The following is a 144,179-nucleotide window of genomic DNA, read 5'->3' as shown; positions in this document are numbered from 1 at the left end:
TAAAATGAGGATAAAAATACCTGGCTCGTGCAGGGTTGTCACCAGAGTATTAAATTGTGAGAAAAGCTTAGTACAGTGTCTGTCTGGTAAGTAGCAAGGGCTCAGAAAGTGTTAACTGAGATTGTTGCTGTTATTTTTTGCTTGTATACACCGAACCAAACCTTCTTTGAAAAATCATGTGCTCGTTGTACATTTTTAAGTTAACATCTAAAAAATTTCATTAATATCTGGCACGTGGCAGTGATTAACGTTTTGAATTAAAACTGATGCATGGATCTTTTAAATATAGCCAATGGAACCTAAGTACCACAGTAATTTAATGTCTATTATTCTTATTTAAAGAGTCCCTGGGTGGTGCAAATAGTTAATGTGCTCAGCTGCTAACCAAAGTTTGGCAGTTTGAATCCACCCAGGGGCTCCTTGAAATAAAGGCCTGGCGACCTACTTCCCAAAAATCAACCATTGGTTATCCTATGCAGCACAGTTCTGCTCTCGTACATACGTGGTTACCATGAGTCAGAATCGACTCAGTTGGCAACCGTTTTTCTTCTTCATCCTGATTTAAAAAAAAAAAAAATATGTGAACTAGCTCTTCTTTAACATAAACACTCTTCTATAGTATTTAAGGTAGGACATTTTATTTTATTTTTTCCTTGAACTTGCATTTCCATTCTATCTACCCCACAGAAGTTTATCCTAACGTATTTTTATGCTTCAAGGTCTTCTAATGATTACCCTGTTGTATTTTCTGCAACAAATGCATGTGTGCAAATAAAAGTTTTATAATTAGTTTTATTTCCCTGACCTTAGGAATCCCAATGTTAGAAAACTTATTTAGATTGGGTTATCGTAAGAGTTACTTTAGTTTACCAAACCAATCCCGTTGCTGCGGAGTTGCTTCTGACTCAAAGTGACCCTATAGGACAGAGTGGAACTGTCCCATATGGCTTCCAGTCTTTACAGAAGCAGACTGCCACATCTCTCTTCCACAGAGAGGCTGGTGGGTTCAAACCACCTACCTTTTGGTTAGCAGCCAACCACCACCAGGACTCCTCTTTAGTATAAAGCCAATCAAAATAACAAATATGTTATACAGTTTGATAAACACTTAATAAACAAAAATTAAACTTGTATTGAAAATATAACTTTTAGTGAAATAGATTCCTCAACTAATTTATATATCTGGATGAATATTACTTATTTCTTGTTTCTAAAATGAGGCAAGGTTTAGCATCAATTATTCTTCAATTTTAGTTATTGATTTAAGAAGTGAGAGAAATGAGAGCATCTGTTCACATAAATAAGTAGATGGAAGTGAAAGGAATTTTGTGACAGCAACATCTCTCAATTTTTTGAACACTTCACATTTCAAGACATAGTGTAACAACTGCTGAGAAACAACTTGCAAGCTAGAGGTTTGAAAGTAGTGAAGTTATTTTCTAAATAACATGGACCTGATAGAGTTGATGGAAACCCTGGTGGCGTAGTGGTTAAGAGCTATAGCTGCTAACCAATAGATTGGCAGTTCGAATCCCCCAGCTGCTCCTTGGAAACCCTATGGGACAGTTCTACTCGGTCCTACAGAGCCGCTATGAGTTAGAATAGACTGGAAGGCATTGGGTTTGGTTCTGGTTTTGGACAGAGTTGCTTTATCCACCCCACCAGGTAAGGAGCCCTGCTGAGCCGAGGTGCTCGCTGAGGACAGTGGCAACACGCAGCAGAAGAAGGGAATCACATACGCCAGCTCTAAGCACTTGACTAGTTGCAGGAATAAGGGCTGTTAACAAGTATGGGTATGTCATCCTTATCTTGATTTGTATTAACCAAATCCTTTTATCACCTAACACAAGCTGTGTTAATAGTTTTTAACTTTATTTCTTCATATTTAAGCTACAGGATATCAAGAGGGAAGTGTGATTCAGTTAGGAGAAGAACGGACATTATCTAAGGACAAAAAAGGACTTAGTGTCTACTTCTCGGGAAAGGATTAGTGTGCTTTGATTGTAGGCAGGATGGCTGTATTAGGTGAGGCAGAGGCGTAGCTTTGCTATTGTCTTTGTTTATAGGTTACGTATGGTGCCCATCACTACCGCCAGTTGTCCTGGAGTCCATTCTGACTCATGGGAACCCCCCGTTTCAGAGTGGAACTGCTCCACGTGGTTTTCAATGGCTGTGACCATTTGGAAGTAGATTGCCAGGCCTTTCTTTTGAAATGCTTCTTGGTGGACTTAAACCTGCAACCTTTTGGTTAGTAGCCAAGCACAGTAACCGTTTGCACTACCCAGAGACTCCTAAGTATGATGTAAGGACATGTTTATGGGTGCCAACTTGACAAGAAACGTGGCTTTGAAATGCTTCAAATTGCCTAGGCTGAAATACAGGTAGTCTCCAACTTACAACGTATTCAAGTTACCATGAACCATGCTTACGACTGTTTTGTTTTTGTTTTTTGGTTTATGTGTGTGTAACTGGAGAAGCCCTGGTAGTGCACTAGTTAAGCATTCGACTGCTAACCAAAAGATCAGCCGTTCGGATGCACAAGCCGATTCCTGGAAACCCTATGGGGCAGTTCTGCCCTGTCCTGTAGGGTCGCTATGAGTCGGAATCCATTCAACAGCAACAGACTTTTTTTTTTTAAACTGGAGAAGTATGAAGTGCTGATGTTGAAGCTATAAGTTTATGTGTAATATTTCCAACCCCTAAAGACAAATAAGATTGGGCTTATAAAGATACTGATAATAAACCAAACCAAACCCGCTGTCGTTGAGTCGATTCCAACTCATAGCGACCCTGTAGGACAGAGTAGATCTGCCCCATGGGGTTTCCAAGGAGCAGCTTGTGGATTTGAACTGCCGACCTTTTGGTTAGCAGCCGAGATCTTAACTACTGCACCACCAGAGCTCCACTGGTAATAAAAGGCACTAATAATGAAAACCTCCCAAAAAAGGAGTATTTGACTTAGAATCGACTTAGGACAGAGTCGCCAGAGCGAGCCCCACTGTAAGCCCGCGACCGTCTGCACACTGCCTCCAGTCCCCTTCCTGTCTGTTTCCCACTAGACAAGGCTACACAGGGGAGTCTCGGGAGATGTGGAAGGTGGAACCGAGGTAGCAACCATTTTGTAGCTCCCACAGGTTGCCTTTTATCTGCTGGTTCACCTTGTTGGCAAAAGGCAGCGACCAGGTCTGCAGTTGTTACACCTTCCCCTGAGTTGTCCTTCAGCTTTTCTGACTTCTGGACCAGGTCTGTGTGTTCATCTCCATGACGAAGGCTCTGGCTTCTGCAGGACACTGTGCCATCAAAGCCAGAGGCAACAAGAACTAATGCAGATTTCACTTTGCTTTTGTGAGCTCCAGCTTATGTTTGCGGGCTCTAGGTTGTTCTCTCTCTTACCCATTTTACTTCTGTCTCCCCTCCTGATTGCTTGCTCATCCTCAGACCCAAAGACCAGAGTCTCAGAGAGACCATGTAACCTGTTCCCACAATTGCGTGAGGTCCAATCCTGTAGCCCCATTTTGGTGGTTCTACTTCTTTGATAACCCACCGCCGTCGAGTCGATTCAGCCTCATAGCTTGAAAGAACCCTGACTGATATAAAAAAACAAAAACAAACCTGTTGCCGTTGAGTTGATTCCAGCTCATAGCGACAGAGTTGAACTGCCCCATACCATTTCCAGTGAGCTGCTAGTGGATTCAAACTGCTGACCTTTTGACTAGCAGATGAGTTCTTAACCACTGTACCACCAGGGCTCCTGACTGATATAATAAGTTACAAAAATAAATTAAAATCAATACGCTGTTTCTTATTTAGTTTGTAATAACACAATGGAATTTGTAGCTAGCATTATCCATTATTTTGCTGTTGAAGCCAGTTGTCTAACAAAGGCAAGATGTTCCTTCTGTAACGGAGTGTGGGTAGCACGTGAAACCCTGGTGTTCTGTCTTAAAAAATAATTGTATGAGAATCTAGTGTCAAAATTTGAAAAAGCTTTATTAATTTATTTTAGATTATTGTTGTTGTTGTTAGGTGCCATCGAGTCGGTTCCGACTCATAGCGACCCTATGCACAGCAGAACGAAACACTGCCCAGTCCTAAGCCATCCTTAAAATCATCGTTATGCTTGAGCTCATTGTTGCAGCCACTGTGTCAATCCACCTCGTTGAGGGTCTTCCTCTTTTCCGCTGACCCTGTACTTTGCCGAGCATAATTTTAGATTATAATAATAAATTTCCAATACATTTAATAAAGGAGAAAGGTAAGCATTGCTAAAAACGAACCGTTCCAACTGCTAGCATGTATGTTTTATTTTTTATTAATAGGAGGTTGGAAATACTAAACATTTCATAAGGTGAGGTAAGATGAGATTTTACTGGAATTAAAATATATATTTCATGATATGTAATAAACTATGTTTTAACTAGCCTATTCATAACATCGAATCTGAAAAAATTTTATCCCTGGGTTTACTCCAGTTGTGTCTTGAAAATTTGACGGATCTGGGAAACATTCTCATTACGTTTAAAAGAATCAGCATCACTAACCTCTATTGCTTTGGCTGCTCAAAGGCGCTTTTCTTTCCAGCTAATGACAAGTTCTAGGGATGAGTGTTGAGAATAGCAGGAAATATTTGCTTGTGTTTAAATGCATGAGAAAAGGTTATTTTTAGCATTTAGAATGTTTAATTGATGCTCTCTTTACTTTGCTCTCACAAAATTCTTCTTCCAGGTAATTCTTCCTTTGACAGTAGATAGGCTGACGGGAAAAGAAAAAATGGACAAAAGATACGAACAAACGGTTCACAGAAAAAGAATTGCAAACAGCTCATAATCGTTAGGAAAAGTGTTTCGCTTCATTTAAAGTAAGAGAAGTGCGAGGGAAAGCTATACCTGGAAGAGCTAAACTCATGGAGAAGGAGAGGGAGAGATTGGAGGGGGCTGTGTGGATTAGTGGATAATGGAGTCTGATGACTTACGAGATTCAGTTAGGGGATTCAAAGAAGAGGAAGGGACAGTGGCCTCAAAGTGGCAGCCATGAGCAAAGATGGCACCCACTCTAAGAACAAGCGGGGTGGGAGAGTGAACAGCCACCCTCTGAGAAGGCTAAAAACAAAAGTGAAGATAATTAAAAAATCCACTCTGCTGAAATGCCATTTCTTACCCATCAAACTGTCAAGAATTCAAAAGTTTGACAACTCTGTTGACAAGACTGTGGGGAACCAGAAACTCATATATTGCTAGCAGGAATACAAAATGGCACAGCCCTGATGGAGGGGATTTGACAAGGTCAGCAGTATTACCCTGGTGGTGTAGTGGTTAAAAGCTATGCCTGCTAACTGAAAGGTCAGCAGTTTGAATCCACCAGGTGCTCCTTGGAAACCCTATGGGGCAGTTCTACTCTGTTCTTTAGGGTCACTATGAGTTGAAATCGACTTGATAGCGATGGGTTTTGTTTTGTTTTGTTTTTTTGGTTACCCATATTACAGGAGCCCTGGTGGTGCAGTGGTTAAGAGCTCAGGCTGCTAACCCAAAGGTCAGCAGTTCGAATCCACCAGCCTCTCCTTGGAAACCCTGTGGGGCAGTTCTACTCTGTCCTATAAGGTCGCTATGAGTCGGAATCGACCCTATGGCACACAACAGCAGCAGCAGCAGTATTACATATGCATTTACCTATTACCTTGGAAATCCTGCTTCTAGAAATCCATCTTAAAGATATACTGGCAAAAATGGCGTATGCACAAAGACTCTTCATCACGCCATTAAACTGTAAGGGGAATGGAAACTATGCAGATGCCAATAAACAGAGGACTAGCTGACTAACTACACACATGCAATAGAATACTATCAGCTATACAAAGGAAGGGGATTCTATAGGACAAACAGTCCATTTCCTTCAACCAATAAGTGGCAGAAATTAAAAAAGACAAGGGGAAACTGCCATAGGTTAAAATAGATTTAATGCAGTCAAATGCAATACGTGGACCTTCTTGGGATCCTAATTCCAAAAAACCAACTGGAACAAAGATATTTTTAGACAATTAGGAAAATTTAAATATGACTGGGTATTAGATGATATTAAGGAATCATTGTTTTTGTTAAGTGTGATGTTAAATATATTGAAGTTATATTTATAAAAAGGATCTTATCTGCTGAGATATGTACAGAAATAGGAGTAAAATGATGTAAGGTCTGGTATTTGCTTCAGAATATTCCTCCCCCTCCAAAAAAAGTATGTGTGTATACGTGTGTGCCTGTGTGTGTGTGTGATAGAGTGAGAAACAGGTGAAATAAGGTTGGCAAAATGCTGATTATTGTCGAAGCTGGGTGATAGCTACTTGGGTTTATTATACTTTTCTCTTTAATTTTGAACATGTTTGTAAATTTCCATAATGATAAGTTAAATGTTTTTAATTAAAAAGAAATAGGGGGTTATTAAATAAAAAACATTATTCCCACCCTCCACTCTGTATCTTGACACAAGTCAAAATTCATCACCAGAGCTCCAACCCTGAACAGAGCAATATATAAACAGAGGGGTTGATGGTTCCGGATTGATTCATAGAGAACCCTCAGAGGTTTTCACACCTTGAGGCGACACAGCTGCAATATTTGCAGTGGGTGAGGGTGGCCTGGGAGAGGGGCTGTTGAGAACGCTGCCCCCCTCCTGGGCAAAGAGGTTTCGGTATTGTTGGTTGCCAAGGAGCTGGCGCTGACTCACAACAACCACATGTGACAGAATGAAACCTCGCCTGGTCCGGTGCCATCTTCATAGTCGTTGGTCTGTTGGAGTCCATCGTTGTGGTTATTGTGTCAATCCATGTCATGGAGGGTTTCCCTCATTTGTGCTGACCCTCCACTTTACCAACCATGTCGTCCTTCTCCAGCGATTGGTCGTTACTGATGACACGTCCAAAGTCAGTGCACCAAAGTCCGGCCATCCTGCTTTTAAGGAGCATTCTGGTTGTATTTTTTCTAAGACTAATTTATTCATTTTTCTGGCAGCCCATGGTATATTCAATGTTCTTCACCTACACCACAATTTGAATGCAGCAATTCGTTCTCCGTCTTCGTTTTCACTGTCCAGCTTTCACATAAGAGGAGACTGAAAAAACCACGGGCTGCCAAAAGAACTAACAAGTCTGTCTTGGAAGTAGTACAACCAGAATTCTCCTTAGAAGCAAGGATGGCGAGACTGTGTCTTACATACTTGGGACATGTTGTCAGGAGGGATCAGTCCCTGGAGAGGGACATCATGCTTGGTAAAGTACAGGGTCAGTGGAAAAGACCCTCAGCGAGATGGACTGACACAGTGGCTTCAACAATGGGCTCAAGCATAACAACGGTTGTAAGGATGGCGCGGGACCGGGCAGTGTTTCGTTCTGTTGTGCGTAGGGTCGCTATGAGTTGGAACTGACTCGACGGTACCTAACAACAACAACAACTTTGTGATGATTGTGCACATGGGGGTCTTTCTCGTACAGTCTACTCAGTCATTTTCAGAAGGCAGCAAGTCTTGGAGTCTTGGGGAAACAGATGTAATATAATCTTCATCTTCTTCTTTCTCTCCTTTAAACTCTTAAGCCCTCCCTGGTAACTTCAGATGCTTTGAGCATCTTGGTAATTATGCATGGGTCCATTTAACAATTTAGATGTATGATATTTGTTACAAAAAGGATTTTTCTGATTATAAAGATATGTTCATTGTAAAAAAAAAAAAAAGTTGGAAAATTTGTGAATAAAGACAAAAAACTCTACCACTCAAAGTAAGTGTTGCTAACATTTTGGTGTTTTCTATCTCCCTTTAATGAATGGATCTCTATGTGGCTATTTTTGATAAAATTGGGAAAAACCTGTATTGCCAGTTGTACCTCCTACTTTTCTCATTAAATCTTTTTTGGAAACATTTTTTTCTTTTTTAATGAGAGGCACTGTGCTAGGCTGTGGGGCATACAATGTGTATAAATTTATGTATGTATGATTATATTTTCTAGCTTGTTCCCAAAAAGGGAAGAGGCAATAGATATTGTCTCCGCTCTACCAGACTTTTCAATCTAGTGGAAGAGATAATGAAAGTACATAATTAACTTCAATATGGCGGCAGTGTATAATGAATCATGAACTCCTGAGAGATAACTTTGGGATGGGATGAGTCTACATATGCATATTCTGGACGTTTTCCTGTTGTAGTAGTTGACACTGAAGAACTATAAACATAATCTTGAAGCTTCTCCCAATTTTTGAATTAACAATTTCTGCTTTCAAATGCAGAAGTCATTGGAACGTTTCATTAGCTTATTACAAAGGGATGTTGGACTCAACGTCATTGTTCCCCACCTGGGAAAGGTCACAGAGGCAATTAGAGGCTTGGGTAGGTAGGCCACCTGTCTCTGGAATGTTTTGAGGGTGAGGAATAGATGAGCCATTCAAAGAGCGAGAAGGGGTTTTGCTCTTCCCTTCTTGGTGTGCCGTGGGAAAACACTAATTTAGAATAATTAGACTAAGTAATGGAGAAGCTGTAATGGGATGTTAGCCATGCATGTGACACAACAGAAGATTGCCCCTGCTAACAAGGAGGCAAGACCCAGTCCCCAGTAATTCAGAGACTTAACTATGTGCATTCCCATAAGACAAGTTAGACTTCCAGATCGGAGGAGACCAGGAGATTGGAAGTGACACTTCGGTGGGTGAATGGACCCTCTTCCCGGGCAGTGAAGAATTCCCAGGCACTGAGTGTCTCCTGTAATTTTCTTCCTATTCAGTGCATGATCATCATTATTTTTTTAAGTATATAATCCAAAGAGAACTTGGGGAAGATGGGCACATCTTTATTGACTGTCCCAATAGTAAGAAGGCTTCTTGTCATTCAGTATCAGGTGGTGTCATGGACTGAATTATGTCCCCCCAAAAATGTGTATATCAATTTGGCTGGGCCATGATTCCCTGTATTGTGCGGTTGTACTCCATTTTGTGATTGTAATTTTATGTCAAAGAGGATTAGGGTGGGTTGTAACACCACACCTACCCAGGTCATATCCCTGATCCAACCTAAAGGGAATTTCCCTGGGATGTGGCCTGTGCTACCTTTTATCTTACAAGAGATAAAAGGAAAGGGAAGCAAGCAGAGAGTTGGAAACCTCATATCACCAAGATAGCAGCACTGTGAGCAGAGCACGTCCAAAGGACCAGAGGTTCCTGCACTGAGATGCTCCCAGACCAAGGGAAGACTGAAGACAAGGACCTTCTTCCAGAGCCGACAGAGAGAGAAAGCCTTGCCCTGGAGCCGGCCCCCTGAATTTGGACTTCTGAGCCTACTGGACTGTGGGAGACTAAGCTTCTCTTTGTTAAAGCCACCCACTTGTGATGTGTCAGCTCTAGGTGACTAAGACAGGTGGTTATGACTCCACTTCTTCAGGAGATAACAATGTTCCTCTACTAGACTGAGAGGGGCCCTGGTAGCACAGTGGTTAAGCACTTGGCTGGTAACTGAAAGGTCAGTGGTTCCAACCCACAGGAGAAAGATGTGGCAGTCTGCTTCTGCAAAGATTTACACCTTGGAAACCCTATAGGACAGTTCTGCTCTGTCCTATAGGGTCACTGTGAGTTGGAATTGACTTAACGGCAATGGGAATACTAGACTGAGATTTAAGACCCCTTTCCTTTAGGATTCATCCATGTAGTGATGTAGACTGAGTGGGTAAAGCCTCTACTTCCACTCTTTGAACCAGTGAGCTCAAATCCAAAGATCGTTCCAGGCCCAGCTGTGTTGGAGCAGGTGATAAGTGCTTCATGGTGCTGGGGTTTCTTTGCACAAGCCAACACTTTGGCTCAGGGTCCTTATCATGTACCCAAGGATCTCTCCATGAGACCCGGTAAGAGGCTGCCTCTTCGAGGCCTTGCTCATGGCCTGACAAAGGCAATACAAGTTAAATTCTTGCCTTTCTCAAGAGGCAGTGTTACAATCTAGTATTTTCTGGGTATATTCTTGCATCTAAATCCAGCCCCGTCTCTATGCCCAGCCCCCTTGCCCTCCATCTCATCCTTCCACACCCCTGTTTGCTTTGGACTCATAGGCAGCTTTGATGTACCTTCTGGTTACTTTCTTCCCAGGCCTCAAAGGTAAGCCCCTGCTGTGCAGCTCATGTGTTCTGACTCTCTGGATCAGGATTCTTCAGAGTCATTGGTGGTTTCTGCTCCCTCTCCCAGGGCCACAGGACCGTCTCCGGAGCTGGTGACCTCAGGAAGCAGTTTTCAGATCCAGCCTTGACTCAGCCACTGGCCCCAGAGTGTGGGGAACAGCTGGTGGGGCTGTTCCCTCCGGGGACTATAGCTACTCCGGGTCTGGCAGGTTTGAGGACACACACCCCACCCCTAACTGGCTAGACCTGATTTGATTCTTTTAGTCACAATGAGACATATGTTTTTGAACACCAAGAGGCAGAGACTGGTCAAAAGATTTCATGTATCAAATGGAATGTTTAAAGAATATTCAGATATTAGGTGTCATTGAGTTGATTCCAACTCTGTCCCTGTAGAACAGAGTAGAACTGCCCCGTAGGGTTTTCTAGGCTGTAATCTTTATGGGAGCAGATTGCCAGGTCTTTCTCCCACAAAGCCAATGAGTGGGTTTGAATCACCAACCTTTCGATTAGTAGTCGAGTGCTTAACCATTGCACCACCGGGGCTCCCTTGGCTGCAGATTTAAAAACGAAAAAAGTCGTAGAGTTGATTCTGGCTCATCGTGATTCCATGTGTGCAGAGTAAAACTGCTCTATAGGGTTTCCAAGGCTGTGACCTTTAGGAAGCAGATGGCCAGGCCTTTCTTCTGAGGCATCTCTGGGTTGGTTCAAGCTGCCAGCCTTTTCGTTAGTCATCAAACACTTAACAATTTGTGCCCTCTGGGGACTTTTTAATTGTCTGAAGGGTCCAGGTCTTGAAGGCTGGCTTTGCTCCCTTGGTAACTGGGGGCAGAAGAAGATGACTAAGGGGTTGCCCGTGACTTTATAGCTGACACTTTGCAGACCTGAGGTACCCTTCCAAAAAATAAAGGTGGTATTTTAATACTTTTTATTGTTTGTCCTAAGGGAGATCTCAGGATTCTGGCTAATTTGTTTTCACTCTACCCATGGAGAAATCCCATTAAATCTTGGTTCGTGGTGGTTTTATTCTACCACATTTGGGAAAAAGCTCTCCAACCCCCCAACTGGGAAGGAATTGCATATGTTGATTGATTCTTCCTCAGTGCAGATATCCTGGTGTTTTAAGGAAAGTGTGCTGGGACTTTACTGGCATTCCTTATTTAAGAAAAAGACTCACGATTCCATTGGTACTCACTGTTTCTGGAAGGCCGAGTATCGTTACATGGCAGGGGCTGGGCCGTCCGACACCAGGTGAAGATTTTCCAGAGACTCCTTCTCAGCAGTGCTTGGCTCCCAGTGCTCCGTCCAACACACATAAGTCTTTTGAAGGATGTAAATGAACAGGCAAAGTCCTGAGGAGTTTCCGGATATCTTAGCGTGGAAAAAGCAGACTAAAAGGCCTTCAGGTAAGTCAGTGCATCTTGAGAAGAGGTCCGGTGAGTTTACACCTGCTGGTGACGGACGCCTCTGCAATGACTTAACCCCATTTAGGTGGAAAATGATGCTCTTGGTCATCTGACCAAGGGAATTCTTCTTAGCCAGACAGGAGGTGGGAACTTAGGCTGGCGTAGAATAATAATGGCAAAAGCAATAATGGGCTTTAACTTTTTGCACAGAGACAAAGCAGCTGGCCTCGTCAGATGGAGCTGTGAATTATAATTCCTAGGTAGGTAATCTGTTTATACTACTTTGTCCACCCCATTTTCGCCATCTGTAATTCACAAGGAGTCTGGTGGTGCAGTGGTTAAGAGCTTCGGCTGCTAACCAAAAGGTCAGCAGTTCGAATCCATCATCTGCTCCTACTGGGGCAGTTCTACACTGTCCTATAGGGCCACTATGAGTTGGAATGAACTCAAGAGCAATAGTTTTTTTTTGTTTTTAATAATTCCCAAAATATCTTTGCTTAGGGGCTGCAGTGTGAGGGATAATGTTTTCCTTTGGGTAAATCTAATGAGATTCATTTGGAAAGAGGTCTGACCCATTCTGATCCATGGGGCACTCCGCTGCCAGACTAAGCTCTCTCAGGCAGAATGTCTCGCTCCTGCTTAAAATCCTTCAGGGGTTTCCCTTAGAATTCGTGGTACTATCCGAACTCTTTGGTGATGTGGTCACAGACTAACCTCCCAGCCTCATCTCTGCTAACTCTTCATCTTGCCTTGTGGATTCCAGCCACACTTAACTACTTTTTCTTTTTTTACAACGAACAGTAATTGAGTGCTTTCTGTACCACTTGGCAAACACATGCCAAGGACTTTTACTTGGGTTATCTCATTTAGTCCTCACAACCACTTCAGGAGGGAGACACAGAGAGGTTATGTAACTCACCTAAGGTCATATACCTTGTAAGCGGTAAACTAGGATTCAAGCCTACATGGTCTGACTCCAAGGAACCCCTATGGCGCAATGGTTAAGCACTCGGCTGCCAGCCAAAGGTTGGTGATTTAAGCCACCCAGCATCTCTGCAGGAGAAAAGACCTGGCAATCTGCTCCTGTACAGATTACAGCCTAGGAAACCCTATGGGGCCGTTTTACTTTGTCCTATAGGATTGCTATGAGTCAGAATTGACCCGACAGCATGCAACAACAGTCTGACTCCAGAGCCCTGCTCCTGACCACTTGGCTCCTCTGCTCCTCACCTGAAAGCCCTCTTGCCCCCCATCTTGTCTTTGCTGTTCCCTCTTGCTCTTCACATCTGGTTAACTCCTTCACCTTGTTTAGAAATCAGTATGGCATCACCTCCTTCAGGAAGCCCTCCCTAAAACTCTCCCTCCCACATGCTCTTTCTGAGGACCCCCACAGCACCTGTAGTTAACTTTGTCACAGCACTTGTCGCACAATAGTGTGTGTGTGTGTGTGTTTGTTTTTTTAAATCTTTTTTCAGGCAAGGCCTACATCTTTTATTTCCATATTCAAACACTGTGTTTCTAGCACTTAGGAATTACCTAGCATATAGTAAGACAGTCAATAAAATCTTTTCTTTAATAGGCAATGAATAAGGAGCTCTGGTGGTACAATGGTTAAGCACTAGGCTGCTAACCAAAAGGTCAGTGGTTCTAACCAACCAGCTGCTCCTGGAAGAAAGATGTGGCAGCCTGCTGCCATAAAGATTTACAGCCTTAGAAACCCTGTGGGGCAGTTCTGCTCTGTCCTACAGGGTCACTATGAGTTGGACTCAGCTTGATGGCAGTGGATTTGTTTTTCTTTTTTTGGTTTTAGGTAATGAATGCATGATAACCCATTGCCATCCAGTCGATTCATAGTGACCCTATAGGGCAGAGTAGAACTGCCCCATAGAGTTTCCAAGGAGCACCTAGTGGACTTGAACTGCCAACATTTTGGTTAGCAGCCGTAATGCTTAACCACTGCACCACCAGGGTTTCCGAATGCATGATATATATCTCTTTTTCACCTAACAGCCTGATTATAAGCTGTCCAGGACTAGATAGCAGCTCCAGGGTGAGGGGCTCCAGGCTCCTTTTATCTTTTTGTTCCACCATCCTGAAGGTGTTGATCTTGTCTACATGGTCCAAGATGGACCATCATCACAGTGTCCACCCACACTCAAATCAGTGGGAAGGTAGAAAAAAGTAAGGGGAACAAACACTCACGCTTTCTCTTTAAGGGCCCAAGTCTGTATTTGTGCTCCTCATCTCTGCTCACATCTCATTGGTCAGAACTGAGTTACATGGCTACACCCGGCTACTAGGAAGCCTGGGAAAAGCATTCTGGGAGGCCATGTGCCTGGATAAAAGCTATTACTATATTACTGTAACCAAAAAATCAAACGAAACCCGCTGCCGTCAAGTTGATTCTGACTCATAGTTACTCTATAGGAGAGAGCCGAACTGCCCCATAGGGTTTCCAAGGAGCAGCTGGTGGATTCGGACTGCTGACCTTTTGTTTGACAGCTGAACCTGTAACCACTGTGTCACCAGGGAATAAGGGAGATGAATATTGGAGGATAGCTATCGATTTCTGCCACAGTGAACAACAATCTTAAAATCACTACAGAGTCTATCTTGGGTATATGTTTGTGCAGTGTCAAGTCAACATGTGGAGTATTGCATTTTTAAGTTATTAAATAATAATTTATTTTGCAGAATCTAAGGCCTCTAACTTAAGTGCTCTCTGGCTGGAATAACATCAGGGTATACATTATTGGGAAGTCTCTGGTTAGTGCAGGCGTTACGTGCTCAATTACTAACTGAAAGAATGGCTGGTGATTTGAACCCATGAAGAGGCTCCTTGGAAGAAAGGCCTAGCACTCTTCCAAAAAGTCATAGCCTTGAAAACCTATGGAGTACAGTTCTACTGCGCACAAGCAGGGTGGCCATGAGTCTGAATCGACTCCCTAGTAACTGGTTTGGGTTTTGTTTTTTATATATTATTTACCGAATCAATCCGTTGGAACATTGGGGTAGTGGTTTATCAGAGAAGGCTTCCTGAAAGAGGAGGCATCTGATGTGATTTTTGAAGCATGTGTATGAGCTAGCCAGTCAAATATGAGCAATGGCACCTCAGGAGCATCTTAACTTCTCTAACTAAGGGAGAAAGAAAGGAACAGAGTTTTATATTCACGGTTTCTGCTGTGGGGACATTCCTGGGATTAGGAGCAGTGGCGTATCTAGGGTATCGCACCAGCCCTGGGCGCATGGTGCCACTGAGCAGGTTCTATTGTTCCAGTACAGCCAAACATCCTTCCTTAAGCACAGTAAGGTGTCAATTAAAAGATTAATGAGCTTGACTTGTATTTTTGAGCTGATATTATGGTAAAGTTATCTGAAAGAGAGGTGTCAGATGTTTGGACAGGGGTCCAATTTCAGTGGTTGCCATAGGCGGCATTTCCCATAGACTCACCGCTGGTAGAACCAGGTTGAGATAAACCGCCCAGGGGCGCCTCATACCCAGGTCTGGTGTCATAGCTGCCACACCATAGTTACACTTTGTGGGTTTTGACTCTGTGTTCAGGAGGTCTGAGTTATCCTCCACTCCCTTTGTACCCAGGAGAGCTTTGTAAAGGGGAGGGTTTGTTTAAGACTCCCCGAATGGCACAAATGATTAAGGCACATGGCTGCTAACCAAAAGGTTGGAGGTTCAAATTCACCCAGAGGTGTCACAGAAGAAAGACTTGCGATCTACTTCCAAAAAATCAGCCGTTGAAAAGTCTACGGAGCACAGTTCTACTCTGACACGTGTAGGGTTGCCATGAGCCCAGTTGATTCCACAGCGACTGGCTTAACAAAGTAGATACATGTGAGCCTTCCCTTCTCAGTCTCTGCTCTGTGGAAAACACCGTTTCCTCAAATCCTATTTCTCATTTCATCAGTAACATAAATCTGTTCTCCTCCGTGTTATCTCTATGAAAAGGGTGAGGTGGACAAAAGCCATCCACATGAGCACTCCCTCCCTTCACCCATCCCACCCCCTGAAAGAGGTTTTAGCTTCTGGAAAGACTTAGAGGCATAGGGCATTTTCAGAAAATCATTCAACCACACATTTCAATTTAGATCTCATTGATCTCATGTTAGCATGCAGAGAGGGAGTTATTAAAGTCTGTGGTTGGGTGGTTCCTGCCTATGGTTCTGCCTGACACGAAGGAGCTCGTCCTTGTTATGGGGGAGCCAGACAGGGAGGGGGAGCTACAGACACCAGGCATTCGTCATGGCTCTCAGGAGCTGGAGACACACGTCTCTAGAGTTAAGTTAATTTTACGGGAAAAGCCCCCCTCCCCAGCCTCGTACCCGCAAAAAAATAAAAATCCCCCTTCAGGGACTCAACAAGGAAAAATCACACAAGAGTCATCTTGACTGTAGACTCTCCTTTAAATAATATTTGGAGGAAATCATATCTGTTACCTGCTAACCAAACATGTTTTTGCTTTTTAAATTGTAAAATCATGATAATTAAAGATATTCAAGGAACAGATACAAGATCAGCCACAATTCCGCTCACCTAATACAGCAGCAGTCGTTTTCTGGGAGCAGTTGGGGTGGGTGACCTTCACGGTGCTCTCTGCGCCCAGAATCTTGTCTGTGGTTGCGTGAGCTTATCCCTGTCCTTCTGAGGCTGGTGAAAGAGGTGAGCTCCTTGCCTTCTCAGTGCCCTGGGATGCTCACGGCTGAGCCCCAGCGCTGTAGTTCTCCACGGCCTCGAGTGGAGTGAATCTGGGCGCACAGGAGGGAGAAGGGTCCGAGTTGGAGGATGCAGTCCAGGTGTTTTCCCCCACTAGCCCTAAAAGGGAAAACCTCTGGGTCTGCGAGCAACTTCCGGCCATTAGGAGGAACGGGAATGTTTTTGATACAACAGCAGGACATATAGACTTAGGGCTTTCGTTTTTAAAAGCAATTGTAGAAAATAAAGCATAAAGAAGAAAATGATCTATTATACTACCGTCTAGAAACGATCATTCTTAATACTCGAACGTCTTTTCTTCTACATACACGTATAAAACGTTCTCTGCTTATAAAGTAATTTCTTGAGCACTCACATTTCTTTCTTAGCAAGAAACTCAGTATCTCCCCCTTGAAGTCTCTTTCATAGCACCTCCCTGCACGCCATTTGTGGAAGAACACCAGGGGCTTACTTGGTCTGGAAGGATTTGGTCCTGTTTCCAAATGTCAGGCACCACTGTATTGCCCCCTGATGGTGATGGCCTTAAAGGCTGATTCTGTGCTTTTAGGGGCAGATTATCAAATAAGCAAGGTAAGCGAAGGCTTACTTGTGCTTACTTACTAATCTGTAGTGAACAATTTCACATTGGTTTCACCACAGGTTAGTAATTAAGCCATAATGCTCATTAGAAGCAAGGATAGTAAGACTTCGTCTCACATACTTTGGAGAAGGACAGCATGCCTGGTAAAGTAGAGGGTCATTGGAAAAGAGGAAGACCCTCAACGAGATGGACTGACACAGTGGCTGCAACAATGGGCTCAAGCGTGAAAATCGTTGTGAGGATGGTGCAGGACCGGGCAGTGTTTCATTCTGTTGTACCTAGGGTCTCTGTGAGTCGGAACCAACTCAATGACACCTAACAGCAACAACAACAAGCCTGTGCTTACCTTGCTCACTGGGTCATCTGCCCCTGTCAGGGATTTGAAAAGAGGCTTGATTCTGTAGGAAGGTGCTGTGGGGTTGGGAGAGAGACAGATGCCAACCATACCTAGAAGCAGAATCTGTGACGTGGTGAAAAAAGGTGAAATTGTTCAGTACAGATGATCCAGTAAGCCAGGTAAGCACATGCTTACCTTGCTTATTGAATAATCTGCCCCCGTGTGCTGTTGGACAGATGACTGGTGCTCTCTGAAGTGTTACAGAAATGCTTCACACTCTGGCGAAAGTTCACAGTCACATATTCAACCATGGATTTCCAAAGCATGGAACAGCTGAGGCATGGCACAGCTGACGAATCAACAACCTTCTCCAAATCTCTTAAAGTCTTTGTGTTGAGCCTGGGCCAGAACTAGACTTCTCCTTTTCCTCATCATATCATGACCTTATTGCCTTTTGCTAGCACTGAGTCTTGCTTTGGGACCACCATGATTCTTCTAAAAAATCTCCCTAATCTTGAATTTTAGGAAGCAGGGGTGGAGTACTGTAGTAACTTATATGTTCCAGAAGGGGATCGGGCTCTTTGTCCTAAAAGATAGATCTTCACCCCACAATCTACCAATCTTCTTACAAAGAGGTGAGGGACCTTTGTGAAACTCCACAAAAGAAAGAAGCCCATCAAAAGAGTGTGGCCACCAGCTTCCATTTCTATTTATTAAAAAGACTCCTCAAGCAATGTCATGTTGGAAAATGTTTAACAACCACTGTCTCTGAAAAAAAAAGCCATGATTTATAGTATTTGTCAGTTTCTGGGATGACTGATTTTTAAGCTAACAACACAATGTCCTTTAACTGGGAGTTGGGAAGAGATGTGCGAAATTGGCACACATCCACTCTCATGGCTCTAGGGACCAGGCATGACAGACATCTGCTCTGAGGGGCCTTTTGTCTTTGCCTATTAAGGTAACTTCTGGGAGCATTTTATAAATATATAAAAGTAAATAAACTTCGTTCCATTATACACTTAAAAACTGGAATTGTACTGAACAGCATATTCTCTAAACGTCATTGTTAGGTGCTGTCGAGTTAGTTCCAACTCATAGCAACCGTGTGTACAACAGAACAAGACACTGCCCGGTCCTGTGCCATCCTTGTGATTGTTGTTATGCTTGAACCCATTGTTGCAGCCACTGTGTCAATCCATCTCCTTGAGGGTCTTCCTTTTTCACTGACCCTCCACTTTACCAAGCTTGATGTCCTTCTCCAGGGACTGGTCCCTCCTGACAACCTGTCCAAAGTATGTGAGATGAAGTCTCTCTATCCTTGCTTCTAAGGAGTATTCTGGCTGTACTTTGTCTGAGACAGATTTGTTCATTCTTTTGGCGGTCCATGGTGTATTCAATATTCTTTGCCAACACCATAACTCAAAGGTGTCAATTCTTCTTCAGTCTGCCTTATTCATTTTCCAGCTAAACGTTATTGAAATAAAAACCAAACCCATTGCCGTCGAGTTGATTCCGACTCATAACAACCCTGCAAGACAGAGTAGAACTGCCCCATAGGGTTTCCAAGGAGTGGCTGGTGGATTTGAATTGCTGACCTTTTGGTTAGCAGCCAAGCTCTTAACCACTGCGCCACCAGGTCTCCATTATTGAAATAAGGCTTCTGATACTTGTTTGCCACCAGAAAAACCAGATATCCTGTCTTTTGTACTTACGAGATACCTTAGAGAGCCAAATTGAATTTTTTGTGCTTACTTATTAGGCTTAAAAGAAAAATGCCCCCCTCACCTAAAACGCCTCCTTCCCAACCAGCCCTATCATCCCTTCTTTTTCTTGACCCCTTCCTTTTTCTTTCTCTCTCTCTGCTGCTCTTTTTTTCTTCCATAACTGCTTCTGGGGAAATTGAGACATTAAGAAGTCAAGTCCACTGTGTAGCCAGCACCAGACTCCCTTCCCAGATTCCAAGACTTGGATTGTACTTGTTGTTTAAAGCTGTGAAATATTTCAATAGGAAACCTCTTGGTATTTACTAGGCACTTAGGCCAGCGGCTGTAATCAATACCTGGTAGCATCCGTTTCCTTTAGGGGATCTTAGCCATAAATTATGATGCATATTTGCTTTAATGTCAGAGTTGACAGGTATTTTCCCCCAGAAGACCATCTAGGGATCTTTTTGTTAAAGAAATATTAAGTTATACAATAACCACCCCCTCCCCCTCTTTCCATGGCTATTTTGAAAGATGATTGCTGGTACTGAGCTACTATCCCTCAGAAACCTCAGGAAGGCCCACACAGAGAGACCCCCTTCTGGAGATCCCCTGCCACCACCACGTTCCCTTGTCTTTGGGAGTTTTGCCCATGGCCTTGTAAACACACATAGTAGTGAGATGTGTCTTAGTCAAAAGAGGTGGAACCTATAGGATCTGTGTTTTTATTCAACATCTTTTTTTTAATTCGACACATACCAGGCACTGTTTTCAGTGTTGAGATTTATCAATGAACACAACAGACGGAATTCCTGCCCTCATGGCACTTACATCCCAGTGAGAAGCTGCAGACAAACAGTAAGTACCGAAGTGCTTGGCAAACAAGGGTTATGGCCTGATGGAGCAGCATTCAGTTTTGCTGGTGAAAATGGAGCAGTCCTAGAATCTTCCAGAAAGGCTCCAAAACTCTGTTACTCTGCCTTAGTCTCTTGGAGAGTGGCTGGCTGGTGGAATAGTGCTTGGCCCTTTGAATTCATCCTTCTCATTCACCATTCCTCAAGACCTGTCTTAGTGTCCTAGTGCTGCTATAACAGAAATACCACAAGGGGGTGGCTTTAATGAACAGAAATTTATTTTCTTATGGTTAAAAGGCTAGAAGTCCAAACCCAGGGTGCCAGCTCTAGAGGAAAGCTCTCTTTGTTGGTTCTGGGGAAAAGTCCTTCTCTCACTTTCTGTAACCCTGGCATCCTCAGCTTCTTGGCTATCTCCACATGGCATCTATCTTTCCCGCATTTGTGCTTGCTTGCTTCTGTGCCTATGCCACTCCATGTATCACTCAGCAGTGATTAGGTTTACGACACACCCTACACCGGTGGTGGTGTTGTTAACTGCCATTGAGTCGATTCCAACTCATGGCGACCCCATGTGTGCAGAGCAAAACTGCTCCACAGGGGTTTCAAGGCCGTGACTTTTCAGCAGCAGTTCTCTAGGCCCATCTTCGGAGGCACCTCTGGGTGGGTTCAAACCACCAACATTTTAGCTAGTAGTCAAGCAAGTGTGTAACCATTTGTCCCACCCAGGGACCCCCAACACTGGTAGGACCTCATTAACATAACAAATGAAACCCTGTTTCCAAGTGGTATTGCATCCACAGTTTAAGGGTTAGGATTCGAACACATATTTTTGAGGGGACTCAATTTAATCCATAGTACCGGCCAATGGGTTTGGGAGCATTGCCAGGTACCCTGGTCTAAGGGCACTTTTGAAAAGGTGAGCCTGGTGTCTCCCCTCCCCTCTCCCTCCTCTCAGCCCCCTGCTGTACCCCACCGTGTAGCTTGCACTAATACAGCATACACAGGAGACAGGCCAGAAGGGTGGAAGGGAGCCCTGGACAGAACCACAAATTCCAGCTTCCAGTTCTGCCTTTGCAAGTTACTAGATGTAAGACATCAGGCTGCTCACTTACCTTTTCCATTTCCTCACTTGGAAAACAGGTAACTAAATCTAACTTCAGGATCGTTGTGAAGTTTACAATACGAACTACATGGGAAAGCGTGTTTCAAACATACCACGCTGCTGTTAAATGTAACCTTTTTAATGTGAATTTGATTGTAAATTTGAAATGTAGCACCAAAGGTCTGTCTGGAAACTGTTACGTGCTTTCTTTGGGATTCTTTCTCTCTCTTGCTACGTAAACAGTATCTCCAGTACAATATTAGATAAACCCATGGCCATTGAGTGGATTTCAACTCACAGTGACCTTATAGGACAGAGCAGAACTGCCCCATAGGGTTTCCAAGGCTGTAATCTTTACGGAAGCAGACTGCCACATCTTTCATCCATGGAGCGGCTGGTGGGTTTGACCTGCCAATCTCTCGGTTAGCAGCTGAGGGCTTTACACTGTGCTACCTGGGCTCCTTCCATTGTTACATACTGAAGCTATTTTCAAGTAGGGATTTAACTTATAAGGTTCAAAGAAGGATGTAAAGTACCTGGTGGTCATATGAGGTATTTGACTAACGTTGCATTGGACACTTGCTGGCTCCTGGTTGCTGCAAGGAAGACAAGGGTGTCATGGCATTGGAGCTGAGGTGGACAGGATCCCAGAAGTGTCCAGGTGTAGGAGTACTGGGGGGAAAATGGACTTAGTCAATGTGAACAGTGGCCTTTTTACAAGTCTGAACCTCTCTGCCAGCTTGCGTGAAATTCCATCCTGTGGTGTTTAAAAGAAAAAACCCTGTAACTTAATAACAAGTTTTATTTTTGCTGATTATTTGCCTGGTGTTGCAATGCTACTATCATTTCATGGGCCACCATTTTTTTGTTTCGGTCACGTTTGGAATGTCTATTGACGCTCTGAAAACAGTTCATCAAATTAACACCAAGGGATTTGCACGAATGAAATGATTGCTTTTGAAATTTAGTAATTAAAAAGTCTTTAGAGTGGGAAAGGCAAAAGTGAGAAGAGATAGATGGCAATTTTCCAAGTGTGGAACTAAAGCCGTGTTAGGAAACATTATATTTTTCAATGCCCTGTCTTTAAAGCGTGTAGACACATTGTGTTTAAGATCATATGCCAAATTCTTAACTATTAATTTTTTTTCTTTCCTGGATGGTGGTTTTACTATTGCCTGAAGGAGCCCAAAGTACTTGATGTGCTGCTGTGGTTCTAATAGTTTGGAAACAGATGGTGGACCACAGATCCTTAAATATGAGCAAAGTGAAACACAGGGAAGAAACGTTTTCTTCTGATGGAAAGTGACAAGCCAAATTATTACAAGAAGTCAGCTTTTCTGACTCCACAGGTGTCTGTTACGGCTTTGTATAAAATATGTGTGCAATGACTAGACCACGCTGTTCTCTTCCTTCTCAGTTCAGCTCTCTGGTCAGCTCGTCCCTTACCACTGTGTCTTGAGGTCCTCTGAAGGGTCTCTCTCTCTCTCTCTCTCACACACACACATACACACACATATACAGTCTATCTGTCACACACACACACAGTCTCTCTCTGTCACACACACAGTCTCTCTCTGTCACACAGTCTGTCACACACAGCCTCTCTGTGTCACACACACGCGCACACACACACATATACATACACAGCCTTTCTGTCATACACACACCCACACACACACACCCCTACACCTCTACCATCAGCATCACTCCTGCTTCACTCCCTACTCTCTTCATGAGAAAAGGGAACTGTCTGGTGAGGTCATGGAATGACACCTTTCTGACCCCAAAAGACTGATTACAGTTGCTTCTCATCCCAAAGGATGGCTTGCAAGGCAGTTTTGAAAAGGAGAAGCAGAGAAAAATGGAAGGAACTGATCATTTTAAGAGTTATTTATGTAGTAGCAGACTCTGCGTAAACAAAACTAGCAAAAAGCTCTCTGAAGATTTCTGGGGAGAAGTTAGAAGAAAACATCCCAGGTGGACTGCTGTAGGCTGGAGAGGCAGTTGTAGGCAGAACGGTTTTGGTTGTTCTTGGAAAGGGGTATCACGTTGAAGGGAGAACAAGAAGGTTAGTCATGCGTTACATCCTGTCGTTTGTTGCTGTTGAGTCGATTCCAACTCACGGCGACCCCACGTGTGCCAGAGCAGAGCTGTGCTCCATAGAGTTTTCAGGGCTGTGACTTTCTGGAAGCAGATTACCAGGCCTGTTTTTTGAGGCATCTCTGGGTGGGTTTGAACTGCCAAACTTTTAGCTAGTAGTTGAACACTTAACTGTTTGCATCACCCAGGGGCTGCAGCCTTACAGCCTAAAAACCCATTGCCATTAAGTCGATTCCAACTCATAGAGACCCTGTAGGACAGAGTAGAACTGCCTCATAGGGTTTCCAAGGAGCGGCTGGTGGATTCGAACTGCTGACTTTTTGGTTAGCAGTCATAGCTCCTCACCACCGTGCTACCAGGGCTCTGCCTTACATCCTAGGATCTATTACATATTTGAATCACTATTCCATCCTTTCTGTTATGCTAGCAGCCTAAACCTGAGCATGCAGGGCAAAGTGACCCAGGTCACTGCAAAGAGCAAAGTATTTTCCGAAATAGAAATATCTCATTCTATGGAAAAGATTCCAAATTGGCTTTTCATTTCACATGCCCGTAACTGGAGCATCTACAACTTTAGATGGTGACTACATCCATGTCTTTATTTCTTAATGAGCGTTCTGCGCACATAACAAGTTTCTGCCTTATTATCACCCTGGAACTTCAGGCTCGGTAGTGGAACAGATCTGATGTTATTCTGCACTGGATTCACTATTACGGAAGTGACACATAACAAGCCCCGGGGAGCCCTGGCACTGCTCACATTCTGAGATTGTCCCATGAATCCCCCAGAAGGAGGTGCTGCTTTATTTTCTACAATGACAGTTGAGCTCACCTAGCCAGTTCATTTGCACACCTCTTTCCTCCCCTGTGGTTTTAAATTGCTTAGTTAGTGAATCTGTCTTGCATTTAAATAGCAATCAAGAAGGTTGCTCACCTGCCACTTCTGTTTTACCCGTCAGGGCTCCCCTGTCTTTCTGCCTGGTCAAGTCTGATCAGTTCTTTCACAATGCTGGCTTCCTGGGCTGCTGCCAAGGGGTAACCTGGATGCTCCTTGCTGCACACCTCATGCCAGGGGCAGCCATCCCAGACACTAAGGGGAGGAAGGAGCAAGGGTGCAGTGAACTCTAATGTCCTCTGGGGGAGGAAGGGGCCAGCTGAATCCTCCCGTGAGGTTACAGTCTCAGGCAAGACAAAAGCTAATTAGAGGCAAAGGGACTTGGTCAAACAGAGGAGGACCTGATTTCCGTTGTTAAACAGACCAAACACCAGTTTGTTTTTCAAGGGAACTTTGCTGGATGAAGGAGCCCTGGTGGCACAGTGCTTAAGTGCTTGGCTGCTAACCAAAAGGTTATTGGTTCAAACCCACCAGTGGCTCTTGGGAGAAAGAAGTGGCAGTCTACTTCTGTAAGGATTACAGCCTTGGAAACCCTATGGAGCAGTTCTACTCTTTCCTACAGTGCTGTTATAGGGTCGCTATGAGTTGGGATCAACTGTACAGCAATGGGTTTTTTGTTGGGTAGATTGGGTAGGGGCAATGATAATGAATCATTCAGGCCTTCTACCCTCCCAGTGACAGACAACAGACATTTCAAAACATGCTGATGACAGGAATAAATTTTTTGTCTCTGCAAATCTATCAGATCCTTATTATTTTACTATGGCTCCTTTCAAATGAATGGTATCAGCACTCCTTACAAAGACCCTATTTTTAAAATACAGCTTTATCAAGATATAACTCACATCCTATAAAGTTCACTTGTTTGAAATGTATAATTCAATGGCTTTTAGTATATCTACAGTATATTCTGCAGGTGGTGGGAGGCTGCTGAAGGATGTCTAGCAGAGAAATGACATGGTAAGGTGTGCACTTCAGAGAGATCACACTGGCTACAGTGGGGAGAGCTGGGTGAAAGGATTGATCCTGGAGTTAGGAAAATTAGTGGGGAGGCTGTTGTAAAAGCTCAAGTATTGAACTAAGCTCATGGAAATGAGGAAGAAAAGAAGGTTACATCTGTAGGATGTGATAAGTGATCGGGTATAAGAGGTATAGGAGAAAGGAGACTCCAGGGTAACTCCCAGGTTCTTGGACAGGGTGAGAAGACCTGGTGATGCAGTCGTTAAGAGCTTGGCTGCTAACCAAAAGTGTGGCAGTTCGAATCTACCAGCTGCTCCTTGGAAACTGTATGGGGCAGTTCTACTCTGTCCTATAGGGTCGCAATGAGTTGGAATTGACTCTATGGCAACGGATTTAGTGGTTGTGAAGCAGTATCTCATTGTAGTTTTGATTTGCATTTTCCTAAGGCCTAATGGTATTGGGGATCTTTTCATGGGCTTATTAGCCGCCATTTGTGTATCTGTTCAAATCCTTTGCCCATTTTAAAACCGGGTCATTTGTCTTTTTATTATTGAGTTATAAGAGTTCTTTATATATTCTGAATCCCTAGAGGTCTCTTATTGGATACGTAATTTGCAAGTATTTTCTCCCAATCTGTGGGTTGTTTTTTCTTGATGGTGTTCTTTGAAACATACACACACACTTTTTTTTTTTTTTTTGAAGTCCAACTTATCAATCCTCTCTTTCATCACTTGTACTTTTGGCGTTATGTCTATGAAATCATTACCCAACCCAAGATCACAAAGATTTACTCCTGTGTTTTCTTCTAGAAATTCTATTATTTTCAGCTCTTACATTTAGGTCTTTGGTCCACTTTGATTTAAATTTTGTGTGTGGTGTGAGGTAGGGGTCGAGATTTATTCATTTGCATGTGGGTGTTCAGTTGTCAGCACCATTTGTTGAAAAGAATATTCTTTCCCCATTGAATATCTCGGCCTTTTTGTCAAAAATCAGTTGACCCTAAGAGTTAGGGTTTATTTCTGGACTCTCAATTCTGTTTCATTCATCTGCAAGTCTATCTTCAAATAGCCTATTTCTGAAAAATCTTTTTATTAACTATAATCTACATGTAAAAATGGGTATAACTTTTATGTGTATAATCTTTGATGAATTTTTACAAAGTGAACACAACTGTGTAGCCAGCCCAGGCTAAGAAATATAATATCACTAGCACCCCTTAAGTTTCTATGTATCCCTCCTAGCCACTACCTCCAAAGATAACTACTGCTCTCCAGATCTCTATTGACGCAGGTTAGTCTTGCCTGTTTTTGAACTATACTTAAATGGAACATATACCGTGTGCTATTTCCTGACTCAGTGGTACTGGGTTTGGGGTTTTTTATTTCCTGTCTGGCTTCTCTCTCTCAGCATTGTACTTGTGAGATCCGTCCATGTTGTTGCTTGTAGCAATAGTTCATTCATTCGCATTTCTGTTTAGAATTCTATAACATTCCAGTTTTTGTTGACACATTCTACTGTTGTTGAACATTTGGGCTGTTTCCAGTTTTGGCTGTTGAGAGCAATCCTGCCTTAAACATTCTCGTGTTCGTTTTTTAGTGAGCCTAAGTATGCATTTCCGTCAGGTATATACCTGTATACCTAGGGGTAGAATTACTGATGGAGTCCCTCAATGGCGCAAACAGTTAAGTGCTTGGCCACCAGCTGAGAGGCTGACAGTTCAAACCCACCTAGAGGCACTTTGGAAGAAAGGCCTGGAGATCTACTTCTGAAAGGTCGCAGCCATGAAAACCCTATGGAGCAGTTCTATTCTGCAACAGTTGGGGTACGCCCTGAGTTGAACTGACTCCATGGCGACTGCTTAGAGCTGCTGAGTCACAGAGTATGCAGATGCTCGGCTTTAGGAGATACTGTGGAACCATTCGGCAAAGTGGTTATACAAGTTTACACTGAAATGAAGAATATCTGTCTATCAAAAATGTCATTAACACAGTGAAAAGGCCACAGAGTGGAAGAAGACATGTGCGGTACAGGCATTTATATCAGAATAAGTAAATTACTCCTACAAATGAATAACAGAAAGACAAGACTGCTGAATAGAAAAATGGGCTCATGAACGGACAGTTTTTGTTCACAAAGAAGATAGCAAAATGGCCAGTGAACACGTGAAAAGGAGCTCAACTTCATTAGTCATCAGGGAAATACAAATTGAAACCACAAAATGATACAATGTGCTCACCAGAACGGTCAGGATGTCGGGGAAAATGTGGAGCAGCTGGAACTGTCACACACGGTAGCTGGTAATTTAAATTGGCGCAAAGAACCTTGGAAGTGTGCCGACTTATGACTTCAATTTCACAAGATTTCTTCCCCAAAACATGTGTAAAGTGTTTCAACACAATCATCAGATGGAGTATTAAGTTGTATCCGTGTCTAAAAGTTGTATCCATGTGTAAAATTTTGCAGGTTAAGGAACTGGGATAGTGTGGTCACCTAGCTACTGCCTGGTGAACCTTCCCTTACTTCTGCTCTCAATATATTTCTTAGAAAATGACAAAGCCTGCTTTTAAGTCCTCAGGCTGTGGTCTTATTCTCTAACACAGTCGGGGCAGGCAACTTTGAAAGAAGCAGATCTGTGAGCCAGCTGGGGCAGCACCAGGAATCCAGGTTCTGTGTGAGGTTTCAGCATCCCCATGGTTTCTCTCTGGCTGTTTCCTAGCTCTCCGTTTGCATGAGCTCTGTGACTCTGACAGCCTGTTCCTGGTTTGGGCTTCAGGTCTTTGGATCTGGGCTTCTTTCCTAGAATGCTGGAGTCTCAGCGGGCTCGGCTCCTGCATCTAGGCTCTCACTTGGCGACTGCCGGCTTCAGGCTCTGGCTCAGCCTCAGCTCTGCCTTCTGGACATCGTTAGAGTGAGCCCTAAGTCCTGGGCACAGAAAATCAGGTAGGGACCGGAAGTGCACATGATGAGGTGTGAGTTAAACACCTGGGAGGGTGGAAGGGGAGGGGGAGAGCTTAATCAGGGCACAGAAGTCAAGGTAGGCAGAGTGAACACTCAGCCCAGTGCCCAGTCAGCTTTCTTCTTGTAACAGCACATTGATGGTCCTTGAGGAATTATTCCTTCAGTCTATATGATTTGGACAGAGCTAAATCCACTTCCAGCTCCAGGGCACTGAGGTGACTTGAGACTGGCCAATCAGAGCTTCCTATCCCCCTGGTCACAGGGATTGGTTCAGGCAGAGGCGTGTGACCTGGTTAGAACTTTGTGGTATAGCTGAGGGTGAATTGCTTCTTCTGCTGATGAGGCTGAGAAGGGAGAACAAAAGCTGGAGGGTCTCGGAAGCCATTTTACCAGCAGGAACGGGACACAGGACATGGATGACATCTCAATATAAAGAAAACAAAAATCCTCACAACTGGACCAATAAGCAACATCATGATAAACAGAGAAAAGATTGACGTTGCCAAGGATTTCATTTTACTTGGATCCACAATCAATAGCCACAGAAACAGCAGTTAAGAAATCAAACGCGGCATTGCACTGGGCAAATCTGCTGCAAAAGACCTCTTTAAGTGAAATTAGGCGGTTGCAAAAGGACAAATATTGTATAAGACCACTATTATAAGAACTTGAGAAATAGTTTAAACTGAGAAGAAAACATTCTTTTGTGGTTACGAGAGGGGGGAGGGAAGGAAAGTGGGAGAGGGGTCCTTGCTAATTAGATAGTAGATAAGAACTGCTTTAGGTGAAGGGAAAGACAGCACACAATACAGGGGAGGTCAGCACAATTGGACTAAACCAAAAGCAAAGAAGTTTCCTGAATAAACTGAATGCTTCGAAGGCCAGCGTAGCAGGGGCAGGGGTCTGTGGACCATGGTTTCAGGGGACATCTAAGTCAATTGGCATGATAAAATCTATTAACAAAAAACATTCTGCATCCCACTTTGAAGGGTGGCGTCTGGGGTCTTGAACGCTAGTAGGCGGCCATCTAAGATGTATTGATTGGTCTCAACCCACCCGGATCAAAGGAGAGTGAAGAATACCAGGGACACAAGGTGATTACGAGCCCAGGAGACAGACAGGGCCACGGGAACTAGCGACTACATCATCCTGGGGCCAGGGGAACTAGATGGTGCCTGGCTACAACCGATGACTGTCCTGACAGGGAACACAACAGAGAACCCCTGAGGGAGCAGTGGGATGCAGACCCCAAATTCTCATAAGACCAGACTTAATGGTCTGACTGAGACTGGAAGGACCCCAGTGGTCATGGCCCCCAGACCTTCGGTTGCCCCAGGACAGGAACCATTCCCGAAGCCAGCTCTTCAGACATGGATTGGACTGGACAATGGGTTGGAGAGGGATGCTGGTGAGGAGTGAGCTTCTTGGATCAGGTGGACACTTGAGACTATGTTGGTGTCTCCTGCCTGGAGGGGAGATGAGAGGGTGGAGGGGGTTAGAAGCTGATGAAAAGGACACAAAAAGAGAGTGGAGGGAGAGAGCAGACTATCTCATTGGGGGGAGGGTAGTTGGGAGTGTGTAGCGGGGTGTATGTGGGTTTTTGTGTGGGAGGCTGACTTGATTTGTGGACTTTCACTTAAAGCACAATAAAAATTATTTAAAAAAAAAAAAAAGGACCTCTTTAAAAAAAAAACAAAGATGTTGCTTCAAGGGCTAAAGTGAACCTGACCCAAGCCATGACATTTTCAACGGCCTCATACGCATATGAAAGAAGACTGAAGAAGAATTGATGCCTTTGAATTATAGTGTTGGCGAAGAATACCAAGTATACAATAGACTGCCAGAAGAAGGAACAAATCTGTCTTGGAAGTATAGACAAAATGCTCCTTAAATGCAAGGATGGCGAGACTTCGTCTCACATACTTTGGACATGTTATCAGGAGGGACCAGTCCCTGGAGAAGGACATCATGCTTGGTAGAGTAGAGGGTCAGCAAAAAAGAGGAAGACCATCAATGATAAGGACTGACACAGTGGCTGCAACAATGGGCTCAACCATAACAATAATGATGGCAGAGGACCAGGCAGTTTCATCCTGTTGTATGTAGGGTCGCTATGAGTTGGAACTGACTCGATAGCACCTAACAGCAAGATTTTGACATTTCGTCTTAAGTGCATAGAAATTATTAAGTGTGTTTGAATTACTATATTACAATCAGACTTGAATTTTTAAAAGCTTACTCTGATGGCTGTGCGAAAAGGATTGGAAGGGGATAAGAGAGAGGATGAGAGGACTCACTGGACAGCTGCTGTAATAGCTCAGGTAAGAGCGGGGGGTGCCCACACAGAGAGGCAGCAATGCAGTGGACCTAGCTCACAGGAGCAGCTCTGACCGCCTGCTTGGAGTGGCGGAGGGAGGGTGGCTGCTAGGTTAGAACACCCTACACACTAGCAAGGTAACACCAATCCTACCTCTGACACCAGTTAAATATCTACTAAATCAGTTTTATAAATCAGTTTTTTAAAATATATTTTAAGGGTTAAAATATGTACATATGATTAAATTACCCACATTTACTTTGATAATTATATTTGGTTATGTTTTTTTTTTTAATGAAATTGGAAAAAGTTACTTTCATAGCACCACCTTGTGGACAGTAGTGAGAAAGGTTTTTTTGTTTTGTTTTGGTTTTTTGTTGGAATTGGATTCACTCGCTAAAAAAATAAGACGCGCAAAGTTCTGCAAAAGGTTTACCAGTTGCCAGTCACCCAAGTTCTTTTTAGAAGGACGTGGAGTATGAATACATTCAATGGAGTTAGATTTAAACTGGCTACCCCCGGTGGCGCAGCGGTTAAGGACTTGGCTGCTAACCCAAAGGTCCACAGCTTAAATCCACCAGTCACTCCTTGGAAACCCTATGGGGCAGTTCTACTCGGTCCTGTAGGGTCGCCCTAAGTCAGAATCCACTCCACCGCAACAGGTTTTTTTTTTTTTTTTTTTTGTATCCTGAAAATAGGAGCCCAGTGGCGCAGTGGCTAAGAGCTCAGCTGCTAACCAAAAGGTTGGCAGCTCGAATCCACCAGCTGCTCCTCGGAAGCCCTCTGGGGCAGTTCTACTCTGTCCTATAGTGTCACTGTGAGTCAGAATCCACTCGATGGCAACAGAATCCTGAAAATAACTGGTTGAATTCATTCACATTTGATCCTCTCTGGTTGATTTTAACACAAAGAGTTATTGCCTATAAGTACTTTGTTATTTAAGATATTACCTGATTGCCACTAATAGTACTTTTTTTTATGTCAAAATACGTTTCTTCAATGCACGTCTTCGTTATGTAGTGCTGCTTTCACAGAAATACCACAAGTGGATGGCTTTAACAAAGAGAAATTTATTTCTTCACAGTAAAGTTGGCTAAAAGCCCAAATTCAGGGCGCCAGCTCCCGGGGAAGGCTTTCTGTCTCTGCTGGCCTTCTCATCCATCTTCCCCCAGACTAGCAGCTTCCCTGCGCAGGCACCCGGGGTCCAAACGACGCACTGTGCTCCCGGCGCTGCCGTCTGTGTGGTGTGAGGTCCCCCTCGTCTCTCTGCTGGCTTCTCTCTTTTATAGTCCCCAGTTTTCAACTTTGCATCCAGTGAAGTCGTTATTAGGTTAATGCCGTCGCCTCAGAAGAGCCCGAGCTCCGTGAGAGAAGAGGGGCTACCTCTGATTTGGCTCATTGTGTCTCCCAGTGCCCGGCCTAGCACCTGGCACGTGGCGGTTGTTAGTTGCCGTGGAGTTGCGACCGACTCATGGCAAACCCATAGGCTCAGAGTAGAACTGCCCCAGAGGGTTTTCAAAGCTGTGACCTTTCAGAAGCCGATTGCCAGGCCTGTCTTCCAAGGAGCCTCTGTGCGGGTTCAAACCATTGAACTCTTGGTTAGTAGTCAAGCACTTAACAGTTTCTGCTGCCAAGGGCTCCATGCCTCGCATGTAAACCAAAAACCAAACCCACTGACTGCCATGGAGTTGATTCTGACTTGTAGCGACCCCACAGGGTTTCCAAGGCTGTAAATCTCTATGGAAGCAGACTGCCACATCTTTCTCCCGTGGAGCCGCTGGTGTTTTTGAACCACTGACCTTTCAGTTAGCTGTCAATCGCTTTAACTACTGTGCACCAGGGCACATCTGTACCTGTTACCATCAAGTCGATTCTGAATCACAGTGACAGAGAACAGAGCAGAACTCCCTCCCCGCCCCACCCCAGTTTCCAAGGAGCAGCTGGTGGAGTCAAACTGTCAACCTTTTGGTTAGCAGCCAAGAGGTGTTAAAAAAAACTGTTACTGAATGAATGAATGGCTGTGACTCTAAGGCCTGACAAGGCAATTACAAGTAGTTTGTTTTATTCACTTGTAAATGAAGCCAAGTTCAGGTGTGACTCAAGGTTGTATATCATCTGAAGGGCAAAGCAAACCAACCAGGTGCTCTTCAAGGTTCTTTCTGCGGTGTGAGGTGAAGGGATTATCAGGCCTGCCTGCCCCCCTGGCCTTGTCCTACCTGGTCTGTGGCACCAGTGAGCATAGAGTTGAAAGAGCAATACGCCAATCTTCTAAGAACACACAGTAATTTTGAGGAACACGCTGGTCCAATTTGCTATTTGAGAAAAAGAAAAACATTTGCCAGCATCTTGAGGGACCAGTCCTACTAAAGACATGGTCAGTTCAGGTAACTCGTGAGAAAAAATATCTCCATCTTCAAGCAAATGGCTTTCTCTTGCTTTGGGTCTGAGAAGCTGAAAAGACAATGAAAGTCATTTTTCTTAAAACACAGAAAGTTCAAAAGTGAACTAATGGCTTCAGGAAATTCCTAGCTACTTTTAAATAACATGTCTCTACCTTAAAAAAAAAATCAAGTCTTAGTGGGTGCCCTGTTTATAAAATAAAAACTTATTTTCACTGAACATTGACAAAGTGATGAATACCTTTATATATCAAAATTATTATACCTTTATATATAAAACATATATACTTAAACTTTTTTCTACGATTTTACTTATTTATAGACTCCTTCCAGGAATTTTTCCAGGAATAATTTAAGACATTACAAGAACATGTAAACTCTGGCAAGATAACATAAATTATAAATAAATTAAAAATTCAAAGAAAAAATAAGGATAGAAACAGGGGATGGATACAGGAATGAAGCCAATTAAAAGATGCCTTTTGTACAGGACCAACATAATGCAAGCAAACACTGCCGGTAGTTCACCCAACAGTCATCTGTTATTTCTTCTACAGAATCCTTATTTTGTTCCAGTATCAATTGTCCTGTGCTTATTTCTAGAAGACGAACTATGATCAATTTATTAGATTCATGGATCCCCTAACTAGGCACTTCTTGTTAGAAAGGAATGTATTTGTTGTTTAAGACACTTTTAGTGAGACCTTCTCTTACTTGCAGCTGAGTGCTTCACCACTGTTGCACTTCCTATGAGTTTTTAATTTGGCTTTATGTTGCTTGCAGTCAACTCAGAGAGAAACATCTAGTTAGAAATATAATTCAGTGTCCATAAAATAAAAATAGGCCAACACTTCAGGAAGAGCACAACTATTGCTAAGACAAAAACCAAATAAGACCAGGTCTGTAGGTACCCACTCATTTGTCCAATGTATTTAAAATCCCAAATGAAAACTGCAAAGATAGAGATACTGTTATCAGCAATCTGAGCCAAATTGGCTTTCTCTTTTGACATAATTTTTGTTCACCTTGAAGTTTCATTTTTTCTACATCCTCCTTCAGTTAAAACATTCTTTACTCTTTGAGCCAAGTGAAAATGCATTTAACAAATTAATTTGGACAACGAGTGCACAGAAGTTGTTCTTTAGAAACTAACCTTTGGCTTGAGGTACAAGGTCCAAAGTCTATGAGTTGGCAGACCAGTGAGGTGGGTAGGAAAAATGTGTAGATGGTTGCCATGTTCTTCTTTTAGAAAGAATATGTGTCTGCTCTGGGTGTCTCTTCAAAAAAAAAAATGTAAGCATTTAACAGCACAGGGAAAGATTATATTCTAAAAAGAATTGTTTCCCCATTGAACAATGACATAAGAAGAGATTTTATTTTGGGGATCTTAAAAGCCTATGAGCAACTATCTAAGATACTCCGCTGGTCTTACCCCTTCGGGAGCGAGGAAGAATGAAGAAAACTAAAGACATAAGGGAAAGATTAGTCCAAAGAACTAATGGACCTCAACTACCATGACCTCCACCAGACTAAGTTCAGTATAACTAGATAGTGCCTGGCTATCACCACTGACTGTTCTGATAGGGATCACAATAGAGGGTCCTGGACAGGTGGAGGAAAATGTAGAACAAAATTCTAACTCACAAGAAAAGACCAGATTTACTGGCCTGACAGAAGCTGGAGAAACCCTGAGAGTATGGCTTTTAGACACCCTTTTAGCTCAGTAATGAAGTCACTCCTGAGGTTCACTCTTTAGCCCAAGATTAGACAGGCCCATAAAACAAAATGAGATTAAAGGGGCACAACAGTCCAGGGGTAAGGACGAGAAAGCAGGAGGAGACAGGAAAGCTGGTACTAGGGAAACCAGGGTTGAGAAGGGAGAGTGTAGACATGTCATGGGGTTGTTAACCAATATCATGAAACAATACGACAATATGTGCACTAACTGTTTAATGAGAAGCTGGTTTGTTCTGTAAACATTCATCTAAAGCACAACAACAAATTTAAGAGGCAAAAAAAAGAGGTTTTATTTTTGTATAGTTTTATCTAGGAATCACACTTCTGTCTTGGTTTATCTGTTTGAGTGTTTATATTGAGTTTATAAAGAAAAGAAACAGCCCTGATAAAAAGAATTTCTCCTCTTGACTCCTTTTGCCCACATGTCAACCATGCTAGACACCAGGCTACCATGAACAGCCCTGCTTCAACTCCAGCGAAGCCCACTTACTATTTTAATAACAAGAACTTGCCAATGTGGACATGTGAGATGCATCTTTGGAAAGGAATGTGCTCTGTACCAGGAAGTCTTGGACAAGGCTCGAGTTCTTGCCATAACTAAAAATCTAATGATGCACAACTGATGACTTCATCCTGAAATGAAAGCTAGCTGCCTATTACTGTAACCCCTGGGGACGATGATACCAAGAAAAGAATAATTGGGAAATAACTTACAGAAGAGACAGAATCATTCCCTTTTTTTTGAATAAAATGAAAGAAACAGCCCATGTGACTACAGAGGTGTCACCATGCAGACCTGGGGCATTTTTCTACATTGTAAAGGCCCATGTTTCTCCTATAATACTTAAACAATTACAGAAGGGTTAACAGAGAAAAAATGAAAGAAAAAAATGCTATTGGTGTTTTTGGTGGGGTTCACGGGTGTGGAGTGTAGAAATGAAACGGCCTCCCTCCAAATTAGGCTTTTGCATCCCAGCATGCAGTTCTGATGCTTCTGACTCATTGCACATCCTGGTCTCTTTAGAAAAAGGGGACAGCCCCATTCCAGTTGATGGTGGCCTCTCTCCACTTAGTTCTGATTGTCATCTCCACTGGAGAAAACCGTTGTTCTGCTCCATGTTTATCTTCATGTTGGTCCTTTTCCCAGGGATGGGAGTGAGTATCTGAGGGAGGAACACCTGGCATTTAGACCCAGGTCTATGTATGCCATTCCAGAAGAAGTCAGGCCAGCAAGGAAGGAAAAAGGGTGGGAAGGAGTTGGCTCAGCAAGCTGTGTTCCTAGAAATGGTTAAGAAGAAGGGGATTCCAGTAGAAGATATGTTGAAATGCCCCTTGCAAAATAAGTCTGTGGTAGCCTGGGTTGCTGTGTCTTTTGGGACGTGAATCTTGATAAGTTGTGTAACATGCTTAGGGCATCATGATGTCACACATTGAGTCATGGAATGTCATCACGAAAAACAGAAAAAGGAAAATCTCACCACTTCTTAACGTTTGCTAAGAATACATTGTGGATTTTTTGGTGTCAGGCAAGGCATTCTAGTGAGGGAGTCAAGATCTGGGTTCACGGCCTAGGTTTGTCACAAACAAATTATGTGACATTTGAGAAGGTACTTAACATCTCTAAGCCTCATTCATTCAGTTAGCAACTATTTACTGGACTCCTCAGTGACTTTATCTGTAAAAATAGATATCATAGTACCTACCTCATCTGACTGTTGAGAGAATTTAATGGGATAACATATGCAAAGGTTTCTGCATAGTTCACCAAACATAATGCGTCTGAAGCTTACGAGCTAATAGCAATTTTAAAAACTGTGCTTTCCTCAAAGAAGAGGGTTGAGGTAAAAATGATAATATGTTTTAAGGGACATAGAGTCAATGTCACACTACATTAAACGCATTAGTATATATTTCCCATAATTAAAGGAAAAGAACTAAGAGCACCACACATAAAATCGTCACTAAGATACATTCCCAAATCGAGACATAAGAGTGAAAGTTACTTACAGCCAGGAAACCCATAGGGTTTCCAAGGAGCGCCTGGTGGATTCAAACTGCTGACCTTTTGGTTAGCAGCTGTAGCTTTTAACCAGTATGCCACCAGGGTTTCCAGTATGGCTATAATTGGATGGAAATGGCCCTTTTGGTTGTCTGCTTCTCCCATTGGACAGCAAGGAACCCCTTAAAGTTTTGCTGGGACTGTGACTTCTCCATTGTTGTGTCTAGCCCAGCGTCTGGCACATAGTAAACCAGACCCTTTGCTGTTAAGACGATCCCAACCGAACCTATAGCACAGAGGAGAATTGCCCCAGAGGGTTTCCAAGGAGCAACTGGTAGACTTGAGCTCCTGCCGTTATCATTAGCAGCCAGGCTCTTAAGCAACATGGCACCAGGGCTCCGGCCCTCAAAAATGCCTCCTGAACTGACTTGAACAGAAGTGCACCACCCCTTTGGTAACTCATGTCTCTGGGTGATCATCTCATCTTTGCTTGTGGGATATGGAATTGGCAGTTGGGAACCCTGCTCCCTTCTATTTGTCTAATGCTTTTCTCAGGCTAAAACATAAAAGACCTTGAAGAAGGCTTTTTGAGAACTAGACTTTTCACCTTTTGTTTTTTTCTCTCACCTAAAAGTTGTTTGCTCCTCTGTGCTACGTCTGACGCCCCTGTTCTGCTTGGGTTTAGGCAGATTCGTTCATGGGCCCCATTTCAGAAACTGGGCCTAAGCATTTTCCTGCAGAGCTAGCATGAATAGACACGCAGCTGTTAAACACCAGCAGCCGTAGCCGTGTGTCTTCCAGCACGTGAAAGCACATGGTGTGCACGTCGGAAATGCTCACCTATTGTCAGATGCCCAAGCTTCTCCTGGAAGGGCTGGCTGCTGTAAAAGTACAGATCAAAGAGCCGTTCCATCTTCCAGTCCGATAAGAGCTGCCTGTTTGTGCTAAAAAGGACGCTGTAATTTCCATTGATGTTGCACAGCCAAATCGGTAATGTGGGAGTCTTCAGCATGCTGCCCACCTGGAAGGGGAGAGGAGAATGCAGGCAAGTATCCGAATAGATGAAAACATCATGACAGGTGCTGATGCATCATCGTGATCAAACCTCAGCTCCTGGGCTTCTCGTTGCACTTGAGGCTGTGCAGGGCCCCCTGCCTGGAGTCAGCTTTGGACTAAGGCTTCTACCATGAATGCATTTACATTTACGAATGGTGTGGTGAGGCAGTGAGGCTGTACTTTTTCTCTTAGTAACTTTTTTAACAAAAAAAATTTGAGGTGGCCTCATGGAGGGTTGGAACCGTCTCACTCTGGTTTTGAGTGACTAGAGAATAAACAGGTAAACTGAAATAAAAGTGGAGGGGCAACATGAAAACTTCTCTCTTTGCCAACAACTAAAGTGCTGGCTTCTGTTTCATTCAGTAGGTGATCGGAAATTCTGGCAACACCAACCATTTAGAACACGGGAAGGGGGAAGCACATTTAGAACTCAGAATGTTTAGAATATAGAAAAAAGCCTCTGGGAAATGTAGAGAATAAATACACACACACATATCCGTAGGTTAACATACAGATCACTTGTGAAGCTGTGCTTAGAGTGGAGTGTACTGATTCAATATTACATACGATATTAAGTTTACTAATTTAACCAGCTTATTTTCTGGGTTTTTTTTTTTTTTTTGGCTAAGTAACTGTCAAGCCAGCCTTGAATTCTCAGAGCTGGGGACTGGATTCACAAAAGCAGCATCAGGGAGACCATGTAGCGAAAGGGCAGTGGTCCAGCACACCTCAATAGCCCATGAGGGCATCACGTATTACAGTGCATTTCTATACATTATATCCACATTATTGTTTAAAGAGGCAGGGAAGCACCTATTTTTTAAAAGATTGCCATCAAAATTCATTAACATCAGAATTTTTTTTTTTTTTTTTCCCTACCGAAAGAGGTAGACCTGAGGGAGGAGAGTCAGGAGTAGGAGCAGGAAATGGAATGTGTGGCTAATTGCCTCCGTGAACGACTGCCCCCTTTGCCATGAAACCAGAACTGGATGGTGCCCGGCTACCATTACTGAACGTTATGATCAAAGACTCCATAGAAGAATGTTCATCAAAGGGGCGAAAATGTAGAACAGAATTTCAAATTCTCATGGAATCCAGCCTTGCTAGAGCCATGGAGGCTGGATGAATCCCTGAAACTATTACCCTGTGATAATCTTTAAACCTTAAACCAGAACTATCCCGTGAAGTTTTTCTTAAAAGCAAACAATAGTTCAGCTTAACTAGTGAGGACTGTCTGCCTTGAACATTGTTCTCTTTTAAGATCTACCTCTATGGGATCAAATTGACAATACTGGCTGGAAAGATGAGCTAGGAAACTTAGGGAATGGTGAATTTATGTTAACGGGGAAGGAACAACTTGGAAAAGGAAGGTGAGAAAGATTGCCCAACTCCAAGAATGTAATCAATGTAATTCACACACGTGGAAATTGTTGAATTGGTGTATGTTCTGCTGTGTATATTAACAACAGCAACAAGAATAAATTATATATGAAAAAGAGAGAGAGAGATAAACCTGAGCTACAGGGAAATGGCCATCATTTCCGTATGATGCCTGAGGGTGTTACTTCACCCCTCAGCCTTCCTCTTTCTTCCTATAATGGAAGGACCCAATGTTGCCATTTTGTTTCTTTTCTTCTCAGTCCTCACAGTAGTACTGTGTGATCAGGCACAAATTCTGTTGTATGGCAAATCCACCCAGTGACCCAGTGCCATCAAGTCAATTCCGACTCATAGCAACCCTGTAGGACAGAGTAGAACTGCCCCATAGAGTTTCCAAGGAGCGCCTGGCGGATTTGAACTGCCGACCCTTTGGTTAGCAGCCATAGTACTTAACCATTACGCCACTGGTGTTTCCATGGCAAATCCAGCTTGGAAAAATTATCGGGTATTTAGTAAGTCTAAGTATTTAAAAAAAAAAAAATTACAGGCTAATAATTTGACATTTTGACTTCTCAATAGTTCTATTCAAATATCTCAGTTTCCTTTGGATTAAATTCTTCATGTTGGTGAGTGGGTGGATCAGAGGCACTCTTTCCTTTAAGTTTTCACTTTGAGCTTCCACAGAGAAATTATATTACAGTGCTTAAAAGAAATGACCTCAACCATTTCTTCAAAAGGGAGTTTAAAAAAGGATGTGAGCCTTGCACCCTGACGTGGACATGCTCACGGCAGACGCAGGATTTGCTGATCTCCTTGCACCAGACTGAGCCCCCTCGGGTGGACTATGACATAACCATCTCACATAGCAAATGTGGGGCACGTCTGCCCACTGGCTGCACTGGAAATAAAACAGAAAGGATGTGGCACTGAAACATTGGTATGTGTTTAAATTCCAGGCATCCACCCCCAAATTCCAAATGACTTTGAAATCATTTTTTAGCTATAAAATGAACACTTCTTTTTCAGCCCTTCTTGTGAGGTAGGGTCTCCTTGGATGCTTGGCCAGCTTCTGTACTAAAGTTGTATGCAATCAAACGTAATAAGCAGGACACGGAAGAAGTGAAGCTTGGGAAACACGGGTAAACCTATTGAGAGGCTGAAGGCTCTTTATAGCAAAATGTCATTCCATGTGAACTTGGGGTGTATATTCTGGCTGATCTGCAATCAATGAAAGCTCCTATAAATTAGGCCTGGGTGGATGGAAGAGAATATACACGCCCAGGATGTTATTTCTCAGAATTTTTGCAGACAAAATTCAACTGGTGCTCAGATGAGCCTATTCCACCAGGTGCTGACATCGCACTATGGTTACTTTAAGGCCACTCTTTTCTTTCCTGAACTCAACAGCACTCAAGATTTTGTTAGAGTGGGAGGAAAGTGAATTAGCCATAAATACAAAAACCTCCAACCCCCAGAGAGACCACGCAGAAATTTCATCCTTAGCAGACAGAAGCTCTATTGCCTTGACAAATTCTGGTGAGCAGAAATGTCATGCCTGACTGTGGTGGCACTTTGGGTATTAATTCTGAGAGATGAGCCTTACGATTACAGCTGAGAACACTTCTGGTTTAAAACAAGTCCTGCCAAAACAAAACAAAGCACCTCCCAATTGGATCCAGCCAGATATTATACCCCGTAATTTTCCTGGCACACCACATAATCAGTTTGACTGGAATTTTCTGTTTTCAGCACATGTACTGCTTTTGGGGAGACCTAATTTTCCAGCTACCCCCCAAACGCAGGCTTCTAAATATAGTTTATTGGTTAGAGTCCACCAATGCGTAATTTGTGCATGTTGCCATGGCAAAAAGGAAATTAAACTGTGATACAGTGGTGCTATAAATAAAATACCTTTCTCCTTAAGTTCGTTTATTGTGCAATAAGCCTAGTAGTTTCGGCATGTGTACAGAAATCAATCCTTTCATGAAATGTAAAATTCTAAGGACAGGAAGAAGGGTGGACAAATTCTAAACACTAGGCGCCAAGGACTGAGTCCATGTAATTTTTTTATGCTGTCTAGGACAATTTTTTTTTTTAGGACAATGGCGCTCAGAGTGGGCCTTTGCATAACGAGTTTGATGTGGTAAGTCCCAAGGCCATGCTGCAGTAATTTGAAGGAGAGGGAAGGTGTTGAAAAAGTTGTGTGTTCTTCTCTGATTCCTGGTGACAGTTCCCGTTGTATAACTGTTAATGGTCTGGCTCTCATCTCTGCCACCTGGAATACAGGGTTGATGTAACTTCTGTCACGGAGTTTGCAGGTATGTTGTAAAGACAAATTAGTTAATATTTGCAGGGTGCTACCTCAGTGATGCGCCGTAGAGTACAGGGCGTGGAGGGCTGTTTGGTCCTTTTGGGGTTGGATTTCGTCCCACCAGAAAATGTAAAGAGGGAAGAGGGTGTGAGCTGCAGGGCCATGCTCCACCAGGGCTGCCCGTGGGAGTCTTTCCAGCAAGACCTAAATGTCTTCACTCCCTTTTAAAAATCAGAGTTGATTTTTCCTCTCAGTGGCAGGTGTGAAGATAATGTGAACCTCCTAAGGCTTCCAGATGGTGTTAGACTCCAACGGCTTCATGTTCTCACTTAGGTATTGGAACCTCACACTCAAACCTGTACCTTCAAATAGAAAAGTAACGGGAAGGCTTCCAAACAGCGCTTCATCTTGCGAGTAGCTGGCTGGGCCCTTGGGGGCTTGCCATGTCATCTAGTGAGAATGCCATCTTTTTTTTTTTTTTTAAATCTCACCCGCTGGGCTGTGACATTGGGACCAAAAGGCATGTGTTTTTGCAGTCTCCGCAACTTTATCACAGATTAAAGAGAGATTTACTCAGGGAAGGGCGGCGTAGCACTGGAGGACGGTTTTCACCTCAATAGCAGAATCTGTCAGGCAGTACTTTCGATTTGTTTTTTTTTTCTTTGAAAACAGAAATCTTTCTTCTGTTAGGTTTTCATTATCAGTTCACGCATATACTCTTTAGATTTTTTGTGCCCACCCTAGCCATGAGCCACTAAATGCTCATAAAGGCTTATGTACCCGGTTGGCACACACATGGACCCTGTATGTTATGACTTGTGTTGGAGCAGAAAGGAAGGCGAGAGGCTGTGGGGGTCTTCAATCCAGAGATACTTAGAGCACTGTTCTAGAAACACACCTGCCTTTTCTTTAAGCCAACTTCTCTTGTGTTTCAGTTCTCTGCTAGAATATTGAGAAATTCAGATGTCTGGGTACACTGCAGTCAGATGGGTCTTCCAGTTAACGCATCTCTGAGTACCACTGAGTTGTTCTCCGCGGGTGGAAGAGTTCCATCCTACCGGATAGATGTGGTTCTGCCAAACCAGGAGGTGAAGTGTGTGTGGGGTCTCTTTATGGAGTGCATGGTGCCCAGGTACCTGCAGCTCACACACAGCTCAAACTCACAACTGCTTTAACAGAGAAGTCAATGTGTTAAATCTTCACTTGCTGAGCAAGACTGTCATGCGTTCTAGAACCTGGCCATGATTTTGCCACCATGTCAATATTATAGTCCAACATCAGTACACCTATGATACCAGTTGCCATCAAGTCCATTCTGACTCCTGGCGACCCCATGTGTGTCAGAGCAGAACTGTGCTCCGTAGGGTTTTCAATGGCTGGTTTTTCAGAAGTAGATGGCCACGTCTTTCTTACAAGGCACCTCTGGATGGACTTGAACCTTCAACCTTTTGGTTAGCCGTGGAGCGCTTAACTGTTTGCATCACCCAAGGATTCCTTTAACTATAGTTGTTGTTGTTAGGTGCTGTCGAGTCAGTTCTGACTCATAGTGACCCTGTGCACAACAGAACGAAACACTGCCCAGTCCTGAGCCATCCTTACAATGGTTGTTATGCTTGAGCCCATTGTTGCAGCCACTGCGTCAATCCACCTCGTTGAGGGTCTTCCTCTTTTCCGCTGACCCTGTACTCTGCCAAGCATGATGTCCTTCTCCAGGGACTGATCCCTCCTGACAACATGTCCAAAGTGTGTAAGACGCAGTCTCGCCATCCTTGCTTCTAAGGAGCATTCTGGTTGTACTTCTTCCAAGACAGATTTGTTCGTTCTTTTGGCAGTCCACGGTACATTCAATATTCTTCGCCAACACCACAATTCAAAGGCGTCAACTCTTCTTCAGCCTTCCTTATTCACTGTCCAGCTTTCACATGCATATGATGCTACTGAAAATATCATGGCTTGGGTCAGGCGCACCTCAGTCTTCAAGGTGACATCTTTGCTCTTCAACACTTTAAAGAGGTCCTTCGCAGCAGATTTACCCGATGCAATGCGTCTTTTGATTTCTTGACTGCTGCTTCCATGGCTGTTGATTGTGGATCCAAGTAAAATGAAATCCTTGACAACTTCAATCTTTTCTCCTTTTATCATGATATTGCTCATTGGTCCAGTTGTGAGAATTTTTGTTTTCTTTATGTTGAGTTGCAATCCATACTGAAGGCTGTGGTCTTTGATCTTCATCAGTAAGTGCTTCAAGTCCTCTTCACTTTCAGCAAGGTTATGTCATCTGCATAATGCAGGTTGTTAATGAGTTTTTCTCCAATCCTGATGCCCCGTTCTTCTTCATATAGTCCAGCTTCTCATATTATTTGCTCAGCATACAGATTGAGTAGGTATGGTGAAAGAATACAACCCTGACGCACACCTTTCCTGACTTTAAACCCATCGGTATCCCCTTGTTCTGTCCGAACAACTGCCTCTTGATCTATGTAAAGGTTCCTCATGAGCACAACTAAGTGTTCTGAAATTCCCATTCTTCGCAATGTTATCCATAATTTGTTATGATCCACACAGTTGAATATCTTTGCATAGTCAATAAAACACAGGTAAACATCTTTCTGGGTATTCTCTGCTTTCAGCCAGGATCCATCTGACATCAGCAATGAGATCCCTGGTTCCATGTCCTCTTCTGAAACCAGCCTGAATTTCTGGCAGTTCCCTGTCGATATACTGCTACAGTCATTTTTGAATGATCTCCAGCAAAATTTTGCTTGTGTGTGATATTAATGATATTGTTCTATAATTTCCACATTCAATTGGATCACCTTTCTTGGGAATAGGCATAAATATGGATCTCTTCCAGTCAGCTGGCCGGGAAGCTGTCTTCCATGTTTCTTGGCATAGACAAGTGAGCACCTCCAGCACTGCATCTGTTTGTTGAAATATCTCAGTTGATATTCCATCAATTCCTGGAGCCTTGTTTTTCACCAATGCCTTCAGAGCAGCTTGGACTTCTTCCTTCAGTACCATTGGTTCCTGATCATAAGTCACCCGTTGAAATGGTTGAACATCGACTAATTCTTTTTGGTGTAATGACTGTATATTCCCCTACGTGTCTGTCGGCTTGTCATACTGTGGAAGCTTGAGTGTTGCTGTGATGCTGGAAGCTATGCCACCAGTATTCAGATACTAGCAGGGTCACCCATGGAGGACAGGTTTCAGCTGAGCTTCCAGACTAAGACAGACTAGGAAGAAGGACCTGGCAGTCTACTTCGGAAAAGCATCAGCCAGTGAAAACCTTATGAATAGCAGCAGGACATTGTCTGATATAGTGCTGGAAGATGAGCCCCCAGGTTGGAAGGCACTCAAAAGATGACTGGGGAAGAGCTGCCCCCTCAAAGTAGAGTCAACCTTAATGACGTGGATGGAGTCAAGCTTTCGGGACCTTTGTTTGCTGATGTGGCTCAACTCAAAATGAGAAGAAAGAGCTGCAAACATCCATTAATAATCGGAACCTGGAATGTATGAAGTATGAATCTAGGAAAATTGGAAATCGTCAAAAATGAAATGGAACAGATAAACATTGATATCCTTGGCATTAGTGAGCTGAAATGGACTGGTATTGGCCATTTTGAATCAGACAATCATATAGTCTACTATGCTGGGAATGACAACTTGAAGAGAAATGGTGTTGCATTCATCGTCAAAAAGAATGTTTCAACATCTATCCTGAAGTCCAACACTGTCAGTGATAGGGTAATATCCATACTCCTACAAGGAAGACCAGTTAATAAGACTATTATTCAAATATATGCACCAACCACTAAGGCCAAAGATGAAGAAATATAAGATTTTTATCAGCTGCTGCAGTCTGAAATTGATCGAACATGCAATCAAGATGCATTGATAATTACTGGTGACTGGAATGCAAAAGTTGGAAACAAAGAAGAAGGATCAGTAATTGGAAAATATGGCCTTGGTGATAGAAACAATGCAGGAGATTGAATGATAGAATTTTGCAAGACCAACGACTTCTTCATTGCAAATACCTTCTTTCACCAGCATAAGTGGCGACTGTACACACAGACCTCGCCAGATGGAACACACAGAAATCAAATTGACTACATCTGTGGAAAGGAGACAATGGAAAAGCTCAATATCATCAGTCAGAACAAGGCCAGGGGCTGACTGTGGAACAGACCATCAGTTGCTCATATGCAAGTTCAAGCTGAAACTGAAGAAAATCAGAGCAAGTCCACAAGAGCCAAAATATGACCTTGAGTATATCCCACCTGAATTTAGAGACCATCTCAAGAATAGATTTGACTCATTGAACACTGGTGACCAAAGACCGGACAAGTTGTGGAATGACATCAAGGACATCATCCATGAAGAAAGCAAGAGGTCACTGAAAATACAGGAAAGAAAGAAAAGACCAAGACGGATGTCAGAGGAGACTCTGAAACTTGCTCTTGAATATTGAGCAGCTAAATCAAAAGGAAGAGTTGATGAAGTAAAAGAACTGAACAGAAGATTTCAAAGGGCCTCTCAAGAAGACAAAGTAAAGTATTATAATGACATGTGCGAAGAGCTGGAGATGGAAAACCAAAAGGGGAGAACACACTTGGTGTTTCTCACGCTGAAATAACTGAAGAAAAAATTCAAGCCTCGAGTTGCAGTAGTGAGGGATTCCATGGGGGAAAATATTAAATGACACAGGAAGCATCAAAAGAAGATGGAAGGAATACACAGAGTCATTATCCATAGTAGATATTATAAAAAAGCCCTTATGATAGAGTAAGGAGCCCTGGTGGTGCAGCAAAGAGCTCAGCTGCTAACCAAAAGGTCAGTAGTTCAAATCCACCAGCCACTCCTTGGAAACCCTATGGGGGCAGTTCTACTCAGTCCTATAGGGTCACTATGAGTCAGAGTACACTCGATGGCAATGTTTTGTTTTGTTTTTTTAATGACGGAGTATAATTCTGAGAACTGGCATTTGTGTATTTACCACTTTATCAGAAAACAAGCAAAGCTTAGAGTGACGGGCAGCGTGGCAGAGTGGACAGAATGTGGGCTTTGAGTGTAGCTTAGACTGGGTTCGTAAGCCTCACTCTGCCACTAGCTGGTGGTCTCAGGCAAGTTCCTACATGTCTCTCAGTCTGGCTTTCCTCATCCCTAAAATGAATGACCAACAAACACATACTGGACTTCAACTAATGCTGATTATAAGTTTGAGTGGAAATGAGGATTAAATGAAATATCATTGCAAGGGGCACACTGAGAGTCCAGCACATAGTGGGTACTCTGTACATGGTGGCTATCAGTGCTACAGTGAATATATACGCTTCCTATGTACTTTGTTTAATTATCATCTTTCAGGGATGGTAAGGAATATATATACATGTGTGTACAATATTATTCTAATAAACCCCAAAACCCATTGCTATCGAGTGGATTCCGACTCATAGCAACCCTACAGGACAGAGTAGAACTGCCCCACAGGGTTTCCAAAGAGTGGCTGGTGGATTTGAACTGCTGACCTTTTGGTTAGCAGCGGTAGCTCTTAACCACCGAGCCACCAGGGCTCCATTATTCTAATGATACATATGAATTATCGGTTGCTTTGATGTGTTGGTGGTCCAGTGGTAGAATTTTCACCTTCTATTATGGGGGAGACCCAGGTTCGATTCCCAGCCAATACACCTCATGCGCAGCCACCAGCCGTCAGGGGTGGATTGCGTGTTGCTAGGATGCTGGACAGATTTCAGCGGAGCTTCCAGACTAAGAAGAAAGCCTTGGTGATCTGTTTCTGAAAAAAACCAGCCAAGGAAAACCCTACGGATCACAAAGGTCTGATCTATCACCAGTCGTGGGGAGGGTGCAGGACTGGGTAGGCTTTCTTTCAGTTGTGCCAGGGGTGGCCACGAGTCAGGAGACGACTTGACAGCAGCTAACAATGAAGTGCTTGAATCCCAGTATAAAGACTGATATAGAAAGAATAAGAAAGTGCCTTCAGATAAAATCAACTCTGTGTGTATACATATATGAGTCTAACATATTCATAAATATCAGCAGTTCTAATGAAAAAAAGCTAACCGCCAGCCTCTATTTGCTCTTTAATACATTTGTTCTGAAACCAAACTCCAAGTGCATGACAGAGACAACATAATAAACATCCTCAGGGTTTCAAGCCATTAGTGTACAATTTCAGGCAATTTTCACCCAGGGCAGGATTCAGAGGCATCTCCTTGGGGACCGAATGCCGTGTCCAAGAAAGAAAGATGAAAAGCCGAATTAGTCATTTTTCTGAAAGACTGAAGCATTGTAGATTTGACATCTCTGTAGATTTTAAAGCTAACCTGGGCGTTTCCATCTTCTGCCCTATTTTCAATCTGTGAGCAAGCATTTGGAGGCAGGGTGGGGGGTCCTGTTGTTTGGTGCATTTTGCTCTCCTCCTGGAAGGAAAGCTTTTATTTTTCACCTTATGCCATGGCCTCTTGACCGACAAACTCTTTTGTAACCAATTATTTTCTGCTTTGAATTTTTTGTTGATACCATGTGTTTTCATTAATGGTAGCATGCTGAATCATTGAGTGTGTCTCAGTGGTTAAGAGCTCGGCTGCTAACAAAAAGGTCAGCAGTTTGAATCCACCAGCCACTCCTTGGAAACCCTATGGGGCAGTTCTACTCTGTCCTATAAGGTTGTTATGAGTCGGAATCGACTTGATGGCAACAAGTTTGATTTTGGTTAGAATGGATTTTTTTTCCCCTTGCCTCATCCCACGAGCCTTACAGTCCCAAGGGACATATGTTGTCCCACAAATCTACCCCCAGAGTCCCCCCAGAGTCCACAGGAACATCTGTGTCCTAAAAAAAATTTTTCCAAGTTTCTCTTTTCCCTACCAAAAATCCAGGCACCTCGTACAATACCCTGTAAAAGCAGTAACTTGAGGCACACGCCCGTTTCTTCGGCTTCAAACTGTATTGCAGCGCCCTCCTAATGGCTGCTCACACCATCAGTGGGAAACCAGCTTCCCAATAAACCTGAGAGGTGGAAAATGTGGGTGGGCAACCGTTTATCCAACGTTCGTGGAAGGTCCCTGCAAACGTCCACTTTATTCCTGGAGGACGTTTTAGGCTCTGCAGGTTATTTTCCTTAGAGCATGATTTAGCAGCTGTATTGCTTTGAAGCGGCAAGAAAGAAGTGCAATCCAAAGAAAACGCCGCCCTGGATCCCTGTGAATTCTTGCCTCTTTGGTGCTTTTTTGGGGTGGCATAGTCTTTTTTTTTTTTCTCAGAGACACTCAGTACCTTTTAAGCAGACGCCCATTTCATTTTAATTTAAGGTCTAAAACTTGTCCCCAAGGCCTTGCAAATGTTAAAAAGGCACAGAGGGCGTCAAACTTTCTGATATGGATTGAAAGGAGACACTCCTTCAATAAGTTCATTTGAAAGAACTAGTTTCCCAATTCCACAGACCATGGATTTTAATCAGCTAAACCCAAAGCGATTTTGTTTATTGCTTTATCTCAAGCAGTAGTTCTTAACCAGTGGTGACCTGCAACACCCCCCTGCCCCCCCCCGCCACAATCCCGGGACAAATGTCTGGAGACATTTTTGGTTGTCACAACTCAGGGCGGGGGGTGGGGGCGAGGGGAGTTGATGCTATGGCATCTAGTGGATAGAGGCCAGGGATGTGGTAAGCACTTTGCAATGCACAGACAGCTCCCCCCCACCCCCCCCACCCCCGCCCCAGCACGAAAGAATTCTCTGGCCCAAACTGTCAGCAGTGAGTGTTGAGAAGGCCCGCTCTAGAATAAAGGTCTGCAATAGTTCACAGAAGGATTACTTGAGGGATTTTAAAAATCTTAATGCCCAGGCAAGGTCCAGACCAATTAAAACAGAGTCTCCGGTGGTAGGAACAGCTACATGGTTTGTGGGGCCCAGTGAAACATGAGCATGCATATGTATGCAGAGCCAAACCAAACCCCTTGCCGTCAAGTCAATTCCAACTCACAGCAACCCTATAGGACAAGGTAGAACTGCCCCATAGGGTTTCCATGGAGCTCCTGCTGGGTTTGAACTGCCCACCTTTTGGTTAGCAGCTGCTCTTAACCACTACACCACCAGGGTTTCCATGTATATGTATACATGAAAGAAAAAGAGAAGGAAGCAATTCTAGAATGACTGACCCACCACATTTTTAATAGTATTTCCTGGGTGGTAGGATTGGGTTCTTTTGCCTTACTTTAGCTTACCTTTCTTTTCTCATTTTTCTATGACAAACCTAGATTACAAACTCAAGCAAGAATAAGTAAATTTAACAACACACTTGTGCACAAAATATACTAATTCTCCTACAGTCAGGTGCTATTTTCCTGAGGCTATCAGACACATGATATATATGTGTTGTGAGATGGTGATTTCATGAATAACAAAAACTCATTGTAGCTGGAACCAACAGGAGGGAGGACAAGTGGAGCTGTGGATATAAAAACTCCTTGACGTGGAACCAGGAAAGCTGAAGGCTAGGACACGTGCTGAGCAGCAGAGGCCTTGTTGGTGCTGGTGGTTGGGGGCAGTTTGGGGGTGGTGAGGCCTGGAGGCTTTTGTCACCATCATATTGAATGATATCCCAGCTGGTTACAAGGCCACTCTGGAGAAAGGCTGCTTTTCACATTGTCTGCCAGAATGCTTCTTAGACGCAAAGATGAAAAGACTTCATCTCATATACTTTGGACATGTTATCAGGAGGGACCAGTTTCTGGAGAAAGGCCTCATGCTTGATAAAGAAGAGGGTCAGAGAAAAAGAGGAAGTCCCTCAATGAGGTGGACACTGACACAGTGGCTGCAACAACGGGCTCAGCATAACAACAACTGTGAGGATAACGCAGGAACGGGCAGTGTTTCATTCTGTTGTACGTGGGGTCACTGTGAGTCAGAAATGCCTCGACAAGGGCACCTGACAACAACAACAAAGCCTTGCTTTGTCTGGGTTTTAGGATGCAAATGCTTGTGAAAATATCACAGAAGCACCCTTGGTTGTGGTTTCTAGTGAGTATACTTGCTTTCCCACTCCTGTTTCTTTTTGCAAAATCACATCTTACTGAATTCCCTGGTTGTGTTTTTCAACAGCACGTTTTACTTTTTGGTCGTCAGAGGCTGTAAACCCCAAGCTGGAAAGTTTTTTCTGAGGAGTTTCTTAAGCGGAGCCCTCTTTCTTTCAGTGATTTTTTTTTTTCCCCTAAAGCTTTGAGTCTTACGTAGAATACCCAAAACCGCGAATAGATGCATTTATTTGTGTAAATAAAGGATTGGGTGGGCACCCATCAAGGCCGGCAGGATTTACTTCTGGGCAGGGGGTCTGTAGCCTGTATATTTCAAATATTGTTTTTCAAAATTTATTTGTGTATTACCTGTATTATCTATACTTCATGAACATAAAAATAAGTCAATTAAAACAGGAGGCTAGCAGACTTGGATCTTCCCTTCTAGGACCTTGAAGTTTCTGTGTGTGTGTGTGTGTGTGTGTGTGTGTGTGGCGGGTGAGAGATAGCAGGAAGGAAATGGCAAAGGACAATTAAGCTCATATTTGAGTTGTCTTGGTGTAAAGACTAAAAACTCATTGCTGTCAAGTTGGTTCTGAATCATAGTGACCCTACAGGACAGAGTAGAGGTGCCCCAAGGAGTGGCTGGTGGATTGTACTGCCAATCTTCTGATTAGCAGCCAAGTTCTTAACCACCATGCCACCGGGGCTCCGTAGAGACTAAAAAATGTCCACATATTGGCATTCGGGTTGTGCGGTTGCAATTGGAACCCACTTACCTGGGAGAGCCTGTCCCCCTTCAAGGTGCCTCTACCCCACTGCAAATAGCCGACGTCACTGCGGGCCAGGACTCCATGTAAGACTTCCTGAAAACTTCCTTTCTGACAGCCATTAAATACATTTGGGCTTGCTCTTCCGGTTAAAATCATGTTCAGAACTGCCTAGATGGCGTATTTTACAAATATTTACAATTTAGTTAGCAATGAAACAGGGACAGGATTTAGATTTCTTTTCTCTTGGAAAAAACATTTTAAAATTACCATTGTTACTAAAAAGAATGAAATATACAATACATAATTCTGGAAAAGCGTATGTCATAAATGTTTCGTAGAGTTGAAACGACATTTTATTGACTTTTTTTTTTTTAATGGACCCCACAACGTTCCATGTACTCCACTCTGACCTTATTGCCCTTCCTCCCTTTAAATTTCTTTTAAACTTTGGTTTCCATAGTTGCGACTTAAGAGACATGAAGTAAATAAAGATGCTTTATTTATTAGGGGGTCCCGGTGGGTCTCGTCATGGTATTTTCTAGTGTTTCTAGAATCTCAGGGATGTAGCTCTCAGAGGCGAACTAGAAAGGGCTGTAGTAAATGTGGGAAGGTAGATTCTGATGACAAAGTCAGGATCAAACCAACCAAACCAAACCCCCTGCCATCGAGTCGATTCCGACTCATCGCAACGTATAGGACAGAGTGGAACTGCCCCGTAGGGTTTCCAGGAAGCAGTTGGTGGATTTGAAATGCTGACTTTTGGTTAATAGCCGAGCTCTTAGCCACCAGGGCTCCAAAGTCAGGATCCAAAAAACCAAACTTGTTGAGTCAAGTCGATTCTGACTCACAGTGACCCCATAGTTCTTTCATAACTTGATCACTCTTTGCTTAATGAGAAAAAACCAATTGCTATGGGGTCAACTATGACTCCCGGCGACCTCCGTGTGAGTCAGAGTGGAACTATGCCCCACAGGGTTTTCAGTGGCTTATTTTTCAGAAGGAGATTACCAAGACTTTCTGCAAAGGAGCTTCTGGGTGGACTCAAACAGCCAGACTTTCGGTTAATGACAGAGCACATTAACTGTTTACACCACCCAGGGTCTTCTTGCTTAAGGAGAAAATAGGCTTAATTAGAAAACAAGCCTAATTTAGATTCTATAATAGAAAGGCAAAGTCTTCCAACCCACCTGCCTGCAGAGGAAGCCACCAGCATTTGGCTGGAGTAGATGAGTGGTGGTGACGTCTAGGTCCTTCTGAAGCCTGCAGAATGGGAGAAACCATCAGCTTTGGGCCAGAGAAGATGATCACATGCAGAACCTGCAGTCTCCCCGTCCTCTGCCCCCCCCAACACAAAGCAGCGGTTATATGGGCCCTCCCAGACACTACCCCTCACACAGGCCTTCCACGCTTCCACCTCTCCCTGGAAAGGCTTCGAGACTGGGGCTGCAGCAGTGATGGGAAAATTATGGATGTAGTGGGGGGAGGTGAGTGGTAAGTGGTGAGGGAGGAGAAGACGCAGGTACCTCCTAAGTTAGAACCCCTGGTGTGTGCTCTAGGTGATGCAGAAGCTGTCTGCACTGTGTGGCAAGAGATTAGGCTTAGAGTGGTGACCTATGACCACACCAGATGACCACACCACAAAGTGCTGGCCCAAGGAGGGGCTGAGCAGGCTGTTCAAATGGAAAACACCAGCTTTGGAGTTGAGCCCATTTCTTGGAGGCAGGAGGGGAGCCTCCACTCTTATGTCAGGGACTTGAGGTTGGGTTCTACCTTGGCAATGTCAGGTCTAGGCGGAGTGTGGCTCCTGCTATCACCCAGGTTGAAGTGCTGAGAACCAGTCTGTGTGCTGTAGGTTTTCGTGAATAGACTGGAGGCAGAGCCCTTCCGTGACCAAGACCTAAAGGCTTGGGTCAATGGTGGCGAGTGCCTTGGTGACGGTGGCATCAGCTATAACTCAGAGCAGTGCTTCACAAAACATGATAGAATTTTAGGTGATATAGATATGAGCATTTTTAAGTTTTAATGATGACATGTTAATTTTAATATGTATTAGGGAAAACATTAATGCACCAGATAGGTGATTTAAAGGATACTAAAGTTTAGGAGGAGACTGAGATTTAAACGTGTGTTGATTTCAAGAAAACCTTTAAGCAAATAATAATATACACTATAAAAATCAGATGGTGGTGTGCAAAAGGTAACTTTTGGGAATACAGCTTTGGGACTTGTAATTATTTTGGGGGAGCCCTCCATTTCCGCGACTCTCAAAAGCTTACCTTTTCTTCAGGTCACAGAAGAAAAGCCACTTTTTCTGTGAAGCCTTCCCTGACCACCCAGCTGGTGGGGGCTCTGCCTCCCCTGGAATGGCACTAAGACTCGTTGTTTTTATACCTCACCAGGTACTATGAACACTTCTTGTTTCTCCCTTGGACTGGAGGCTGTGGTGGGTCAGGGCCATATCTTCTTATTTATACCCCCCCACGGTGTGCCAGGCACAGGGCTTTTCACTTCAGAAAGACTAAATAAATATTTGTGAATAATGATAATAAATATATATTTATTTATGAAGATTGTACAAATAAGCTTTGGTGTCATCTACCAATACTTCAACCACAAGAAGGATCCTAGTACTGTATTAACAAAGCAGACTCAAACTTTCCCGATGAAGTCCACTTGCCCGTGAACATGACCATATCAACTATAGAAAAGGGCATATTGACAGAAGAGTATCTATTAGAAAAAAATTTCACAGCATGTTTCTAGTATGGGATAAAAATATTTTTCTAACACAAGAGTACGTTGCTTATGTGATTCCAGACCCTATAGGAAATATCTCAGCAAACGTTCATAGAATTTACCTTTCAAATGTCCTGGAGAAGAGTAGGCTGTAAACAAACAGAATAACACCGTGGCTTCCTTCCCCTCTGAACTATTTGGAAAACAAAAGAAGAGCACGTTTGCTTCAAAGCAGTACAAATATACGTACCTGTGGCTATCAATTCAAGGATTCCTGTGTATATGTACATATAAAGGAGACCTGGTGGCACAAATGCTTAAGCATTTGGCTGTTAATTGAAAGGTTGGTGGTTCAAACCCACCCAGCAGCTCCATGGAAGAAAGACTTGGTGACGGGCTTCAATAAAGATTACAACCTAGGAAGACCTATGGGGCAGTTCTACTCTGTCACACCGGGGTCACTCAGTCAAAACTGACTCAATGGCACCTAACAACAATGTATGTATATCATGTATGTATATGTATACTTCTGCCTATTCCCAAGAAAGGTGATCCAGCCAAATGTGGAAATTATAGAACAATATCATTAATATCACACGCAAGCAAAATTTTGCTGAAGATCATTCAAAAATGGCTACAGCAGAATATCGACAGGGAGCTGCCAGAAATTCAGGCCGGTTTCAGAAGAAGACGTGCAACCAGGGATATCATTGCTGATTTCAGATGGCTCCTGGCTGAAAGCAGAGAATACCAGAAGGATGTTCACCTGTGTTTTATTGACTATGCCAAGGCATTCGATTGTGTGGATCATAACAAACTATGGATAACACTGCGAAGAATGGGAATTCCAGAACACTTAATTGTGCTCATGAGGAACCTGTACATAGATCAAGAGGCAGTTGTTCAGACAGAACAAGGGGATACTGATTGGTTTGAAGTCAGGAAAGGTGTGCGGCAGGGTTGTATCCTTTCACCATACCTATTGAATCCGTATGCTGAACAAATAATCCGAGAAGCTGGACTATATGAAGAAGAACAGGGCAGCAGGACTGGAGGAAGACTCATTAACAACCTGCGTTATGCAGACGGCACAATCTTGCTTGCTGAAAGTGAAGAGGACTTGAAGCACTTACTGATGAAGATCAAAGACCACAGCCTTCAGTATGGATTACACCTCAACATAAAGAAAACAAAAATCCTTACAACTGGACAAATGAGCAACAGCATGATAAACAGAGAAAGGATTGAAGTTGTCAAGGATTTCGTTTTACTTTGATCCACAATCAACAGTCATGGAAGCAGCAGTCAAGAAATCAAAAGATGCATTGCATCGAGCAAATCTGCTGCAAAGGACCTCTTCAAAGTGCTGAAGAGCAAAGATGTCACCTTGAAGACTAAGGTGCGCCTGACCCAAGCCATGGTATTTTCAGTCACATCATATGCACGTGAAAGCTGGACAGTGAATAAGGAAGGCTGAAGAACTGACGCCTTTGAATTGTGGTGTTGGCGAAGAGTATTGAATATACCATGGACTGCCAAAAAAACGAACAAATCTGTCTTGGAAGAAGTGCAGCCAGAATGCTCCTTAGAGGCAAGGATGGCGAGACTGCGTCTTACATACTTTGGACATGTTGTCAGGAGGGATCAGTCCCTGGAGAAGGACATCATGCTTGGCAGAGTACAGGGTCAGCGGAAAAGAGGAAGATCCTCAATGAGGTGGATTGACACAGTGGCTGCAACAATGAGCTCAAGCATAACAACGATTATAAGGATGGCTCAGGACTGGGCAGTGTTTCGTTCTGTTGTGCATAGGGTCACTACGAGTCAGAACTGACTTGAGGGCACCTAACAACAACAACAACATATGTATATATGGAGCCCTGGTGGCTTAGTGGTTAAGAACTCATCTGCTAACCAAAAGGTTAGCAGTTCGAATCCACCAGCTGCTCCTTGGAAACCCCATGGGGCAGTTCTACTCAGTCGTGTAGGGTCGCTATGAGTCAGAATCAGCTCCATGGCAATGGTTTGGTTTTTTTTTTTAATATATATACATATTAAAAAAAAAAACCAAACCATAGTTACTGTTTTTGTTTTTAATTTCTCACTGCTGAAAGGACAGCTGGAACTCTCTCTGCCTCCCCTAGTTCACCTTCACCCTCAAATTCGTTCTCCTTCCTCCCTTCATACCTGTCAATGGCACCATCATTCTCTTGGTCTTATCTTTTTCCCTCCACGCCTATCAAGTGAATCTCTTCGAGTCCTGGCTAATCTGCATCCTCCTCACCCGGGCCCTCAACATTGCTTTAGGCTATAGCCTCTTCTTAGCCGGCTTCTCCCAGCTCAGTGCAACCCTCCTCACTGCCCCATCAAATTCAGGAGGAGCAGGGAGCTTTGTAGAAATAGCTTTTGGAGTTCAAATTACCATGAACTTGGTGGCTTAAAACACGAATTTATTATCTTACAGTTCTGGAGGTCAGAAGTCTGGCAGAGGCCTCAGCGGGCTAAAATCAAGGTGTGGGCAGACCTGTGTTTCTTCTGGAGACTCTAGGGCGGAATCGCCTTTTTCAGAGTCCCCGGATAGTGCAACAGAAAGGCTGAAGGTTCGAGTCCACCTGGAGGTGCCTCAGGGAAAGGCCTGGTGATCTCCTAAAAAAATCAGCCTTTGAAAACTCTATGGAGCACAATTTTACCCTGACACACATGGGGTTGGTCGCAGCGAGTCAGAGTCGACTCCACGGCAACTATTTTTTTATTATTATTATTATTTTTGCCTTTTCCTGCTTCTAAAAGGTGTCCTCATTCCTTGGCTGGTGGACCTCACATCACAGTCTTCTCTTCCTGCTTCCCTCATCATGTCTGCTTCTTTCTTTGACTCCGACTCTCAGCTTTCTTCTTATAAGGACCCTGGTAAAGACATTTGGCCTGCCCACCCGGGTAATCTAAAAGACTCCCCCCATCCCAAGATCCTTAATTTAATTACATCTGTAAAGCCCCTTTTATCCCGTCAGGTAACTTATCCATGGGTTCCAGGGATTAGGACGTGGACATCTTTAGGGAGACATTACTTAGCCTGCCATGATTTGTCAAATGGGGGTAGCTGCCCCCTGTATCAGCTAATGAAGGACATGCAAGAATATAGGCCTGGTATGGCCAGATTGGAGCCCTGGAGGTGCAGTGGTTAAAATCTCAGCTGCTAATCAAAATGTCCGCAGTTGGAATCTACCAGTCGCTCCTTGGAAACCCTGTGAGGTAGTTTTGCTGTGTCCTATATGGTCGCTATGAGTCAGAATCAAGTCGACGGCAGCAGGTTTGATTTTTTGGGGGCCAGACTTTCTGTTTTGAGGGGAAAAGCAAAAATCCAGGTCTTCATGTGGAATTCCCCTACCCCACCTTTTTTTTTTTTTTTTGATGTTCACTGATTCAGATTTTTAAAAACACTATCTGAGCTACTGCTGTAGATTATATATGACAGGTCTACTAACCACATGTAGCCCTTAGACCTCCAGCTTGAGACCTCTGCACAAACAGAATGGGACACAGGACTAAGGAATTTTGATAGTGAGTGGGGTTTGGTCAAAGTCTGGTTGGGGCACTGTCTTAGTCATCTAGTGCTGCTATAACAGAAATACCACAAGTGGATGGCTTTAACAAAGAGAAATTTATTCTCTCACAGTCTAGTAGGTTACAAGTCCAAATTCAGGGTGTCAGCTCCAAGGGACAGCTTTCTGTCAGCTCTAGAGGAAGGTCCTTGTCATCAATCTTCCCCTGGTTGAGGAGCTTCTCTGCGCAGGGACCCCGAGTCCAAAGGATGCGCTCTGCTCCTGGCACTGCTTTCTTGGTTGTTTGAGTTCCCCTGCCTCTCCTTGCTTCCCTTTCCTTTCCTCTCTTATAAGATAAAAGGTGATGTAGGCCACACTCTGGGGAAATTCCCTTTACACTGGATCAGGGATGTGACCTTAGTAAGGTTGTTACAATCCCACCCTAATCCTCTTTAACATAACATCACAATCACAAAATGGAGGACAGCCACACAATACTGGGAATCACGGCCTAACCAAGTTGACACATATTTTGGGGGGACACAATTCAGTCCATGACAGACTCTGATCACAGTGTGAAGCCCCAGGTAAGGAAATGCCCTTGAGAGGAAAATACATGCCATCAATTCCCCCCTCAATCAGGAAATGGTGCCGACCCTTCCCCAAGGTGTTTAAGGTAATGGCCAGCTTGGGTCTGCTTGACCCAGGTGGTGTCTCTTGTGCCAAATCCACTTGTTTTATGGTGTCTGCTTCTGCTTACGGACTTTATTCTAGCTCAATACTTGGTTTTTGACTAGGAAGACCTCGGTGTATAACTTCAGCTCTGATTCACTGATTCTCGTCCCTGGCTATACTTATGAATCCCTTGCAGATGTGGGGGTCCTTCCTATTGAATAAGACTCTCCCAGGTTTGAGCTGAAGAGGTAGAAGATCGACAGGGAGGGAGAGGCTTACCTCTTTTTGCTGGAAGGGTCATTTCTGAAATGGATCCTCTATATTTGTGTAACATTAGACATCTCCCATCCACCACAAAGCATTCCTAAGTAGGCTTCTAGCTTAACATTTCATGTCCAAACCCAAAAAACCCATGGTCGTTGAGTCAATGCTGACTCATAGTGATTCTATAGGACAGAGTAGAACTGCCCCAAAGGGTTTCCAAGGAGTGGTTGGTGGATTTAAACCACTGACCTTTTGTTTAGCAGCCATAGCTCTTAACCACTGCGTCACCATTTCATGCCAGGTATTTAAAATCTATCGTGTAGGTTTTGTTAGTTTCATATTGCTGCTGTAACAAATTGCCATAAATTTAATGGTGTAAACAATACAAATTTATTATCTCACAGTTCTGGAGGTCAGAAGTCCAAGATGTCAGCAGGTCTACGTCCTTCTGGAGGCTCTAGTAAAAAATCCATTTCCTTCCCTTCCCTGCTTCTAGAGGGTCCACCTGCACTCCTTGGCTTGTGACCACCCTCCTCCATATTCAACGCCGGTAAAAGGCAGTTCCTATTCTCCTCATATCACATGACTCTGAACTCCGCTTTTGCCTCCCTTTAAGGAAACCCTGGTAGTATAGTGGTTAAGAGCTACGACTGCTAACCAAAAGGTCGGCAGTTCGAATCTACCAGGCACTCATTGGAAACCCTATGGAGGCAGTTCTACTCTGTCCTACAGGCTCTCTATGAGTTGAAACCGACTTGATGGCGATGGGTTAGGTTAGGCTCCATATTTAAGGATTCCTTGATTACAGTGGGTATACCTGGATAATCCAGGATAATCTCCCTATTTTAAAGTTGGCTGATTAGCAACCTTAATTCCATTCCAACCTTAATTTACAGCCTTAATCCCTCTTTTCCATGTGTAAAAATGGTGTAAAGAAGACATCTGACCTCTTTGTCTAACTTCACAAGGGGGAAGGAGAATCAAGATCAACAGCCCAAGGCTGATTCCTACGAGGTGGACGTCAGACATCCTCTATCCTCCAAACTTTTTACCAATTCTGACACCAGCCGTCCCTCCCACCACACTCTCTACCTCTTTGCTGGGTTTGATAATTCACTGCGATGGCCACACAGAACTCACAGTCAATACTCATGATTATGGGGTTCATTAGGGAAGTGACAGGTTACAATTCAGCATCAGAAACAACTCAGGATATAGTTCTTCTATCAGGACAGGCTCTTCTCAGATATGCCTGCAGGCACACCTCTCTGGCCCCTTGGCCTATGCCCTGCTTGTCAAGTGTTACAAAGCTGTTTTAGCTCTGCCAGTAAGTGCCTGGAGGTACCCCACTCCACCAGAAAGGCTTGGCCTGAAGGTGCTCAGCTCTTTTGCTCTTGGGTCCGTAAGCCTAGCTCTGCAGCCAAGTGCCTGAGGGGACCCTACTCCACCAGGAAGCCTCCTACCTAAAGATGCTCAGCTCTTTTGCTCTGTAGGTTGGCACACCCACTGTAACTGCCTTGCTCTGTGAGCTGGAAAGCCCACCATGCTGTCTCCTGCCAACCTTCTGGTTCAGCTGCCTCTGCTGCTGCCATTTCTCTGCCACTGCTTCTTGTCATCTCTTGCTGTCTTTGGTGTTACAGCTCTCTCTCTGTCTCCTGGGTCTATGAGGTCTCAGCGCAGGGACCTTGGGTCCAGTGGATGCACTCCACTCCTAGCTTTTCTTTCTTGGTGGTAGTAGGCCCCCCTCTGGGATTGATTGTTCCTTTAAGCCTATTAGGATGGCAGAACTGACCAATCCTCTTGTTAGAGCTCCATACACCTTATTTGCATGGTACCACCCCCCAAGGGTGCCATGCATCTTATTTACCTTATTAGCAAGCTATCCAATCCTCTTGGTGGGCCATAAGCACCTCATTTGCTTGTCCCATCCAGTCATTTGGTGAGAGTTACAAAGACTGTGGCTAGAAGGGCCATATTAAGTAATTCACTGCACCACACCATGTAAGCTAATATATTCACAAGTTCTGGGAAGTAGGACATGAACATCTTTGGGAGACCATTCTACCTACCACATGGGTTAACAACAGACCTATGAGATGATAGGGGATGTAGGTCTAAGGTACATAGTTTAACCAAGATCAATAAATAGAATGTGGCTGAGAACTTATGCCCAAGGTTTCTGCCTCTATAGAACTTAGAAAAGAATGGAACAGTGAGTTTCACGAATCACATTCCTCTCGTGCAAGTCCATGGTTTAATGGTTACCCTGCTTATTGTCCTTGCTTTCTGGTTCCTCAGAAACCTGCTTTCATTCTCCCCCTTCCCAGAGAAGTCTTAACAACGTACCTTCTGTTTTCCACCATCACAGTGCCCCTGTTTTGTCCCCTCTCCACCTGCGATAGGGGTGGGGTGGGAGAATCATTGCAGGAGAGGACATTGTGTGGAAGGAAATGATAGAAGAGGTAAAATGGGACCACCTTTTTAAGACCAGAAGCCATTTACTTGGAGTCAATGCAGATGGTTGTTTTGGCAGCTAAGACGAGGGCGTTTGTTTTCTACCATTTTTGTTTTTTATTCATTAGATGAGGCAAGGCAGCTTTAACATTTTTCTCCCCCTCAAAAGAAATCCCAGTATAGGCCCCCTAAAGTATTATTCTCTGAGTTTGATTAGCCCAGGAAAAAGGGGCATTAGTGAGTGAGCCTTTGTGATCTGGGTCTCTTTCTAGGTTGTGGGGAGGGAGAGGCAGGCTTCTCTTTCTCTGGTTCCACCTTTCTTAGCCCTCAAAATGACCTGGTTTTCTTAACAAGCATCATTAGGAATACACTTTATAAAAGAAGGAAGATCCCTGTAAGATCAGTTGAGCATAAAGGGGTTATCTCAACACTTAAACACTTACACATTGTAAATGATCATAGATGAATTTCTCAGTGGCTTCTTTCTCTAGAAATTCAAACAGCTGGAGCTATAAATCAGGAATAAAAGATAGAAAATGAAAAGGAAGATGAAAGTCACATCTAAGAGATGTCAACCCACTGCTATTACCTCAAAGGGTTTTTTTGTTTCATTGCACAATCGAGTAGCTAAAAGTTTGACACATTATCTTACATAAGACCATATAAAACACACATGGCAAAATTGGGTGGCTGCTGGCACCATGACTTTTACATTCCTCAATTTTAAATCAATAAGCATTAAAACCACAAATAGATTTTTTTTTTTTCCTAGTAGAATTTAATTACCTTTAAGACAGTAGCTATGGAAATGCAGTTTATGACGGTTTCAGGAATGGGACATTCTTGATCATGGTAAATTCTGGAAGGAGAAATTCACAGCAAGGCTCTCCATTTTGAGTGCCTGGGTCACTTACAGCCCTGGGCACTTGCCTCTTTGAAAGGTGCCTTTGACCCCAGCCAGGCATTGTGGGAGCATCCCTGGGGCTCAGCTCCATTTCTGTCGCCAGTCTAGATGCGAGCTCAAGCATCACTGGCCACGTATCTGGCAGGACAGGCAGAAGTGCACTCACCCGCTCTGTGAAATCATCCCTGGAGTAGTCAGGAGTTGAGGCAACATAAGTGTCCTCAGTGATAAGACAGATGGTGGCCTTCTGAGCTGCTCCTGCAGCCCACAGGATGCCAGCGAGCACTGTGGCCAGGGCTTGCTCCTGCTCCCGCTTGCTTATTTCACGTAAACTATAATGCAGGGGGTGGGAGTATGAAGTCATTGGAATGAACAGTTTCCCACTCATGGGCAAGGGCCTCTGATTTGAGCCCTGGTGGTATAGTAGTAAAGAGCTTGGCTGCTAACCAAAAGGTTGGCAGTTCGAATCCACCAGCCGCTCCTTGGAAATCCTACGGAATCCACTCAATGGCAACTGTTTTTTTGTTTTTTTTTCCTGTATACAGGATGGGCCTATGTGGTTGCTTCATCAACCTACAATTGAAAAGCCACCAGAGGTCTTGTCCTTTCTACTGTTGCTGGAAGTGGAGTTGATATAGCAGTACATTGTTTTCCTTAGTGATTTCAGCCAATCCTGCCATCGAGTATGATTCCAACTCATAGCGACCTTACAGGACAAAGTAGAACTGCCCTGTAGGGTTTCCTAGGTGATAATCTTTATGGGAGCAGATCACCAGGTCTTTTCTCCCACACTGCCACTGGTGGGATTGAACCTCTGACCTTTCGGTTAAAGCTAAGAGCTTTAATCATTATGCCACCAGGGCTCCTCGCCTTCTAATCTGTAAGGAAATAAATTTGTTTGTTAAAGCCACCCACTTGTGGTATAGCAGTGCATAACTAAAACACCCCCAGTGAATCCCAACACTGTCCTCTCTTCTGAACTCCAGCAGGAGTCCATTCAAACTCTCTAGCCCAATAAAATAGACCTCTTCCAAACTCAGCCTCAAACAATTCCTCCAGTTTTATCTCCAATGTTTCCATTTTACATATTCTCTTCCCCAGATGGACCAGCCCGGTGAACATATTTTCCACATGCCCACCTCCGTACCTTTTCTCATGCATTTCTCTGCCTTGAATGTCCGCACCTGTCCTTCCCAACTGTTATAGATCGAATTGTGTCCCCCAAAAACGTGTATCAATTTGTCTAGGCCATGAGTCCCAGAATTGTGTGGTTGTCCTCCATTTTGTGATCTGATATGATTTTCCTATATGTTGTAAATCCTAACCTCTATGATATTACTGAGGCAGGATTAGAGGCAGTTATGTTAATGAGCCAGGACTTGATCTACAGGATTAGGTTGTATCTTGAATCAGTCTCTTTTGAGAGATAAAAGAATCAAATAGAGAGGAGAAGGCCTTCGTACCACCAAGAAAGCAGCGTTGGGAGCAGAGCTCGTTCTTTGGACCTGGGATCCCTGCACTGAGAAGCTCCTATATCAGGGGAAGATCAATGACAAGGACCTTCCCCCAGAACTGACAGAGAAAGCCTTCCCCTGGAGCTGGTGCCCTGAATTAAGAGTTCTAGTCTCCTAAACTGTGAGAGAATAAGCTTCTGTTTGATAAAGCCATCCACTTGTGGTATGTCTGTTACAGCAGCACTAGATGACTGAGACAGCCTGGAAAACCCTATGGCGCAGGTCTGCTCCGTTGCATGGGGTTGCTATGAGTTGGGGTTGTCTCGACGGCACACAACAACAACAAAGGCTTATTAAAGAACTAAGCAATGATTTATATAATCCATTCAGTTCTGTGGCAATACAGAAAAGAGTACCAAGGACCTTAATATGACAAAACTCTAGTACAAGGTAGAAAGATAGAGTGCTGTGAGAGTGCAGAGGAAGGACAGAGAACTTCTGACCGGGAGGATTCAGGAAGGCTCATGGGACGGTAGCATTTGGAACAGGTCTGTAATAGCTGTTACTCATTAACATTTACTTAATATTTACCACATGCCAGGTACTGTGTTCAATGCTTTACATTCAGGTAGCAAATGTTGTGTGCATTCCATCTAGACTTTGGGATCTCTTTTACTCAGTTGATGGGCACACCTCCCATCTGCTGCTAGTGGTACTTTCTCTGGAGAAATGGTGCCATCTTGCCCACAAGTGACTAGGAATTATGCCCCCTTTCTAAGGATGGCCCATAGCCAATGACTGACTGGGGTGGGAGGTACAAAATCCCCACCCCCTTATCTGAAGGTGGGGCCGACTCTACCGTACTTTTAATGCTCCCTCCAGAGCTCCCTGTGGGATCAGGCTGAGGCTGGTTGTGGCTGAAAACCACATCCTTACTTAGCTTCTTAAGGAGCCCTGGTGGCCCAGTGGTTAACAGCTTGGCTGCTAACACAAAGATCGGCAATTTGAACCCACCCAGCAGCTCTACAGGACAAAGACCTAGTGATCTGCTCCCATAAAGAGCACAGTCTGGAAAATTCCATGGGGCCATTCTACTCTGTCACATGGGGCCACTATGATTTGAAATTGACTCAACCCCGCACAACAACAAGACTTAAGTTCTTCTCCTTTGACATTTTGCTTCCCACTCCCCCCCTTACAGATTTTTCCTGAGGGCACTTCCTTAATAAATCATTTGCATAAGAATTCCCATCTGGGGCTCTCCTTCCAGGGAACTTACCAATTTGTGATCTTAAAGTGTACCCTACGTTTAGTTCCTGTTTTCGGTGATAACTTGTCCTGCCTGAGGGGAGATGTATGCCTTTTACTTCTTTACATCTCCTCTAATATCCCGCATGGAGCTTTGCAGATGATAGGGTTTGTTAACTTCTAAAGATAAAACAATTTGAACTGATTTTTTTTTTTTTTTTTGTCTTAATAAGCAACTACTAAACACTGTATTTTGTCAGCTGGGTTAAATAGAATTGATCCTTCATTTATCAGGTTTTCCATCACCCTGCTTTGTTCCTCTCTAGAATTGTCAGGTGGGGCTTCCCATCAAACTGTAGACAAGCAAGCCCACCTGAGACCTGGTGCTTCCTTAGACCTGACAGGGCGGTCTGCAGCAGAGCATAACACCTGCCAAGATTATTCCTGCAGCTGAACATTGAGGGTGACCCCAGGAGAGCCCTCCCCAGCCATGGAACTCATCCCCCTGCTAGAAATAGAGCCTGTCTTATGAGGCAGGTCCCCTGCCTGAAAAGGCTGAATTTTTCAGTTGTGATTATTTAGCACATAATTTTTTTTTTTTAAAGGTTCTAGTGAAATGGGTAACACGTTCAAGTACTTCTGACGGTTCTCTCACCTGTGAATGTTACCATCTTTGCCCTTCCTTGTAAACAACAAGTATTTGATGATGGATGCTTGTACAGCCATCTGAATGCCTCGGGCACCTCCCTGAAACAAAGAGGATAAATAGTGAGACGAGTGAAGATGGAAGCAGGGGTTTACAACTGTAGTGGAACTACTCGGAGCCAAAGTTGCAAAAAAGAACTCTTATAAATGGATGGCATTATCTATTCTTCTCTGCGGTCTTTTCCCTCCTGGTATAATGACATACCCCAGGCTAAGTCAAGCGTGTGGATGTGGTACAGGTGTGTACCATCCCTTTCTTTGGGTCATGGCTGGGCTAGAATCTGCAATGACTAGTTTTTTGTGGAGTTCTGTAGACTGGGGATACATGTCCTCCTTTATTCTACTTAAGGAGCCCTGGTGGCACAGTGTTTAAGCACTCAGCTGCTAACTGAAAGGACAATGGTTCAAACCCACCAGTGGCTATGTGGGTGAAAAGACCTGGCAACCTACTCCCAGAAAAATTACAGCCTAAAAAACCCTATGGGGTAAGTTCTACTCCATCATAGAGGGTTGCTATGAGTTGGAATTGATTCAAAGGCACACAACAACAACATTCTACCTTAGGAGTACCTGGGTGGTGCAAACGTTTAACATACTTGTCTGCTGACCAAAAGGATGGAGGTTCAAGTGCACCCAGAGGCACCTCAGAAGAATGCCCTGACAACGTACTTGTGATCACTCAGACACTGAAAACTTACGGAGCACAGTTCTCCTCTGACACACATGGGATCACCATGAGTCGGAGTTGGCTCTATGACAACTGGTAAATCCTACCTTCACTATGCCCCTGCTTCATAACAAATGTTTAGGTTGTAGGAGATAAGGGGGAAACCCTGGTGGTGTAGTGGTTAGAGCTATGGCTGTTAACCAAAAGATCGGAAGTTCGAATCCACCAGGCACTCCTCGGAAACACCACGGGGCAGTTCTACTCTGTCTAATACGGTCACTATGAGTTGGAATCAACTTGATAGCAATGGGTTTGGTTTGGCTTGGTTTTTCTGGTGGCACAGTGGTTAAAGCGCTTGGCTGTTAACCAAAAGGTCAACCGTTTGAACCCATCAGCTGCTCCATGGGAGAAAAAGGTGGCAGCCTGCTCCCGTAAAGATTTACAGCCTAGGAAACCCTATGGGGCAGCTCTACTCTGTCCTACAGGGTTGCTATGAGTTGGAATGGACTCAACAGCAATGTGTTCAGTTTTTGGTGTAGGGGGTAAAGAACTAGTTAGCTAGCCCTTGAAATTTAGGCGTTGCCTGGTGGTCGATGGCATGAATTACTGTGATTTTAAAAAGCCAGAAAAAAAGTTTCTAGATCTCCTCTTGCCTCCTATACCCTCCGCCGTGCCTAAGACTTGGACAGAAGAGACAGGCAAACTAGAATTTGAAAACAGGGATGTGGAGACTTGTTACAACGCAGACAGGATGTTAGAATTTCCAACAGTCTGTTACAATTTAAGGTTAATTTTAGATTATAAGTGTGTTTCTACATATGATTATAATGAAAACATACATTCATATGGATGAGGAAGGAAAGGAAGCCTGAGTAGGGAACACGGGGAGTAGGATTTAAAAAAGTCATCAGCTGGCTATTACCTTTCCCACTTCCAAAGCAAAAGCCAGGTCAGAAAAAGGTTCACGGAACTTGAAATAGGCCTTTTTCCAATCATAACTGAAGATATGGGCAGTATTTCCAAAGAGGCTCTGTCGCAACTTCTGAAAAGAGGGGAAATAGATGATTCGATCAAAGATAACTCCTCTCAGACATCCTTCTCATCAGACCAGCCTTAAGCAAGATGGAGGAACCGTAGAGGTAGGTGGGTCTTTGTCCTCTTTCTACATTCAGGTTCACACTTCCTTCTCGTATTTTAATTATAAAAAGTCCTGTGCAAAAGAGTCATGTCAGGTTCAGTTACGAAATTTTCTTCTGAAGGCCCAGTGTGTAATCCTACAGCGTAGCGTCCTCTAGAGCGTTTTGTCCCTTGTGACTTACCGTCCATTGCCAGCCATCTTCCCTTCACCTCCTTGTAGTCTGTCGTGGGCTGTGCTCTGTCCCGGTGCCCCTCCCTCGTCCTTATTCCGATGACTTCCTAACTCCTGCTGCCCCCATCTGTGGGCCTTTCTCTCTCTCCCTCCAGAAAAGGGGACCAGACAGAACCCAATGTTTCTAGCCTGTGTGCAGTAGTGATTTATATATTAAACCAGCATTATCTCTTCTCTTGCTCTAGGATCTTTGAGGTTCTCCTGGATACTGCACAGAATGTTGAAATTGGAGAGGATCTTTAGGGCTTCGCTCAAAAAATATGAGCAAATTTTTTGTACGTCTTTATAAACTAAAAACATGAAAACAAAAGGGGGGATCCATTCATAATCAAGGCCCTTTGTGGAATATAGATATGTCAATAGGCTAACACCCTACGACTATGTATAAGACAATATATGACAGCCCATAAGACAAGGACAAAGTACCATGAGAGAACAGAAGAAGGGGAGGGAACTTCTGATCAAAATACTTAGGAAGGCTTCATGGAAGAGGCAGCATTCGAGCTGGGTAAATGGCAGTCAGCATTTATTGAGCATTTTCTATGTACCAGACACTGGGCTAAGTGTTTTACGTTCAGAGTGTTGTTGTTAGTTGCTGTCCAGTTGATCCCGACTGATGGCCACCCCATGTGTGCAGAGTAGAATGGCTCCATAGGGTTTCCAAACTGTGACCTTTTAGAAGCAGATCACCAGGACTGTCTTCCAAAGTACCTCTGGGTGTGTTTGAAATGCCAACATTTCAGCTAGTAGTTGAGTGCTTAACTGTTTGTGCCACCCAGGGCTCCACATTCAAGGAAAACTCTGCTAATATCCTTCTTTTACAGATAAGGGAACTGAGGCACAGAGAGGTTAAGGTACTTTCCTCAGGTCACACAGCTAGTAGAAACGGAGCTGGTGGAATTCGCACCCACTCCTCTAACACTGCAGCGGTACTTTCCCGCCTTTCACCCTGTATGCCCCACCTTTATGATTCCTGCCATATTCATGTGCCGATTATCACTTAATAGTATTCATTAGCTTGGGTCATTTTTTTATTTAAAAAAAAAAAAAAAACCCACTGCCATCCAGTTGATCCCAACTCATAGCAACCCTATCAACAGAGCAGAACTGCCCAGGGTTTCCTAGGCTCTAATCTTTACGGAAGGCGACTGCCAAGTCTTTTTCCCTCAGAGCGGCTAGTGTGTTGAAGCCACCGACCTTTTGGTTAGCAAAGCCGAGCTCTTTAAGCCGAGCTCTTTAATCACTGCACCACCAGGGCTCATTTTTTTGTTTTTTTTTAAATAACTTAGGGAGCATTTATTTTCAAAAGAACAGTTTATATCATTTCCTTAAATGGGAATCCAAACCACTTTCTGTAAGTGATAAAATATAATGAAAATAAAACGTTACAGTATTACAGCTAGAGACTTCCCTGTGATGGCTCTGCCTGAGGCCTGCACTCTGATTAAAAAAGGAGGTTAAGAAAACCAAACCTGTTGCCATCGGGTCCATTCCAACTCATAGTGAACCTGGAGGACAGAGTAGAACTGCCCCGTAGTGTTTCCCAGGAGCACCTGGTGGATTCGAACTGTTGACCTTCTGGTTAGCAGCTGAGCTCTTAACCACTGCACCACCAGGGCTCCAAAAAAGGAGATAGGAAGTGTTAAAGAGATGTGAACAGGTACTTCTTCTGGCCTTATTAGAGGGATTGCCTGCCAGAGAGGAGAAGGGGTTAACTTTCTCATTAGGCTACTCAGTGTTACACAATATGTTTCTCAATGCCACATGCCCAAAGCACTCCACGTTCCATAGAGGCTACCTTCACACACTGAGGCACACCACACAAGAGAGAAAGATCTGCAAGCACACATACTCTAAGTACCCAGTGTCCAAGGACAAAGGAGTAGTTCGGCATGATTGGAATACTCTGTGTGTGTGGTGTGTGGTGTGTGTGTGTGTGTGTGTGTGTGGTGTGTGTGTGTGTGGTGTGTGTGTGTGGTGTGTGTGGTGTGTGTGTGTGTGGTGTGTGTGTGGGGTGTGTGTGTGTGTGGTGTGTGTGTGTGTGTGGGGTGTGTGTGTGTATGGTGTGTGTGTGTGTGTGTGTGTGTGTGTGTGTGTGTTTGGACTCCGAGTCAGGCAGAGGGGAAGCTGAGGCTGGAGAATGACCAGTTACCAGTTGCTGTCAAGTGGACGCTGACTCACGGTGGCCTCATGTGCCCCATAGGGTTTTCACTGGCTGGTTTTTGGAAGTAGATCACCAAGACTTCCTTCCAAGGTACCTCTGGGTGGACTCGAACCTTCAACCTTTCAGTTAGCAGCTGAGCGCATTAACCATTTGTACGTAGCTTGGGTCTAATCCTGGAGGGCATTGTGTACCATATTCAGACATTTAGAGCCAGTTTAAGAGTGTGAACAAATGGAGCATGGGGCCAATCGGGGAGATACCTCTTCCCAGGTCTGCATCCATGACAAGGAGACGCAGCAGGCCCCTGAGAGCAGGCCCTGATGGTTCTTAAAGAGGAAGGACACAGGCGGAGCATGCATCTGGAATGGCCTTCCCCAAAGCACGTCAGCCAGCACCTGCTTCCTTGGCTAGAGTTTATTTTCTGGCCTTCTCTGCTCTCGCCTTCAAAAGAGAAGGTTTTCTCTGCAGAGAAATAGGGGCCGGTGACTTTCAATGTGAACAAGGGCCCAGAAATGCACTCAGGGGGAAAGTATTCCTACAGTGTCCTAGGGTGGACACAACGTGCTCTCCTGGTCACAGACAAGGAGGGGGAGCTGGCAAGCACCAAGGCAGCTCCTGGAAGACCCAGACTTGAGGTGTACGATGGCCAAAGGGGGCCCCCAACCCAGCATATCCCCACGAGAGACATAGAGAACGAATGGAAAGTATCTCCCTCAACCAAGGCTGCACAGCAGAGAAAAAAGATGGCTACTTGGACTTGAGGACTGAGAAACCCCAGTTTGGTTACCTACTGAACGGGTGACCCTGGAAACAAATTGTCTGACTTCTTTATGTGCTTATCCAGAAATGGGGACAACCTCTGCCAGTCCACGTCTCAGATATCATCAAGGAGACAAAGTATGGAAAAGGCATTGAGACCCGTAAGTGCTGATCAAATGTAAAGTATTAGCACCTCTGTAAAAACACAGCCTGTCTGCATTGGAACGCGTTGTTGTGTGCAAGAAAGTCCTGGCACAGAAGGAAAAGGATCAGAGACTGGCAGGACGAAGGGAGGAGAAGCCGTTGTGTAATGTGAGAAATTAGGACCATCGAGACTAAGAAAGTTTAGAATTCAGATTCGGTTGAAATAAATTCTGCAAGCCGAGCCAAATTCCTGCCTGTGCTGCCTGTTGCCACCTCTAGCTTAGACAGCGTCACCCTCCAAAGGCATATCAGCGCTGACCTCTGATTCTAGAATTTTAGGAATCAGGAGGGCATTTGAGATCTTACCAGGCGTGGAAATCATACTGTATAGGATTCTTTTGATAGGATTTGGAAACCCTGGCCATGTCCTGGGGGAGCCTGGGAAATAGATGGACTGCAGGCCTCTCAGGCCAGGCCCCATCGGCCAGGGTGACAAACAGATGACTCATCTTCTCTGTGTGACATCGACTTTTATATCATGTAGGAGATGGAGTTTATAACAAGATTAACCTGACACATATTTAATGCCATGCAGTGTGGTGGTGCTGGATGGTAACTAGACGTGAATGGCAAATGGTTCTAATAATGATTGTAATAGCTGTTATTATTTAACACAACCACGCGTGGTTTGTGGTTTTTATTTCACTTTGTTACCTTTCACGTGTTTGTAAGGAATGCCTATTTTTCATGGCATTAACTTCCATTTGATGATGATGATGATGATGATGATGGTAACAGTGATCATAGTCATTACACACATACACACACATACACAGAGTGAAAGTCAGAGGCCCCAGGTCATTCTTCCCAGTAGCCTTAGGTTTCTAACCCCGACCCCTTGTACCTTGTCCCTGGGCTCAGAGATTCCCTTGACCACTTGTCCCTGTCTAGGCCTCCCCAATCCTTTCTCCACCCAACTGGAAGGAGAATAACCATCTTTGAAGCCTCTTCTCTAAATCCTTTCTAGCCTTATAAACTACCGGACCATCATGGAATCAGAGATTTTAGAATTAATGAGCCTGGAGGGAACATTTATATCCTAGACCATCAAATAGATTGGTAGACTCTTGGTTTTCCCATGTTCACCATTGATTTGTCCACGTCTGGCATTTTTTTTTTTTTTTTTTTTTGGCATAGTGCCTGAGTACAGCACTCACAATGAGTATTTGTTGAATCAGAAAATCTAGTTCTGCCCTTTCGTTCTACAATTAGAGGATCTGGAGCCCAGAGCAGTTAAGTGGCATGCCCAAGACTACATGTCTATTAAGTGGCATTGCCAGGACTCAAATGCAAGCCTTTCAACTTGTGCCAGCCACGGTCCCAGCAGGGAACAGATGGCCCTCTCCAATCAGGATGATTCATTTAAGGAAAGCTGAATACAGGTACTATGTATAAAGATGTGGGCTGGATGTAGGAAACCACAATGGCTAATGCAGTGTCCCAGGACTCGCAACAGTGAGGAGCCTTTAGGGTTCCTAGACCAGAAGGGTCAGAGGAGGATGGTTACCAGAACCACAAAGGAGAGCATCCTGGTGCAAGGCTACCTTGAGAGGAGCTGTAACTTCAGATACAGGAGACCATAAACAACCCAACTTCATTCCCTCCGTCCCTCCAGCCTCCCTCCAGGGCTCCATGCTGGGCCAGACTTCTGGGCAGACAGCTGGGTGGAGAAGGATGGAGCGTGGATTTGGGTAGGGCCAACAGGAGACATCCACTACCCCATACTGAGACACCTCTCTAGAGATGGTCCACAGACGCTGTGAATCAGTTAATTAAGCCACCATCTATTGAGGCCCATCTATGAGCCAGACCTTATGCTGGGGGCACCAGGCTGTGCCTCTTGCTCCCAAAAAGCCACCCCATGCCTATTATCCTGCTCCTAGAGCTTTGTTCCTTGGGGAGCTCAAAGTTGGCCTCCCAGTATTTCATTTTTGATATTATACCACTGGATGGTATGCAGATACACCAAGTATTTGCTTCTTGGCTGCTGAGAAGAGGCTACAGGGATTCATCCACGCTGAGTCCAGGAGAAGGGCCTGGGACTGGAGGAGGGTAGATAACTTTCACTGGAGAGAAAAAAAGGCAACTGGATGGGGCTAGTGGGAGGGCCCAGAACAAATGCTCACCTCCTCTACAGCCTCCGCCACAGTTCATTACACCGAACACACTAGCAAATGTCAGGTTGCGGGAAGAGATGCTGCAGTGCTGGCACTAGGTCAGGACAAGCTGAGAAACAGGAGATCTGGGGGAAAGGAAGGCACATGGGTGCTTTACCACCTCACACACCCAGCTTTCTCAGCAGATTCCCAGGAAAGAGAGAGTATGCACCAACATTAAGAAATGCCATGTATTCCTACACCAAAGAGAGAAAGGAGAAGACAACAACCAAGCAACAATAAAGGGCATTCTCAAGTGAATATTAGTATTCCGTCAGCTCTGATCGTTTGCCAGGCTACTGCGCTTGCCGGAACGTCGATTCCAATCGGTCAAGCTTCCAGACCGCCGCCCCGGAACGTGCTTATTCAGAATCCCCAAGGCTTGCCGTCTTTAAATCCCAGGGTGCGTTTAATTAATGCTACTGCTATTTAAAGGAATGTTATCGTCTGGCCTACATAATGGGAATAAATCCAAATTCATTTTTTTTCTTTTTCTTAAAAAAAAAAAAAATCAATTATCTCTACTTCTGGGACTTCCTTAACACTCCGTCAACCCCGTTTCAGGCTGCAGTGGTCTGGTTCTTTTGTCTCCAGGCTTTTCCAAAGGGAGAGAATTACCTTGGAAAAGTCACCCGGGAGGTCTCCAATTGCATCACATTTGTGTTTGTAGATAAGTCAGGGAATTCAGACCCAGACTCTTCTGCCTCCACCAGAGAGAAAGAGACTGGACGACTTTGGAAATGTCTGTGAATGCTTTCTCTATACTTTGTCTTGAAGCTATGCTGTGAAAAGACTCCCTCTCATCCAAGTGTCTCTCTGTCCCACCTGCAACGGGTGACCACTGTTATGTCTTAGGAAACCTTCTGGAATTTTTATATGTATACTGGCAAATGCCAACATGGAATCATAGTTTTCTTTTTTCCACACAAAAGGTAGTGTATTATTCAGATAGGTATACATTGTAAAATGACATTCTCCCTTGAAATTCATTACCAAAAACCAATCAAACCCATTACCATCGAGTCGATTGGGACTCATAGCAACCCTACATGACAGAGTAGAACTGCCCCATAGAGTTTCCAAGGAGTGCCTGGTGGATTTGAACTGCCAACCTTTTGGTTAGCAGCTGTAGCTCTTAACCACTGTGCCACCAGGGTTTCCGAAATTTATTACAGAGGCCAATATCTCATTATTAAAGATGGTTCACTAAAATCATTATTTTGTCGAGTGAAATACAGAGAGTTGCTCTAACTCCTGCTTCTATACCATAATGTGGATAGCATAACCACTGAATACTGAGGACCCAATAGGATTACGCGTTACTGTCTTCATTGCTTAAAGCAGAAGGATTAACTAGGTAGAGAAGGCACTCTGAGGCCAATGAGCAAAGTGCAGGGTCTCGTGAGAGCTCTGCCAACCTGCCATGAGTAGGAAATGACTCAATGGCAACTAACAACAAGAAGTCCCTATACCTGGAGTCCCTAAGTGGTGCAAAGTTAACGCGCAGGGCTGCTAAATGAAAGGTTGGAGGTTCAAGCCTACCCGAGGGCCTCAAACTGGCTCAGCCATGGCTGATGAAGCAGAACGAGAACTGACCTGAGCTGTTACAATTTGGGTGATCTGGAACAATAGCCAGAACAGAAAATATTATAGGTCAAAGCCCTGGAATGGGAGACTTGGAAGAGATGTAGTGAGCCCTTTCAGGAGCCTGATGCATGACATTGGATTATTGGCAGGACTGTGGACAGCGACACACATTCAAAGCAGTATGTTTGGCCACCATCTCTGAGCGGGGCACTGCTGTTTCCAACTCTGCTTAAAATCTGATGGGGAAAGAGATTTGGTTGCTATGCAATGCTTACTCTGCCCTTGCTTTCTAAGAGGGAGAGTAAATTTCAGCAGGGCTTAGACCTCTAATTTTCTCATTCCAGATCACCCAAATTTTAGAAATTCGTGTCTGTTCTGGTTTTGCTTCCTCAACCATGACTGAACCAAGAGGAACCAGTTTGAAGCCCTCGTCTACCAAGAGGCACCTTGGAAGAAAAGCCTGGCCATCTACTCCTGAAAAACCGGCCATTGAAAGACCGTAAGGAGCACAGTTCTCCTCTGACACACGTGGGGTCACCATGAGTCGCAATCAACTTGCCAGCAACTGATACTGGTATTGGTAGTCCCTATATCTGGTTATATCCTGTCTGAGGAGCTTAAGGAAAGTTTACATTGAAGTTGGAAATATTGCAGTCAGACCTAGCCCTGCCTTTCTGCTCAAAAACCAGATGTAGATGTTGCGTGAAGGTTTTGTGTGGGTTCCAGGAAGGGATTTCACTCCACACACTCCTCTCAGTAAAGGCGTTGTGTGCACTGCGCAAACTACGAAACTTTATATGCATGGTAGCTCTGACTGCAGAGCAAATGTGAGTCTTTGCCCAGATAACTAGGGTGGCCCTGGGTTGTTTGTGCTAACACGCCTCAGTGTGTGTCAGCATGTCCTCAGAACAGGAGTGACCTCTTCCAACTCTCTCTTGTAGGATCCCAAAGAGAGGTCTCTGCCTGATGTTCTAGAATGTAGGTGGGGTGGGAGGGTTGGGGTGTGTTACAGATTCAGTTGTACGCCCACCCCCAAAATGTGTGTCAACTTGGCTAGGCCATGATTCCCAGTATTGTGTGGTTGCCCACCATTTTGTGATCTGATGTGATTATCCTATGTGTTATAAATCCTAACTTTTACGTTGTTAATGAGGTAGGATAAGAGGCAGGACACACTTTACAGGATTACATTTCATCTTGAGTCAATCTCTTCTGAGATATGAAAGAGAGAATCAAGTGGAGAGGAGAGGGACCTCCTACGGCCAAGAATGAAGAACCAGGAGGGGTGCACGTCCTTTGGACCTAGGGTCGCTACGCTGAGAAACTCCTCAGCCTGGGAAGATTAGTGACAAGCACCTTCCTCTAGAGCTGACACAGAGAGAGAAAGCCTTCCCCTGGAGGTGGCACTCTGAATTCTGGCTCCCAGCGTTCTGGACTGTGAGAGAAGTAATTTCTCTTTGTTAAAGCCATTCACTTGTGATATTTCTATTATAGCAGCGCTAGATAACTAAGACAGGATGGATGTGGCCAACTTGTCTTGAGATGCCCTGGGTCTCAATATGATTTAAAATCCAACTGGTGAAATCTCTCACCATAGCTGTTACTGTTGCCTCAGCTTGACCCGTGCCTCAGCTTCCCCAGTTGCCAATCATGCCTTTTTCACCATGATAGCTGGTCCTTTGGACATTTGCCAAGGCATCTATCTCCAGCCTTGGCCTATTTAATGCAATGAGGAGCACCTAGTTTTGCCTCCTGGCTGGGTTTCTGCCTCAGTCCTTTGTCCCCGCCCTGGTCAAGTCTTAAGGTGGAGCCAATGGTCCCTGGAACCAACAGTTTCCAGATCCACTTGGATCCTCAGCCGTCGGGTTCTCTTCAAATCTGTGCATTAGCTGGCAACCCCAGAAAACATTTCCTACTTAGAGTCAACTCCTTGTCCTGGGACTGGGGCTGGCACAGGTCTCCCAGCTACACCACTGGCACATGGCATTTGCTTGCTCCCTCCTTCCTTCACATGGGCTGGGTCCTTTCTTCCACATCAACGTTGTTTTATGCATTTGCAGCCCTCTGCAGTCTGCCTCTTAAAAGGTCTGTCCTATCCTACTTTACATAGTGAATTATTTGAATTTTTAATTCGCCCAGTCCCTCAATTTTAACTGTCAAATCCAAGAACCGAGTAAACAGAGACTCCTTGAGTTTAGGAGGGAAAGACTGTAACATCACTAGTGTCCTTGAAAAATACCATAAATAAGTCATTTGAATTCTATTCTCTTTTTACCAGTAACAACCATCCAGAGTCTTATCTTCAATAATACTCTCACATGACAGCAGATAAGATTCCCCAACCTTGTTGTTTTGGGAAGATTATGTTTCGTTTCATGTTTAATTGACAAGCTATACTTACCATGACCATTGCTAGGGAGATAGGCACGCCATTCAATTTTGAAGAGATGATAGAGGGGTTGGGAATAGAACAAAGGCTATTTGATGGCAAATGTCCTTGTCCTTTGGGATGAAGTATTCCTGTTACATCTTCAGTTTCATCAGCAGGTAGGTGGTTGCCTTCATGATTCTGTGCAAAATTTTGCCCCCAAAAACAAAGCATACAGAGCTGGTAATGATCTTTTTTTTCTCCTTTTCTCTTTCTCTGAAATACCAGTATTCAGAAAATGTTGTCTCCTTTTTAAAGATGTCTGAAAACTGTGATAAATAACAATGAAAGAGGGGGGAAATCTCTGGGTCTGTGTCAAAGGGGGCCTCTCATAAGTTTTCTATGACTTGCAGAGGTTAAATGTAACTATGGAAACATAATTAGTGCTATCAAGACCTTGACTTGAAATTACATTCAGAGAATGTAAATGTCACTATCTCTTTGTTTTGAGAAGACAACATTTTATGAACACTGAGTGAACCTTTCCAGGCTCTATGAGGTCTTTCTCGTTATGTTGTTAACCGGCCAATAAACCAAGTCAGATTATCTCCTTTTAATTCTTTCAAATTCCCGTTCCCCACTGAGTATAATAATATTCTTCCTCAAAAAAAAAAAAAAAAGAAATCCCCACCTTTCGAAAATCTATTTTAACTTTTCTTGACTGATTCTTACAGCATTTGAATGTAGCTGAGTGTCCGCTCTTCTTCCGATTTATTTAACCTCTATCCTAATGTGGTTTTGGACCCTAATGTCATGAAACAAACCTGCTCTATCGGTAGCTGAAACAGGAAGGAAATTGCCTTCTTTTTCCGGATTGCTGGAGGTGAAGGTGCTTTCTTATCTCTGAAACACAGCATCCGAATCACAGACTACTACTCATGGAATAAGACACATTTTGCAAATCAAATGGGAAGTTTTTACATTTGTGGCAATGGGTCTCTCCCCCACCTTATGTAAAGCATAACTTGGTATTTATTTATTTTTTGCCTTTCAAAGATTGTTTTATCTTTTGAATGTTCTATCCCCCAAATGACAGCTATCTCCATTCAATAATCCCAAGACTAAAATAGCACCATTATCTCCCTGATGCTTATTTAGACTATGGTTAACAGAGTTTAAGCACAAATAAGACTTTTGATCACGGGTTACTTGGAACAGGATGCTTTGGTGTTATGGTATTAATAATTTGAGCTTTTGATCATATCATATACTAAAAAAAAAAAAACACCATTGCTCTCAAGTCAATTCCAACTCCTGGCGACCTTACACAACAGAGTAGAACTGCCCCATAGGGTTTCCAAGGAGCAGCTGGTAGATTTGAACTGCTGACCTTCTAGTTATAACATGCTAGTGCCAGGAAAATCCCTCTTAATATTTTGTGTTGTGCTTGTTCAGTGGCTGAACTAACAGCTCAAATACAAAGTCCATTATTGCCTAAATTTTCCAAGGTAGAGTCAGACATCTTTCATCTTATATTGTACAACACATTAAAAAAATTTTTTTAATTGGGGTTCAGTCATCTTTCCCTTATTTTTTGAAAATGGTAAAGGAAAACTTTTTTTTTTTTTTCCAGAAGCTGAATAAGGACGGTAACTATTTTCAAAACTACCTCTCCTCAGAACATGGGAGCACTTGGCTGTCAGAACCTAGTGTTATTTCACAAATGTAGGCACTCTAGAGTCTAATATTACTTTTTTTCTAAAATAATAAACATATGGTGCTCTTAATGATGAAAACTAGCTCTCAAAAGCAGGAAGAGGGTTTTACAAAAAAGAAAGCACAAGAAAGGATCCTCAGAAGAGGTTTTCTAGTTGCATGTCTTCACATGTTAAAAGCCCGTGACATTACGTGCATGGAATAAATGCAGATTATATTGTTAATGTGATTGTTTGAAGAAGCAACTAGAGGAAAACACACTGGCTTTGAGAAAAGTCATTACCTGAGGAGTTGTATTATTGGCTCCCAACCTACAAATGAAAGAGAAAACATCAAGTAAATTACTCACTTCATTCAAACGTCACACCCTCAATCCCCCAAACTCTACCCTTTCTGAGGAAGTCTCTTTCCACAAAGTAGGTATACCTTGAAGCATTTTAAATGTAAATCTATAATCGAGACTTCTCACATAGCATACATAAAAGTTGATTACTTAAACACCCTCTAACACCCTCTCATTTCTAGAGAAATGAGAAAACAACACCTTACCTGTGATAACTAAAGATTTCCCTCCATTTGTCAAGAAATGAAATTTTCCTGGTTATCTCTTCCAAATCCAGCTTTTGGGAGCATTGTTCCTGGCCTGAGACCTCCCTGTCCATTTGAATAGTGTGAGAAATTGAAAGAAAGGAGTTATTAGACTGAGAGAGGGAGTTCCAACCGTGGAGAAGAGAGATGGCTGGTGCAGATGGCCGGATGAAGCGCGTTACCCCTATTTTGACCAGCAAGGAGATCACACCACACAACTGCCGCTCAGGGCTCACTGTAAGCCCCTGCTATCAGATCATAATTAAACTTTCATTAGAGGTGGAATACTTTCTGTGTTTTTGTTCACTGTATAGACGCCATGAATGTTTAATACAAAACACAGATTTATAAACAAAGGGATTACAATTGCTTAGCTGTATCAAAGCAAACTTGAATAATTTAATTGATAAAAGATATCATGCTGATGAAATGTGATAGTTCCTTATTCTGTGGTATCTCCTTGGAGGTGTTGGTCGAACAGAAATACATAGCCAAAGGGGCTAGATCTAGCCTGCTGATATCTAAAAACTGTGTTGTCTTAGTTATCTAGTGCCTCTATAACAGAAATACCACAAGTGGATGGCTTTAACAAACAGAAATTTATTTTTTCACAGCCCAGGAGGTTAGAAGTCTGAATTCAAGGTGCCAGCTCCAGGGAAAGGCTTTCTTTCTCTGCAGGCTCTGGGAGAAGGTCCTTGTCATCAGTCTTCCCCAGTCTAGGAGCTTCTCAGAGCAGGGACCATGAGTCCAAGGGACGTGCTCCCCTCCTGGTTCTTCATTCTTGGTGGTAGGAGGTCTCTCTCCTCTCTGCGCGACTCCCTCTTTTAGATCTCAAAAGAGACCGACTGAAGATACAACCTAATCCTGTACATTATTTCCCTTCTTTAATCAAAAATCATCCTTAAAAACAAACAAACCTTTACTAGTTTTCTCTTACTTTATAGTGTTAATGTTGGCGTCTGTATTTCATATTTATTAGGCACTCCCAGTGTAGAAAAAAAAAAAATTAAGAGATTACGTGGTTTTTGCTCTCAAATAATATAACAGTGAGAAATGGCCTGGAATTTCCTATTTAGAAACCATATTAAAAAATAAATTCTGGATCTGCCATTTAAATTATTTAACAGCTTAAAGCTAGGAAAGGGGAAGAGCTAAGAAAATGATTTCTCTTAAAATTCATTATTGAATCTGTGCATTTTTGCTAAACAACCAATTGGCTAGACTATGTCCTAATTTACAGAGACTTCTGCAAAACTGGAAGCATAAATCCCAGTGATTAGACAACTTATCAATAACCCATTTTGTTGGTAAGTTTTGAGTATTTCCTCTGTGCTCAGGCACTTGGAGGTGTCAAGGTAAGTGAGACAGGACTGGTGCCATTTCTCGTGGAGAAGACAGACACCCAGAGGGGAAAATGCCATGAGGACAGTGGCTTAGGGGGCAGTAGGAGGACAAGGAAAGGCAGGAGAGAAAAGTGGTTAAGAGCACAGCTCCGGGGCCAGACTGCTAAGTTCTGAATCATGTTTTCACCTCTCACTAGTGATACAGCCTCAGACAAGTTGTTTAACTTCTCTGTACCTCAGTTTACTCACCTATGAAATGGGGAAAATTTAATATCTTTACCATATTAAGACTTCTGATCCATGAACATGGTACATAACTCCATTTATTTTAAAATTTGTTGCTGTTAAGTTGATTCTGACTCATAGCAACCCTGTAGAACAGAGTAGAACTGCCCCATAGGGTTTCCAAGGAGTGCCAAGTAGATTCAAACTGTTGACCATGTGGTTAGCAGCCATAGCTCTTAACCACTACGCCACCAGGGTTTATTTTAACCTTATTTAATTTATCTCCCCATTGTTTATTTAGACTTAATCCTGAGAAGTAAAATGCCTGCATCCAATGATATGAGCATTTCAAAGACTTTTGATATACACTGCCAAGTTTCATCTTTGTTCATGAACATCCCTTGCCAAGTCCCTCTTATTCCTTTTATTCCCAGGTTGGAATTCATTCCCCTGTGATGTGTTTGTAGTAGTGGTGGTGACGAAAGGTCTTTAAACTCACGATGAGAAGGGAGAATCACCATCAGCACAAAACTGATTCCTATGAAGTCAAGGTCAGCTATACCTACACTCTTCAACCAGTCATCCTCCCCTGGCACTCTCTGCTTCTCTGCTAGGTTTGATAATTTTTGCAATAGTCACACAGATTTCACAGACCATACTCACAATTATGTGGTTTATTAGGGAAGTAACAGGCTACAACTCGGGATCAGAATCAACTTGGAAGTAACAGGAACAACACAGGAGACAGAGTTTGTCAGTCAGGGCAGCTTCCAACCAAGACAGGTCTCAGCTCTTTCTTGGCAGTTCTGCAGGCTGGACACCGCTTGGGCCTCTGCCACCAGCCTCCCACCTCCGCTCTCCCCCCGCACCCTGGCTTGGGCAAGTGTTACAGCTCTTTTTGCTCTGTTGTCAAGTGCTTGGAGGCACCCACTCTGCCAGCAAGTCTCCTGTCTGAAGGCACTCAGCTCTCTTGCTCTGCAGGTTTGTGAGGCCACTGCAGCCCCCTTGCTCTGTGGAATGGGAAGCCCAATGCAGCTGTCTTGCACTGGCCTCCTGATTCTTGCCACTCATACCATTGTTACCAAATGCAATCAAGCAGATTGAAAGCAGACATAGTTTATTACTTGCAGCAAGCAAGGAGACAAGGAGATTGGTCTCGGAGCACTTTCTCCCCGAACAAAGGGCTGGAGGAAGTTTTTATGTTACACAGGAAAGGGGAAGTCATACATATTCAGTAAATTCCTGGGAAGTGGCATGTATATTTATTGTGGGGGCAGTCTAGGAGTTAGCATGGAAGTAGCAGATGGACCCCTGCTTCTGAAGTCCAGTGATTTTTAGTTTCTTGGCATGAGTCTCAGAGCTCAGGTTTAACTTCAGGTCACTGATGTCTCACAGCACATGCAAAGGGGTCTGGTTTCAGCTAGTTTGTCTGAAAAACATTTTTAAGCAGGGAGATTAGGACAGGGCAGGGGTTCACAATTTTGCTTGCAATTTGCTGTCCATAGGTGTCCTGCAAAATACTTCACTGGCACAGACTCCAGCTCGGGGCCTGTCAGTTTCCTAACTGGTCTCTCCATCTCATACCATCTTGCACTATCTCATACCATCTCCAGTGTTACAGCTCTCTTTCTGTCTCCTGGGTCCAGGAGGTTCTCAGCACAGGGACCCTGGGTCCAAGAACACAAGGATGTGCTCTACTCCTGATTCTTCTCTTTTTTCTCTAGAAACTGATGTTTATTTTTCATCAACATTATTTCCATTTTCTGTCTGTCTAAGAGACTGGAAAAACAGCTGAAGACCACTCAGCAGTGGCTCTTACCCATCAGTGACCTGAGCAGGGAGCTGCAGCCCAATCTTCTGAGCAGGCTGAGCACTCCAGTCTTTAGTAGAGAACTGCTGAACAGGCACAGAGGGCACCTGCATGCCTTCACATCAGTCCTCAACCTCGGGCTGAGCAGCAGTAAATTCAAGAGCTGGAGCAGTCTGTTTACCATGAAAGCACTCCTTGGTCACAGCTTCTTCAGTAGTGACTTACTTTTCCTTTACAGACTCTTCAGGATTTCTGTAGAAGTAGAGATCAGGCATGACCTCCCATGAGTACTCACGGGAGATGGGACCATGCATGCACAGAACTTCCCCGGCCAGCATCCACCGTATCAGACCCACCGATTGAGCTCTTTTGTTGTTGCTTGGGACAGCAATGTCCATGTAGCACAGAGGAGAATCTGTGTGACACAGAGCAGGGGTGAGCAGGTTAACATAAGACGCTTCAGTGAGAGGCTGGTGGTCAGCCCTGGGATCAGTAGCCACCAGAAGATGTGGCTCCCAGAAGGCTGCCTGAACCTGGCTAGTGAAGGTTTCAGGAGTGAGGTGCCCAGCAATAGGAGTGGCTCCAGTGGCAGCAGCAAACTTCAGCATAGTCTGCTGACCAGTATTGCCAGAGGATATGACACTGACATCAGCTGAGTTTTCAATGGCAACAATGGCCCGAGCTGCCAACAGAAGATTCTCCTAGTAGGTCCTTTTCAGGTTTATGATGTAGACACCATCGCTTTTCTTTTTGGAGATGTACTGTTCCATTCGGAAGTCAAGGTTGGTGCCATGTAAGTAGGTTCCTGCCGCAACGCATTTGAGGACATCCTCCTGTTTCATCTGCAGAACATGAAGGGCTCTGGACATTGTGAAAGTTTCCCCTTTGAGTTAAAATGGGAACCCAGGACAATGCCATGTGGACCCTTCTCTGGGTAGCACAGAAAAGCCTGGGAGTGGCCCTTTTAAGCCTAGCAGGATGGCAAAACTGACCAATCCCCTTGGTAGGCCAGTCACCTAGTTTGCATAGTAAACTGTCCAATCCTTGCAAGGGTTTTACAGACCTTATTTGCATAGCAGACTAACCAATCCCTTTGTAAGATTGTGACCTAGCAAATCCTGTTGGCAGAACTACAAACTCAGGGCCAGAAAGGCCATATATAAAGGGGAACCTGTTGTACTGCAGCCCCTCACTTTTTAATAAAGAAAGTGCCATCTTTGGTTCCTTACCCTCCTCTCTCTTTTCAGTTAGATGCTGACGAAGATTCTACAGATGGAGAAGGCTGATTTCTGGTATACACCAAGAGCTGAGAATGTAATTCAGCTACAGGCAAAGGAAGCTACCACTCTCTTGAGTATTATATCAAAAATCTGGGGCAGGTTCTTTGCTGTAAGAAGAGGGTGAGAAGGAAAGATGAGATTGGGGGATCCTGGACAGGTAGGAGGAAGGAGGCGGGGGTACAGTGATATGTGTAATTTGGGGTTGCTTTGTTCCACATTTACCTTGTCCATATCCCATGGCATATAAAGTCACCCAAAGCTCTGTCCCATGACTGCCAATCATGCAGCAAAGGACTGGGGCTGAACATAGGGTCTCGGGCAGCAATGGGTCTGCAGCAGCAAAGGAAAGCGTAAGTATAAAGTAGGAGGGTTTCTGTAGCTATGCAGCGGGGTGGAGGGTCCGAATTTATTCACCTATAAAGGAAATGCATTATGTCAGTATAGAAATCTGTACCCCAATCCGTTTTCTTTCTTTGTTGATAGTTTTTGAAAAATAATATCAATAATTTCTTGAGAAAAGCTATTATACATTTTATCTTAGTTACCTAGTGCTGCTTAACAGAAATACTAGAAGTGGATGGCTTTAACAAGAGGAATTTTATTCTCTCACGGTTTAGGAGGCTAGAAGTCTGAATTCAGGGTGCCAGCTCCAGGGGAAGGCTTTCTCTCTCTGTCGGCTCTGGGGGAAAGTCCTTGTCATCAATCTTCCCCTGGTCTAGGAGCTTTTCAGGAGCAGGGACCCTGGGTCCAAAGGACACGCTATGCTCCCAGCGCTGCTTTCTTGGTGGTATGAGGTTCCCCTGTCTCTCTGCTCGCTTCTCTTTTTTATATCTCAAAAGAGATTGACTCAATACACAACCTAATCTGGTAGATTGAGTCCTACCTCATTAATATAACTGCCTCTAATCCTGCCTCACTAACATCACAGAGGTAGGATTTACCACACATAGGAAAATCACATCAGATGACAAAATGGCGGACAATCACACAATACTGGGAATCATGGCCTAGGCAAGTTGACACACATTTCTGGGGGACACAGTTCAATCCATAAGTTTTCAAATCTTGAAATTAGTATATAAGAGTTTAATGTTATTAACGTTTGCTATGGTTTCGCAGAAAATTGTGTCTGATCTTCAGAATCATGTACTCAATTTGCCCTGAAAGTCAAATTAAAAACTCTGGGCTTGCAACTATTTTGACTAGCTTGCAAAATTACCCCCATCCCCCCAATTTTTTCTCACTTTTTTCATATGTTACTTCATAAATGGAAATCCGGAAGCAGAGTTTTAGAGCCTTTTGATTTTTTTTTTTAAACAAAATCTTGTTAGTGTTTAATTAACCTTACCCCAGGAAAGCGCTTCCTTAGGATTAAGTTAAATCCTTTAAGCTTAATTATCATTCATTTTCTCAGTTCTACTTTCTGTGGAGATGGAAATTTCCTGATTATATTCCTTCCTAAAAGAATTCTGCCAAATTTAAGGAAACTGGAAGATGGATGATATATTCCTTCTTTTGCTCTTTGGTGGTTTGGTGAAGAGGAAATAAGATGGGTGCCAGGTCCAGGGTCAAATCCCAGTGCTTCCACCATGCCTGTCTGTGGAACTTGGGAGAAATTAGTGTCTCTGAGCGCCACTCTCCATGCCTCCTTTGACTTACCTGATAGAATCGTAATAAATATGACTTATGTGAAAGCTCTTAAGCTTTAACCAAGGTTTTCTTGCTGTTAAAATTCTTCTTCGAAAGTTCTATTTTTTATGCCTTTATACATATTTAGGAACTGCCGTACGTGTCAGGGATAGAGCTAGAAGTCAAAATCCTAAAGTGAGGAGACATGGACCCTGGTCCAGGCTCTGTCCCTCAGTCGCTAGCCATGTGGCCTTTGGTTTTTCACTTAGTCCCTTGTGAGCCCTAGTCCTTGTTGTTGTTGTGTGCCATCAAGTCGGTTGACTCATAGTGACCTTATAGGACAGAGCAGAAGTGCTCCATAGAGTTTCCAAGGCTGTAATCTTTCTTCATGGGTGCATATCGCCAGTGGAGCCACTGGGTGGGTTTGAACGACCAACCTTTCAGTTAGCAGCTGAGATCTTAACCATTGTACCACCAGGGCTTGGGAATCTAGCATTTAAAGCATGGGTTTTGGAGTCAGACTGCCTGGGTGGGAATCTTTGCTCCTCTACTGTGTTATTTATTGCTGTGGAACAAATTACACAAACTTAGCAGCTTAAAACAACACCTATTTATTACGTCACAGTTTCTATGGGTCAGGAGTATGGGCAAGGCTTAGCCAGTTTCCTGCTCAGCATTTCACAAAGCTGAAATCAAGGTGTCTACTGGGGCTGTGATCTCATGTGAGGCTCAAGTCTTCTAAGTTTATATGATTGTTGGCAGAACCCATTTCCTTGTAGTATAGAATTCATAGTGACTTGCTAATCTTCAAGGCCAGCAGGAGAGAGTCTTTGCTGCCTTAAGTCTCTTTGAATCCTTTTTTAAAGAGCTCACTTGATTAGGTCATGCCCCAGGATAATTTCCCATTTGACTAACTTTAAGACCAAGTCAAACTGATTAGGACTTTAACCAAATCTGCAAATTCTCTTCACCTTTGCTATATGCAATTGGTAAGAAACAAGTCACAGGTTCTACCCACACTCAAAACCAGTTGCCATCAAGTTGACCCTGACTCGTGGAGACCCCATGTGTGTCAGAGTAGAACTGCGCTTCATAAGGTTTTCAAATGGCTGATTTTTCAGAAGTAGATCCCCAGGCCTTTCCTTTCTTCTGAGGGGCTTCTGGATGGACTTGAACCCGCAACCTTTCACTTCAAGCACAGCTGAGCTCATTCACAGTTTGTACACCACCCAGAGACAAAAGGCCTGACTTGGTGGTCACCCTAGTGTATGTCTACCACATCTACTTACTTACTGGCAGTCATCTTGGGCCAATCGTATTAACTCTCTGTGCCTCAGTTTCTATACTTGTAAAATTAACTACCTCAATGGGTCACTCTGAGGATTCATTAATTAATACCTAAGAGTTTCCATGGGTCAGGAAACATAGAACAACATACAACAGTAGGATAACAAGCATTTAATAACCTTTAGATATGGCTATTTCTTTTCAAAGTAGAGACAAAAATTCCTAGCCCATTGACCTCTCAGGGCTACGAGACTCAGGAGGATAGAAGGACCCTGTTAACTGAAGAGCACTATGCAGACGGGGTGAGTTATTGCTATAGGGCTTTTCTTCCATTTTATTTTGTTTCTCTGGCTTAATCAGCACTTGACTTTAAGCAACAGAAACTCAATTTGAGCTGTTCCAGTAAAAAGAGAACTTAGTGTCTCATTTCATTTCAAGGGAGAAATTCAGTTTAGATACAACTGGATAAAAAACAACTGGATACAGAAGCTCAAATGATATTGTCGTGTGTAGTCTCTCTCCAAGTCTGGGCTTGCTTTCCTCAGTGTGGGAGACTCTCTTGTGGAAGAAAAGATTGCCACTCCAGGCTTACCTTTACCAGCTAAGCCACCCCAGGAGAAAGAAGACCTTCCCCCTACCTTTCCGAGTAGCTCCAGCAAAATCCCAGGGTTGATTTTCATTGGGTCACTGGTCCATCCCTGAGCCAATCTCTGTGGCCACAGCAATGGAAAGCTTTGATTGGTCAGGTCTGGCTCATCTGCTTACTGTTAGAGCTGAGAATGAAGCCAGATCCCCCTGAACCACATGGACTGAGGGTGAGGAAGAGAGGCTTCCCAATGGCAAGTTGAAATGCTCGTACCAGAATGGGAATGGATGTTTGCAAGCCAAAAAAGGCTCATCGTGTTCTTCTGAAGTCTGGATAAAAGTACTAGACCTGCAGTCCAAGGAAGAACAAGCAGAACGTAAGAGAGACTTCTGAGAATGTGTGGTCTACTCCTGTGAAGTCACAGACTGTCATTGCTGCAGGGAGCACAGAAGCCATCTAGTCAACCTCCTGTAAGACCATATCCCATACAAGTGGTCAGCCATCTACCTTCCTTTTTAAAAAATATTTATTTATTTATTGAACTTTAGATGAAGAAACAAACTAGTTTCTCATCAAACAGTACACACATTGTTGTATGACATTTGTTAACAACACAACAACATGTCAACCCTCTCCCTTCTCAACCTTGGGTTCCCTATTACCAGCTTTCCTGTTCCCTCCTGCCTTCCAGTCCCCGCCCCAGGGCTGTTTTGTTTTGTTCCATGAGCCTGTCCAATCTCTGGCTGAAGGGTGAACCTCAGGAGCGACCTCATTACTGAGCTGCAAAGGTGTCGGGGGGCATACTCTCAGGGTTTCTCCAGTCTCTGTCAGGTCAGCAAATCTGGTCTCTCTTTTTGAGCTGGAATTTTGTTTTACATTTTTCTCCCAGCCAGCTACCTTCTGCCACTTCTTTCTTGTTGCCTTGGCACTTATGACTGATCTTGCATGCTTGTGGGCTACATGGGGTGTGATGGTGGGGGAACTGAGATCCTATTTAGGATCCTATTTTCTCCTAAAATAATACTGGATATCATTACCATCGATATGTAGCTGCTTACTGTATATACAAAATCTGTCGCTGTCGGGTTGATTCCCACTCATAGTGACCCTGTAGGACTGAGGAGAACTGCCCTATAGGGTTTCCAAGGCTGTGAACCTTTATGGAAGCAGACTGTCACATCTTTCTCCCGCAGAGCTGCTGCTGGATTCAAATTGCCGACATTCCGGTTAACAGCCGAGTGCGTAACCACTGTACCACCAGGACTCCTTGTATTTACACAGACAGATATAAAATGTATCTATATATAGATATATATATATGTCTTTATCTCTAACTCCACATATAATGAAAAATACACCCCAAACCCCAATATTCCTTTCTGAATGAGCGACAAGGACAAAGAAAACTGTTGCTTCAAACAGGCCACCCAACATTCCTGAGCAATTGCTCATTCCTTTTGTCCAAGGAACGGACACCCCCTTGCTCCTCCAGAGCCCTGGGTTACCCACTAAACCTAAAACCACATTCTGCAAGTCATGGGTCTGCAGTCATCCACTGGACAGCCTGTGGCCCGTGGTCTTTTTGTTTCCCGTTCTCTTAACAAATGCCTGCTTTCCTGCTGCTTCCGGTGTGCGGTGACACGTAATTGTCCATTTATATTTGTGTGCGGAAGGAGGTGAAGGCTCTGCTGTGATTCACCATGTTAGCATTTCACGGCTGTCAGCCTGCCTGTTTTGAGGTATCTTCCACCTTGTTTTAGAAGCTGCCTAGGCAACAGGAAGCTCACCGGGCAGCGAGTAACCAGATACGGGTTCTAATATTCAGTGGATTTGCTGTGTGATTTTCTTGAAGTCACTTAGCTTCTCTGGTCCTAAGAAGGTAGAAGAAGAGGTTGGAAGACTGCAGGTAATCTCTAGAAAACCCCTCCAGCGCTTCTGCCCTCTGACTTGGGCACAATCTGTCAATTCCACCTAACTCCGCCTGGGACCTCTTGACTGAGGCCCATGAGCCTTCTATTTATAGGCTCTTTGTGGCTTTATAGTGCTTTGTGCTCTCTTCCTGGACTTCAAATAGTCCAGTGTTCTATGGAGCCAAGAAAGCTGCTTTCGGAGGCAGCAGAATTCATTCTCAGCTTCCTAATTCTAGGAAACAGGAGCAATGTAATGTAAGAGTGTCAAAACAGCAGGCGAAATTAACAGATGCTCTGGGTAAGGAACACAGCGTGAAAAGGTTTTCTATAACGACTGCCTCCTTAGAGTATAAATGGGAATCTGTCCGTTTGCTCCCGGTGGCCCCACACACCATCTGTTACTTATGTCAGGTGGTCAGTAATTGCTATATGTGACCCGTGTTGTTAGTAACAGGAACAACACTGCACATTGTAGCTTTCTTTGCTTTCTCCCTTCTCCCGGCGACTGTGGCTGTAAGGTTTGTGTCTTTCCTAAGATGGTAGACCAGGATTTCCCGGGCCCTTGTAACTAAATATAAACAAATCACTCACTCTCCCTATTGGGAAATAAGTTATAAATAACGCATCGGAGCAATCTTTCATCAGAGAGGCCGTGGTTACTAGGAAACGGGTGCTGCAGTCAGGTTCTCTGTTGTCATTACATATCTATACCGCTTTGAGTACAAGCTCTGGTTCTTTGGCTTTGGTCTTTCAAATGGCTCTTGAGTATGTTGTTCTTGCAAAGTAAGGTATTCTGCTCACTTGTACATTTTAAGGGAAGAAGGTTTGGGTTCTAATTTGGCCTCCACTGTCAACTTGCTGTGTGATTTTGGGTGACTCAATTCACGTCTCTGGTCCTTGGTTTAATTCTCAAGAAAAGAGATGAGAAGATTGGGCTAGATCAGGGGTTGGTGAAACCTGGCCTGCCATCTGTTTATGGATGGCCTGCAAGCTAAGTATGGTTTATACATTTTTAAGTGCTCAAAAACAAAAAAAAGGCTATTTCATGACATGCAACCAATGTGTTGGATGGGCCGTACTCCCTCCCAGGTCTCTGGGGAAGATCCTTTCTTATCTCTCCCAGCTTCCTGTAGCCCCAGGCACTCCTTGGCGCAGATGGACACCATTCATTCCTTTGTTGTCTCTCTCTTTTAAAAGGACACCACTGGGGTTGGATCAGGACCCACCCTACTCTGGTGTGACTTCAAGTTCCAAACAAGGTCACATTCACAGGTACCAGAGGCTAGGACATCAACATATCTTTTGGGGGTGAGGGGCACAGTTCAATCCATAATAATCCCTTAGTCAAATATACAGTACTCTCCCTTTATCCATATCTTCTGCATTTTGAGGTCCAACAGCAAAACTAGCACAAATTTGTTTCCTTCTTCACAATTGCATGGAAAGAAGATTCATTCTTACTGTGGATCTTAGCAACCTCAGCATAGGATTTTTTTTTTCTTTCCTTATTAAGTTGGAAACTTTCACTTTTTCACTTAAAGGAAGTACTTTACGGCTCCTCTCTGGCATATCTGAATTGCCAGCATCACTACTCTTGCACTTTGGGGCCCTTGTTAAGTAAAATAAGGGTTACTTGAACACAAGCACTGTGATACCATGTCAGCATTGGACAAAGGCATGATTCATGTCCGGGGGAAAGACAGAGTGGGATGACACAAGATTTCATCATGCTACTCAGAATGGTACATGATTTAAAACTTCTTAGTCGTTTATTTCTGGAATTTTCCATTTAATATTTTCAGACCTTGGCTGACCACAGGTAACCGAAACTGCCAAAAGTGAAACCGTGGATAGGGGGAGGGGGGGACTACGTATCCACTTTTTCTTCTTTATTTTTTGCCTGTATATCAATCATGAAACATTTAGCATTTATTGGGTATCTACTATAATGCTGTACATGATATATAGCATTTTGTTATTTCTTACATATGACTATCATAAAGTTATTTCTTGGACTTGAAAATAAGTCTCACTTGGCGATTACTGGTGGCATAGAGGTTAAGAGCTACAGCTGCTAACCAAAAAGTCAGCAGTTTGAATCCACCAGGGAGCCCCTTGGAAATTCTATGGGGCAGTTCTACTCTGTCCTATAGAGTCACTATGACTCGGAATCCACTCGATAGCAACAGGTTTGGTTTGGTTTTGGTTTGGCAGTCACTGGTATGGTGGCTTCTCAATCATCAGGGACCTAGGCTTCTTCCATTTGGTTGCTCTGCCATTCTCACACTTGGTCCAATATGGCTGCTTTATCTCCTGCCATCAACCCTGTGTTCCAGCGGAATAGTGGAAAAGATATGCCCTTTAAGTAAATGACACAGAATTTTTGCTCACATCCAACAGGTGAATCATGTGGCCACTAGCTGCAAGAGAGGCTGGCAACATAGCCCTTAGTTGGGCAATCATCCATTCTATTAAAAATGTGATTACTACGTAGTAAGGGGAGAATGGCTGTTGGGGGACAATCAGTAGCTTCTGCCATGAATGCCTCACAGATAAGTAAGGAGCCTTTCTCGATCTGAGCCATTTCTTGCCTTTCGCTTTCCTCTGGCTCCTCCTCCCCTTTCCTCTGCCTCCTTGTAAACAGCTTGGTTTGTGAACCCAAGTGAGCACATTGAGTCAGCCCTGGTGGTTCTGATGTAGGCACCCAGTCATTTATTGTTCATGCATTCCTACCCACACAGCCACTCACTCCCCACACACCTACACTCAGAAGTAGCTCAGAAGACATGGGTTTAAGTCCTGCCTCCTTCACTTAGTGACCTTGGGTAAGTCAGCTAACCTTCATAAGCCTCATCTTCTGCACCTCAAAGAAGGCGCCATTGCATGACAGAGTCCCTGCTTAGCGTACCTTATATAGGAATGTGAGGACTTAAGGAAAGCCATGGAAAAGAAGGACACAGCTGTGGAGAAATATGTGGAGGAAGCCCTGGTGCACTGCAATGTCCCCTAATCTGATCACACTGCCCTTCTTGTAGAAGGAGCCCCCAGGAACCCCGTGTCTGCACATGACCCCTACACTGGCCACAGCTGATGGGTTCAGGTGTGGAATCTTGTTACAAAAGGGCCCATCAGATTGTTTCTTTGGGGAATATGCCATTTTGAACTCATTACGATGAGCCCTATTAGTAACAAAGGACTGTAGGGGCCTGGGGTCTTGGAGCACTCCCTGAGGGCTGGAAGTCAACAAGTTCTTGTATTCTGTGAGATATCTCGTCTTTTCAATAAATTCCATGTCTTCACTTAAACTTTTTAGAATAGTTTCTCTTCCTTAAAATAAGCATCTTAACTAATCAACTCCACTACTGGCAAAATTGGCAAAGTTTAACGTTTGATGCCTTCTTGTAAATGTGTGTGTCCTTTTTGTTCCCTCAGGGTAAAAGATAAATTATGCCTTCTTCTTGTTCCCATGTTTCCCTCCCCCATCAAAATTAGCCATTAGACAAGACTCCAACAGCAATCCTTTGTACCAAAAAAGTGTGATTTTGTAGAGATATATACCTCTCCTGGGGTGATCAGGTAAGCCTTAATTCCAGTTACAGAATAAAACATAATTTTTCCCTGGTAAAGGAAGGAACTTAAGTGTCAGAAAGGAGATGAGCAAGTATACTCTCTGGAGGAAGAGGTCTTTCAACCTTTCCACCTCCACTTCACATGGCATCACGCAGTTGGCTGCCTTGTTTGTTGCGTGCATGTCCATGCGTCTGCATCCCCACATTAGACACACATCCACACCATGCAGAGTGAACTTACAGGCAAGCTTGTTACTGTTGTTGTCAGTTGCTGTCAAGTTGGCTCCAACTCATGGACACCTTACGTATAACAGAACAAAATGTCACCCAGTCCTGCACCATCTTCTTGATCTTTGGTATGTTTGAGTCCATTGTCATGGCTATTGCGTCCATTCATTTCATTGAGGATTTCCTTGTTTATTGCTGACCCTCTTCTTTACCAAAAAGAATGACCTTTTCTGGTGATTGGTCTTTCCTGATGATGTGTCCAAAGTAAGAGACCTAAAGCCTCGCCATCCTTGCTTCTTAGGAGAATTCTGGCTGCAGTTCTTTTAGGACTGATTTGTTCATTCTTTTGGGAAGTCCACAGTATATTCAATATTCTTTGCCAACCCACAATTTGAAAGCATCAATTACTCAGCTTGAAGACAGAAAACTTGGCTCTTCATGTATTTACCTGGCTCTTTCTCCTTGCCCTTTGAGGCACCACCCAAGTATTTAGACCTTCGTATGGCTTCTATCTGCCCTCACTGAACTACGGACCCCACCTCTGAGGCCCCAGTTCTATCTTTTGCCTTTTTACTCATTATCCACCTCATAATATTTGAGTGGTTTGTCTGTGTTTGTCTTTGGAAGGGCATTTCTTCAAGGTGAATTCTATGTCTTTCACCTATCTATGCTCGGGGTCAAATGCTGAGAAAGGAGATGGTCAAAAAAAAAAAGGGGGGGGTTTATAGACCAATGGAGCCCTTCTCGCTAACTCTCTAGCTTTAGTCCCACCCTCCTTCCAGGGGACTGCTCTGGTCAAGGGCTTCCATGACCTATTGGTTAATCAGCCTTACCTGGCTTTTCTGTCCTGTTTAACACCTTTGATCACTTCTTGAAATATGTCTACCCTCCTTGGCTTTCTTCACCCTCCGCATTCTTCTCCTTCTCTAACTGTAAAAAAAAAAAAAAAAAACCACGGCTGTCGAGTCAATTCCGACTCATAGCGACACTATAGGACAGAGCAGACCTGCCCCATATGGTTTCCAGGGAGCAGCTGGTGGATTCGAACTACTGACTTTTTGATTGGCAGCTGTAACTCAACCACTGCGCCACCAGGGCTCCTTTCGCTGACCAATTCCTTTTAATCTCTTTCATTGGTTCCTCTTCTTCCTGCCCTTTAAGTGCCACTGTACCTGGGGTTTTATCCCGGATCCATACTTTCCCACCCTCCCTTGGTGATCCCTGCCACTCACCATGATTTTAGCCATATGTTGATGACTCACGAACCTGTCTTCTGCTTATGCCCTCTCCCTTCAGCTTCCCTCCATTGTCATTCAGACTCTTCATCTTAGGCACTTCACACTCCATGTCTTTAAATCAAACTCATCATCTTCCCTCTAAAACTTTACTCCCCCCATGTTTGCCCTCTCAGAGCCCTGGGGGCCTTCCTTATCTCTTCTCATCCTGTCCCCTTAAGTTAGAAGCCAAGGGGTCATCCCGTTTCTTCCCTGTCCTTTACTCCTCTCATTTGATCAGTCACCCAGTTTTGACTGTCTTACCTCATCAGTGTTTGTTTCCCTCCCTCCATTCCCTGAGTCAGACTCTCATCACCTTTGGCCAGTTTCTGTAAAATTTTCTTATTGGCTGTGCCCAGTCTCTTCTTGTCCCCTCGCAATAGGTCCCAGCATGTCCTTCTTCTGGAATGCAAATCTGACCACGCCATTCCCTTCAGTGGTCTGCCAGATGAAGTCCAAGCACACAAGCTTCTTCTGTGCTGCCCACAGAGCTGATGTCCACCAGGACACTGAGCACCTCTCTAAGGCTAGAGAGATTTAAATCAGCATTGCTTGTGCCTTCCTCGGCCTCTATCAGCTTGCTAAATCAACACAGCCCTCTCTACCTTTAAGCAGTACCAGGATGATAGCTGAAGGCAGTGATTAATTTGACTTGGAACTAAGAGGATCGGCAGTTCACAAGGTGCCAAAGATACAGCTGTGAACTTTCTGAGCAGGGAGCAGATTTGGAAAACCACCAAGGTGCCCTATATAGAATCTTCCAATTTCCAAAATGAACCGTTTAAAGAAACATGATATAAATCTTTCACTTCTTAGAGAAAAATGGGACGTAGTACTAGCATAAAGGAAAAAAAAAAGGGAGGAAGAACCTGAAAGTTAAGTAAGGAATAACAAGAGCTTACTGAGTGTTCAGGGACAGTGGTGGTTCAGTGATGGAATTCTCACCTTCCACACTGGAGAACCAGGTTGGATGGATTCCCAGCCAACGCACCTCAAGTGAAGCCATCACCTGTCTATCAGTGGAGGCCTGCTTGTTGCTACGATGCTGAACAGGTTTCAGCAGAGCTTCCAGAGATGAACAAGAAGAGAGGCCTGGTGCTCTACTTCTGAAAACCAGCCAGCGAAAACTCTACGGATCACGTTGGTCTAATCCTGTTGTGCATGGAGCCGCCATGAGTTGGGACCCATCTGACAGGAGCAAACAACTGACTGTTGATCCTTGCCTCTGTGGTCAGTATGATGGGGCCATGCACAGAACAGCCTGGCAAATGCCCACTAAGTGAGACCACTAGGTCATGGCAGTGCTCTCTGCTCCCCACTGTAGTAAAAAAAAAAAACAAAAAAACTAAGCCACTGCCATCTAGTCAATTCCGTCTCCTAGCAGCCCTATAGGACAGAGTAGAACTGCCCTATAGGGTTTCCAAGGCTGTAATCTTTACAGAAGCAGACAGCCCCATCTTTCTCCTGCAGAACGGCTGGTGGGTTCGAACCGCCAACATTTCGGTTAGCAGCCGAACACTTAACCACTGCACCGCCCCACTGTACAGCAGATGTAAATGCTTCCAACGGTGGGCTGCACTGTCTGGAGGAACTGCGTGTTCATGGAGGCCCTGGATTCCTTAGAACACTTGACTGTTTTAGCTGTGAAGGACCTTAGACATCTTTCGGGGTGGCCCTCTCACCTCTCACATAATGGATGATCCAGGTGTGCCCCAGACCAGACTGAATTCTGACTCTACAGAATGTGGGCTGCAGAGCCTTCTGGATGCATTGATAAGACACTGCCAAGTTGACAGGCATGAGACCTCCTTGTTTGGTTGGAGAAGGAACTGTGTGGCCAGGTACCTGGAGAGAAGAAAGACTTGTGACAGGAGAGAATGCAAACTGATGCCTGGTCTTTGTCAGGGGATCAGCCTGAGCATCTGGTTTTGAGTTTCTTGAGAGATGTGTGACACCCCAGACACAGCCAGTGTGGTTATGGGCACAGATGACAGGATGCATGGCAGGGCTGGGGAGGAGCTGTTCTCCACACCTGCCTCTAGCCTGTCACAGACCACCGTTCATTCTGGGACCCAGGGGTTGCAGAACACCCCTCAGGGAAGGGTCCTTTTGCAACGCAGTCTTCTCGCAGAGGCCTTGGAGGCAGAAGCATAACTAGGGTATAGCAGGTAGAGTGCATGCCATGGGCACCACTTGAGGACAGGCACTAATGAGCAGCTTCTTTGGCCATGGCAGTTTCCATCACCCACTGTAAGAGATCATTTAGCAATTTAAAACTAATGACCATAGGTGCTATTTTCCGTAGTTAAGCCCCTGCTTGAAGGTAGGTAGGCTGTGAGCTTTCTTGGTGCGCAAACTGGGATGAGGACACCAGAGTGTCCATAAACTCCCAGAATGAAATAGGAGGAACTCGAGGGAGAGTTATGCCTTAGTTCTCCATTTGTCAGTGGGGTTTTAAGAGCCATCAAAATTCGGAAATTAAACTGGTGTGATTATTATTTGTATTCATATACTGCGAAGGTCCGGGGACATTTACATTAGTTTCAGATAAGTAAATGAAAATCAGGAAAAGTTAGGTGACACCCTGACATCACAGAGCTGGTGAGAGGAAGAGTTTAGGCTTGAACCTAGTCCATTTTTCACTTCCCCCAGCTGGTTAAACTTCAGTTCACTTATCGAGAAAACAATCTATATTTTAGCAGCAGCATAATTTCTGTGATTTTTGGAAACTGGCTTAAGTTCTCAAGTGTAGGGGCCACGTCCAACACTTCTCTTTCCCTCAGGGCACATGGTTGAAGCTTAATCAATATCTGATGAGTCATTTGATTCATTCATGAGAAACAGCTTCAGCGTCTTCACCGCATGTTGTGGGCAGTTACTGGCAAGGGTTGGGAAGATGTGGCAGTAAAATAGATCTTATGTCACCAAGGAATCACTCAGTTTGAAATGAAGCAGCGGAAGCCCTATGAGAGTTAGTTGGAAATGAAGGAGAAAGGTAAGTGTAAGATGGTAGGAAGGTGACTGAACTTAGGAACTTCAGCAAAGATTAGAAGCAGTCAGGTCTCCGAGACAAAAAAAAAAAAGATTGAAAATTGGCCCATATTCATTCAACAAATATTTATTGAGTGCTTGGCCCATGCCAGGCCTTGTTCTAGGGACTAGGCATTCAGCAATGGACAAAACAGAGCTGACTTTAAGTGAAAGCATTTTGAGAATTGTTGTTGTGAGTTAACATCGAGTTGATTCTAACTCACGGTGACCCCCACGTGTGCAGAGTAGAACTGCTCCATAGGGTTTTCAAGGCTATGACCTTTCAGAAGCAGATGACCAGTATTTATGCCTCTCCATACCCTTGTGGAAACCCTTATGGCCTAGTGGTTAAGTGCTACAGCTGCTAACCAAAAAGTCGGCAGTTCGAATCTACCAGGTGCTCCTTGGAAACTCTGTGGGGCAGTTCTACTCTGTCCTATAGGGTTGCTATGAGTCAGAATCAACTTGATGGCAACAGGTTTTTGTTGTTGTTGTTGTTGTATTCCTTTGTAGTCCTAGGATGACAGTAAGGCTTAGATTTGTAAAATTTATATCTTACCTTGTTTTATAAAACATAAGGTGTATAAAACCAAACCCACTGCCATCAAGTTGATTCCAACTCATAGCGACCCCATAGGACAGAGTAGAACCGCTCCATAGAGTTTCCAAAGAGCAGCTGGTAGATATGAACTGCCCACCTTTTGGTTAGCAGCCAAGCTCTTAACCACGGCACCACCAGGGCTCTGAAAATAAGAAAGGACAGAAAAAAAGGAGGAAAACTGGGAGACAGATGGGCTCCAACACGATGGTAAACCAAAAAAAAAAAAAAAAAAAACCCAGTGCCGTCAAGTCGATTCTGACTCATAGTGACCCTATAGGACGGAGTAGAACTGCCCCCATAGAGTTTCCAAGGAGCGCCTGGCAGATTCAAACTGCCGACCCTTTGGTTAGCAGCTGTAGAACTTAACCACTATGCCACCAGGGTTTCCGTAACATGATGGTATCACCCATTAAGACAAACAAACAAACAAGAACGACAGAAACAGTTCTTTGGAAGCAAAACAGCAAATCCTGACACTAAGACCAGAAGGAAATGTCTTCAAGAGTTCTAAAAAAAAAAATAGGAGGGCCTATGGATTTGATTGAAAACCCTGGTGGTGTAGTGGTTAAGAGCTAGCTACAGGTGCTAACTAAAAGATCAGCTGTTTGAATCCACCAGATGCTCCTTGGAAACCCTATGGGACAGTTCTACTCTGTCCTATAAGGTCGCTATGAGTAGGAATTGACTTGACTGCAACAGGTTTGGGTTTTTTTTTTAACGGATGTGATTTGGACTCCATGGTTGGTGTAAATGGTTAAAACTTCACTAACCAAAAGGTTGGTAGTTTGAACCCACCCAGAAGTGTCTTGAAAGGAAGGCCTGGCGATCTGCTTCTGAAAGGTCACGGTCTTGAAAACCCTATGGGACAGCTCCGCTCTGTTCACATGGAGTCGCCATGAGTCAGAATGGACTGGACAACAACTTTTATTCTACTTGCCTTTGTGGATGTGATACACGACTACATCAAAAGCAAAGGCCTTTCAGATGAGGCTGGGATGTTGTCACCTTGAATTGAATGGCTGAGTCTTCATGAGTTCACACTGCATCTTCAGGCAGTAACTAGAAGGCAAGCCCATCCACGGTAAGTCCCTTTAGTTGTGTGCAACAAAGGCATTGAACACAAGGGAAAGGTGTGGCTATTGATCTTGCACGTGCCTCAAGAGATAAAGCGTTTCAATGTGCTTCGGAGAATAGTCGGAGGCAGGCGGGAGGGAGGTAAGAAAGCTTGGTGTCTTGCAGAGAAATGTGTGTTTACAAACTTCCTTGGAACAATCTCAGCTCAGATGAACAGGTTTGCCCAGCTCTTTATATGGATATAGGTTTGGCTATAGGTTGCTGTGACGTGGTGGGGAAGACCAGGTAAAGGATAGCAACATTCTGTCATGTCAGAAGAGAATGAATCAGTCTAGAAATGAAACTGCTTTCCCTATTCAGGAGAAATTATTTTTACTTAAAGAAAGTACTATTCAGTCAGCTGGGGTATCTGTGAATGACATCCCACTTACTGCCGTCCAGTTGATTCCGACTCATAGTGACCCTATAGGACAGCGTAGAACTGTCCCATAGGGTTTCCAAGGCTGTAAATCTTTACAGGAGCAGACTGCCAAATTTTTCTCCCGTGGAGCGGCTGGTGGGTTTGAACTACAGACCTTTTAGTTAGCAGCTGAGCTCTTTAACCACTGCGCCACCGGGGCACCTGTAAATGAAATACATAGAGAGAGATAGAGAGGAAGGAAAGGAGAAACTTTTGATCTTACTGGCTTTTCAAACTTCTGAGGTATCATAGGAGATGCCACTGTGGCTTTTAACTGGATCTCTCTGTCTCTCTCTGACTCGCTCCCCTTCTCTCCCCCGCTCTGCTTAAGCTGGTTTGAGTGGGTTTTTGTTTTTCACATCAAATGCTCCCTGACCAAGTTACCATTGTCAGGTGTTGTCGAGTCAGTTCCAACTCATAGTGACCCCCTGCGCAGCAGAACGAAACACTGCCCAGTCCTGCGACATCCCAACAATCGTTGTTATGCTTGAGTCCATTGTTGCCAAGACATTCAGTAATAGGTCGTTATTTTCTTTTCCCTTTCCTTTTCCTTGAGGTGGAGAATAGAGGGGTAACTTGCTGTTTTGTTGTTAGGTGCTGTCGAGTCAGTTCCAACTCATAAAGACCCTATCTATGCACAACAGAACGAAACACTGCCCAGTCCTGCTCCATCCTCACAATTGTTGTTATGCTTGAGCCCATTGTTGCAGCCACTGTGTCAATCCATCTCGTTGAGGGTCTTCCTCTTTTTCGCTGACCCTTGCTGACCCTCTGCTTTACCAGGCATGATGTTCTTCTCCAGAGACTGGTCCCTCCTGATAACGTGTTCAAAGTACATGAGACAAAATTTTCCCATCCTCGCTTCTAAGAAGCATTCTGGCTGTACGTCTTTCAAGACAGATTTATTCATTCTTCTGGCAGTCCAGGGTATATTCAATATCCTTTGCCAACCCCATAATTCAAAGGCGTCAGTTCTTTTTCTGTCTTCTTTATTCATTGTCCAGCTTTTGCATGCATATGAGGCAATTGAAAATACCATGGCTTGGGTCAGGCGCACCTGAGTCCTCAAGGTGACATCTTTGCTTTTTAACACTTTAAAGAGGTCTTTTGCAGCAGATTTGCCTGATGCAATATGTCGTTCTTTCCTCTAAAAAAGTAGAAATATATGAAATGTATTTATGCCAGAGGGGTAATTAATATTGCATAAATACGTTTTATGTCTTTTTAAAGGAAATAACAAGCATATTTTTCTTTAGGAAGCTATGAAATGTTAAAAAGTAAAAAAAAATAATAAATCTGAAGGAAAACGTTTCCAGCGTAGTGTGCATATGTGTGTGGTGGGAGAATATTTCACCGGTTGTATTTAAGGTACTTGTTTTCTTCCCCATGTTCATTGCATTTCTTCCCCCTGCACTTCAGAGGTCTCTGCCCAGCCCAGGTAGCTGCACATCAGGCTTGGGAGAACAGGGATGGCTCTGGATTCAGAGAACGAAAGTGAAGTTTAGGTTCAATGGTCACTGGTTTAGGGGGAAAACAGAGCTGGACACATTCTTGCAGAATGAGTTTGTTTTTGTTTCCAAACTCCATTGGCCGGGGATGATTGGGAGGGAGAGGGGAGGTATCCTAGATGATCCTAGAACCTCTGCTGGAGCAAGTACCATCCAGCACCAGAGAACACCAGGGAAACTGAGTCCATGGCCAGTTGAAAACCAGCTGACACCAGGCAGCAGGTCTCCCATCAATTACCCTGCAAGGGAGACACTATTGTGGACCTCAAGACTTTGCTCAGTCCCCATCTGACACAGAGCTGTGGCAATTCCCTCCTTCAAATGCCCTGACTCCCCAGAAAGGAGGGAGCAGCCACAATCTTCAAGAGGAAAAGTGACGCCTGAAAGGGAACATGGCTGCCAGACTAAGGGTTGAACCAGGTGAAACCCCCAAACCCAGGGAGTGATGGAAGTCTCCTCCCCTCCACCCAGCCACATCTTTCCTTGGCATTGTTTAATTAAGTACATAGTTCTTATAACTGTTTTGTGAATGTCGATACCCTAGGATAATTGTTGGATTTGTGTGTGTGTGTGTGATTTAGGTAAGTAAGGAATCTCATTCTTTTTTTTACTGGCGAACTTTTAAAGGAGACCCTGGGTGGTGCAAATGGTTAGTGCGCTCAGGAGCTAACTGAAAGGTTGGAGGTTCAAGTCCACCCAGGGACTTCTCCGAAGAAAGGTCTGGTAATCTCCTTCCGAAAAATCGACCCTTGAAAACCGTGTGCGGCACAGCTCTGCTCTCAAACACGAGTCGGAATAAACTGGATGGCAACTTTTTTTTTTTAACTTTTGAAACTCTGACTTTAATAACACACCGACGCTTTGAAAAGAAAGGGGGGACCAAGAGTCTTGAAGGATAGTCTTCCATTGCGGAGCCAAGGGAAAATGGAACTGGAAGATTGCATGTGTTGTTTTTCAGAGCCTGGAGGTGGCGTACATCACTTCAGCCCACAAGCCATTGGTCCAGACTCACACCTGACTGCAGGGAAGGGTGGGCAATGTAGTTTACAGCCGTGTACTAGCCAAGGAAACTTGGTAGGGACACATAACATCGTGTCTGCCACAGTGGGCAAAGGGTGACAGTGAAGGGGCAGGGCGAGGGGAGCCCCTATGTGGCAGCGAGTGAAGGTGTAGAACCAGCTTCTTGGGCCTGTGTATCTGGGGACGCAGCCTTGCTCCATTTTTCCCCAGGTCTCTAAGCTGAGATGCATAGCCCTCCTCCCCCATGTTAAGGCACACTATTCATGAATCCTGGCTAAAAGGAAGCAGAGCAATTTAAGCGCAGACCATTCAGCTGCGGCATCCTGATATCCATACCTCTGAACTGAATTAGGTACCATACACTTTTTTGCATAGGTGAAGTCCCTGATAAACTGGAACCAGGCCAGTTTGCAATGACAGCGTGAGCTGCATGTTTCTGGAAGGAAACAAGCTTGAATTACTTGGGGGCCTGAGACACCACCTCCATGCATGCTTACACAAACCAGGTTGAAAGAGAGAGGAGACAAAGCCTGTTGGGAGCCCCTGAATCTCCACTCTCTTCTGGAATCGAATTTAATAATCGCAGACAGAGTGGACCTTCTCCAGGGAGGAATACACCGACCTTGCAAGTCATTCTGTCCATTTTTAGAGTGGGTTGGAATGTCTCAGACCGAGATTCTAGCAAAGGAGCACAATCTCTTAGGACATTTGTCTTTTAATTTCTGAGTGGCTTTCACAGCACTATAAATATAGCCCCTGGGCATCTACACCCATTGTCTGCTCCTGTCCACTAGGACTGGCAGAGGTGACTCACTAGAGATTTCTGATTTGGGTTATCCAGTTGGCCTTTGGCTCCTTTGACCTTTCCAAATAGGCCAGTGAGTCCCATCTCTGGGTTGTGACATCTGCAGGTGTGTGTGGTTACCTAGGTGGGGAGAATGCAAAGTCTGCCAATCTAAATATAATCCAGTTCCACTTACATTAGTGTTTTTTAAGAGCAAGAGGTCTTTTTCCCAGTGGGAAATTCAGCCCAGAAGCCAGGGCCCCAGACCTGCCCAGTCCTTCTCTCTGCCTTTTAGTTTCCAAGAGCAGATGCCTTCTTCTCTAAATTGACCAGACTTGCTCTGCCCCTTGTCACTTGGGGGAGGTGGCCCATCTGCCAAACCAGCTACCAGCCCTGAGTTGTGACCTACCGTCCCAGTGAAACCCAAAACCCACTGCCATCGAGTCGATCCTGACTCATAGTGACCCTACAGGACAGAGTAGAACCGCCCCATAGAGTTTCCAAGGAGCGCCTGGTGGATTCGAACTACCGACCTTTTGGTTAACAGCCATAGCACTTAGCCACTACGCCACCAGGGTTTCCGTCCCATTGAAGGAGGTGGAAAATGCATGTATCACCAGATCAAACACAGAGCATCGAAGAAGCAGAGGTTTCAGAATATTTAAACGAAAAGGTTCAGGAGCAGCAAGGCAGTTAGAAAAATGAGGCAGATGGCTCGAGACTTGTCTTGAAGCTGCATTTCTATAACAAATGCACTGTTTTTATCTAAACTGGATCTTACAGGAAGGGGAGAGGTTGAGGAAAAGTAAGGGAGATTAGTCCCCCACACCCCCAAGCCACTCCAGCAGCCACCCCTTGGTGGTTTATTTGGGTTTTGCTAGATATGTGGTTGGAAGGAGTAACCACTGGAATGGCCACTCACCCTTCCCTGGAAGCTGGTGGAACCATCTCTGCATCAGAGTCAGGAGGAGGCGACAACTTACCCCTCTGCTCCCCTCCCAGCCTCCCTCTGCCCATCTGGGCGGAGGGAGAGGAGAGGAATTGCACCGTCCCCTGCCCTGACTGCCCTGGGATTGTGTACACGTGCGAGCCACCAGCCAGACTGACTAGCCTTGAACTCCTGTCAAGTGGCACGAGAGCAACTGCTCAGGAGCAGAAGACACCAGAGAATAAACCAAAACCAAAACGAACCCACTACCATCAAGTCCACAAGGAGTGGCTGGTGGATTTGAAATGCCGACCTTGTGGTTAGAAGCCGAGCTCTTAACCACTACGCCACCAGGGTTCCCCAGAGAGTAAAAAGCCTTTGTAAGCTGCAAAGCCCACACAAGGTTATGGCCTCCTCCTCCTCATTGTAGCCCACCCTGTCTGCCCTTGCTTTCGCTTGGTTCTGAAGCTTCCTCTATTTCAGAGGATCTACCCCAAAAGGACTTCGGATGGCTTCCATCGACTCTCCTGGCCTCTTCTGTCCCGTGGCATTAAAAGCACTGATATCCTCAGGCTGAGGGTGTTAGGCGTTGAGGACTTGGAAACATGCCCAACCATGGTTTTGTGTTTGGTGCCCCAGAGCCAGCAGGGGGCCCTGCGTCCTCGTGAGAATGCTGGCTGCCACCCGGGGAGGGAGATCGAACACTGGGCTCACAGGGCAAAATGAATGCCATTCTGCCCAGGCCTTTGATTCCCAAAGAGAGAGAACAAGGCAGGAACATTGTGGCCAGATCCCTTAGGCCACTGTGACCGCACGTTTCATCTGACAGAAGACAGGCAGACAATTAAGTGCGCTGCCCTGAGCGTCCAGATTGTATCTGGCTTTATTTTTGTGTGACACGATTTGCAGGGACCTTTTAGGCGTCTGTGACAGTCTTGCTTCTACTTCCCACTGAAGGACTATTGTTGGTTTACCTATTAGTTCCTCATTAGATTTTCAGCTGTGCCCTAGCTTGCTTTCTCTTTTTACAGAGCAGAGAACAACCAGAGACTTGTTTTCTAAAGAAAAAAGCTCAGGGTTAGAGTTTTTCAAACCTCTTCAAGGAGAGAGGGGGCGGAGTGGGGACCTAAGTTTCTGGGACCCCAGGCCAGTTACCCACAGCTGGGTGACGATGGTCCTTATGCCTTCTTGTCCGCCCCTAGTTCCTAACATTTCTGCAATTAACCATTCCAGGTTCAAGATGTCCAGCGTCCCGAACTGGGCTCCAGCCCAGCACCGAAATAAACATCCCCTTCCCTTCTGGACTGGCTTGTGGTCTTCTAGAAATTGTCCAGGTGTATTTCCTGAATTAAGGTAACATGGTACCAACTCATAGTGACCCTATAGGACAAAGTAGAACTGCCCCATAGAGTTTCTAAGGAGCAGCTGGTGGATTCGAATGGCTGACCTTTTGGTTAGCAGCTGAGCTCTTAACCACTGCACCCCCAGGGCTCCAATACAGGACTAGTGTCTGGACACTAAGGGTTTGTCCTAATGTCAGCCTGTGAACAGCAAATCACCATCAGAGCAAATTAGTCCTAAAGTATCCAAACAGTCATTTGTTTTCATAAATTGCTCAAAGACGGAAAAAGTAATTTTTTTTTTTTTTAAACGAGGACTTGCAAACCTTTTGTAGAGTTAAGTACACAAGATCTGTGGCCAGGATCCTGACGGTGTGCTCCTCATCATTCTCTGCTCCTTCAGCGCTTCCTTGGGGGCAGCAGGTTGAGGATGGAGGAAGGGCCTGCTTAGCGGTGGCCTTCGGTCCGCTGCAGATCAATTACGTGGGTAATTCGGGAGAAGGAAATGCTGACTTGGGTCATGCTTCATGATGGCCAGACCAAAGATCAAGATGACACAGTGATGCCATCGTGATTTTAGAACTGAATATAACTTTCAGAATTGGGAATTAGCACTTGAGATACTCTAATTAGAAACAACAGCGCCCGGTGAATCGTTTCACCTCAAATTTTCTGGGAAGAATCTTTGCTCATAATTCCTCAGTGGTCCCAGCCATTAGATCCGTTGAAAGTACTGTGCGAATGGAGCTGGGTCTTCCATACATGACTGAAAATACCCTTAGTTTTGTTATGTCTCCTTTTTTCTTTTTGAGGTTTGCAAATTTTGACCAACAAGCAGGGTTAGTGAGACTGTGCTTGAAATGAACTTTTTAAAAAAGTGCATTGGTACATTTTATAGCTGCTTATTTAATGCGCCATTGCCTTAAATCAATTTGAGCTTTGTTTTCTGATCTTGGCAGCAACCAATGTGTGGGTTATCAGAAATAGTGCCTGTTTTCATAAAGATATATTCCACATGCCTTTTTATTCTTTCTCTTTGACGGAACAGGCATCTGGCACTTGGAAATGTACATCCAGTAGTAATTTCTCCATTCTAGTCAACTGCCTGTGGCCATGTGGGTAAAGCAGTTCCCCACCTTGTGAAACGTTTCAGCAATCTCCCTTCTGCTTTCCTTACTTGCTTACTTAGTGCATAGCTGGTAAACATTGTCACCAAGGGTTCTGGTGCTTTCAGTTTGTGTGGTGTAAAAGGATGAGAAAAGTTATCCATACCTAAAAGTGACCAAAGTAAGCCTACTCCCTTCCTTGGAAAATCACAGACATGTTCGCTTTTCAGTACATTAGGTCTGCAGCTACATTCGTCGTCTCTGTCTCTTTAGATTTAGCAAAAGGGAACTGAAATCCAGCAAGTCGTATTAGGAGTCCATTCAGAACATGAACAAAAAAGCAAATGAAAACGACCCAGAATGATATGGTGTATTTCTCGCTTTGTGTTTTGTAGGCATAGGTTCCTTCTTTATAGTTTGCGATTTTCTCTGAGAGGTGATGGATTTTCACTTCGGAGGCGAACAATATCATGACAAGACAGCCACAGGAGCCTGCAACAGAAGGGACAAACAATGCCTTGGGACAAATATTTTCTGATCGTAGGGGACAGGGAACGGGGTCAGTGTGCAAGCTGAAGAAATAGATTGTTTCAAAGGTGTGATCATGAGCCCCAGTCTCCCACCTATGGAACGTGGTGCTTGAGTTGTGGCTCTCACCGAGGAAGATTTGGGGCAGAGGGTGTAAAATCAAGCTCACTGGCTAATTTTTTTTCAGAGGGAGATGGATTAAGAAAACAAAATCCTCACAGCTGGACCAATAAGCAACATCATGATACACGGAGAAAAGATTGAAGTTGTCAAGGATTTCATTTTACTTGGATCCACAATCAACACCCACGGAAGCAGCAGTCAAGAAATCAAACGTTGCATTGCATTGGGCAAATCTGCTGCAAAGGACCTCTTCAAAGTGTTGAAAAGCAAAGATGTCACTTTAAGGGCTAAGCTATGCCTGACCCAAGACATGGTATTTTCAGTCACCTCGTATGCACATGGAAGCTGGATGATGAATAAGAAAGACAGAAGAAGAACTGACACCTTTGATTTGTGGCATTAGGGAAGAATACTGAACACACCATGAACTGCCAAAAGAACGAACAAATCTGTCTTGGAAGCGGTACAATTCACATACTTCGGACATGTTATCAGGAGGGACCAGTCCCTGGAGAAGGACATCAGGCTTGGTAAAGTAGAAGGTCAGTAAAAAAGAGGAAGAGCCTCAACAAGATGGATTGACACAGTGGCTGCAACAATGGGCTCCAGCAGAGCAATGATCATAAGGATGGCACAGGGTCGGGCAGTGTTTTATCCTGTTTCATTCTGTTGAGTTGCTACGAGTTGGAACTGACTCAACGACACCTAACAACAGCAAAATCAAGCTCATCCTACAAACATTGGGTGAGGTTTCTCTCTGAGCGATATGACGTTGGAATTGCTGGGCATCGTAAAAGCGCAATAGTGGAATCAGGCTCAGAGCTGTTGCTGCTGTGATGTGGCTTCTAGGGAGCAAATTTCTCTGCCTCACAGGCCATGCAGGATAAATGCCAGTCAGACAGCTAGCTGCCTCATGAAAAGCTCAGGGCTTCCTGCAGAGAGTTCCCGGGACTCCTCTCCCTCTACTCGCTGGCCACAGCTGCCTGGAGGAGTACCTGAGCAAAGTAGCTATGACTGAGGTGTTGGGGCAGAAAATAGGCGTTCCCCTTGTTTATAACAGAACTCAGAATGTTTAGCGGCTATATGAATAAAGACTATATTGTTTAGCTGAGGGTGGCTGAGCGTAAAGGCAGTAAATTTCCTTGAATAATATATATTGAGGGCCTGCCCTTTCTTCCCCCCTTTCCCCTTCCTGTAGCCGAAATAGAAATGCAATGGCTGGAGCTCTAGCAGGTGACCAGGCAACCTCAGAAATGGAAGCCATGTACTGTGGAAAAACAAGAAAAAAGGAGCCAGGGTCCTAGATATCTTGAGCGATCAGACTAGCCTTGGACTTTAACTCTTTGACTTTTATGTGAGACAAAATAAATGACTATTTTGTTTAACCTCTATTATTATTTTTTGTTCCCGTTTATCACTCTCATAAACTAAACCAAACCCATTACCGCTAGAGTCGATTCCAACTCATAGCGACCCCCTAGGGCAGAGTAGAACTGCCCCATAGAGTTTCCAAGGAGCTGGTGGTGGATTTGAACTGCCAATCTGGTTAGCAGCCAAGCTCTTAACCACTGTTCTACCAGGGCTCCTCTCTCATAGTTGAGTCTAATCCTAACTGATGCAGCTGTAGTCTGGAATGAGACCTCTGCAGGACAGGGCACTCCGTACTGGGTGAGACCTAGCAACTCAGACAGAAGGGTGAATGGGAGACCCCTGAACAGAGTGGATTGCACAGGGAGCATAGACAGGTAGCAAGAGGAGCCGAGTCAGGAGCACAGTGAATGGCCAGAACTCTACAGGACTTTGAAGGCTACTGTTGTATCCCAGGCTACCATGGGTTCCATTCAACGGGAAGCATGATGAGATGGTCTTCAGCTATAATTAATGGTGAGTTCCTGGACCAAGGAATTTGGGTTCAAACTCTGATTCCTCTACTTACTATACGAAATTAGGCAAATTTAATCTCCAAGCCTCAGTTTTCTCATCTACGGTGAATAAAGGAGAGAACGCACTATTAGCACTTAGCATTGGAATTGACACATATAAATGCTTAGCAACGGGTAATTATCTTATGGGTTTTATCTATTCTTTTCTTCTTGCAAGTCTTTACCATAATCCTTAACCGGTCTTACCTCACACACAGACACACACACACAAAACTGACTACATCAAGGTAGGCAACCCAGATGAATCCATTACAGAGCCTTGTGTCAGCAAACACTCTTCCACTAGGTTTATAACTCTTTTAATATGGATAAGGGCCTTTTATTCTTCAACTATAGTTAATTCAAATATCCTGGAGCAGCAACATAGTGGCTTAAATTCCCATCCATTCGTTCATTCATTTATTCGGTTAGACTTATTACGTGCCAAGCGCGGGGTTGATGGTGGAGATTCAAACGCTACAGAAGGTGCACACGGTTTCTGCTCTCATAGAGAGTGTAATCTGCTAGGGAACACAGATAAAACAATTAGAAACCAGTTACTGTACAGCCAATGTAATGGTACGGGGAGAACAGGGGGCTATTATGGAGAGGGTGGGCAACATCATGGAAGGTTCCTTAGAGGAGGTTGGAAAGAGCTGTAGGAAAAGTTAGCCAAGCAAAGGGAGGCTGGACTGTGCAGGAAGGGTGTTCCAGGCAATGGGAGCGACAGTGCAGAGGACTCCCCCGTTCCCTTTCCAAAGGTCAGGTTTGGGTTGGGGTAGAGGTAGAGACCGGATCACATGGGGTGCGAGGCGGGGGTAAGCAAGAAAGGTAAATCACATTTCTTGTGCTTTGGAGTTCTGCACAGAACTGTCCCCATCAGCTTGGTCAGCATCATAAGACATCCCCAAACAGTCAAACGATTTACTTTTCTTGAAGCTTCACGTCCCACCAGCCTCAGAGCAGTAGTTGAGAACATTTCTTTGTAAAATTTGTCTAAGTATGTTTGCATTCTGAAAGAGCTTAAAACCAGAGCTCTCCCCTAGCAAAACCGTATTATTCCTTTATTGTCAGATGCTTACAAAAGGCTGCAATGCTGTTTTCTTTTTACCTTTGATTTGAAAATTGTGGAGAAAATGCCATTGCTTTTACCATAAGGTCCTTCTTTGTCTGCGGGGATGGTGAATTTCAGGCAGAAGTGAAACGCTGGTATTTCTTTAGCTCTTGAAAGGAAAATTCAAGCTTGGTTTCCTGCTTAAGCTATTAAATATTTTAAAGGTACTACTCTTGTGGTGTAATGGTTAAGTGCTGCTAACCAAAAGGTCAGCAGTTTGAAACTACCAGCTGCTCCCTGGAAGCCCTATGGGGCAGTTCTACTCTGTCCTGTGGGGTCGATGTGAGTGGGAATCAGGTATATTCTGTTAAGAAGACAGCAGCACAGTGAGCCTGCATTTCAGATTCCTAAAGTCGAAGTTGCTGTGGTATCTTAAGACATAAAGCCTTTTGCTCTACCTGATATTTCAAGCAGGCAAGCTCCAGAGACAGAGTGATCCAGGTAGTAGCTGAGAGGATGGGTTGAGGTTCTGCCTGGATTCTGGGATTGACTGTGAGGTCAACTTTGTCACTACAGAGTAAGGGCACAGAAACCTAGCCTGAGTCTCAGACAAACCTCCACTGGCCACTCAAAGACATGGAGGGAGAAAAACTCCATGTGTATTTGGGATGTTTTTGCTTCTATTTGTCCATGGCCCCAAAAGGAACATGGCACAAGGATCACTATTGTGACTCATGGGCTAAAATACACACACGAAGAGTTTCCTTTGGTGGCCTGGATGGGAGCGTCTTTGAAGACAGGGTATGGTACCTTTCTAGCACTGCCCTTAGACGCGGGCAAAAGGGGTTCCTGCCTGGGGTCCCACATCTAGAGGGCCCTGTCTCGTCCTCTTCTGCAGAAGTCCCTACCCATGAGGTGAGGAATCCTGAGGCCAGTGGGAGGTGCCCATCTAGACTCCCTGACCTGAGTTCTATGCCTTGCTCCTAGGACCCTGGAATTCCCTGCCCAAACAGACCTGAGCCAGTTTCCAGGGCCCGCACAGGCATCTTCTCTGGGTCGGCCTTCCTAAGGGTAGACTGTATGGCTGATATTGAGCAGTCCTGAGGCCTGAGGGGTTGTTGGGGGGGGTGTGGTCAGAGCTCAAGTACGCAGTGAAGCATTCGCTCGAGTCCCTTTCCTGTGTGGGATGGGATCAGGCATGGGAAGAGAAGTGGACAGGACAGGGGCCGCTCTCCTACTGTCACTACATTCAGGTATAGAAGTCTCATTGTGGTTAGGTGCTGTCGAATAAGCTACAAGTCACGATGACATTATGTATAATAGAACAAAACATTCCCAAGTCCTGTGCTATCCTCACAATTGTGGGTATGTTTGAGCCCATTGTTGCAGCCACCATGTCATTCCATCTCATGGAATGTTTCCTGGATTTTTGTTGACCCTCTACTTAACCAGACAGGATGCACTTTTCTACTGAATGGTGTTTCTTGATGATGTGTCCTAAGAAAACAAGACAAAGTCTCACTATTCTCACTTCTAAGGATTCCTAGGGCTCAAGAATTCTAAATTTGAATCTGGTTTTCCAGGAGATTATGGAGGGATGTTTGTCAAGATAGGAGGATAAGGGAAAAACAAAACAAAGCAATTCCGACTCATAGTGACCCTATAGAACAGAGTAGAACCACCCCACAGGGTTTCCAAGGAGCGGCTGGTGGATGTGAACTGCCAACCTTTTGGTTAGCAGCTTAGTTCTTAACCACTGTACCACCAGGGTTCCAGATAGGAGGGTAGAACAGGTTTTATTTTAAATATTTAGACTCGTGGTACACAGACTTGCACTTGTTCTCTTGCCCCAGGCCTCACCAATGTTAGGAGCAGGGCTGCATCCTCCCCTCCTTCTCACACTTAGCCACGTACTCCAACAGCCCAAACTCAGCTGGGGCCATTGGGACAGATTCCCCGCATGTCTGTCCATCTGACCACACAGCTTCTGCTCACAAGAAGGGTTAGAATAAACTAGGATTTGGAGAGTCTGCCAACACTTGCTCAAGCTAGAATTAAGCTGGAATATAACCAGGCACCAAAAAACACCAACTGCTATCAAGTCAGTTCCAACTCATGGTGACCCAATGTGTGTCAGCTTAAAACTGTGCTTCGTAGGGTTTTCAGTGGCCGATGTTTTCAGAAGTGGATCACCAGGCCTTCCTTCTGGGACCTCTCTGGGTAGACTCGAAACTCCAACCTTTCAGTTAGCAGCCAAGTATGCTAACCATTTGTACCGCCCAGGGACATCTAGCCCGGCACAGGACCTAGGTTTTGCTGTCCAGTGTCTTACTTGAAGGCCTACAGCCATTTTCTTTTCATCTGTCTGATTTCCCCATCTGGCCGGTGCTGTAGTTCTTTTTTTTTTTTTTTTAATTAATGACTTTGATTAGTGAGTTAATTTCAGACTGAAAGGGGTAGCTGAGTTATAGGGTTGTCACGGCATGAATGATTGGTAAATTAACAAACATTTGTAATGTGCTAGACACTGTGCAGAACCCTAGTGGTTTAGTGATTAAGAGCGTGGCTGCTAACCAAAAGGTTGGCAGCTCGAATCCACCAGCTGCTCCTTGGACACTCATGGCTCTTCACTGGTAGCTGTCTGTGCCTGCAAAATGGGTGTCTCTCTCCTCCAGTCCTTGTGATATGGAAATGTAGGTCACAGCCAACAAGAGACATGCCTCTTCATCCCTGGCTGACCCTGAAGATAACTATGCTTTTAGGGCTAGGGACACCCTGCCAAGGTCTGTGGGAGTCCATGGTGGTGTGGATTTCCTCAAAGGGGAAGAAATCTCTGAAATGATCTCCAACTATTGCTAAGATTATACATCAGGAAATAATAAATAAGAACTTCAATTTCTTTAAGGCAATGGCTAACATTTCCAGAAAGCTAATGAGTCATCTTTAAATTCTTATATAGGTGACCAATATTAAAGGCATTCTGTTCTCTATACAGAATGATAAATTGATAATTTCCTTCTTTAGGGGTCTTGAGAGATGATAAATGGAGTGGAAAAACCATAATTCTGCAGGTGGAGTTACTGATTTTCTCTGAAATTATGCCATCTTGCTAGAAAGTCAGTAATCGAAGGCAAGGTCACCAGCAGTGATTTCTCCACCAAAATGAAGCTGTCTGGCTCCACAATGCTTCAAGACTGATGGCTACCAGCCAAAAAGGGGGCAAGGGGACAAGGAAAGCAGGTTAATCCTAAGAGTAGATTCTGAGGTCATGATCGGGAGCAATTTGGTGATGCTGCCAAAGAGTAGGTGTGGACAAAGAATGACGTCGGTTGGGTTTAACCTTTCTCTGTCTTCTGCAACGGAGCGTTGAAGAGCCCACATCCAGCTGGACTTTTACAAATGCCATGATATTGAGAAGTGCGATTAACACAAAGAAGAAACATTTATCTAATATGAACTTGGCTTCAGAAAAGAAAGATGACATTTGTTACTGGGAAATCTGCAGCAACACTTCTCTTTCGTTTACTTCTTCAACAAATCTGTACTGGATCCTTACCGCATTGTTCTGGGCACCAAGGATACAGCACTGAACCAAACAAATAAAAATTTCTTCCTTTTTTTTTTTTTTCCAAGAAGCTCTCAGTGGTAGAAGAGGTGGAGAGAGAGATAATAACAGTTTATCAAGGAGTCCCTGGATGGCGCAAACGGTTAAGTGCTAGACTCCTAGCTGGAAGGTTGGCAGTTCAAAGCCACCCAGAGGTGCCTTGGGAGACAGGAGCTGCTTCTGAAAAGTCACAGCCTTGAAAACTCTATAGAGCCATTCTGCTCCGCACACATGGGGTCACCGTGAGTCCATATCAACCCAGCAGCCACCTAACAACAACACAGATTACCAGAATGTGACGAATATTAAGGAAAATAAAATAAAACAGGAGAGGGGGATAAAACATGTTGGGGGAGAGATGCCATTTCAGTACATCTTGAAAGAAGTGAGGAAGTGAGAGGGTGGGCTTTGGGGTGGCAGGGCATTACAGGCTCAGGGAGCAACGAATGCAAAGGAGTCAGGTGATTCAAGTGAGGAGAGGAAGAGAGCAAGGCAAAGCGTCGTGCGAGGTGAGCAGTCATGTGCTTCTGGGGTGGACACATTATGGGGTGCCCAGGAGGCCATAACAGGGACTTGCGCTTTGGCTCTCAGTACAGAAGGGAGGACACACGTCACATTCTCAATAGGCCAGGCGTGTCTTTGCAATTGTCATAGAACAAGATGGAGCATCTCATTGCACAAGGCCACAGGTGGGCCCCATACAAGGTGCGTTAAACGCGGTCCCCCCATCATAAGCTTGATATGAGTGACCTGAAGTCAATCCTCTCCACTCTGCCCCTTCAGCAGCCTCCCTGCATTGGAAATGGAATCCCCTTGCCCACAGCCATCATGGGCTATCTGACATTTCTTTTTCTTTTCCTTCTCTGGCCTCCTGTTTAAGGTCTATGCTGGGAGTCTTGTAGAATATTTTTGTGGCTGACTTTTCCTACCACCAATCTTTATCCTCTTTCAGGCTCTGCTGTTGCTGGGTGGACATCCTCTATGTCTTTCTCGGGCTCCTGGACACCAGCTCCTTCATAAAGATTGAATGGAAACAAGATGCAGATTTTTTTCCCCACCAACTGTAGAATAATGTGCCCCAGACATATTTCAGATGCCAGATATTATTCATACTGAAACTGATACATGTTGTAAGCATTCTTTTATTTTTGTACTGCTCTTTATTTTCCCTGTCTTCACGTTTCATGCATGGCTGTGCTTATTTATGTTCCATGCCATAGTCGTAATTATCATAATTAATTAGGCCCATGCCAGGAGCGTCCCCTTTTTAAAGAAAGGCAGCAATTATGCTTGTTTGCCTTCCTTGGTATAACTCATAACACGATGCTATGTGTAAGACAAGACGTAATAAATACAATCTGCAATAAGCCCACATTTTGGTGGTTTTCGTCACCTCCCAAATCCTGAGCCAATACATTTCATGTCATCCTCGAGTAGTCACTGAACCACCTTGGAGGTTCTACCTTTGATCCATGGCAATCTTTCTACCTGGCCTGCTCTCTTTTCCATGAAGACCTGAGTAGGGTGTTGTCTCAGTCACCTAGTGCTGCTATAACAGAAACACTACAGGGGGATGGCTTTAACAAAGGCATATTTAGTTTCTCACAGTCTAGGAGCCTAGAAGTCCGAATTCAGGGCACCAGCTCCAGGGGAAGGCTTTCTCTTTCTGTTGACTCTGGGGGAAGGTCCTTGTCATCCACCTTTCCCTGGTCGAGGAGCTTCTCAGCACAGGGACCCCGGGTCTAAAGAACACACTATTTTCCTGGCTCTTGTTTCTTGGTGGTATGAGGTTCCCACTCTCTGCTCACTTCCCTTTAATCTCTTGTAAGAAAGAAGGTGGTGTAGGCCATACTCCAGGGAAACTCCCTTTGCATTGGATCAGAGATGTGACCTGAGCAAGGGTGTTACATCCCATCCTAATCTAATCTTGCCTCATTAACCACAGGTGGAGATTAGGATTTACAACACACAGGAAAATTACAATCACAAAATGGAGGACAACCACACTGGGAATCATGGCCTAACCAAGTTGACACATACTTTGGGGGGGACACGATTCAATCCATGGCAGGTATTCTGCCACCAACTGGAAAACCTCTAGCACCAAACCAAACCCACTGCTGTAAAGTCGAATCCAACTTATAGAGACCGTAAAGGAGAGAGTAGAACTGCCCATAGAGTTTCCAAGGCTGTAACCTCAGCGAGGGGGATTGACACAGTGGCTGCAATAATGAGCTCAAGCATAACAACGATTGTAAGGATGGCGCAGGACCGGGCAGTGTTTCGTTCTGTCTTGCATAGGCTCGCTATGAGTCAGAACCGACTCGACAGCACCTAACAACAACAACAATCTTTATGGAAGCAGACTGACACATCTTTCTCCCCTGGAGCAGCTGGTGGGCTCAAACCACTGACCTTTTGGTTTGCTTTAAGCACTGTGCTACCAGGGCTTCTTAATTCTACGACAGAATATATGAAAGACATACACTCAAATACCAGTGCTCCAATTTGTTACAATAGGCCCAGTCACTCTACGCTCAGCTCACTCTCCTCTGACTTCCTGTCTTCCTCCACCTCCTCGATGTATTTGTGTACGTCTCTCTCTTTCACTGTGCTGTAATCCTTGAGGGAGGTGTTTTTTGTCTAATTAGCCTCATGCTGTCTTCTCCTGCTACCCTCCCTCTCCTCCACTTACTCTCACAGGTGGCCGCCTTTTTTTTTTTTTTTTAATTGTGCTTTAAGTGAAAGTTTACAATTCAAGTCAGTTTCTCATACAAAAACTTACACACACATTGTTATGTGACCCTAGCTGCTCTCCCCCCAATGTGACATCACACTTCTCCTCTCCACCCTGTATTCCCCATGTCCATTCAACCAGCTCCTGTCCCCCTCTGCCTTCTCATCTTGCCTCCAGACAGGAGCTGGCCACACAGTCTCATGTGTCTACTTGAGCTAAGAAGCACACTCTTCACCAGACTCATTTTATGTCTTATACTCCAGTCCAATCTTTGTCTGAAGAGTTGGCTTCGAGAATGGTTTTAGTTTTGGGCTAACAGAGAGTCCTGAGTCCAAGTCCTCCGGTGTCCCTCTAGTCTCAGTCAGACCATTAAGTCTGGTCTTTTTACTGGAATTTCAGTTCTGTACCCCACTTTTCTCCTGCTTCATTGTGTTCCCTATCAGGGCAGTCATTGATGGTAGCCAGACACCATCTAGTTTTTCCAGTCTCAGGATGATGGAGTCTCTGGTTTATGTGGGGTGGCTACCTTTTTAAAAGCTCACTGTTGACCTGTACTTTTGAAACATCCCCCTCTCCTAGCCTTTGGAACACCACAGCCTCCTGGTTTTACTTTTTCCTTTCTGGACACTCCCGGTCAGTCTCCTTTGCTGGCTCCTCGTCCTCAGTCCCTCAACCCCAAAATTAACTGATGGTGCTCTACAGGGATTGGTGCTCGCCAAATTTTTCTCTATCTGCATTCTCTCCCTAGGTGATCTCCTCCATTTTCATTACTCTAAATTCTATATCCTGGCAACTGTTAAATTTATGTCTTTCATCTAGACCTTCTCCCTGAGATCCAGACTCATATATCCAACCGTCTACTTGACATCTGCACTTGGACATTTCATAGCATCAAAAACTTGACATGCCTCAAATAGAACACTTGAATTTTAGGGCTAAGCTCCTCTCCCCACCTCTCTCTTGGCCTGAACCATCAGCCTGTTCCTCCCCTGGTCTTCTGCATCTTGGTCAATGTTACCACCGTCCACTCATTCCATAGGCTACCTACAAGACACTCTGGATCCACTTTCAGAATGTTTCTGGAATCCACTCATCTCTCTCCATCTCCTATTTAACAACCTGGTCTTTCACCAGACTTTTAAAAAGGTAAATCAGCTAGCAGGCATCTTAAAGGCTTTCAAAAGCTTGTCACTGCAATTAGAATCAGTTTCAAACACCTTACCATGGCTTTTGAGGTCCTGCATTAACTGGCTTCAACCAATCTCTCTTTTTTTGCCATTTTCTCCTCATTGTCTATCCCTCAGTGGCACAGTGGCGAAAGTGATCGACTGCTAACCAAAAGGTCAGTGGTTTGAAACCGCCAGTGGCTCCAAGGGAGAAAGATGTGGCAATCTGCTTCTGTAGAGGTTAACTGCCTTGTGTCAGAATCGACTCAATGACGGTGGGTTTGGTTTAGTCTGCCCCCTGGCTTTCTTTCAGTTCCTATAGGAAGCCAACCTATTTCCCTAGAGCCCTCATGTCTGCTGTCTTCTCCACTTGAAATGCTATTTCTGAAGGGAGGTTCCTTTTTGTCTTTCAAACTCAGATACTAGGAATAACCTTCCCTGAATATCATATCAAAACTCGACCCTCCTCCCCATCATTCTCTCTTGCAGCACTGTTTATCATTTCTACTGCAATTATTGCACTTTTTCATTATTCAATTATTTATGTATACTTTTTTTTTTTTTAACTCTCCTACTAGGTTGTAAGCTCCATGAAGGCCATGATTTGGGTACCTGAATCATGTGGCATCACCAGTGCCTGTCATTATGGTTGGCACATAGTGGACACTCAATCAATGTTTGTTGAATGAATAAAACAGACACTCCTCTGTCAGGGGTTCTCAACACTGGCCGCCCATTAGGATCACTTGAGAGAGCTTTTAAAAAATATCAGTGGCCAGGCCTCACTTCCAGACACTCCAATTGTATAAGTGTGGTGCAGGACCTGGCTTCAGAAGTTTTAGAAACCTTCTCCTGTTATTCTAATGTACGGTCTGGGAAGAGAACGACTGCCCAGAATAAGATGGGGAGATTCTAATGTACGGTCTGGGAAGAGAACGACTGCCCAGAATAAGCTGGGGGACCAGTAAGGTCCTAATATAGCCCTGATTTACAGAAAAGACTTCTCAGGGCCAGGTTATAAATAACAAGATGAGAAAGAGCAAATGTTATGTGAAGAAGGCTGGGGAACATGAGCTAATTTTTTGGGTTTTGAAGGCTATAAGAAGAGAAGGAATGTCTGTTCCAGGGAGCAACAGGATATTAAGTCATCAGCATGAGCAATCTGAGGTGATGGAAGCTATTGCTGGGCGGGTCCGAGGAGTTGTTCTCTTTCCGTTTCCACCTCCAGGGTGGCACACACCAAACCAGGGGACATAAGGAGATGCCCACGGTATTGTGTCTCTGCACAGTGCGGAAGATTCTGGATAGCCAAGTGGGAAGACCTTGTTACCCCTCTTCCCCTTGTTCATGCTTTAGGATGCCAGAAGAAATGGCCTCTGGAATGACAACAGCACAAGGGACAGGGGAATCCTGGGGAGCCTGGGAGGTGTAGAAAGGAAGTCCAAGGGGGAAAGGGTTCCTTTGAGACTGAGTGAGTCCACCTGGGCAGTACACGCAGGTGAGAGAAACAGGGGAAGGGACCCAGTGGAAGAGAGCTGCCCCTGGGGTTTCTTAGTGGAATATAATTTACACCTGAAATAGAGGACCCTTCTAATGCAGTCTTCTGGTCTATCTGATTGATTGACTCCTATTTAGACTGTAAATGTCCCTGGGTGGCATAAGTGGTTTGTGACTGGCTGCTAACCCAAAGGCTGGCTGTTCCACCCCACGCGGCAACTCCACAGAAGAGAGGCCTATGGAGAAGCTCTATTCTGTAACACAGAGAGTCTTCATGAATCGGAATCGACTTGACAACAATGGGTTTGGTTTTTGCTTTTCTGTGATAAAAAAAAGAAAAATGTGATAAGGGCTCTAAAATCTCCCTTTTTCCACAATCAGGGTCCACAGGCATGTTGCAATGTTAGATAAACATTTCCAAAAACTCTAGGGCTTCTGGTTACTCTGGATTTAAGGGAAATGAGATTGTCTGTGATTCAGGGGTGACCAATACATTCCCAGAAAACACAAACTCCCAGTCTATCTGACCCTCAAATATGCCTGTGGGTCATACACAGTTTTTTTTTTTTTTTTTAATTAAAATTTTTGGTATTTAAAAATAAGGTTTTGAGGCTTAAAAAACAAACAAACTGGGTGACCTGGAAATACTGGGCTTTCGTCCTCATCAAGACAGGGATCTGGAGCGGGCTTCTTCCCTTCCTTTCTCTCCTTCTCTTCCTTCCCTCACCACAAACCTTTATTGCACACCTGCTTTTGGAATGAGCTCAGAAATGAATGAGATCCTGGGAGCACAGGGTCTGTTTGTTTCTGCTTATGCTCGTGTCCTCAGGTTCTCCTTTCGTCAGGTTTGGCCAAAGACCGAGATCAGATCTGGGACTTGGGTGAAATTCTGCATTCTCTGAGTCATTTTATTTTTCAAATACCCTTAGTTTGCTCGTCCATTAGGACTGTCAAATAACTTGTCTTCCAAATGGGCCATTCTTCCGCATTTCATTCACAAAGGGAAGGTTCCATAGCCGTGTCAGTTAATAAGCCGCTGTCTCTTAGCTCCAAACCCACTCTTCTTTTCTCTGCTTGGTGTTGCTGGGTGAAGACTGCAAACTCTGGTTCTGCTTTGTCAGCTTCTTCCCATCAGGGGTGGGAAGAACGGACTGGTTCCCTCCACCTGGCTTGCTCTTCCTGGCAGCGTTGCCAGGGTGGCACTTCTCCCCAGCAGCAGCAGGGAAGTTTCCATCTCCTCTGAGGACTGCCTCACATCCCTCAGAGGCACCCACAGGAGTGGACAGTGCCCTCTCCTCAAAGGCCTAGGACCCAGCCTCCTGGGGCCTATCCTCAAGCTTTTATTTTCTGGTAACCCCAAAGTCTTCCCCTTGTTCCCCAAACCCTAGGGATGGTAGCTACTTTCTGTAATTAACCATCTTTAGGTTACCTCAGAGTCTCCTTTTTGTTTTTTTTCTTTTTCAGTCCCCCGAAGCCTATTTAATCAGGTCCTTATAACACTGGCTCTCAGGCTTGTGTGTGCACCGGAATCACCTGGAGGCATTGCTCACCTTTCCAGTAGAGAGTCTGTGATTTAGTAGGTGTAGGGTTAAGAAGAATTGAGCCTTTTGAATTATCGTGTTGGCGAAGAATATTGAATATACCACGGACGGCAGAAGAACCAACAAATCTGTCTTGGAAGAAGTACAGCCAGAATGCTCTAGAAGAAGCAAGGACGGTGAGACTTTGTCTCACACACTTTGGACAGATTATCAGGAGGGATCAGTCCCTGGAGAAGGACATCATGCTTGGTAAAGTAGAGGGTCAGTGAAAAAGAGAAGACCTCAGTGAGATGGATTGCCACAGTGGCTGCAACAATGGGCTCAAGCATAGCCGTGATTGTGAGGATGGCCCAGGACCAGGCAGTGTTTCGTTCTTTTGCACAGAGGGTTGTTATGAGTCGGAACCAACTAGCAGCACCTAACGACATGGTAAACCAGTTGCTCTGGAGTTGACTCTGAGTCATGGCGACCCAAAGTCTGTCAGAGTAGAACGGTGCTCCATGGGGATTTAATGGCTGAGTTTTTAGAAGTAGATCACCAGGTCTCTCTACCAAGATACCTCTGGGTGGACTTGAACTCCCAGCTTTTTGGTTATCAGCCAAGTGCATTGACCATTTGCACTACGTAGGAATTCCAGGTTTAGAATGGGGCCTGAGAATTAGCCTCTCTATGAAGTTCCCAGATGCTGCTGGTCTGGAGACCACGCTTTCAGAACCTCTGCCTACGTTATATTCCTCCTGTTAAAAGAGTGTGCATTATGTTTTCTGGATGGACCCTGACTGATTCCATGGCCTTCATTAAAATAGCACACCACCCAGATCTACCAGTTTGGTTTTGGTTTTAGGGGAAGTAATCACAACACCCACTTGTAATCTGGACCTTCACAGGAGATTGAATCTTAGACTTGAACTGCCGAACTTTTGATTAACAGCCAAGCTATATATGAGCTACATATGTACCTGGGAAACCCTGGTGGCATAGTAGTTAAGTGCTACAGCTGCTAACCAAGAGGTAGGCAGCTTGAATCTGCCAGGCGCTCCTTGGAAACTCTATGGGGCAGTTCTACTCTGTCCTATAGGGTTGCTATGAGTCGGAATCGACTCGATCTAGACTCGATCTATCTATCATCTATCTATCTATCTATCTATCTATCTATCTATCTATCTATCTATCTATCATCTATCTATCATCTATCTATCTATCTATCATCTATCTTTCTATCTATATAAATAAAAAATCATTGCCATCAAGTCGATTCTGACTCATAGTGACCCTATAGCGACCCTATAGGATGAGTAGAACTGCCCCATAGGGTTTCCAAGGAGCGACCAGTGGATTCAAGCTGCCGACATTTTGGTTAGCAGCCTGGGCTCTTAACCACTTCGGCACCAGGGCTCCATTATTATATTAGCGTACGTATTAAATATAGTATATATATGTTCTCTCTATATATGGATGTGGAGCCCTGGTGGTGAATCCACCAGCTGCTCCTTGGTAACCCAGTTCTACTCTATCCTGTAGGGTCACTATGAGTTGGAATCAACTCGACAGCACACAGAAATGACAACAACAGCAATATAATAATATATATTATTTTATATGTATATTATTTCTGTACATTTATATATAATAAATTTGGTTCATAATGTTTGGAAAATCTTGTATGCTGCTTTTTCCACTTAACCTTTTGATATAAGCATTTATCTTTTTATGACATCTTCTTCAAAAATATAATTTAATGTCAGCATAATATTCATTTCTATGGACTACCACAGTGTATTTATTAAATTCTCTAATGCTGAATAATTATGGTTCCCCCTAGTTTTTGCTATCATATACAAAGCTATAGTGAAACATTTATGTACATATATCTAACTTTATATCTAGGTGGACCTGTCTTTGGACACATTGAAAAGCACATTTATCTTCAGAGGTAGAATTTCTTACTTACCTGAAATGAAGCTCAAGAGATATAGCCCTAGTGGACCATGCAGAGTTTCGAAGGGCTTGCCGAAAGCATTGTACATGAAGAACGCTGTCCCCACCGTGGTTAAAAGAGTAAGAATTGTCGAGAAGAGAATGACATTGACGTGGATGCTCACTGGGATTGCCTTGAGAAAATCTGGGAAAACTGAAGATAAAACAAGACAAATATTAGAAGAAATTTCATGGTCGGCAGTCTGCAAGTGTCATTTTTTTAAATTAAATCCCTCTTTTTTTTAAACTTCAAAAATCACTAAAATCCTTCAGATGAATACATTGTCATTTACTAATTCACAAAGGAGTCACCAAAGGATTATTGTATAGAATTAATCAGTTCAAACTCGCAAAGGGGAAATTTGAAGGAATTTCTTTTATTGCCCTTTTTTTATACATAATTACTTATGTAATTATGTAAATAAGTATTGACTTCATAGCCAAAAATTATGCATTTTGATGACCAGATTTTTTTTATAACATTTCTCAGTAGTTATTTTTTTATTTTTTAAATCTATCTTAACATTCTCAGGTTGGGGATGTTTTGAGGTAGTTCAAACATTAGGAGGTTTTTATATTTTCTTTGCTACAAAAAAGTGGTTTCTATCCCACAACAAGATTAAAGAATGGGGTATCTTCAGGCAACTTCAGTATTTTGATGTAGCACAAACCTGTGGGAAAATAATTTCTGGTGATACAAGAAATATTTTCCATTTAGAAAACATGCCAAATCTATTTCTACATTTTATGTTCAGGGCAAGTTCTTCTTGTTTGCAGAGGAAATAAAATATAAATGTAGGGTTCCTCTTATCCAGGGGGAAATGGTGGATGTGCAAATGGTCACTGCGCTTGGCTGTTATGGAAAAAGTGGAGGTTCGAGTCCACCCTGAGGCACCTGTAAAGAAAGGTGATCTACTTCCAAAAAATCAGCTACTGAAAATCCTTTGGAGCACAGTTCTACGCTGAGACACATAGGTTCCCCATGAGTAGGAGTTAACTTGATGGCACCTGGTACTGGTATTGGTGAGTGGATTTTAAGTGATTGGGTGAATGGATGGAGGTGGCCTGGAAAATGACATGTGAGCTGATACCTGAATGTTGAGAAGGAAGCAGCCCTATAAAGATCTGGAGGTAGAGCTTTCCAGGGAAAAGAACACAACTGAGGCAGGAATGAGCCAGTGAGGCTCAGCCTGGTGAATGAAGGGGAGGTGGATGTCGGAAAGTTACGCTGAGCCAGACCAATGCACCCACTAGATTGTGGTCTATTGACCACGGCAAGAAGTCTGCTTTTTAGTCTAAATTCATTTGCGGGGGGAGGTGGGGAAGACGGCACTGGAAGGATTTAAACAGGAGAGTGACACATCTCATCCATGATGTTAAAAGGTCACTCTGGCTGCTGAGGAGTGAGTATAATACACGGCGGGGCAACTGAGGAAGCCAGAGACCTGGGGAGGCCACTTACAGAAGTGAGAGATGGGGACTTGGCCTGAGGTGGTAGCAGTAGAAGTGGTGAAAGGTTGTCAGATTTGGGGCACATTTTAGAGATAGAAGAAAGGGCTTGTTGAAAAAGAGGAATTGAGGATGGCTTTAAATAAATGGTGATGCTATTAACTGAGGTGGACTAGTAGAAGAAGCAGGTTTGGACATGGAGCTGGGAAGTTACACAAGAGTTCTTTTTTAGATATTTTTCGTTTGAGTTCCTTTAAGACCTCTCAGTAGAGATGCCAAAGTGGATTTATGTCTCTGGAGTTCCAGAGAGAAGACTGTCAAATTTAACACAGTGGGACTAGGCTGCAGGGGGTGCAAAATTTGAGGAGACAGTTGCTCTCTGGGGCCAACCCTGCACTTGCATGAGTTAAGAGTGAATGTCTTCTGAAATTTTATACCCTAGGTGCCCCAATGGCCTAACCCTAGTCCTGGCCGCATATTTAAAGCCTGGAAACAGTCATCATCTACAGAGAAGCTGTAGCTGGAGGAGAGAAGGGGCCAGAACGAACCCTGGTGCTGTACCACGCTCTCCCATGCTCTTCCATCCAACTCAGAAGAGGAGGAGCCAGCCAGAGACTGAGAAAGAGCAGCCCATGCATTGGAGCCAAATCCAGGAGACGGGACAGCTGGGAAGTCAAGGACAGGCAATGTTTCAAGGAAGAGGAAGTGGTCAACTGCACAAATGCATGTCCAGTGGCCACAACACTCTGCTGCTGACCATGTGTCAAAAAGGGGACCAGGTGAGGATGCTGGATTGGTTCAGAAGAAACCCTTCACCGCTGCTGGATATAACCAACCAACTACATGCGTACCTACGTAAAACATGCTTAGTGCTATCGGATAGGGAGCGTTCTTTTCATACACGCAGACCAGGTTGCTTGTATCCTGCTGGTGTTCACCATGGCACCCCACTCAGAGTTGTAGCTAAGTCATTTGACTGCCGAGGTTTAGGTGCACTATATTTCCTTTTCTTCTTATAATCAGAGAAATACACATTAACACTATTAAATGCCATTTCCCACATATCATATTTACAAAAATACAAGCAGTCAGTAATATCTGGTGTTAGCTGGGGTGTAGGGAAACGGGGACCTTTGTGCATTTTTCCTGGGAGTGTAAGTTGGTACAACCTCCTTTGTGGCAGATCCCCAGTACCTATAATGTGTTAAAATGCACATACCTTGTGGCTCAGCAATTCCACTTCCAGGAATTTATCCTACGGATATCTTTGCACATGAACCCAATAAAGTATGTACAATGATATTCATTCCAGCATCTTTGTAATAATAAAGGATTGGAAGTAGCTTACACATCCAAAAATAATACATACATGACGGAATACTAACCCATTGCCACGGAGTTCATTCCGACTGATAGCGACCCTAAAGGACACAGTAGAACTGCCCCATGGGGTTTCCAAGGAGTGTCTGGTGGGTTCCAAGTTCTGATATTTTGGTTAGAAGCTGTAGCTCTTAACCACTGCGCCACCAGCGTTTTGAATGGAATATTAGTCAATGATTAAAAAGAGTGAAGCAGACCTATAACAAATATAGAATTATCACCAAAATGTGATGTTATATGAAAAAACAAATAAAGAGAAATGTGCATCATTCTGTCATTTGGGGAAAAGCTGAAGAGGGGGATGTAAATATAGTGATTATTAAGCATTTTACTTATATTATCTGTTTTAATTCTTTCAACAACTCTATAAGACAGGCATTATTATCGTTGTGCCCTTAGGTGCGTCGAGCCAGTTCCAGCTCATAGCAACCCTATGTACAACAGAACAAAACACTGCCCGGCTCTGCGTCAGCCTCACAATCGTTGCTACACTTGAGCCTATCATTGCAGCCACTGTGCCAATCCACCTTGTTGAGGGTCTTCTTCTCTTTTGCTGACCCTCTACTCTACCAAGCATGATGTCCTTCTCCAGCGACTGGTCCCTCCTGATACCATGTCTGAAGTACGTGAGACAAGTTCTTGCCATTCTCACTTCTCCGTCCTTCACGTTCTGTCTGTGTTTTTTCCAAGGCTGACTTGTTCATCCTTCTGGCAGTCCAGGGTATATTCAATATTCTTTGCCAACACCATAATTCAGAAGCATCAACTCTTCTTGGGTCTTCCTTATTCGTTGTACAGCTTTTGCGTGCATATGAAGCAAAAGAAAATACCACGGCTTAAGTCAGGCTCACCTCAGTCCTCAGAGTGACATCTTTGCTTTTTTTTTCGTATTATTGTTAGTCTCACTTACTAAGCACAGATGCTATGTAACATGCCCAAGACTATATGCTTAGTAAGTGGCAGGACAGGGATTTGAACTCATGTTGTCACTCTCGTCCACCATGCTACGGTAGCCTCAGTGACAGGCTTGCTTGTTGGGCACAGGCTGTTTCTAGAAGGTTCCACATGAAACTGTTACCATTGCTTCTGGAGGGGGAGTCTGAGGGATACTTCACTATATACATTTTTGTACTATTTGAAAAAGCATTTTTTGCCTTGTGCAAGTATTATCTATTCAATAAATACATAAACACTGTTCTTAATAATTAACAGAATAAATGACATTTAAAAATTCCTATGTATGGAGAATGGTCACGCAACTCGAAGAACTTCAGCAATGTTACTGAACTGTGCATGTAGATATTGTTGAGATAGTATGTGTTTTGTTATGTATATTTTCACTGCAATAAAATTTTTAAAAATCCTACGACTGTTACAGATTAAAAGGAACGTAAGAGAAGTAGCAACCAAATGCAATGCCTGGATATTGTTTGTGGATGTGGTTTGTGATCAGAACTAATCATTTATAAAAAGACATTTTTGAGATAACTAGGAAAAATTGAACGTGGATGGGTATTAGATGACATTAAATAACTATTATTGATTTTGTTGGTTACATTAATGGTATTATGGATGTATTTTTTTTGAAGTCAGTATCAGTTAGAAATGACATGAATGGATAGATAGGCAGATAAGGTAAGATAAAATAAGAAAACTCTTCAGCTCTGTTCAGAGGAATGAGTAGTGGCAATGTCGGAGTTGAAGCCCACAGGCCAGTTCGGTGGTAGAATTCCCACCTTTTGAGCGGGAGACCTGGGCTTGTTTATGCCCAGGGCACCTCATGCATAGCTGTCAGCGGAGGCTTGCTTGTTGCTACGATGCTGAACAGGTGTCAGTGGAGCTTCCAGACTAAGATGGACTAGAAAGAAGGGCCTGGTGATCTACTTCTCAAAATTAGCCCCTGAAAACCCTATGAATCACAAAGGCCTGATCCCCAACCAGTCGTGGGGATGGCGCAGGGCCAGGCAGCATTTTGTACTGTTGTGCGTGGGATCGCCACGAGGCCAGGCTGAGTCCATGGCAGCTGGGCCAGCAACACCGAGCTTCTGTTGTACTGAGTACACTGGTGCACCCTGCCTCTCTCTGGACCACAGCAGGGACCCAGCTACTCTGTAACTACAATTCCCTGCCCCTGAAGCTTCCCATACTGAGAGAACATGACCCATTCAACCTGCTATTCTCATACTCGGTCAGCTGCTTGCTTGGTGTATACTGTTCTGCTGTTAGGTGCCATCGAGTCAATTCCGACACGTAGCTACCCCATGTGACAGAATAGAAGCGCCCCATAGAGTTGTCTGGCAGTAAACTTTACGCAGATTGTCAGACCTTTCACCCATGGAGCCACTCAGTAGGTTTGAACCACCAATCTTTTGGTTAGAAGTCGAGTGCTTAACCACTGCACCACCAGGGTCCTTTAGTTTATACTACCCCGTTGCTATTGAGTTGACTCCAACTCATAGCGACCCTACAGGCCGGAGTAGAACTGCCCCATAGTTTCCAAGGAGCGCCTGGTGGATTCAAGCTGCCAAAATTTTGGTTAGCAGTCGAGCTCTTAACCACTATGCCACCAGGGCTCCATAACTTTATAAGGTGTTGCCAAAGTGCTTTGCAAAGTGACTGTACGTTTTACATTCCTACCAGGAAGGTAGGAGAGCTCCAGTTGTTTCACATTCCTATCAGCACTTGGCAGGTACTTTTTAATTTTAACCATTTAGCAGGCATGTAGTTTATCTCACTGTGGTTTTAATTTGCACTTTCTAAATGACTAATGATGTTGAGCATCTTTTCATGAGCTTTTTTGCCTTCCATCTATCTTTTTTTGGTGAGGTATCTGTTCAGATCTTTTATGTGTTTTTTATTGGATGGTCTGTTTTCTTACTACCGAGCTTTGAGAATTTTTTATGCGTGCTGGGTACAAATCTTCATCAGATAAGTGATTCACAAATATTTGCTCCAAGTCTGTGACTTGTGTTTTCATTCTCTTATCAATGTCTTTTGAAGAGCAGTTCTTTTATGAAATCTAATTTATCAATTTTTTTCTTTTATGTGTCATGTTTCGGGTGTCAAATCTAAGGAGTCTTTGCCTAAGCCACGGTCACAAATATTTCATCCTTGGTGTTCTTCCAGAAGTTACATAGTTTTAGGTTTACATTTAGGCCTGTGGTCCATTTTGAGTTAGTTTTGAATATGTCACAAGGTTTGGGTGAAGGTTCTTTTTTTTTTCTTTTTTTGCATATGGATGTCCAACTCTTTTAGTTCTTAGAAAGTTAGACATAGACCTAACACATGGCCCAGCAATCTCACTCTGAGAATGGAAAATATATATCCACACAAAAATCTGCATGCAAATGCTTACATTGGTTTTATTCATAATTTCCTAAAACATTAACTAGTGAGTGGATAAACAAGCTGTGGCCCGTCAATATAATGAAATACCACTTGGCAACAAAAAGGAACAAACTACCCGGACACACGAACTAACTCGCACACACAAATCTCAAATGCATTTATACTAACTGAAAGAAACCACAGTCAAAAGGCTACATACTGTGTCATTCCATATATATGTCATTCTGGAAAAGCCAAAATGAAAAGGACCGAAAACAGGTCCTTGATTGCTAGTGGCTGGAGCTGGGGCTGAGGGTGGCGGAAGAGACTGACCACAGAAGGAGGGAACTTTTAGGAATGATGGAAGGGTCCTATTTATATGCCTGTATGCGTGTTTTTTTTTTTTTTTTAATGCGTTAGCCAAAATTCACAGAAGATACTGCTACAGAATTCTCTCCTCTCTCTCCCTGTCTACTGAGTCAGTCCCATCAGCACACAAATATGCTGTCATTTTCTCATCTTAAAAAAAAAAAAAAACATTTAAGTTCTCCTTCAACTATTTCCCCCTTTCTTTATTTCTCTTGCAGCAAAACCCCTCAAGGCTCTGCCTACCCTCTCACACTCTCATTCCTCTCCCCACTTCTCTCTGGAACCCACTGTACCCATGTCGCATTCCCCAAGGCATCAGTGATTTTCAAGCTGCCAACCCAAGGGTCCTCTCTGTATCCTCACCTTACCTGGTCTATATCTGACACACTTGCTCATTCTCTCCTCCTGGAAACATTTTCTTTTTCTGGCTTCCCAAAACCACACTCTCCTGGTTTTGCTCCTACCCCATTGGATGCTCCTTGGCCTACTGTGTTGGTTCACTCTCATCTCACTACGATGGGGGATTGGCTCAGTTCTTGTCCCTCTTCTCTGTCTTCACTCCCTCAATGCGCTATCCAGTATAATGACTTTTACTCTAAGCATTCTCAAGTGGATATTTTCAGCCCAGACTTCACCCCTGAATTCCCCACTTGTATAACCTCCAGTTACCTATTCAACATCTTAACAGTGATCTCTATTAGGCGTCTCACTATGTCTCAAATGCAACCCCTGTTCTTTCCTTCTTCACAGTTTCCTCTAGCTTTCTTCATCTCAGTTGCTGGCAGTTCCATCCTTTTTTGGCATCCTCTTTGATTCTTCTCTTTCATCACATTTCATGTACAATCCATCAAGAAAACCAGCTGGCACTGCCTTTGGAATCTGATCACTTCTCACCATCTCCTCTTCTCCACCCTGGTCTAAGCCACTGTCCTCTCTCAACTGGATGAGTGTAAGAGCCTCTTAACTGGTTTCCCTACTTCCATACTTGCTTCCTACAATCTATTCTTGACCCAGCAACCACAGGGATCTTTTTAAAAATGTGAATCTGTTCCTATTAATCACCTGCTCAAACCCTTCCAGTGGCTTTTCATCTTACCCAGACTAAAAGCCAATCGCAACAAAGACCTACAAAGCTCTACATGATCAGACTCCTTGCCAGACCTCCGGCTTCATCTGCTGCTCTCCTCCTTGCTCACTGTGCTTCAGACACTGGTATCCTTCTCATTCCTCAGATATTTCAGGCATGTTCCTACCACAGGGCCTTTGCATGTACTGTTCTTCCTGCCTGAATATCCCCCGAGAAGGTCCTCCCAGCTTGCTCCCTCAGGTCCTTCATGTCTACTTACATATCACCTTCTCAGGGAGGCCTTCTTAACCGCCTTATTTAAAGTTGTAACTCCCTGCCCAGCCACCTCCACACTCCTGAAACCCCTTTCCTTGGTTTTATTTTTCTTCATAGCAATTATCACCATCTGACTGTACATTTTTATTCATTTGTTTATTGCTTGTTTCCCCCTCAATGTCAGGGCAGGAGTGCTGGTCTGTTTTATTTGCTGCTATATTCCTAGCACTTAGGAATACCTGGCAAAATGTAGAACAGCATTTCTTAAACTTTTTTTTTTTTTATTACCCCTTCCTCAGGAGTCTTTTTAGACATTTCCTCCTAATCATCATCCCTCCATGAAATTTTAACACAACAGATATATTTTATGTTACTTTCTCTACTGTATTTGGAGCCCTAGTGGCCCCATGGTTAAGAGTTCAGTTGCTAACCAAAAGATCAGCAGTTCGAATCTACCAGCCACTCCTTGGAACCCTATGGGGCAGTTCTACTCTGTCCTATAGGATCACTAGGAGTCAGAATCGACTCGATGGCTGCAATTTTTTTTTTTGTACTGTGTTTCTATCTGTGATTAATACATAAAAAGAGTAAGATGGTTTTTGCCCCCCAAGAACCAGTTTCCAGCTTCTTTGGGGATGTTATTGCTCCCATTGAAAATAAATGCCATAGATGTTCGATACACATTTGTTGGGTGAATGCATTCTGCTTGGAGTAGGGTATCGGGATAGAATCTGATGTGGTTAGCTGTTGTGGGGTTTCTTGGCAGAAATCAGTGGTTCAGACTGAAGAGAGTTACCACCACATTTGTGATGAGAGACAGACAAAGAGGAGCAAGAGCAGGCAGTCCAGTTAACAAACCCGAGGTCAGTGGGAAAAGCAGTGAGGGGTTGTAACGTCAAGTGGACGGAAGCTTCTGGTTGAGAACCAGAACTTGTCCAATGGGTGGGTCAGTCGCTGTTGACCTTGGTGACAGTTTGGGTAGGGAATCGGGGAGATGGAGACAACACAGACAAGTTACCAGTGTCCCGATAAGACACCGTAGTGTTGTTTTGTTTTGTTTTTTAAGAAGTTAATAGAACTGGGTTGGCAGCTGGGATGGAATTTCAAATCCCTTTATTAAAAGGAAAATTTTAATCCAGCATACTTGGGGGATGTCAACATGTTACATGGAAACTGACCGCTGTTTAATAACAAGATTAAAGTTCAGGTTTGAAAAAAAGAATTCATCTCAAACCTTCGGATGACAAAGCTGTTTTTTATTAGCAGGGCAGGAGGGTTGGATGAAGACCGACTTGCTCTTCACCGTGTTTCTATTAGTTTGTCTAATGATCCAACAGCCTCTGCAGGGCTTTTCTATTTCTTAATGAGCAACATTATAACGATGAAACAAACTAAGATAAAAATTTCACATGGAATCATAGCAACTTCAAAAGCAATGTTTTCCTTTGTTTTGTCCACCTTAATGTTTATTTCCTATATTAGTGCAATCATGATATAGTTTGGGATCACATTCTGTTCTTTTCACTCAGAATATCAGCATTTTCCATGTCATGTATATTGCCTACAACTATCATTTTGATAACTACATGGATTTTTTTTCATCAGGCTGATGTACTCTTCTCCTGTTCCTGTTCATTAGGCTGGCTTCCAGTGACTCAGTATTACAGCCAATGCATCCATGAACACCTTTTTTTTTTTTTTTTTTTTGCTCTTCTTACAGAGATGGGTGATCAGTGAGGATAATTTTTTAATTTTTATTTATTTATTTTTAACATTTTTCTTTTTAATTGTGATTTGGGTGAAAGTTTACAGAGCAAATTAGTTTCTCATTAAACAGTTAATACACAGATTGTCTTGTGACATTGGTTGCCAACCCTGCAATGTGTCAACACTCTCTTCCACCCCAGGTTCCCTATTTCCATTCGTCCAGTTTTCCTGTCCTTTCCTGCCTTCTCATCTTTGCTTTTGGGCTGGTGTGCCCATTAGTCTCGTATACATGATTGAGCTATGAAGCACGTCCCTCACGTGTGCTGTTGTTGGCCCTGTAGACCTGTCTGATCTTTGGCTGAAGGGTGAACCTCAGGAGTGACTTCAGTACTGAGTTACAGGGGTGTGGGGGCCATCCTCTCAGGGTTTCTCTAATTTGTCAGACCAGCAAGCCTGGTCTTTGTGTGCATATTTGAATTTTGTTCCGCATTTTTCTCCTGCTGTGTCCAGGACCCTCTATTGTGCGTGATCCCTGCCAGAACAGTCGGTGGTGGGGAATAACCTTTTTAGTTGAGTTCCCAGGAAAGGGATTACTTGGATCAGTTGTTGTTGCTAATTACTGCTGAGTCCATTCCAACTCATGACAACCCCATGTGTGTGGAATAGAACTACTTCATGAGGTTTTTAAGGCTGTGACTTTTTTGGAAGTGGATTGCCAGGCCCGTCTTCCAAGGCTCCTCTAGGTGGGTTCGAACCACCAAACTTTTGACTAGTAATTGAGCACTTAACCATGTATGCCACCCAGGGACTTCATCTAGGGAAACGAACCCATGCCACCTGGGTGAGAGCTCCAAATCCTAACTATTAGACCACCAGGAAGCAACACTTGGGTCAGTGTGCTTTTAGATACACGGTAACCAAGGGAACAGATCTTATATTTTTTAACATACATATTAAATTCCACTTTTTCAACCCTGTTTCAAAGCTCAATTTCCTTTCTGTGAAGTCTGGAAAGCAGAGATTTCTGACAAGATATGTAGTCATAAACAGAGGGCTAGAGGAAACTCGGTATTTGATTGAGTCTCCTGATAGGAGGTAAATGAGGAAATCCACATTGTGTAACTCGGCGTGCAGAGGAAGGCTGCCATGCTCTCATCAGAACAGTCCCCCGTCATGAAATGGGGCTGAGGAAGTCAGAGTTAATGAAGCTCTCTCTAGGAAATTCACCCTCCTGCGATCATTTGGTGCTGGTGGCGGGGGGAGTCCTACTCTTGGGGCTGTGTTCCTTGCCTCCTCACCCCACTCTCCTGCTCAGGTGGTGACCTCTCCAGCCACTGCTGGCCTCCCTGTCTGGAAAGTTTTTCCAGCCTTTCCCTCTTCGGCCCTCTTCTCAGATATTCCAGACCTCCCCCATCTTAAGCACCCGTCACACTCTTAGTGTCATGTGCCTGGCTGACAAAGGGCTCTAAAATGTCTAGTGAGCTAAATGTTCCCATTTCACAGAGAAAGCAGAAGCTATCGAGAGGACTTCCTCAACTTTTTGACCCCCCATTGCCACTCACTCATACCTTCCCTGTGGTCCATGCCCAACCTTCCCCCCTGTTCTTAGTGAAAGAAATGTTTTTTCTCTCGTCCAAGGCTTGGCCTCCTCCCTGGCTCTCAGACCCATCCTTTTCCACCTTCACAGGGTCCTATTTACATCCATTACCCACCTCTCTCGTCTGCTGGCAGTCTTCCTTGTTACTGCTCTGTCCCTTCAGCAGTATGGAATTATACTCCAGATCTTCCCATTGTAGAAACCTACACACACACCCCTAACCTGACCTTTGTTGTTGTTGTTAGTTGCCGTCAAGTTGGCTCTGACTCATGGAGACCCCATGTACAACAGGACGAAACATTGCCTGGCCCTGTGCCGTCTTCACAATCTTTGGTATGCTCGAGTTAACTGTTGCATCCACTGTGTATTTTGAGTGCCTTGAAAAAAGGCCTGGTGATCTATATCTAAAAATCAGCCAGTGAAGACCCTGTGGATCACAACAGTGCAGGAAGATGAGCCCCTTAGGTTGGAAAAAAAAAATTTTTTTTTCCTAGTCTGTCTTAGTCTGAAACCTGTCCACCATGGGCGACCCTGCTGGTATTTAAAATATCAGTGGCATAGCTCTCAGCATCATAGCAATACCCAAGCCACCACAGTACGACAAACTGACAGTGGTGAAACCTACCCTTAGGGATCCTCTAGCTATTGTCTGACACAGTCTTTCCCTTTACAGCCCCAGCCCATATCCCTGGCTCCTCACCACCCATTCATCTCTCAGTTCCTTCAAGGACCTCCCCTCCCCTACCACTCCATGGACCAATTTGGAAAACACCACTGTGACCTTCTGGTTGTAAAATTCAAAGTACTGTTTTCATTTGACCCCTCTGTGGTGTTTAAGTCTGCTGAGTATCACTTCCTTGTTGAAGGTCTCTCATCCTGCGGTTCCTTCTCAGCTGGTTCTCTGCCATCTCACCCACCCTGCCTTCTCAATTGCCTTTGCAAGTTCCTCTTCCTCTACCCCTAAATATTAGTGTCTTCTAGGACATCTTTGTCCTCCTTCTCAACCAGTTGCCCTCCCTGGGAAACCTCATCTTCAATTATAGCCCCGCCTACAACCTCTAGTGAGCACAGTGATGCAACAGTTAGGTGCTTGGCTGCAAACCAAAGGGTTGGCAGTTCGAACCCACTCAGCAACTCCACAGGAGAAAGCCTGGCAATCTGCTTTTTTAAAGATTACAGCCAAGAAAACTCTATGGGGCAGTTCTCCTATGAGTTGAAAATCAACTCCAGCACCTAACAGCAACAACAGCCTGTAATCTGCTTATTCCCACTTCTCTACCACTACTTCATGCCTCTCTCAAATTTGTGTAACTGATGGATATCTCTTGTTGATGTTCCAAAAATAATTTCATCTTCCCTCTAAACATACTCCTTCTGTGTTCCTTATCTTGGTGAATTGTAGCAATTATCTGTTCAACAAAATCTGGGTTTCATCTTCTGTCACCAGTTGATTTGTGCTTCTAAGTATTTTGGAAATACTTCCCCTCTTTTTTTATCCTTCTGTGAGTGCTTTGCCTTCAACCTCCAACTATTGGAGGTGCTTCCTGAGTGGACTCCCTAACACTCTTGGCTCTCTTCCAATCTACCTCCTGTCCTGCCACATACCTGTTTAACATCCTTAAATGGCTCACCATTACCTAAAAGATAAAAAAATCAGCAAAAAGACCCTTCCCATTCTGGTCACTGCCTTCTTCTCCAGCCTTGTCCTCTTTCTCTTTCTTTCTCTCACTCATCGTCTGTACTCTGGCCACAAAGGACTCATCACACCTTTGCTCTTTTGCTTGAAATGGCTTCTCCAAGACCATCCAGTAAAATCTAACTCACCTTTGGAAACTTTTCCCTTGAGTTCCCTGTGCCTTGTCTTAACAGAGAATAATTCTGCGTCTTGGAGCTTTCTGAATCAATACAGTGTTTGAATATTTGTGATAGTAGTTACTGCTGTTCGCCAACTATAGTTCTGGTTCTTCCCCCATTCTGGGCACGTGGTAACATTGCACACTGTGGCCCTTCTCAACTTAGGTGTGACTGTGTGACAGGCTTTGGTCAATAAAATGTAAGTGGAGGTGACATCTGTCAGTTCTGGGTGAGAGAATTTAATCATCAGTGTGTAAATCTTTCTCTGTGTTAGAACAATCGGCAATATCCCAGGTTCATCGAATGGACCTGCAGCTGATCTCTGAAGAATATGTACTGTGACCAAGAAACAAATATTTGTTTATTCAAACCTATGAAGTTTGGACTTTTTGTTACTAAAACATAACCTAGTTCATCCTGACGGATACAGTTGTCCAGCTTTTACAAGTCGTCGGTTATTTAAAAACATGTCTGCTAGATTGTGAGTTGTTTGTGAACAAGTACCCTCTCTCATTCACTTCATATCCTCAGAGTCTAGCAGAATGCTCAGGCCATAGCCCAATACCAAAAACCCACTGCTGCTGAGCCGGCTCCGACTCGTAGTGACCCCACGGGGTTTCCAAAGCTGTGAATCTTTACAGAAGCAGACTGACACATCTTTCTCCCTTGGAGCCACTGGTGGTTTCAAACCACTGACATTTGGGGCAGTAGTTGATCGCTTTACCCACTGACCACGAGGGCTCCTTAGACACATAGCGGGTACCCAGAAATCTTTGTTTAGAGGGTGAGGGCACATATACCCTTCAGTTTACAAATAATTTGTGTCTGCCATGTAAAGTCATGCTGCTTTCAGTAGATCACTGGAAGTAATAAGGATAGATGAAAACTACTTGTTTTTACTAACTGCTCAGTTTTTTTTTTTTAATATGTTCCTTTATTGCTCTCCATTAATCTGTGTTTTATTTGATGTATCCAAATATATGGCTTTCATTTCGGTTGCCTTAAAATTTATTCTACTTCTGTCCACTGGGTTCTCCTGTTATATTTCATCTTGAAACTTTGTTCTTTTATCTGTTGCTGATTCCAGGCTAGCAGTCATATTTTTTATCCACCAGTTCTTAAAACAGGAATTAGTAAATTCTTAAAACAGGAATGAGGAAATTTCACACGAATTCTATATATAATGGCATTACCAGGAGTATTAGGTGTTTAAGGAGCCCCGGCGTCAAGGTGGTTAAAAGCTTGGCTGCTAACCAAAAGGTAGGTGGTAAGAATCTACCAGCCACTTCACTGGAGAAAGATGTGGCAGCCTGTTCCCATAAAGTTTTACAGCCTTGGAAACCCTATGGAGCAGTTCTACTCTGTCCTATAGGGTCACTATGAGTCAGGATCCACTTGATGGCATTTTTTGTTTTTTTTAGGTGCTTGGAACATAATGTCCCACAGAAGCAACAGGGGAGCTGGTGGGAGGAGAGACCGATGGCCCCGGCATTAACTGAAAGGTAACCTGGCAGGTTGGAAAGAGCTTTTCGAGTTAGGAGAGCTTGGGATTAACCGGGTTTTGCATTTAGTATGTATGTGGTTCTCTGGATACCTCAGTTCCCTTGTATGTATATATGTGAATGGTAGAAGAAATAAATCACAGAGCTTTCTAGAAGCAAAAGTGAGATAATTGATGTGGAAGCACTTTGTAAATTTTGAGTGATTGCCTACGTGTTTGTAGCATGATGAAAACAATAGGAAAGCTGTATTTCTACCGGGAAAAGTGAGGGATGTAAGAAGTCAGCAAGTGAGTGTCTGCATTTTCGTCTCAGGATCAATCATTAAAAAAAAACAAAGAAAAAAACGTAGCCATGGAGTCGATTCCAATTCATAGCGACCCTATAGGACAGAGTAGAACTGTCCCATAGGGTCTTCACAGAGTGGCTGGTGGGTTTGAATTGCCAACCTTTTGGTAAGAAGCTGAGCTCTTAACTGCTGTGCCACCAGGACTCCTATCATGGAGGAGGGCTATTTGACTCACAGGTGGTCAGAGTACTTCTCTGTACACTGGGACCAAGACACCTCCCACAATGAGTCTCCAGCTTACACGGAATTCATGAACTTTCTGTTTTGTAGCTAAGGTACATACTTTGTTTTTCTGACCGTGTGGATGACTATTGCTGTAAATAACCCCGGAACCTTGGATTTATAGTTAATTACTTATCTGATACCTGTCACACACTTTCCTCAGCATCTCATCTATTATTCCCATTCTCGTTTCTATTGCCCTTGTGCAATCTCTTGGATAGTCTCCAAAATGGCCTGTCTAAAATGGTCTTTGGGCTTATGATGCACTCTAAAGAGGACCCTTGGTAGTCTCTTTGGAAGGAGAAGAGGCTTTCCATAGGAAACAGGAAGACAGAGGCCCCAAGTCACAGAAAGCTCTCCGTCAAGGGCAAAGCCGGCCCCTGAACCCTAGCCGTGTAGAGAGCAGACCCTATAACGATGGGTAATAAGATAAAAAGATATTTGGAAAGAGGGGAAGTGCTCTGGGGCTGAGAGCTAAGCATGCTCAGTTTCTTACTGCAGACTCACCCGTCAGATCCCTCCCTCCCTCTGAGGCCAGGTGCCAGTGGAAAAAGTGGGAGACTGTCCATAGAAACATGCAGTCAAGGAATGAAAGCCAAGGGTCCCAGCTTGAGTGTGGCTAGAAAAACCTCCCAGCTGTGTGGAAATCATAGTACATGCTGCTTTTCACCCCTGTCCTCCTTCTGGAGACCTCCTCCACCCCGATCATCAAGGGCTCTGACCCGTGGCCTCACCTGATCCCACCTGTCTTTGCTGCCATTCAGAAACGTTGATGACTCAGTGGTTAAGAGCTATAGCTGCTAACCAAAAGATCGGTAGTTCGAATCCACCAGGAAACCTAATGAGGCAGTTCTACTCTGTCCTATAGGGTCGCTATGAGTTGGAATCAACTCATCAGCAATGGGTTCAGTTTTTGGTTTGCTGCAATTCAACTTAGTGGTTCTCACCCTTGACTGCACATTAGATCCACCTGGGGAGTTTTAGACCACGCAGGTGCTCAGGCCCTGCCCCCGGAGATCCTGATTCAATTGGTCTGGGAGGGAGTCTTGGCATCAGTGATTTTAAAGCCTCCCCAGGTGATTCTGAAGTGTAGCAAGGGTTATGGTCCCCTGATCTAGCAGCTCTGGTCTCATGGACCCTTTTCACCTTCATCTGATCAAACGTAAAATGCAGATAAGGCCATCTGCAAAGCTCTCAGAAGAACGAAGCCCACCTCTGACAATGATGTCAGCAACCGGAAGGCAGCTTTTTCCTAGATTAAAGCCATAATGGTAGCTTCAGAGGTCCTGTTTTTCTTCTCAACTTTTCCTTTTCCACAAAAAAAGGCATGTATATGTATATTTTTTTAAGTTGTATTTGGTCTCTTGATGCTCAGCTATTCTTTTTCTAGAAAGGGAATAAGAGGGAAGATTTCTTTCTTCTGGCAGAAAAGCTCTTGATCTGACTTTTTCCTCAGCCCATCTGCAGCTGGTCATTATGAAAATCCAGTAAAAGACGTTCCCTGACATGAGTTCAGGGCATTCATCTCCTTTAATGTCACCTGTAATCTTACATCCCAGGTATTGAGCCAGACTTCTGATGGCTACCTGGTCCGAGAGAATGAAATCCATGACCCCAGCACTTAAAAGGAGCCCTGATGGTGTGATAGAACAGTTTAAAAGATCATTTTCTCAGTACGCCTCCTGAATCTGTCTCAGCTGAAGTGTAGCTACCTGAGTCAAGCCTACGCGGAGGCAGTCGCTATCAGTGAACGAGTCTTAATCACCCATGGCGGCTTAGGAGAGACAGCTGCTTTGGTGCATATGTGTCTCTGATAACAGAGCCCATTTAATGGCTCCTAATCCGCAGGGGTGTGATTATGTTGGGGTAATAACTCCCCAGAATGACTAAGCCACCATTATAGCACGCTAAGAGGGTGCGGAGTATGAACTCTGTATAAATTAATCTGCCAGGTACAAAGTTTGCTATTAGTCAATTCTATCGGGCCTGTAATAAAAGTGGATCATACCACAGCCAGCCTGGGTGTTGAGCTGCGTGACCAGGTGAGAGGCAAATTTTGCCATGGTTTAACTGATCAGTTTTTTTGTTAACGTGCCTATAACTTCACAAATTCCCTAATAGATCCTGAAGAACAGAAATGAGCTTTTATTTTTTTTTTAACGGAGATTTTCATTTATGCTCTAATTCTAACCCATCTTTTCTTAGTAACACAATTGCTTTTGAAATGAATCAAATGTTACGTACCTGCTTTCTCTTGGTCCGTGACCCTATTTGAAACTGTTCACGTGACCCCAGGAAAGAGCCTGCCGTTTTGATCAATGCTATGGCGAAATAATTGTTGGAGTCAAAGTGACTAACCTGGACAATCGCTTCCTAGATAGCTTCATCTCACAAGCTATTAGAGGGCAGTCATCTTAGTCCGTCGCTAACTCTGTGTGCGGTCAGGTATCTCTGCCTTCAACCAAGCATGTCACCGTCAAGGTAACAGACTCATGTAACCCAGAGATGAGCCATAAACACCTGACCTGCTCAACCCAGGCTATTAAGCAGACTTGACCGACTATTTTTTATTCCAAAGGCCAAAGCTTGGGGTTTAAACATCAGGGCCACTGAAATAGGAAATAAAGAGGCAATGAATGAATTCTAGTCTTAAGGCCAAGTACTAAATCACGTGGACACGTGAGAACAATCACTTGAAAAATAGCAACATCATTTTTAGATAGGTGGTGAAACGGAAGGGTAATCTGACATTCTCCTCATCTCTTTGTAGCCTTTTAGTGTGTTGGAGAAGGCGGAATGTGGCAGACGAACGGGTGTACCATACGCCTCTGATTGTGAATCCCAGGTCCGTTAATCCTACCTGTGTGACTCTGGGAAAATTTTGTGACCTCTCTGACTCTCCAGTTTCCATATTTGCTAAAGTGGATCATATTACCTCCCACGTAATGGTTGGCGATAATACATGCGAAATGCCTGGTCCCAATTACAAAACCAGCTGCCGCTGAGTCGATCTGGCCACCCCGTGTGTGTCAAGGTAGAATTGTGGTCCATAGGGTTTTCTATAGGTGATTTTTCAGAAGTGGATTGCCAGGTGTTTCTTCCGAGGTATCTCATGGATCGCATGACTCCTTTGCCAAGGAAACTCTGCTTTTCTAAAATATAAAGTAAGCTAAATTTCTGTTAAGCTTTTTACAAATTTTCACATCATGAGGTCTAAATTAAAAATTTATTAAAAATTCAAGCATAGCAACAATTGTGAGGGTGGCACAAGACCGGGCAGTGTTTTGTGCTGTTGTACATAGGGCCGCTACGAGTTGGAATCGACTCCGTGGCACCGAACAAGAACAACAACAACAACAAAGTTGCAAGCTGTGATACTTGTTAGCTTTTATTTTTCACATTTCAAAAAAAAAAAAATCCATATGTTCTCACCAGCTCACTGAACTGTCTTGGCAATGACTAAATCAACTTGTCTAGGAATGACTGATACCAAATTATTCTTGGGCATCATATTTTGATGATGCTTTTTGGTGTTTTGAATCACCAAAACAGAAGCCCTGCCCCCACCACCTCCCCCCCTCCCCATGCATACTGAGCTCAAAACTGGCAGTTTTGGTCTTGATGGCTACATTTAGAGTTTAAACAACATCATTAAAATTTTACAGGTGACATACCAGGAAAAATTAAGCCCACCAGTTGTGTTGCCTTGGAAGGAAAACACTTCTTCATTATAATGAATGAAATTGTGCACTAAGTATGAATGTTGCTGACCTCCAGAAAATGAACTGCTTGACCCATGAACAGATGAGAATCTGCCAGAGTCAACGAGGCAGAAGCTTTCCCAGCATAACTGTGCATGCTGGCAGGGCAGATTCATTTTATAATTAAAAGAGATAGAGAGGCCAATAGGGAACATTTAATAGGAACAAACATGCCTAAATCACCTAACCTATTTTTCTTGTCCATCCTTCCTCCTCTCATTATACCATGCGTCTGGGTTTTAAATGGGACGCATACATTGCACACAAAAATAACTCACAGCAACTCGTAGGGCAGAACCAAGCGAAAGTTCATGTAGAAGATGGCCACTGTCATGCCCAATATATCCAGGGTGAATCTCCATCTAAATCCGCACTGTCCACTACAACAGCCGTTAGCTCTGTGTGTCTGTTGAGAGCTTGAAATGTGGCTAGTCTGAATAGAGATATACTGTAAGGGTGAAATAAAATACATACCAGACTTCAAAGACTTAGTATACACTCACCAGAAAAAGCCTGTAAAATATCTCAGTAATTCTTTGTATTGATTATATGTTAAAATGATAATATTCTGGATTAAAAAAAAAGCAAACCAAACCAATTGCCATCAAGTCGACGTCAACTCATAGTGACCCTATCGGACAGAGTAGAACTGCCCCACAGAGTTTCCAAGGAGCACCTGGTAGCTTCGAACAGCAACCTTTTGGTTAGCAGCTGTAGCGCTATTAACCACTGTGCCACCAGGGTTTCCAATATTCCGGATAGCTTGGGTTAAAGAAAATATATCATTAAAATTAATTTTAACTCTTTTCCCTTTTTTAAAATATGGCCACTAGGACATTTTAAACTACCTACGTGGCTCGCAAGGAGCCCTTTTTGGCACAGTGATTAAGCTCTTAGCTGCTAACCAAAAGGTTGTCAGTTTGAATCCACCAGCCACTCCTTGGAAGCCCTATGGGGCAGTGTTACTCTGTCCTTTAAGGCCGCTGTGAGTCAGAATCGAGTTTTTTAGGATAGTACAGAGAGTGAGTTGTCACCACAGAACAAACAAGTAAATGTAAGATTTTCTTCACTAGGCTGGGGGGAGGGGAGATGTTCAGAGTATCACGGGAACTGAAGCAATTCTGTGAAATAAGTGAGTCAAAACCCAAACCAAACCCATTGCTGTCAAGTCATTTCCAACTCATGGTGACCACATAAGTTACAGGGTAGAACTGCTCCATAAGATTTTCTTAGCTGTCATCTGTATGGAAGCAGATTGCCAGGACTTTCTTGCACAGCACTGCTGGGCGTGTTCCGACTGCTAGCCTTTAGGTTAGTAGCCAGTTGCAAACCGCTTCCACCACTCAGGGACTGTGAGACAGGTGAAAACATTGTTTAAACCCCGCTAGCTCTGCAGAGTTTTCTCAGAAAGCAAAGGAGGAAAGAAAGGGACACCTGATTAGAATGACTTGGTGATAGACAGGGCCAGCTTAGAAGGGCTCAGGCATAAAAACCATTTACTGAACCAAAGAAGAATGTAAGCATTATATGAGACAACGTACATACAGTGCTCTACGTATAGTAAGTGTTTGGAAAAAAATTGTATTTTTTAAAAGGTATGTTCTATGGTATAAGTAATGTTTCTCTCCAATTTACTGTAAAAAATTTTTTTTTGCAAAGGCTGAGGAAGGTTCACTGTATGCTCCCTGCTTTTGTCTAAATTCACCCGAGAGGCTTTACTCACGCATTAGCTGCCGGTGACCCATGGTTAAATCTTCCACTCACCTTTTTTCCTTTTTTATTTTTTAATACAGTTGCAAATCACATGACATTCTGCTTTGTTTCTGGGTTTTTTTTTTCTTCCCCCCAAGGAAAGCAAACAGCCCCGTTACTTTAATGAACTAAAACCATTCAGTGAATACAGTTGGTATCCGCTTCGTCAGATCTAGATTATGATAATTTCTTGGAAAGCTGAAGACTAATTCTTGGGGATTTCTGAAGCCCGATGAAAATTCATATCACCTGGCAACCCAGGTGGGTTGAAGGTTGGTGCCCAGTGACTGCTAAGAAGAGGGAAGGGACGTTGCAGAAATATAAATAGGCCAGCACCGAAATTTAATTAGGCGCTGTATATGTAACAATAAATTCAATTAATTTAGCTTTCTACCTGTGCTAGAGGAGGAAAAAAAAAAACCCAGGCAAAATGATAATTCATTTTCAATGCCTCAATTGGTACCCTTCTTTCCTGGAGACTGATTTATGCAGTAATTTACCGGCTGTGTCTTCATAAGATTGTTTCAAACCAGCCCTTTTGAAATAATAATTTCTGAATGTGTGTTGTGAGAGATATAACAAATGACTTCTTATTAATTTTCATTTAATGAGTTGCCTATTCACATGGTAATTTTTTTCTAAATTCTCTTCTTAGGATAAACGGGTTATAAATACGGAGGGCAACACTTGCATTTCACAAAAAATCATGCCGGGAAAATCTGCCTCATGTTCTCTATGTGATGCGAAGGCCTATCGGTTATATATTTTCTGTATTCAATAGGCACCTATTTCTTTCCCAACTAGGACCGCAGATCATTTAAAATTTCCAAATTGATTAAAAACAAACAAAACTCACAACATTTATAGGCAGAGAAGGTAGCCCAGCAGAGATAACTGGGAGCCAGTCAGGAAATAAAGTTACGAGGAAGGTAAAAAAGCAGGGTAGGATTGTTTAAGGAATCCCACAACAGTGATCCTGTTTTAAACAAAAAAATGCAAACAAGGCCACAGAGACCATCGATTTCCTCAAGTTGCCCGCTTTTTTAATAACAACGACAACAAAAAGCCCCAAACCTATTGCTGCCCAGTCAATTCCAACTCATAGCAACCCTAAAGGACAGAGTAGAACTGCCCCATAGGGTTTCCAAAGAGCAGCTGTTGGATTCGAACTGCCGACCTTATGTTTAGCAGCTGAGCTCTTAACCACTACCCACCAGGGCTCCTAACTATTTTAATAGAACCCCAGAATTTCATACATGTATATTAATAGTACGGGGCAGTTCTACTCTGTCCTATAGGGTCGCTATGAGTCAGAATTCACTCAACGGCAGTGGGTTTGGTTTATATTAATAGTTAAGCACAATTTTAACTGCTAACATTTTCAGAAATTTCAATTACGTAACCATGAGTTAATAGGTTCAAGTAATTAAAATTGCAAGGATGAAATAGCCGATAAATAAAAACAAAACAATAAAAACCTGGAAGAAAAAATTTGCTCAAGTGGCTTCTATTTATTTTGAATGTTTCACACTTGTTTAAAAAGTCCCGCAATAGACAGGGCAAGCCTCGTGCAAACAATTCCTTGGAACCTGGAAAGAGTGTGCCCAACCTAGTAAATAATTGAAATGCAGTTGTGACTTACATGAGAACCGGAAGGGCCTGGCCCCTAAGCCGCACTGCCTCACGCCCTCTCCGTGGAAAAGCCCGTACTGCATCTCGCCAGTGAACTTGGCCAGCTCCTGTCCTGAGGCGTTGACGAGCAGAACCCCTGTTTTGCAAAGGAAGGTGGCTTTGATCCACGAAGGTGTCCCTAAGGCTGTCACAACTCCGAGGGCACACGCCAAGCTTAACACCCCGGCTGTGCAAAAAATGACTTTCTTCTGCTGACTTGGCATGATGGGACCCGGCGTTTATGAGGGTGAGGTTCAAAAACAAGACCTTTGTGAGCCAAGAGGAGGGACCTCCCCTCTGACTGCATATATTACAGAGGCTGAACAGACAGACCCCAGCTGACAATGCCACTTCACCATCCACGGTGGTTCCCGTCCAATTAAATATCAGCAGAACGCCAGGACGAAGGTTTCTTCCTCACACATACTTTTCTTCT

The 144,179-nt window shown here is 44.0% G+C and overlaps 2 protein-coding genes and 1 pseudogene across 3 annotated transcripts; all 3 read right to left on the bottom strand.

The window, feature by feature from the left end:
* Positions 1 to 35,229: 35,229 nt before the first annotated feature.
* MINDY4B (MINDY family member 4B) lies at positions 35,230 to 78,397 on the bottom strand. Its single transcript, XM_049867842.1, has 12 exons — positions 78,285 to 78,397; positions 78,019 to 78,046; positions 76,053 to 76,220; positions 66,335 to 66,454; positions 64,696 to 64,787; positions 61,505 to 61,670; positions 60,878 to 60,943; positions 53,625 to 53,695; positions 51,954 to 52,026; positions 50,773 to 50,934; positions 37,049 to 37,229; positions 35,230 to 35,372 (listed from the first exon to the last, which is right to left on the bottom strand). The coding sequence occupies exons 1-12, from the start codon at positions 78,395 to 78,397 to the stop codon at positions 35,230 to 35,232; spliced, it is 1,383 nt and encodes a 460-aa protein (XP_049723799.1).
* Positions 78,398 to 81,713: 3,316 nt separating this feature from the next.
* Positions 81,714 to 82,570, bottom strand: LOC126066224 (40S ribosomal protein SA-like; annotated as a pseudogene).
* Positions 82,571 to 105,541: 22,971 nt separating this feature from the next.
* On the bottom strand, positions 105,542 to 143,967 carry CLRN1 (clarin 1). 2 transcript variants are annotated; one of them, XM_049867854.1, is made up of 4 exons: positions 143,715 to 143,967; positions 121,435 to 121,618; positions 119,930 to 119,964; positions 105,542 to 105,807 (listed from the first exon to the last, which is right to left on the bottom strand). In XM_049867854.1, the coding sequence occupies exons 1-4, from the start codon at positions 143,965 to 143,967 to the stop codon at positions 105,542 to 105,544; spliced, it is 738 nt and encodes a 245-aa protein (XP_049723811.1). The 2 variants fall into 2 exon arrangements, with proteins under 2 accessions (XP_049723811.1, XP_049723812.1); XM_049867855.1 differs by lacking the exon at positions 119,930 to 119,964 and having other exon boundaries at positions 121,439 to 121,618.
* Between the last annotated feature and the right edge of the window lie 212 nt (positions 143,968 to 144,179).

This window comes from Elephas maximus, chromosome 23 (genome assembly GCF_024166365.1).
Source record: "Elephas maximus indicus isolate mEleMax1 chromosome 23, mEleMax1 primary haplotype, whole genome shotgun sequence".
Taxonomy (NCBI): domain Eukaryota; kingdom Metazoa; phylum Chordata; class Mammalia; order Proboscidea; family Elephantidae; genus Elephas; species Elephas maximus.
Note: the sequence above shows the minus strand (reverse complement) of the source record. Positions and strands in the feature narration are given on the sequence as shown.

Bases quoted from the DNA above. Each gene is read 5' to 3' on its own strand.
- MINDY4B (XM_049867842.1), bottom strand. From the start codon at position 78,397: ATGGACAGGGAGGTCTCAGGCCAGGAACAATGCTCCCAAAAGCTGGAT. The intron at 61,671-64,695 runs GTGAGAGAACCG...CCTGCATTATAG, and splicing joins AAAGATGGTAACATTCACAG to TTTACGTGAAATAAGCAAGC. The intron at 53,696-60,877 runs GTAAGTGTTTAA...TTTTCCAAATAG, and splicing joins TCTATGATCATTTACAATGT to TTCAGAGGGGAAGGAAGCCA.
- CLRN1 (XM_049867854.1), bottom strand. From the start codon at position 143,967: ATGCCAAGTCAGCAGAAGAAAGTCATTTTTTGCACAGCCGGGGTGTTA. The intron at 121,619-143,714 runs GTAAGTCACAAC...TTTTATCTTCAG, and splicing joins CAGGCCCTTCCGGTTCTCAT to TTTTCCCAGATTTTCTCAAG. The intron at 105,808-119,929 runs GCAACTGGTTTA...CTTCTGTTGCAG, and splicing joins GACTCAGAGTCAACTCCAGA to GCTCCTGTGGCTGTCTTGTC.